We start from the raw sequence: 144179 nt of genomic DNA, 5'->3' as shown, positions 1-144179 counted from the left end.
CGGGACATAAAAATGAAATCAGACTTTACTCAGACGATTTGCCCTTGGTCACGGACATCTTGCTATCAGTCACTACAAAGATGTTTTCTCTCGTGCCATGGCTTGCCTGACTTGCTTCTTCTGCTGGATGGCTTCTGGTCGCTGGTCAGGATCGACAGCCAGCATGTCCTGGAGCAGTGTCCTTAGCTCCGTGCTTATGGCTCTATTTACTTTCAGGGGGATGTGGAACTGCAGCCAGGGGTTCTCATCCAGGGCCTCTCCAACAGGCCCTGACAGACATATGCTCCTGTATCGGAAACACACTTTAGTTCAATTCTAAAATATTTCTCATAGGACTGAAGGAACCTTTGCCTGTTAAGAGTTAACAATTAGGTCCTCAAGAACTGTTTTACAGTTTTCTCAACTCCTGGCTGGCCAAGGTCTCTTTAAGGTCTCTTAAGTGGAGGTGTAACTCATTTATCCTACATGTGATTTAGCAACATGAAAGGGAATAGCTTCTTATCGGATTATGGTCTTGGTTAACTGCCTAAGGCTGACCTAAGTGCCTAACTTTCTGACTTTCTTTATACCTTATATGTTAAGAAGCTTCTTCTGACCAATCAGAAATGTATGCTTTATGTATGAACATTTTGCTCATCAAAGTGAGTGAGAGACAAGGTTAACAGAAATTAGCCACGGCAGTAAATGACAGCATATTTTTGGGTTCTTAAATGGTCTCTACCTGGCACACCTGCAGTGCAAACTGACACACACTGTTTAGAGAAACAGCTACTCTATTACTAATATTAATGAAACATTTCTGATTCTATGGAACAAAAACAAACATTAAAACTAAAACACAGATCTCTTAGCTTCCTATTTCATGAACCAGATGACTGAATGACCAAGCCTAACTAGTAGCCAGAACCCCAGTTAACCCTCCGTAACACAAAGTTGAACCACACGACAGGAACTCTTTCAAACTGAGTGAAAATCATAAATGGATCCATAACTTTACATCAATTTACTATGTTGTGCCAATACCTGCATTTACACTTAGAACGAATGATGTCATAGAACCAGCATCACACCAGTTCCAGGTGTCTCCAAGGAGACAACAGAACTTCAGTTGTGTTTGCTAAAATACACACTTTGAAACATACTGTAACACTTAGTTAACATGTCTGGTTTAGTTGAAGAATCGGCTAAGGTAAGTTTCAGGGTTAATGGTGGGATGGCACCTGTGCTTTTTTCCCCCAACCGCTAGAATATGATTCGCACCAAACCCAAAAGAAATACTGCACAGTTCAGGAACTTCATCAACCTAGCAACTGTAAAATAAGCTTACAAACAACTGAATTGAAATGCCAAAAAGTTCAGAGAAAGGCACAAACTATGTTTACTTGGGGTTTACAAAATTAAAGCTAACTAAAACTGTAATGATAAACAATCATGCTGCCAATGGACAGAGAAATATCATGTTTTTTGAATAATGTATTATTTGTTACACAGGAACCCAGTATAAGGGAATCCCTCGCGATCCTGTCTGCAGAGATAAAGGTAAGTATTGTTTTCTCTTTAGCTCTGTCACTCCAAGAAATATAATGAACATAAATATATTTGCCAATCTTTTCATAGTAATCCAAACAACTCTGCGTGTATCTGACATTTGTAATATTTATCTACCGCAGTATAACTCTTCTGGCAAGGCGATTGGTATTGTACCTTGAAAGAAAACTGATTGGACATGTCATGTACTCTATGGTTGCTATTGATGTCAAGTGGCAAATGTTGACTGGTGATGTTATGTGAATCTTAGGAAATGGTCATTTTTCAATCGAGTCTATGTTTCTCAGAATTTGAGACAGAGAGGTCAATCTCTGCAATCCGAGCTGAGGGCATTTCTTGGAATGGAAAGGTAAGAGCAACTTGTTCTTTGATATTCTCTTAAGACTCTTCGCCAGATTTAACGATGAAAAATGTAAATAATAATAACAAACATTATTTTATATAGTGCCTTGAAAGGTGGCTTCTTTACAGAATGACAAAACCAACTACAATAAATAACACACAAGATATGCATGATGACAATACACAGTTAAAGGAGACAGTAGATGGTCATTGTCAGTGTATTCTGAAGGTAGTTTTCCAATTTTTTGGAACGGGGTAAAAGAGGCCACCTCTACTAGAATCTTTGTCCTAACCAAAAATGTAACAAAGTATAATAATAATATTAAAAATAATAATAATAAACTTTATCTATAGAGCACCTTTCATACAAATAGTGCTTTGGTGCTTTAAAAACCAAGCGTAAAAATAAAATATTAAAATTGAGAGATATACTTTCAGTTGTAAAGGAAAATACAGCAATCCAGTAAAGCAACATACATGTCAATTAAATAAATAAAAATTAGGAAAGTCGTAATAAAATAAGAACAATTAAAGAGAATTAAAAAAAGAAACAGAAATAGAAAGAACAAAGAACCACTTTAACTAAAAGCAACATTTTCAAATGTTTTTTAAAACAATGTACCGAGCTTGACTGCCTAATAAAAAGTGGAAGTGAGTTTCATAATTTAGAAGCATAAAAACAAAAAGCAGCCTCTCCACTCTTTCTGCATTTCACATGTGGTATTTGCAGTAGGCCAGTATGTGCAGATCTCAGGTCACGTATAGGAACATAGGAAGACAGACATTCAGGAAGGTACAGACGTGCTAGGTCGCTTAAAGCTTAAAAATCAAGTAAAATAACTTTCAAATTTATCCTAGATAATACAGGTGAAAAGTGAAGTTTTTTCAAAATAGGAATGATATTCTCTTTCTTGTATTGGTTAGGATCTGTGCTACTGCATTTCGAACAAGTAGTAAGGGATTTATTGTTTTCTTGGGAAGCCCACAAAACAGAGCATTATAATCATATCCACATCAATGTGAGCAATGGAGAAGTCAAATTAACGTGTCTAAATATCATCTAGTTCTATCCCAGGGAAGAGGGCTGTTGCCTACACAGACGACAAGACACAAAACACTCAACTGTGCAAAACACGCATAAGGACATCAGTCAGGAGGAACAAGGTAAAGTGTTTTTTCTTCTTCACCATGGTCATGTAGTTTCACTCCAAGCACTGTCATATGAAATAACTGTGGAAACGACCTCCCCAACATTTTGGGTTGTTGCATTTTGCTTCAATGAATTTTAACCTTTTCTTTTAGACATTAAGAGGAAGGACACATTCACCCTTGGTAGAGATTCAGTTGTTCTATGAGATGTCAAGGTGAGAATTAACCACTTCAGGGATAAGTCAATCCACATAACTGAAAAGGGGGCAATGAACAGGATATGGGGATTTTGCTAGTTATAAAGTACAATAATCATCATTACATGATCTAAGACTACTGAAGTATAAGCTGTGTCCCTGACTGATTAATTAGCAAATTCATCTTTGTAGAGTGCAGCTACTATCTATTCAGTGGCATTTCCTTAAAACAACTGTATTCCCACATTCTGAATATGGAGTGAGATCATGTAGAGAATGTTGGACTTGTAATAACTAATTGAAGGATAATAATAATCAACCAAAGTGCTTAAAAGTATCAACAAATGCCTTCAAAGTACTTGACACGTACTTTGCTTTCAAAAGTGAAACATAATTAATGCTTACGTAAGATTTCTCTTGACTTCTCAGGAGTATACTAACTCCAAGGACAAGTAACATCACAAACCATTATTTAAGTGCTGATGTTGGAGCTGCAATACTACTACCAAGACAAAAAATGATACAGGTAACACTGCTTTCAGATTTCTAAGAATTGCTAAAATAGTATGTTTACAGAGCATTCAGAGTTGAGAATATGACAAGTTCCTACCATCTCAAACACTGCCAATCTAGAACAAAAAGAAAGTACTTGAACGCCTGCAGTAATCGAACACAAACCAGAACATATCAGTGCATGACAAGGAAATGTAGTCACAAAATGATTCTACCCTTTCAAGTCCCAAAAAGGACCGAGGAACTTACCGGAGGCGATACCTGGATTTCAAACAGAGTACAATGTAGCCACTGTAGGGGAGAAGATCACAGAGAGCTCTTCTCAGATTGCTCAGAGTCAGCCCCAGCACCCTGTCCTGACTGAAGCAGACAAAGTGGTCAAACAGGTAGGTAGAAATGAGTAAGGAACAGAGAGTATGGTTATTCTTGCATTGTTTTGTTCGTCTGTCAAAGAAAAGAGTGCTACTGACTTTTGTCAATGTTCATCTTTATTTTAGGAGAAGAACAAACGGTGGTATCACACTTTGCTCAAGTGTATGATACCATGTGTATACAGCAGACATCACCAAAGGAACAGGAGACACCTGAGTAGAGAACAAGAATATGAAAAGACTGATGAAAAAAAGCACCAGGAGAAATCCATTGAATATGCACAATCTCGTCCAGTATTTCAATGAAAAGTTTCAGTGTTGTTTTTAGTGTCGTCGTATTGCATACATTTAAAACAATGTGTCTTGTTAAATGAACAATTTCATTTACTTTAGTAAAAAGTGTTGTTTACTGTAGTCCTAGCATGGATGCAATTGTTAGAAAAAACTTGAATGAAAAACTGAATGTTTCATACAATATGGGTTTGTGTTAACCCACACACCTAAGTGAAATGTTTGATTACGTTTACAAGACATAACACATAGTTCAGTTGAGTGTGAAAGGGAACAACAGAGAAATTTACAAACAAAACATTTGTGAAGGACTTGATGAATGTTTTTTCTTTAGAAATGACAAAAAATAAAGAATTTTTCAACAAGATGTCTTTCTATAGCGAGTTTCATTTGAGATAGTCTTTTCTTAGAAGTGCAAGAGTGGTATTCCCTACAACTTATTCCCCAATTTGATCATTCTCAGAAATTAGGAGACGGAAACCACACCTACTGTAATATTAGACCTTGTAACAAGGCAACTAGGTTTCAATGGCTTAAAAGGTGCAGAAAGAGGCTCATGTATAATGACCTCCAGTGTCCCACAGGTTTCCCAAATCATTTCTTAGAGTATGGAAAAAGAGGAAATAAAGTGTCTACAGAAAGCGTATACCCCCTTGAACTTTGTTCAGTTTGTTGCGCCAGTGCCAGAGTTTCATGCAATTAAATGAGGACCTCTTTCTCACACCACATATGTTATACTTTCAAAGGGAAAAAAGGAAATATTACAATTGTATACATTTTCACCCACATGTTAATATTTGGTAGAAGCCCTTTTCACAGCAATTTCAGCTGTGAGTCTGTTGGTAATGGGCTCCACCACCTCTGAACCAACAAGATTTGATAATATTTGAGAATTTCAGAAGTCTGTCTGGTTTAGCTGAAGAATCAGCTAAGGTAAGTTTCAGGAAGAGCATCTGATTTCTTTCAATAAAGCAGAACAGAGAAAAAACACACAATACAAAATCATGAGAATTTGTATCCATATGACACTTTGACTCGAATACTTTTATCAGACCTACACAGAGTATATACTGTACACACTTTTTCAGCCCAGGTTTATACATTTGATACATTTGGAACTGCCATTTGTAGGTGTTTTTGTGTCTTAGCTCAACACTGTGAAACCTGTAGTTACAAACATGGAGGATGAAGACATATATTGTACCTCTGACCGGCCTACCTTCCAAGAGGTGAAAGATGAAACTTTTCCTTTATCTTCAACTCAGTGAATGTCTTTAAACTTTCGAAAACTGTAACAAAGAATAAGTTAAAAAACTTATTTTCATTGGACCCACAGAAAAGTCAAAGTTGTCCATAGAAATGCCCGTCTAAATCAGAAATCTACAGCACAAAGGCAGTGGCCTTTCGGGACATAAAAATGAAATCAGACTTTACTCAGACGATTTGCCCTTGGTCACGGACATCTTGCTATCAGTCACTACAAAGATGTTTTCTCTCGTGCCATGGCTTGCCTGACTTGCTTCTTCAGCTGGATGGCTTCTGGTCGCTGGTCAGGATCGACAGCCAGCATGTCCTGGAGCAGTGTCCTGAGCTCCGTGCTTATGGCTCTATTTACTTTCAGGGGGATGTGGAACTGCAGCCAGGGGTTCTCATCCAGGGCCTCTCCAACAGGCCCTGACAGACATATGCTCCTGTATCGGAAACACACTTTAGTTCAATTCTAAAATATTTCTCATAGGACTGAAGGAACCTTTGCCTGTTAAGAGTTAACAATTAGGTCCTCAAGAACTGTTTTACGGTTTTCTACACTCCTGGCTGGCCAAGGTCTCTTTAAGGTCTCTTAAGTGGAGGTGTAACTCATGTATCCTACATGTGATTTAGCAACATGAAAGGGAATAGCTTCTTATCGGATTATGGGCTTGGTTAACTGCCTAAGGCTGACCTAAGTGCCTAACTTTCTGACTTTGTTTATACCTTATATGTTAAGAAGCTTCTTCTGACCAATCAGAAATGTATGCTTTATGTATGAACATTTTGCTCATCAAAGTGAGTGAGAGACAAGGTTAACAGAAATTAGCCACGGCAGTAAATGACAGCATATTTTTGGGTTCTTAAATGGTCTCTACCTGGCACACCTGCAGTGCAAACTGACACACACTGTTTAGAGAAACAGCTACTCTATTACTAATATTAATGAAACATTTCTTATTCTATGGAACAAAAACAAACAGTAAAACTAAAACACAGATCTCTTAGCTTCCTATTTCATGAACCAGATGACTGAATGACCAAGCCTAACTAGTAGCCAGAACCCCAGTTAACCCTCCGTAACACAAAGTTTAACTACACGACAGGAACTCTTTCAAACTGAGTGAAAATCATAAATGGATCCATAACTTTACACCAATTTACTATGTTGTGCCAATACCTGCATTTACATTTAGAACGAATGATGTCATAGAACCAGCATCACACCAGTTCCAGGTGTCTCCAAGGAGACAAAAGAACTTCAGTTGTGTTTGCTAAAATACACACTTTGAAACATACTGTAACACTTAGTTAACATGTCTGGTTTAGTTGAAGAATCGGCTAAGGTAAGTTTCAGGGTTAAATGGTGGGATGGCACCTGTGCTTTTTTCCCCCAACCACTAGAATATGATTCGCACCAAACCCAAAAGAAATACTGCACGGTTCAGGAACTTCATCAACCTAGCAACTGTAAAATAAGCTTACAAACAACTGAATTGAAAAGCCAAAAAGTTCAGAGAAAGGCACAAACTATGTTTACTTGGGGTTTACAAAATTAAAGCTAACTAAAACTGTAATGATAAACAATCATGCTGCCAATGGACAGAGAAATATCATGTTTTTTGAATAATGTATTATTTGTTATATAGGAACCCAGTATAAGGGAATCCCTTGCGATCCTGTCTGCAGAGATAAAGGTAAGTATTTTTTTCTCTTTAGCTCGGTCACTCCAAGAAATATAATGAACATAAATATATTTGCCAATCTTTTCATAGTAATCCAAACAACTCTGCGTGTATCTGACATTTGTAATATTTATCTACCGCAGTATAACTCTTCTGGCAAGGCGATTGGTATTGTACCTTGAAAGAAAACTGATTGGAAATGTCATGTACTCTATGGTTTCTATTGATGTCAAGTGGCAAATGTTGACTGGTGATGTTATGTGAATCTTAGGAAATGGTCATTTTTCAATCGAGTCTATGTTTCTCAGAATTTGAGACAGAGAGGTCAATCTCTGCAATCCGAGCTGAGGGCATTTCTTGGAATGGAAAGGTAAGAGCAACGTGTTCTTTGTTATTCTCTTAAGACTCTTCGCCAGATTTTACGATGAAAAATGTAAATAATAATAACAAACATTATTTTATATAGTGCCTTGAAAGGTGGCTTCTTTACAGAATGACAAAACCAACTACAATAAATAATACACAAGATATGCATGATGACAATACACAGTTAAAGGAGACAGTAGATGGTCATGGTCAGTGTATTCTGAAGGTAGTTTTCCAATTTTTTGGAACGGGGTAAAAGAGGTCACCTCTACTAGAATCTTTGTCCTAACCAAAAATGTAACAAAGTATAATAATAATATTAAAAATAATAATAATAAACTTTATTTATAGAGCACCTTTCATACAAATAGTGCTTTGGTGCTTTAAAAACCAAGCGTAAAAGTAAAATATTAAAATTGAGAGATATACTTTCAGTTGTCAAGGAAAATACAGCAATACAGTAAAGCAACATACATGTCAATTAAATAAATAAAAATTAGGAAAGTCGTAATAAAATAAGAACAATTAAAGAGAATTAAAAAAAGAAACAGAAATAGAAAGAACAAAGAACCACTTTAACTAAAAGCAACATTTTCAAATGTTTTTTAAAACAATGTACCGAGCTTGACTGCCTAATAAAAAGTGGAAGTGAGTTTCATAATTTAGAAGCATAAAAACAAAAAGCAGCCTCTCCACTCTTTCTGCATTTCACATGTGGTATTTGCAGTAGGCCAGTATGTGCAGATCTCAGGTCACGTATAGGAACATAGGAAGACAGACATTCAGGAAGGTACAGACGTGCTAGGTCGCTTAAAGCTTAAAAATCAAGTAAAATAACTTTCAAATTTATCCTAGATAATACAGGTGAAAAGTGAAGTTTTTTCAAAATAGGAATGATATTCTCTTTCTTGTATTGGTTAGGATCTGTGCTACTGCATTTCGAACAAGTAGTAAGGGATTTATTGTTTTCTTGGGAAGCCCACAAAACAGAGCATTATAATCATATCCACATCAATGTGAGCAATGGAGAAGTCAAATTAACGTGTCTAAATATCATCTAGTTCTATCCCAGGGAAGAGGGCTGTTGCCTACACAGACGACAAGACACAAAACACTCAACTGTGCAAAACACGCATAAGGACATCAGTCAGGAGGAACAAGGTAAAGTGTTTTTTCTTCTTCACCATGGTCATGTAGTTTCACTCCAAGCACTGTCATATGAAATAACTGTGGAAACGACCTCCCCAACATTTTGGGTTGTTGCATTTTGCTTCAATGAATTTTAACCTTTTCTTTTAGACATTAAGAGGAAGGACACATTCACCCTTGGTAGAGATTCAGTTGTTCTATGAGATGTCAAGGTGAGAATTAACCACTTCAGGGATAAGTCAATCCACATAACTGAAAAGGGGGCAATGAACAGGATATGGGGATTTTGCTAGTTATAAAGTACAATAATCATCATTACATGATCTAAGACTACTGAAGTATAAGCTGTGTCCCTGACTGATTAATTAGCAAATTCATCTTTGTAGAGTGCAGCTACTATCTATTCAGTGGCATTTCCTTAAAACAACTGTATTCCCACATTCGGAATATGGAGTGAGATCATGTAGAGAATGTTGGACTTGTAATAACTAATTGAAGGATAATAATAATCAACGAAAGTGCTTAAAAGTATCAACAAATGCCTTCAAAGTACTTGACACGTACTTTGCTTTCAAAAGTGAAACATAATTAATGCTTACGTAAGATTTCTCTTGACTTCTCAGGAGTATACTAACTCCAAGGACAAGTAACATCACAAACCATTATTTAAGTGCTGATGTTGGAGCTGCAATACTACTACCAAGACAAAAAATGATACAGGTAACACTGCTTTCAGATTTCTAAGAATTGCTAAAATAGTATGTTTACAGAGCATTCAGAGTTGAGAATATGACAAGTTCCTACCATCTCAAACACTGCCAATCTAGAACAAAAAGAAAGTACTTGAACGCCTGCAGTAATCGAACACAAACCAGAACATATCAGTGCATGACAAGGAAATGTAGTCACAAAATGATTCTACCCTTTCAAGTCCCAAAAAGGACCGAGGAACTTACCGGAGGCGATACCTGGATTTCAAACAGAGTACAATGTAGCCACTGTAGGGGAGAAGATCACAGAGAGCTCTTCTCAGATTGCTCAGAGTCAGCCCCAGCACCCTGTCCTGATTGAAGCAGACAAAGTGGTCAAACAGGTAGGTAGAAATGAGTAAGGAACAGAGAGTATGGTTATTCTTGCATTGTTTTGTTCGTCTGTCAAAGAAAAGAGTGCTTCTGACTTTTGTCAATGTTCATCTTTATTTTAGGAGAAGAACAAACGGTGGTATCACACTTTGCTCAAGTGTATGATACCATGTGTATACAGCAGACATCACCAAAGGAACAGGAGACACCTGAGTAGAGAACAAGAATATGAAAAGACTGATGAAAAAAAGCACCAGGAGAAATCCATTGAATATGCACAATCTCGTCCAGTATTTCAATGAAAAGTTTCAGTGTTGTTTTTAGTGTCGTCGTATTGCATACATTTAAAACAATGTGTCTTGTTAAATGAACAATTTCATTTACTTTAGTAGAAAGTGTTGTTTACTGTAGTCCTAGCATGGATGCAATTGTTAGAAAAAACTTGAATGAAAAACTGAATGTTTCATACAATATGGGTTTGTGTTAACCCACACACCTAAGTGAAATGTTTGATTACGTTTACAAGACATAACACATAGTTCAGTTGAGTGTGAAAGGGAACAACAGAGAAAGTCACAAACAAAACATTTGTGAAGGACTTGATGAATGTTTTTTCTTTAGAAATGACAAAAAATAAAGAATTTTTCAACAAGATGTCTTTCTATAGCGAGTTTCATTTGAGATAGTCTTTTCTTAGAAGTGCAAGAGTGGTATTCCCTACAACTTATTCCCCAATTTGATCATTCTCAGAAATTAGGAGACGGAAACCACACCTACTGTAATATTAGACCTTGTAACAAGGCAACTAGGTTTCAATGGCTTAAAAGGTGCAGAAAGAGGCTCATGTATAATGACCTCCAGTGTCCCACAGGTTTCCCAAATCATTTCTTAGAGTATGGAAAAAGAGGAAATAAAGTGTCTACAGAAAGCGTATACCCCCTTGAACTTTGTTCAGTTTGTTGCGCCAGTGCCAGAGTTTCATGCAATTAAATGAGGACCTCTTTCTCACACCACATATGTTATACTTTCAAAGGGAAAAAAGGAAATATTACAATTGTATACATTTTCACCCACATGTTAATATTTGGTAGAAGCCCTTTTCACAGCAATTTCAGCTGTGAGTCTGTTGGTAATGGGCTCCACCACCTCTGAACCAACAAGATTTGATAATATTTGAGAATTTCAGAAGTCTGTCTGGTTTAGCTGAAGAATCAGCTAAGGTAAGTTTCAGGAAGAGCATCTGATTTCTTTCAATAAAGCAGAACAGAGAAAAAACACACAATACAAAATCATGAGAATTTGTATCCATATGACACTTTGACTCGAATACTTTTATCAGACCTACACAGAGTATATACTGTACACACTTTTTCAGCCCAGGTTTATACATTTGATACATTTGGAACTGCCATTTGTAGGTGTTTTTGTGTCTTAGCTCAACACTGTGAAACCTGTAGTTACAAACATGGAGGATGAAGACATATATTGTACCTCTGACCGGCCTACCTTCCAAGAGGTGAAAGATGAAACTTTTCCTTTATCGTCAACTCAGTGAATGTCTTTAAACTTTCGAAAACTGTAACAAAGAATAAGTTAAAAAACTTATTTTCATTGGACCCACAGAAAAGTCAAAGTTGTCCATAGAAATGCCCGTCTAAATCAGAAATCTACAGCACAAAGGCAGTGGCCTTTCGGGACATAAAAATGAAATCAGACTTTACTCAGACGATTTGCCCTTGGTCACGGACATCTTGCTATCAGTCACTACAAAGATGTTTTCTCTCGTGCCATGGCTTGCCTGACTTGCTTCTTCAGCTGGATGGCTTCTGGTCGCTGGTCAGGATCGACAGCCAGCATGTCCTGGAGCAGTGTCCTTAGCTCCGTGCTTATGGCTCTATTTACTTTCAGGGGGATGTGGAACTGCAGCCAGGGGTTCTCATGCAGGGCCTCTCCAACAGGCCCTGACAGACATATGCTCCTGTATCGGAAACACACTTTAGTTCAATTCTAAAATATTTCTCATAGGACTGAAGGAACCTTTGCCTGTTAAGAGTTAACAATTAGGTCCTCAAGAACTGTTTTACGGTTTTCTACACTCCTGGCTGGCCAAGGTCTCTTTAAGGTCTCTTAAGTGGAGGTGTAACTCATGTATCCTACATGTGATTTAGCAACATGAAAGGGAATAGCTTCTTATCAGATTATGGTCTTGGTTAACTGCCTAAGGCTGACCTAAGTGCCTAACTTTCTGACTTTGTTTATACCTTATATGTTAAGAAGCTTCTTCTGACCAATCAGAAATGTATGCTTTATGTATGAACATTTTGCTCATCAAAGTGAGTGAGAGACAAGGTTAACAGAAATTAGCCACGGCAGTAAATGACAGCATATTTTTGGGTTCTTAAATGGTCTCTACCTGGCACACCTGCAGTGCAAACTGACACACACTGTTTAGAGAAACAGCTACTCTATTACTAATATTAATGAAACATTTCTTATTCTATGGAACAAAAACAAACAGTAAAACTAAAACACAGATCTCTTAGCTTCCTATTTCATGAACCAGATGACTGAATGACCAAGCCTAACTAGTAGCCAGAACCCCAGTTAACCCTCCGTAACACAAAGTTTAACTACACGACAGGAACTCTTTCAAACTGAGTGAAAATCATAAATGGATCCATAACTTTACACAAATTTACTATGTTGTGCCAATACCTGCATTTACATTTAGAACGAATGATGTCATAGAACCAGCATCACACCAGTTCCAGGTGTCTCCAAGGAGACAACAGAACTTCAGTTGTGTTTGCTAAAATACACACTTTGAAACATACTGTAACACTTAGTTAACATGTCTGGTTTAGTTGAAGAATCGGCTAAGGTAAGTTTCAGGGTTTAATGGTGGGATGGCACCTGTGCTTTTTTCCCCCAACCACTAGAATATGATTCGCACCAAACCCAAAAGAAATACTGCACAGTTCAGGAACTTCATCAACCTAGCAACTGTAAAATAAGCTTACAAACAACTGAATTGAAATGCCAAAAAGTTCAGAGAAAGGCACAAACTATGTTTACTTGGGGTTTACAAAATTAAAGCTAACTAAAACTGTAATGATAAACAATCATGCTGCCAATGGACAGAGAAATATCATGTTTTTTGAATAATGTATTATTTGTTATATAGGAACCCAGTATAAGGGAATCCCTTGCGATCCTGTCTGCAGAGATAAAGGTAAGTATTTTTTTCTCTTTAGCTCGGTCACTCCAAGAAATATAATGAACATAAATATATTTGCCAATCTTTTCATAGTAATCCAAACAACTCTGCGTGTATCTGACATTTGTAATATTTATCTACCGCAGTATAACTCTTCTGGCAAGACGATTGGTATTGTACCTTGAAAGAAAACTGATTGGAAATGTCATGTACTCTATGGTTTCTATTGATGTCAAGTGGCAAATGTTGACTGGTGATGTTATGTGAATCTTAGGAAATGGTTGTTTTTCAATCGAGTCTATGTTTCTCAGAATTTGAGACAGAGAGGTCAATCTCTGCAATCCGAGCTGAGGGCATTTCTTGGAATGGAAAGGTAAGAGCAACGTGTTCTTTGTTATTCTCTTAAGACTCTTCGCCAGATTTTACGATGAAAAATGTAAATAATAATAACAAACATTATTTTATATAGTGCCTTGAAAGGTGGCTTCTTTACAGAATGACAAAACCAACTACAATAAATAATACACAAGATATGCATGATGACAATACACAGTTAAAGGAGACAGTAGATGGTCATGGTCAGTGTATTCTGAAGGTAGTTTTCCAATTTTTTGGAACGGGGTAAAAGAGGTCACCTCTACTAGAATCTTTGTCCTAACCAAAAATGTAACAAAGTATAATAATAATATTAAAAATAATAATAATAAACTTTATTTATAGAGCACCTTTCATACAAATAGTGCTTTGGTGCTTTAAAAACCAAGCGTAAAAGTAAAATATTAAAATTGAGAGATATACTTTCAGTTGTCAAGGAAAATACAGCAATACAGTAAAGCAACATACATGTCAATTAAATAAATAAAAATTAGGAAAGTCGTAATAAAATAAGAACAATTAAAGAGAATTAAAAAAAGAAACAGAAATAGAAAGAACAAAGAACCACTTTAACTAAAAGCAACATTTTCAAATGTTTTTTAAAACAATGTACCGAGCTTGACTGCCTAATAAAAAGTGGAAGTGAGTTTCATAATTTAGAAGCATAAAAACAAAAAGCAGCCTCTCCACTCTTTCTGCATTTCACATGTGGTATTTGCAGTAGGCCAGTATGTGCAGATCTCAGGTCACGTATAGGAACATAGGAAGACAGACATTCAGGAAGGTACAGACGTGCTAGGTCGCTTAAAGCTTAAAAATAAAGTAAAATAACTTTCAAATTTATCCTAGATAATACAGGTGAAAAGTGAAGTTTTTTCAAAATAGGAATGATATTCTCTTTCTTGTATTGGTTAGGATCTGTGCTACTGCATTTCGAACAAGTAGTAAGGGATTTATTGTTTTCTTGGGAAGCCCACAAAACAGAGCATTATAATCATATCCACATCAATGTGAGCAATGGAGAAGTCAAATTAACGTGTCTAAATATCATCTAGTTCTATCCCAGGGAAGAGGGCTGTTGCCTACACAGACGACAAGACACAAAACACTCAACTGTGCAAAACACGCATAAGGACATCAGTCAGGAGGAACAAGGTAAAGTGTTTTTTCTTCTTCACCATGGTCATGTAGTTTCACTCCAAGCACTGTCATATGAAATAACTGTGGAAACGACCTCCCCAACATTTTGGGTTGTTGCATTTTGCTTCAATGAATTTTAACCTTTTCTTTTAGACATTAAGAGGAAGGACACATTCACCCTTGGTAGAGATTCAGTTGTTCTATGAGATGTCAAGGTGAGAATTAACCACTTCAGGGATAAGTCAATCCACATGACTGAAAAAGGGGCAATGAACAGGATATGGGGATTTTGCTAGTTATAAAGTACAATAATCATCATTACATGATCTAAGACTACTGAAGTATAAGCTGTGTCCCTGACTGATTAATTAGCAAATTCATCTTTGTAGAGTGCAGCTACTATCTATTCAGTGGCATTTCCTTAAAACAACTGTATTGCCACATTCGGAATATGGAGTGAGATCATGTAGAGAATGTTGGACTTGTAATAACTAATTGAAGGATAATAATAATCAACGAAAGTGCTTAAAAGTATCAACAAATGCCTTCAAAGTACTTGACACGTACTTTGCTTTCAAAAGTGAAACATAATTAATGCTTACGTAAGATTTCTCTTGACTTCTCAGGAGTATACTAACTCCAAGGACCAGTAACATCACAAACCATTATTTAAGTGCTGATGTTGGAGCTGCAATACTACTACCAAGACAAAAAATGATACAGGTAACACTGCTTTCAGATTTCTAAGAATTGCTAAAATAGTATGTTTACAGAGCATTCAGAGTTGAGAATATGACAAGTTCCTACCATCTCAAACACTGCCAATCTAGAACAAAAAGAAAGTACTTGAACGCCTGCAGTAATCGAACACAAACCAGAACATATCAGTGCATGACAAGGAAATGTAGTCACAAAATGATTCTACCCTTTCAAGTCCCAAAAAGGACCGAGGAACTTACCGGAGGCAATACCTGGATTTCAAACAGAGTACAATGTAGCCACTGTAGGGGAGAAGATCACAGAGAGCTCTTCTCAGATTGCTCAGAGTCAGCCCCAGCACCCTGTCCTGACTGAAGCAGACAAAGTGGTCAAACAGGTAGGTAGAAATGAGTAAGGAACAGAGAGTATGGTTATTCTTGCATTGTTTTGTTCGTCTGTCAAAGAAAAGAGTGCTTCTGACTTTTGTCAATGTTCATCTTTATTTTAGGAGAAGAACAAACGGTGGTATCACACTTTGCTCAAGTGTATGATACCATGTGTATACAGCAGACATCACCAAAGGAACAGGAGACACCTGAGTAGAGAACAAGAATATGAAAAGACTGATGAAAAAAAGCACCAGGAGAAATCCATTGAATATGCACAATCTCGTCCAGTATTTCAATGAAAAGTTTCAGTGTTGTTTTTAGTGTCGTCGTATTGCATACATTTAAAACAATGTGTCTTGTTAAATGAACAATTTCATTTACTTTAGTAAAAAGTGTTGTTTACTGTAGTCCTAGCATGGATGCAATTGTTAGAAAAAACTTGAATGAAAAACTGAATGTTTCATACAATATGGGTTTGTGTTAACCCACACACCTAAGTGAAATGTTTGATTACGTTTACAAGACATAACACATAGTTCAGTTGAGTGTGAAAGGGAACAACAGAGAAAGTCACAAACAGAACATTTGTGAAGGACTTGATGAATGTTTTTTCTTTAGAAATGACAAAAAATAAAGAATTTTTCAACAAGATGTCTTTCTATAGCGAGTTTCATTTGAGATAGTCTTTTCTTAGAAGTGCAAGAGTGGTATTCCCTACAACTTATTCCCCAATTTGATCATTCTCAGAAATTAGGAGACGGAAACCACACCTACTGTAATATTAGACCTTGTTACAAGGCAACTAGGTTTCAATGGCTTAAAAGGTGCAGAAAGAGGCTCATGTATAATGACCTCCAGTGTCCCACAGGTTTCCCAAATCATTTCTTAGAGTATGGAAAAAGAGGAAATAAAGTGTCTACAGAAAGCGTATACCCCCTTGAACTTTGTTCAGTTTGTTGCGCCAGTGCCAGAGTTTCATGCAATTAAACGAGGACCTCTTTCTCACACCACATATGTTATACTTTCAAAGGGAAAAAAGGAAATATTACAATTGTATACATTTTCACCCACATGTTAATATTTGGTAGAAGCCCTTTTCACAGCAATTTCAGCTGTGAGTCTGTTGGTAATGGGCTCCACCACCTCTGAACCAACAAGATTTGATAATATTTGAGAATTTCAGAAGTCTGTCTGGTTTAGCTGAAGAATCAGCTAAGGTAAGTTTCAGGAAGAGCATCTGATTTCTTTCAATAAAGCAGAACAGAGAAAAAACACACAATACAAAATCATGTGAATTTGTATCCATATGACACTTTGACTCGAATACTCTTGATATTCAAGCCTAACTAGTAGCCAGAACCCCAGTTAACCCTCCGTAACACAAACACAAAGTTTAACCACACGACAGGAACTCTTTCAAACTGAGTGAAAATCATAAATGGATCCATAACTTTACATCAATTTACTATGTTGTGCCAATACCTGCATTTACACTTAGAACGAATGATGTCATAGAACCAGCATCACACCAGTTCCAGGTGTCTCCAAGGAGACAACAGAACTTCAGTTGTGTTTGCTAAAATACACACTTTGAAACATACTGTAACACTTAGTTAACATGTCTGGTTTAGTTGAAGAATCGGCTAAGGTAAGTTTCAGGGTTAATGGTGGGATGGCACCTGTGCTTTTTTCCCCCAACCGCTAGAATATGATTCGCACCAAACCCAAAAGAAATACTGCACAGTTCAGGAACTTCATCAACCTAGCAACTGTAAAATAAGCTTACAAACAACTGAATTGAAATGCCAAAAAGTTCAGAGAAAGGCACAAACTATGTTTACTTGGGGTTTACAAAATTAAAGCTAACTAAAACTGTAATGATAAACAATCATGCTGCCAATGGACAGAGAAATATCATGTTTTTTGAATAATGTATTATTTGTTACATAGGAACCCAGTATAAGGGAATCCCTTGCGATCCTGTCTGCAGAGATAAAGGTAAGTATTGTTTTCTGTAATATTTGTAATATTTATCTACCGCAGTATAACTCTTCTGGCAAGGCGATTGGTATTGTACCTTGAAAGAAAACTGATTGGAAATGTCATGTACTCTATGGTTTCTATTGATGTCAAGTGGCAAATGTTGACTGGTGATGTTATGTGAATCTTAGGAAATGGTCATTTTTCAATCGAGTCTATGTTTCTCAGAATTTGAGACAGAGAGGTCAATCTCTGCAATCCGAGCTGAGGGCATTTCTTGGAATGGAAAGGTAAGAGCAACTTGTTCTTTGATATTCTCTTAAGACTCTTCGCCAGATTTAACGATGAAAAATGTAAATAATAATAACAAACATTATTTTATATAGTGCCTTGAAAGGTGGCTTCTTTACAGAATGACAAAACCAACTACAATAAATAACACACAAGATATGCATGATGACAATACACAGTTAAAGGAGACAGTAGATGGTCATTTTCAGTGTATTCTGAAGGTAGTTTTCCAATTTTTTGGAACGGGGTAAAAGAGGCCACCTCTACTAGAATCTTTGTCCTAACCAAAAATGTAACAAAGTATAATAATAATATTAAAAATAATAATAATAAACTTTATTTATAGAGCACCTTTCATACAAATAGTGCTTTGGTGCTTTAAAAACCAAGCGTAAAAATAAAATATTAAAATTGAGAGATATACTTTCAGTTGTAAAGGAAAATACAGCAATCCAGTAAAGCAACATACATGTCAATTAAATAAATAAAAATTAGGAAAGTCGTAATAAAATAAGAACAATTAAAGAGAATTAAAAAAAGAAACAGAAATAGAAAGAACAAAGAACCACTTTAACTAAAAGCAACATTTTCAAATGTTTTTTAAAACAATGTACCGAGCTTGACTGCCTAATAAAAAGTGGAAGTGAGTTTCATAATTTAGAAGCATAAAAACAAAAAGCAGCCTCTCCACTCTTTCTGCATTTCACATGTGGTATTTGCAGTAGGCCAGTATGTGCAGATCTCAGGTCACGTATAGGAACATAGGAAGACAGACATTCAGGAAGGTACAGACGTGCTAGGTCGCTTAAAGCTTAAAAATCAAGTAAAATAAATTTCAAATTTATCCTAGATAATACAGGTGAAAAGTGAAGTTTTTTCAAAATAGGAATGATATTCTCTTTCTTGTATTGGTTAGGATCTGTGCTACTGCATTTCGAACAAGTAGTAAGGGATTTATTGTTTTCTTGGGAAGCCCACAAAACAGAGCATTATAATCATATCCACATCAATGTGAGCAATGGAGAAGTCAAATTAACGTGTCTAAATATCATCTAGTTCTATCCCAGGGAAGAGGGCTGTTGCCTACACAGACGACAAGACACAAAACACTCAACTGTGCAAAACACGCATAAGGACATCAGTCAGGAGGAACAAGGTAAAGTGTTTTTTCTTCTTCACCATGGTCATGTAGTTTCACTCCAAGCACTGTCATATGAAATAACTGTGGAAACGACCTCCCCAACATTTTGGGTTGTTGCATTTTGCTTCAATGAATTTTAACCTTTTCTTTTAGACATTAAGAGGAAGGACACATTCACCCTTGGTAGAGATTCAGTTGTTCTATGAGATGTCAAGGTGAGAATTAACCACTTCAGGGATAAGTCAATCCACATAACTGAAAAAGGGGCAATGAACAGGATATGGGGATTTTGCTAGTTATAAAGTACAATAATCATCATTACATGATCTAAGACTACTGAAGTATAAGCTGTGTCCCTGACTGATTAATTAGCAAATTCATCTTTGTAGAGTGCAGCTACTATCTATTCAGTGGCATTTCCTTAAAACAATTGTATTCCCACATCTGAATATGGAGTGAGATCATGTAGAGAATGTTGGACTTGTAATAACTAATTGAAGGATAATAATAATCAACGAAAGTGCTTAAAAGTATCAACAAATGCCTTCAAAGTACTTGACACGTACTTTGCTTTCAAAAGTGAAACATAATTAATGCTTACGTAAGATTTCTCTTGACTTCTCAGGAGTATACTAACTCCAAGGACAAGTAACATCACAAACCATTATTTAAGTGCTGATGTTGGAGCTGCAATACTACTACCAAGACAAAAAATGATACAGGTAACACTGCTTTCAGATTTCTACGAATTGCTAAAATAGTATGTTTACAGAGCATTCGGAGTTGAGAATATGACAAGTTCCTACCATCTCAAACACTGCCAATCTAGAACAAAAAGAAAGTACTTGAACGCCTGCAGTAATCGAACACAAACCAGAACATATCAGTGCATGACAAGGAAATGTAGTCACAAAATGATTCTGCCCTTTCAAGTCCCAAAAAGGACCGAGGAACTTACCGGAGGCGATACCTGGATTTCAAACAGAGTACAATGTAGCCACTGTAGGGGAGAAGATCACAGAGAGCTCTTCTCAGATTGCTCAGAGTCAGCCCCAGCACCCTGTCCTGACTGAAGCAGACAAAGTGGTCAAACAGGTAGGTAGAAATGAGTAAGGAACAGAGAGTATGGTTATTCTTGCATTGTTTTGTTCGTCTGTCAAAGAAAAGAGTGCTTCTGACTTTTGTCAATGTTCATCTTTATTTTAGGAGAAGAACAAACGGTGGTATCACACTTTGCTCAAGTGTATGATACCATGTGTGTACAGCAGACATCACCAAAGGAACAGGAGACACCTGAGTAGAGAACAAGAACATGAAAAGACTGATGAAAAAAAGCACCAGGAGAAATCCATTGAATATGCACAATCTCGTCCAGTATTTCAATGAAAAGTTTCAGTGTTGTTTTTAGTGTCGTCGTATTGCATACATTTAAAACAATGTGTCTTGTTTAATGAACAATTTCATTTACTTTAGTAAAAAGTGTTGTTTACTGTAGTCCTAGCATGGATGCAATTGTTAGAAAAAACTTGAATGAAAAACTGAATGTTTCATACAATATGGGTTTGTGTTAACCCACACACCTAAGTGAAATGTTTGATTACGTTTACAAGACATAACACATAGTTCAGTTGAGTGTGAAAGGGAACAACAGAGAAAGTCACAAACAAAACATTTGTGAAGGACTTGATGAATGTTTTTTCTTTAGAAATGACAAAAAATAAAGAATTTTTCAACAAGATGTCTTTCTATAGCGAGTTTCATTTGAGATAGTCTTTTCTTAGAAGTGCAAGAGTGGTATTCCCTACAACTTATTCCCCAATTTGATCATTCTCAGAAATTAGGAGACGGAAACCACACCTACTGTAATATTAGACCTTGTAACAAGGCAACTAGGTTTCAATGGCTTAAAAGGTGCAGAAAGAGGCTCATGTATAATGACCTCCAGTGTCCCACAGGTTTCCCAAATCATTTCTTAGAGTATGGAAAAAGAGGAAATAAAGTGTCTACAGAAAGCGTATACCCCCTTGAACTTTGTTCAGTTTGTTGCGCAAGTGCCAGAGTTTCATGCAATTAAATGAGGACCTCTTTCTCACACCACATATGTTATACTTTCAAAGGGAAAAAAGGAAATATTACAATTGTATACATTTTCACCCACATGTTAATATTTGGTAGAAGCCCTTTTCACAGCAATTTCAGCTGTGAGTCTGTTGGTAATGGGCTCCACCACCTCTGAACCAACAAGATTTGATAATATTTGAGAATTTCAGAAGTCTGTCTGGTTTAGCTGAAGAATCAGCTAAGGTAAGTTTCAGGAAGAGCATCTGATTTCTTTCAATAAAGCAGAACAGAGAAAAAACACACAATACAAAATCATGAGAATTTGTATCCATATGACACTTTGACTCGAATACTTTTATCAGACCTACACAGAGTATATACTGTACACACTTTTTCAGCCCAGGTTTATACATTTGATACATTTGGAACTGCCATTTGTAGGTGTTTTTGTGTCTTAGCTCAACACTGTGAAACCTGTAGTTACAAACATGGAGGATGAAGACATGAAGACATATATTGTACCTCTGACCGGCCTACCTTCCAAGAGGTGAAAGATGAAACTTTTCCTTTATCGTCAACTCAGTGAATGTCTTTAAACTTTCGAAAACTGTAACAAAGAATAAGTTAAAAAACTTATTTTCATTGGACCCACAGAAAAGTCAAAGTTGTCCATAGAAATGCCCGTCTAAATCAGAAATCTACAGCACAAAGGCAGTGGCCTTTCGGGACATAAAAATGAAATCAGACTTTACTCAGACGATTTGCCCTTGGTCACGGACATCTTGCTATCAGTCACTACAAAGATGTTTTCTCTCGTGCCATGGCTTGCCTGACTTGCTTCTTCTGCTGGATGGCTTCTGGTCGCTGGTCAGGATCGACAGCCAGCATTTCCTGGAGCAGTGTCCTTAGCTCCGTGCTTATGGCTCTATTTACTTTCAGGGGGATGTGGAACTGCAGCCAGGGGTTCTCATCCAGGGCCTCTCCAACAGGCCCTGACAGACATATGCTCCTGTATCGGAAACACACTTTAGTTCAATTCTAAAATATTTCTCATAGGACTGAAGGAACCTTTGCCTGTTAAGAGTTAACAATTAGGTCCTCAAGAACTGTTTTACAGTTTTCTCAACTCCTGGCTGGCCAAGGTCTCTTTAAGGTCTCTTAAGTGGAGGTGTAACTCATGTATCCTACATGTGATTTAGCAACATGAAAGGGAATAGCTTCTTATCGGATTATGGTCTTGGTTAACTGCCTAAGGCTGACCTAAGTGCCTAACTTTCTGACTTTCTTTATACCTTATATGTTAAGAAGCTTCTTCTGACCAATCAGAAATGTATGCTTTATGTATGAACATTTTGCTCATCAAAGTGAGTGAGAGACAAGGTTAACAGAAATTAGCCACGGCAGTAAATGACAGCATATTTTTGGGTTCTTAAATGGTCTCTACCTGGCACACCTGCAGTGCAAACTGACACACACTGTTTAGAGAAACAGCTACTCTATTACTAATATTAATGAAACATTTCTGATTCTATGGAACAAAAACAAACAGTAAAACTAAAACACAGATCTCTTAGCTTCCTATTTCATGAACCAGATGACTGAATGACCAAGCCTAACTAGTAGCCAGAACCCCAGTTAACCCTCCGTAACACAAACACAAAGTTTAACCACACGACAGGAACTCTTTCAAACTGAGTGAAAATCATAAATGGATCCATAACTTTACATCAATTTACTATGTTGTGCCAATACCTGCATTTACATTTAGAACGAATGATGTCATAGAACCAGCATCACACCAGTTCCAGGTGTCTCCAAGGAGACAACAGAACTTCAGTTGTGTTTGCTAAAATACACACTTTGAAACATACTGTAACACTTAGTTAACATGTCTGGTTTAGTTGAAGAATTGGCTAAGGTAAGTTTCAGGGTTAATGGTGGGATGGCACCTGTGCTTTTTTCCCCCAACCGCTAGAATATGATTCGCACCAAACCCAAAAGAAATACTGCACAGTTCAGGAACTTCATCAACCTAGCAACTGTAAAATAAGCTTACAAACAACTGAATTGAAATGCCAAAAAGTTCAGAGAAAGGCACAAACTATGTTTACTTGGGGTTTACAAAATTAAAGCTAACTAAAACTGTAATGATAAACAATCATGCTGCCAATGGACAGAGAAATATCATGCTTTTTGAATAATGTATTATTGGTTACATAGGAACCCAGTATAAGGGAATCCCTTGCGATCCTGTCTGCAGAGATAAAGGTAAGTATTGTTTTCTCTTTAGCTCTGTCACTCCAAGAAATATAATGAACATAAATATATTTGCCAATCTTTTCATAGTAATCCAAACAACTCTGCGTGTATCTGACATTTGTAATATTTATCTACCGCAGTATAACTCTTCTGGCAAGGCGATTGGTATTGTACCTTGAAAGAAAACTGATTGGAAATGTCATGTACTCTATGGTTTCTATTGATGTCAAGTGGCAAATGTTGACTGGTGATGTTATGTGAATCTTAGGAAATGGTCATTTTTCAATCGAGTCTATGTTTCTCAGAATTTGAGACAGAGAGGTCAATCTCTGCAATCCGAGCTGAGGGCATTTCTTGGAATGGAAAGGTAAGAGCAACTTGTTCTTTGATATTCTCTTAAGACTCTTCGCCAGATTTAACGATGAAAAATGTAAATAATAATAACAAACATTATTTTATATAGTGCCTTGAAAGGTGGCTTCTTTACAGAATGACAAAACCAACTACAATAAATAACACACAAGATATGCATGATGACAATACACAGTTAAAGGAGACAGTAGATGGTCATTGTCAGTGTATTCTGAAGGTAGTTTTCCAATTTTTTGGAACGGGGTAAAAGAGGCCACCTCTACTAGAATCTTTGTCCTAACCAAAAATGTAACAAAGTATAATAATAATATTAAAAATAATAATAATAAACTTTATCTATAGAGCACCTTTCATACAAATAGTGCTTTGGTGCTTTAAAAACCAAGCGTAAAAATAAAATATTAAAATTGAGAGATATACTTTCAGTTGTAAAGGAAAATACAGCAATCCAGTAAAGCAACATACATGTCAATTAAATAAATAAAAATTAGGAAAGTCGTAATAAAATAAGAACAATTAAAGAGAATTAAAAAAAGAAACAGAAATAGAAAGAACAAAGAACCACTTTAACTAAAAGCAACATTTTCAAATGTTTTTTAAAACAATGTACCGAGCTTGACTGCCTAATAAAAAGTGGAAGTGAGTTTCATAATTTAGAAGCATAAAAACAAAAAGCAGCCTCTCCACTCTTTCTGCATTTCACATGTGGTATTTGCAGTAGGCCAGTATGTGCAGATCTCAGGTCACGTATAGGAACATAGGAAGACAGACATTCAGGAAGGTACAGACATGCTAGGTCGCTTAAAGCTTAAAAATCAAGTAAAATAACTTTCAAATTTATCCTAGATAATACAGGTGAAAAGTGAAGTTTTTTCAAAATAGGAATGATATTCTCTTTCTTGTATTGGTTAGGATCTGTGCTACTGCATTTCGAACAAGTAGTAAGGGATTTATTGTTTTCTTGGGAAGCCCACAAAACAGAGCATTATAATCATATCCACATCAATGTGAGCAATGGAGAAGTCAAATTAACGTCTCTAAATATCATCTAGTTCTATCCCAGGGAAGAGGGCTGTTGCCTACACAGACGACAAGACACAAAACACTCAACTGTGCAAAACACGCATAAGGACATCAGTCAGGAGGAACAAGGTAAAGTGTTTTTTCTTCTTCACCATGGTCATGTAGTTTCACTCCAAGCACTGTCATATGAAATAACTGTGGAAACGACCTCCCCAACATTTTGGGTTGTTGCATTTTGCTTCAATGAATTTTAACCTTTTCTTTTAGACATTAAGAGGAAGGACACATTCACCCTTGGTAGAGATTCAGTTGTTCTATGAGATGTCAAGGTGAGAATTAACCACTTCAGGGATAAGTCAATCCACATAACTGAAAAGGTGGCAATGAACAGGATATGGGGATTTTGCTAGTTATAAAGTACAATAATCATCATTACATGATCTAAGACTACTGAAGTATAAGCTGTGTCCCTGACTGATTAATTAGCAAATTCATCTTTGTAGAGTGCAGCTACTATCTATTCAGTGGCATTTCCTTAAAACAACTGTATTCCCACATTCGGAATATGGAGTGAGATCATGTAGAGAATGTTGGACTTGTAATAACTAATTGAAGGATAATAATAATCAACGAAAGTGCTTAAAAGTATCAACAAATGCCTTCAAAGTACTTGACACGTACTTTGCTTTCAAAAGTGAAACATAATTAATGCTTACGTAAGATTTCTCTTGACTTCTCAGGAGTATACTAACTCCAAGGACAAGTAACATCACAAACCATTATTTAAGTGCTGATGTTGGAGCTGCAATACTACTACCAAGACAAAAAATGATACAGGTAACACTGCTTTCAGATTTCTAAGAATTGCTAAAATAGTATGTTTACAGAGCATTCAGAGTTGAGAATATGACAAGTTCCTACCATCTCAAACACTGCCAATCTAGAACAAAAAGAAAGTACTTGAACGCCTGCAGTAATCGAACACAAACCAGAACATATCAGTGCATGACAAGGAAATGTAGTCACAAAATGATTCTGCCCTTTCAAGTCCCAAAAAGGACCGAGGAACTTACCGGAGGCGATACCTGGATTTCAAACAGAGTACAATGTAGCCACTGTAGGGGAGAAGATCACAGAGAGCTCTTCTCAGATTGCTCAGAGTCAGCCCCAGCACCCTGTCCTGACTGAAGCAGACAAAGTGGTCAAACAGGTAGGTAGAAATGAGTAAGGAACAGAGAGTATGGTTATTCTTGCATTGTTTTGTTCGTCTGTCAAAGAAAAGAGTGCTTCTGACTTTTGTCAATGTTCATCTTTATTTTAGGAGAAGAACAAACGGTGGTATCACACTTTGCTCAAGTGTATGATACCATGTGTGTACAGCAGACTTCACCAAAGGAACAGGAGACACCTGAGTAGAGAACAAGAACATGAAAAGACTGATGAAAAAAAGCACCAGGAGAAATCCATTGAATATGCACAATCTCGTCCAGTATTTCAATGAAAAGTTTCAGTGTTGTTTTTAGTGTCGTCGTATTGCATACATTTAAAACAATGTGTCTTGTTTAATGAACAATTTCATTTACTTTAGTAAAAAGTGTTGTTTACTGTAGTCCTAGCATGGATGCAATTGTTAGAAAAAACTTGAATGAAAAACTGAATGTTTCATACAATATGGGTTTGTGTTAACCCACACACCTAAGTGAAATGTTTGATTACGTTTACAAGACATAACACATAGATCAGTTGAGTGTGAAAGGGAACAACAGAGAAAGTCACAAACAAAACATTTGTGAAGGACTTGATGAATGTTTTTTCTTTAGAAATGACAAAAAATAAAGAATTTTTCAACAAGATGTCTTTCTATAGCGAGTTTCATTTGAGATAGTCTTTTCTTAGAAGTGCAAGAGTGTTATTCCCTACAACTTATTCCCCAATTTGATCATTCTCAGAAATTAGGAGACGGAAACCACACCTACTGTAATATTAGACCTTGTAACAAGGCAACTAGGTTTCAATGGCTTAAAAGGTGCAGAAAGAGGCTCATGTATAATGACCTCCAGTGTCCCACAGGTTTCCCAAATCATTTCTTAGAGTATGGAAAAAGAGGAAATAAAGTGTCTACAGAAAGCGTATACCCCCTTGAACTTTGTTCAGTTTGTTGCGCCAGTGCCAGAGTTTCATGCAATTAAATGAGGACCTCTTTCTCACACCACATATGTTATACTTTCAATGGGAAAAAAGGAAATATTACAATTGTATACATTTTCACCCACATGTTAATATTTGGTAGAAGCCCTTTTCACAGCAATTTCAGCTGTGAGTCTGTTGGTAATGGGCTCCACCACCTCTGCACCAACAAGATTTGATAATATTTGAGAATTTCAGAAGTCTGTCTGGTTTAGCTGAAGAATCAGCTAAGGTAAGTTTCAGGAAGAGCATCTGATTTCTTTCAATAAAGCAGAACAGAGAAAAAACACACAATACAAAATCATGAGAATTTGTATCCATATGACACTTTGACTCAAATACTTTTATCAGACCTACACAGAGTATATACTGTACACACTTTTTCAGCCCAGGTTTATACATTTGATACATTTGGAACTGCCATTTGTAGGTGTTTTTGTGTCTTAGCTCAACACTGTGAAACCTGTAGTTACAAACATGGAGGATGAAGACATATATTGTACCTCTGACCGGCCTACCTTCCAAGAGGTGAAAGATGAAACTTTTCCTTTATCGTCAACTCAGTGAATGTCTTTAAACTTTCGAAAACTGTAACAAAGAATAAGTTAAAAAACTTATTTTCATTGGACCCACAGAAAAGTCAAAGTTGTCCATAGAAATGCCCGTCTAAATCAGAAATCTACAGCACAAAGGCAGTGGCCTTTCGGGACATAAAAATGAAATCAGACTTTACTCAGACGAATTGCCCTTGGTCACGGACATCTTGCTATCAGTCACTACAAATATGTTTTCTCTCGTGCCATGGCTTGCCTGACCTGCTTCTTCTGCTGGATGGCTTCTGGTCGCTGGTCAGGATCGACAGCCAGCATGTCCTGGAGCAGTGTCCTTAGCTCAGTGCTTATGGCTCTATTTACTTTCAGGGGGATGTGGAACTGCAGCCAGGGGTTCTCATGCAGGGCCTCTCCAACAGGCCCTGACAGACATATGCTCCTGTATCGGAAACACACTTTAGTTCAATTCTAAAATATTTCTCATAGGACTGAAGGAACCTTTGCCTGTTAAGAGTTAACAATTAGGTCCTCAAGAACTGTTTTACGGTTTTCTACACTCCTGGCTGGCCAAGGTCTCTTTAAGGTCTCTTAAGTGGAGGTGTAACTCATGTATCCTACATGTGATTTAGCAACATGAAAGGGAATAGCTTCTTATCGGATTATGGTCTTGGTTAACTGCCTAAGGCTGACCTAAATGCCTAACTTTCTGACTTTCTTTATACCTTATATGTTAAGAAGCTTCTTCTGACCAATCAGAAATGTATGCTTTATGTATGAACATTTTGCTCATCAAAGTGAGTGAGAGACAAGGTTAACAGAAATTAGCCACGGCAGTAAATGACAGCATATTTTTGGGTTCTTAAATGGTCTCTACCTGGCACACCTGCAGTGCAAACTGACACACACTGTTTAGAGAAACAGCTACTCTATTACTAATATTAATGAAACATTTCTTATTCTATGGAACAAAAACAAACAGTAAAACTAAAACACAGATCTCTTAGCTTCCTATTTCATGAACCAGATGACTGAATGACCAAGCCTAACTAGTAGCCAGAACCCCAGTTAACCCTCCGTAACACAAAGTTTAACTACACGACAGGAACTCTTTCAAACTGAGTGAAAATCATAAATGGATCCATAACTTTACACCAATTTACTATGTTGTGCCAATACCTGCATTTACATTTAGAACGAATGATGTCATAGAACCAGCATCACACCAGTTCCAGGTGTCTCCAAGGAGACAAAAGAACTTCAGTTGTGTTTGCTAAAATACACACTTTGAAACATACTGTAACACTTAGTTAACATGTCTGGTTTAGTTGAAGAATCGGCTAAGGTAAGTTTCAGGGTTAAATGGTGGGATGGCACCTGTGCTTTTTTCCCCCAACCACTAGAATATGATTCGCACCAAACCCAAAAGAAATACTGCACAGTTCAGGAACTTCATCAACCTAGCAACTGTAAAATAAGCTTACAAACAACTGAATTGAAAAGCCAAAAAGTTCAGAGAAAGGCACAAACTATGTTTACTTGGGGTTTACAAAATTAAAGCTAACTAAAACTGTAATGATAAACAATCATGCTGCCAATGGACAGAGAAATATCATGTTTTTTGAATAATGTATTATTTGTTATATAGGAACCCAGTATAAGGGAATCCCTTGCGATCCTGTCTGCAGAGATAAAGGTAAGTATTTTTTTCTCTTTAGCTCGGTCACTCCAAGAAATATAATGAACATAAATATATTTGCCAATCTTTTCATAGTAATCCAAACAACTCTGCGTGTATCTGACATTTGTAATATTTATCTACCGCAGTATAACTCTTCTGGCAAGGCGATTGGTATTGTACCTTGAAAGAAAACTGATTGGAAATGTCATGTACTCTATGGTTTCTATTGATGTCAAGTGGCAAATGTTGACTGGTGATGTTATGTGAATCTTAGGAAATGGTCATTTTTCAATCGAGTCTATGTTTCTCAGAATTTGAGACAGAGAGGTCAATCTCTGCAATCCGAGCTGAGGGCATTTCTTGGAATGGAAAGGTAAGAGCAACGTGTTCTTTGTTATTCTCTTAAGACTCTTCGCCAGATTTTACGATGAAAAATGTAAATAATAATAACAAACATTATTTTATATAGTGCCTTGAAAGGTGGCTTCTTTACAGAATGACAAAACCAACTACAATAAATAATACACAAGATATGCATGATGACAATACACAGTTAAAGGAGACAGTAGATGGTCATGGTCAGTGTATTCTGAAGGTAGTTTTCCAATTTTTTGGAACGGGGTAAAAGAGGTCACCTCTACTAGAATCTTTGTCCTAACCAAAAATGTAACAAAGTATAATAATAATATTAAAAATAATAATAATAAACTTTATTTATAGAGCACCTTTCATACAAATAGTGCTTTGGTGCTTTAAAAACCAAGCGTAAAAGTAAAATATTAAAATTGAGAGATATACTTTCAGTTGTCAAGGAAAATACAGCAATACAGTAAAGCAACATACATGTCAACTAAATAAATAAAAATTAGGAAAGTCGTAATAAAATAAGAACAATTAAAGAGAACTAAAAAAAGAAACAGAAATAGAAAGAACAAAGAACCACTTTAACTAAAAGCAACATTTTCAAATGTTTTTTAAAACAATGTACCGAGCTTGACTGCCTAATAAAAAGTGGAAGTGAGTTTCATAATTTAGAAGCATAAAAACAAAAAGCAGCCTCTCCACTCTTTCTGCATTTCACATGTGGTATTTGCAGTAGGCCAGTATGTGCAGATCTCAGGTCACGTATAGGAACATAGGAAGACAGACATTCAGGAAGGTACAGACGTGCTACGTCGCTTAAAGCTTAAAAATCAAGTAAAATAACTTTCAAATTTATCCTAGATAATACAGGTGAAAAGTGAAGTTTTTTCAAAATAGGAATGATATTCTCTTTCTTGTATTGGTTAGGATCTGTGCTACTGCATTTCGAACAAGTAGTAAGGGATTTATTGTTTTCTTGGGAAGCCCACAAAACAGAGCATTATAATCATATCCACATCAATGTGAGCAATGGAGAAGTCAAATTAACGTGTCTAAATATCATCTAGTTCTATCCCAGGGAAGAGGGCTGTTGCCTACACAGACGACAAGACACAAAACACTCAACTGTGCAAAACACGCATAAGGACATCAGTCAGGAGGAACAAGGTAAAGTGTTTTTTCTTCTTCACCATGGTCATGTAGTTTCACTCCAAGCACTGTCATATGAAATAACTGTGGAAACGACCTCCCCAACATTTTGGGTTGTTGCATTTTGCTTCAATGAATTTTAACCTTTTCTTTTAGACATTAAGAGGAAGGACACATTCACCCTTGGTAGAGATTCAGTTGTTCTATGAGATGTCAAGGTGAGAATTAACCACTTCAGGCATAAGTCAATCCACATAACTGAAAAGGGGGCAATGAACAGGATATGGGGATTTTGCTAGTTATAAAGTACAATAATCATCATTACATGATCTAAGACTACTGAAGTATAAGCTGTGTCCCTGACTGATTAATTAGCAAATTCATCTTTGTAGAGTGCAGCTACTATCTATTCAGTGGCATTTCCTTAAAACAACTGTATTCCCACATTCGGAATATGGAGTGAGATCATGTAGAGAATGTTGGACTTGTAATAACTAATTGAAGGATAATAATAATCAACGAAAGTGCTTAAAAGTATCAACAAATGCCTTCAAAGTACTTGACACGTACTTTGCTTTCAAAAGTGAAACATAATTAATGCTTACGTAAGATTTCTCTTGACTTCTCAGGAGTATACTAACTCCAAGGACAAGTAACATCACAAACCATTATTTAAGTGCTGATGTTGGAGCTGCAATACTACTACCAAGACAAAAAATGATACAGGTAACACTGCTTTCAGATTTCTAAGAATTGCTAAAATAGTATGTTTACAGAGCATTCAGAGTTGAGAATATGACAAGTTCCTACCATCTCAAACACTGCCAATCTAGAACAAAAAGAAAGTACTTGAACGCCTGCAGTAATCGAACACAAACCAGAACATATCAGTGCATGACAAGGAAATGTAGTCACAAAATGATTCTGCCCTTTCAAGTCCCAAAAAGGACCGAGGAACTTACCGGAGGCGATACCTGGATTTCAAACAGAGTACAATGTAGCCACTGTAGGGGAGAAGATCACAGAGAGCTCTTCTCAGATTGCTCAGAGTCAGCCCCAGCACCCTGTCCTGACTGAAGCAGACAAAGTGGTCAAACAGGTAGGTAGAAATGAGTAAGGAACAGAGAGTATGGTTATTCTTGCATTGTTTTGTTCGTCTGTCAAAGAAAAGAGTGCTTCTGACTTTTGTCAATGTTCATCTTTATTTTAGGAGAAGAACAAACGGTGGTATCACACTTTGCTCAAGTGTATGATACCATGTGTGTACAGCAGACATCACCAAAGGAACAGGAGACACCTGAGTAGAGAACAAGAATATGAAAAGACTGATGAAAAAAAGCACCAGGAGAAATCCATTGAATATGCACAATCTCGTCCAGTATTTCAATGAAAAGTTTCAGTGTTGTTTTTAGTGTCGTCGTATTGCATACATTTAAAACAATGTGTCTTGTTTAATGAACAATTTCATTTACTTTAGTAAAAAGTGTTGTTTACTGTAGTCCTAGCATGGATGCAATTGTTAGAACAAACTTGAATGAAAAACTGAATGTTTCATACAATATGGGTTTGTGTTAACCCACACACCTAAGTGAAATGTTTGATTACGTTTACAAGACATAACACATAGTTCAGTTGAGTGTGAAAGGGAACAACAGAGAAAGTCACAAACAAAACATTTGTGAAGGACTTGATGAATGTTTTTTCTTTAGAAATGACAAAAAATAAAGAATTTTTCAACAAGATGTCTTTCTATAGCGAGTTTCATTTGAGATAGTCTTTTCTTAGAAGTGCAAGAGTGTTATTCCCTACAACTTATTCCCCAATTTGATCATTCTCAGAAATTAGGAGACGGAAACCACACCTACTGTAATATTAGACCTTGTAACAAGGCAACTAGGTTTCAATGGCTTAAAAGGTGCAGAAAGAGGCTCATGTATAATGACCTCCAGTGTCCCACAGGTTTCCCAAATCATTTCTTAGAGTATGGAAAAAGAGGAAATAAAGTGTCTACAGAAAGCGTATACCCCCTTGAACTTTGTTCAGTTTGTTGCGCCAGTGCCAGAGTTTCATGCAATTAAATGAGGACCTCTTTCTCACACCACATATGTTATACTTTCAATGGGAAAAAAGGAAATATTACAATTGTATACATTTTCACCCACATGTTAATATTTGGTAGAAGCCCTTTTCACAGCAATTTCAGCTGTGAGTCTGTTGGTAATGGGCTCCACCACCTCTGAACCAACAAGATTTGATAATATTTGAGAATTTCAGAAGTCTGTCTGGTTTAGCTGAAGAATCAGCTAAGGTAAGTTTCAGGAAGAGCATCTGATTTCTTTCAATAAAGCAGAACAGAGAAAAAACACACAATACAAAATCATGAGAATTTGTATCCATATGACACTTTGACTCGAATACTTTTATCAGACCTACACAGAGTATATACTGTACACACTTTTTCAGCCCAGGTTTATACATTTGATACATTTGGAACTGCCATTTGTAGGTGTTTTTGTGTCTTAGCTCAACACTGTGAAACCTGTAGTTACAAACATGGAGGATGAAGACATATATTGTACCTCTGACCGGCCTACCTTCCAAGAGGTGAAAGATGAAACTTTTCCTTTATCGTCAACTCAGTGAATGTCTTTAAACTTTCGAAAACTGTAACAAAGAATAAGTTAAAAAACTTATTTTCATTGGACCCACAGAAAAGTCAAAGTTGTCCATAGAAATGCCCGTCTAAATCAGAAATCTACAGCACAAAGGCAGTGGCCTTTCGGGACATAAAAATGAAATCAGACTTTACTCAGACGAATTGCCCTTGGTCACGGACATCTTGCTATCAGTCACTACAAATATGTTTTCTCTCGTGCCATGGCTTGCCTGACCTGCTTCTTCTGCTGGATGGCTTCTGGTCGCTGGTCAGGATCGACAGCCAGCATGTCCTGGAGCAGTGTCCTTAGCTCAGTGCTTATGGCTCTATTTACTTTCAGGGGGATGTGGAACTGCAGCCAGGGGTTCTCATGCAGGGCCTCTCCAACAGTCCCTGCCAGACATATGCTCCTGTATCGGAAACACACTTTAGTTCAATTCTAAAATATTTCTCATAGGACTGAAGGAACCTTTGCCTGTTAAGAGTTAACAATTAGGTCCTCAAGAACTGTTTTACGGTTTTCTACACTCCTGGCTGGCCAAGGTCTCTTTAAGGTCTCTTAAGTGGAGGTGTAACTCATGTATCCTACATGTGATTTAGCAACATGAAAGGGAATAGCTTCTTATCGGATTATGGTCTTGGTTAACTGCCTAAGGCTGACCTAAGTGCCTAACTTTCTGACTTTCTTTATACCTTATATGTTAAGAAGCTTCTTCTGACCAATCAGAAATGTATGCTTTATGTATGAACATTTTGCTCATCAAAGTGAGTGAGAGACAAGGTTAACAGAAATTAGCCACGGCAGTAAATGACAGCATATTTTTGGGTTCTTAAATGGTCTCTACCTGGCACACCTGCAGTGCAAACTGACACACACTGTTTAGAGAAACACCTACTCTATTACTAATATTAATGAAACATTTCTTATTCTATGGAACAAAAACAAACAGTAAAACTAAAACACAGATCTCTTAGCTTCCTATTTCATGAACCAGATGACTGAATGACCAAGCCTAACTAGTAGCCAGAACCCCAGTTAACCCTCCGTAACACAAAGTTTAACCACACGACAGGAACTCTTTCAAACTGAGTGAAAATCATAAATGGATCCATAACTTTACATCAATTTACTATGTTGTGCCAATACCTGCATTTACATTTAGAATGAATGATGTCATAGAACCAGCATCACACCAGTTCCAGGTGTCTCCAAGGAGACAACAGAACTTCAGTTGTGTTTGCTAAAATACACACTTTGAAACATACTGTAACACTTAGTTAACATGTCTGGTTTAGTTGAAGAATCAGCTAAGGTAAGTTTCAGGGTTTAATGGTGGGATGGCACCTGTGCTTTTTTCCCCCAACCACTAGAATATGATTCGCACCAAACCCAAAAGAAATACTGCACAGTTCAGGAACTTCATCAACCTAGCAACTGTAAAATAAGCTTACAAACAACTGAATTGAAATGCCAAAAAGTTCAGAGAAAGGCACAAACTATGTTTACTTGGGGTTTACAAAATTAAAGCTAACTAAAACTGTAATGATAAATAATCATGCTGCCAATGGACAGAGAAATATCATGTTTTTTGAATAATGTATTATTTGTTATATAGGAACCCAGTATAAGGGAATCCCTTGCGATCCTGTCTGCAGAGATAAAGGTAAGTATTTTTTTCTCTTTAGCTCGGTCACTCCAAGAAATATAATGAACATAAATATATTTGCCAATCTTTTCATAGTAATCCAAACAACTCTGCGTGCATCTGACATTTGTAATATTTATCTACCGCAGTATAACTCTTCTGGCAAGGCGATTGGTATTGTACCTTGAAAGAAAACTGATTGGAAATGTCATGTACTCTATGGTTTCTATTGATGTCAAGTGGCAAATGTTGACTGGTGATGTTATGTGAATCTTAGGAAATGGTCATTTTTCAATCGAGTCAATGTTTCTCAGAATTTGAGACAGAGAGGTCAATCTCTGCAATCCGAGCTGAGGGTATTTCCTGGAATGGAAAGGTAAGAGCAACGTGTTCTTTGATATTCTCTTAAGACTCTTCGCCAGATTTTACGATGAAAAATGTAAATAATAATAACAAACATTATTTTATATAGTGCCTTGAAAGGTGGCTTCTTTACAGAATGACAAAACCAACTACAATAAATAATACACAAGATATGCATGATGACAATACACAGTTAGAGGAGACAGTAGATGGTCATTGTCAGTGTATCCTGAAGGTAGTTTTCCAATTTTTTGGAACAGGGTAAAAGAGGCCACCTCTACTATAATCTTTGTCCTAACCAAAAATGTAACAAAGTATAATAATAATATTAAAAATAATAATAATAATAAACTTTATTTATAGAGCACCTTTCATACAAATAGTGCTTTGGTGCTTTAAAAAGCAAGCGTAAAAATAAAATATTAAAATTGAGAGATATACTTTCAGTTGTCAAGGAAAATACAGCAATACAGTAAAGCAACATACATGTCAATTAAATAAATAAAAATTAGGAAAGTCGTAATAAAATAAGAACAATTAAAGAGAACTAAAAAAAGAAACAGAAATAGAAAGAACAAAGAACCACTTTAACTAAAAGCAACATTTTCAAATGCTTTTTAAAACAATGTACCGAGCTTGACTGCCTAATAAAAAGTGGAAGTGAGTTTCATAATTTAGAAGCATAAAAACAAAAAGCAGCCTCTCCACTCTTTCTGCATTTCACATGTGGTATTTGCAGTAGGCCAGTATGTGCAGATCTCAGGTCACGTATAGGAACATATGAAGACAGACATTCAGTAAGGTACAGACGTGCTAGGTCGCTTAAAGCTTTAAAAACAAGTAAAAGAACTTTCAAATTTATCCTAGATAATACAGGTGACCAGTGAAGTTTTTTCAAAACAGGAATGATATTCTCTTTCTTGTATTTGTTAGGATCTGTGCTACTGCATTTCGAACAAGTAGTAAGGGATTTATTGTTTTCTTGGGAAGCCCACAAAACAGAGCATTATAATCATATCCACATCAATGTGAGCAATGGAGAAGTCAAATTAACGTGTCTAAATATCATCTAGTTCTATCCCAGGGAAGAGGGCTGTTGCCTACACAGACGACAAGACACAAAACGCTCAACTGTGCAAAACATGCATAAGGACATCAGTCAGGAGGAACAAGGTAAAGTGTTTTTACTTCTTCACCATGGTCATGTAGTTTCACTCCAAGCACTGTCTTATGAAATAACTGTGGAAACGACCTCCCCAACATTTTGGGTTGTTGCATTTTGCTTCAATGAATTTTAACCTTTTCTTTTAGACATTAAGAGGAAGGACACATTCACCCCTGGTAGAGATTCAGTTGTTCTACGAGATGTCAAGGTGAGAATTAACCACTTCAGGCATAAGTCAATCCACATGACCGGAAATGGGGCAATGAACAGGATATGGGGATTTTGCTAGTTATAAAGTACAATAATCATCATTACATGATCTAAGACTACTGAAGTATAAGCTGTGTCCCTGACTGATTAATTAGCAAATTCATCTTTGTAGAATGCAGCTACTATCTATTCAGTGGCATTTCCTTAAAACAACTGTATTCCCACATTCTGAATATGGAGTGAGAACATGTAGAGAATGATGGACTTGGAATAACTAATTGAAGGATAATAATAATCAACGAAAGTGCTTAAAAGTATCAACAAATGCCTTATAAGTACTTGACACGTACTTTGCTTTCAAAAGTGAAACATAATTAATGCTTACGTAAGATTTCTCTTGACTTCTCAGGAGTATACTAACTCCAAGGACCAGTAACATCACAAACCATTATTTAAGTGCTGATGTTGGAGCTGCAATACTACTACCAAGACAAAAAATGATACAGGTAACACTGCTTTCAGATTTCTAAGAATTGCTAAAATAGTATGTTTACAGAGCATTCAGAGTCTCATAGAGAAAATAAGTTGAGAATATGACAAGTTCCTACCATCTCAAACACTGCCAGTCTAGAACAAAAAGAAAGTACTTGAACGCCTGCAGTAATCGAACACAAACCAGAACATATCAGTGCATGACAATGAAATGTAGTCACAAAATGATTCTACCCTTTCAAGTCCCAAAAAGGACCGAGGAACTTACCGGAGGCGATACCTGGATTTCAAACAGAGTACAATGTAGCCACTGTAGGGGAGAAGATCACAGAGAGCTCTTCTCAGATTGCTCAGAGTCAGCCCCAGCACCCTGTCCTGACTGAAGCAGACAAAGTGGTCAAACAGGTAGGTAGAAATGAGTAAGGAACAGAGAGTATGGTTATTCTTGCATTGTTTTGTTCGTCTGTCAAAGAAAAGAGTGCTTCTGACTTTTGTCAATGTTCATCTTTATTTTAGGAGAAGAACAAACGGTGGTATCACACTTTGCTCAAGTGTATGATACCATGTGTGTACAGCAGACATCACCAAAGGAACAGGAGACACCTGAGTAGAGAACAAGAATATGAAAAGACTGATGAAAAAAGGCACCAGGAGAAATCCATTGAATATGCACAATCTCGTCCAGTATTTCAATGAAAAGTTTCAGTGTTGTTTTTAGTGTCGTCGTATTGCATACATTTTAAACAATGTGTCTTGTTTAATGAACAATTTCATTTACTTTAGTAAAAAGTGTTGTTTACTGTAGTCCTAGCATGGATGCAATTGTTAGAAAAAACGTGAATGAAAAATGAGTGAATGAATGTTTCATATAATATGGGTTTGTGTTAACCCACACACCTAAGTGAAATGTTTGATTACGTTTACAAGACATAACACATAGTTCAGTTGAGTGTGAAAGGGAAGAACAGAGAAAGTCACAAACAAAACATTTGTGAAGGACTTGATGAATGTTTTTTCTTTAGAAATGACAAAAAATAAAGAATTTTTCAACAAGATGTCTTTCTATAGCGAGTTTCATTTGAGATAGTCTTTTCTTAGAAGTGCAAGAGTGGTATTCCCTACAACTTATTCCCCAATTTGATCATTCTCAGAAATTAGGAGACGGAAACCACACCTACTGTAATATTAGACCTTGTAACAAGGCAACTAGGTTTCAATGGCTTAAAAGGTGCAGAAAGAGGCTCATGTATAATGACCTCCAGTGTCCCACAGGTTTCCCAAATCATTTCTTAGAGTATGGAAAAAGAGGAAATAAAGTGTCTACAGAAAGCGTATACCCCCTTGAACTTTGTTCAGTTTGTTGCGCCAGTGCCAGAGTTTCATGCAATTAAATGAGGACCTCTTTCTCACACCACATATGTTATACTTTCAATGGGAAAAAAGAACAATTGTATTTACAATTGTATACATTTTAAAGCCATGTGTTCATATTTGGTAGAAGCCCTAAAAACACCTAAAAAACACCTAACAACGGGTGCAGGACCGAATTAGGGCAATACCCACTATTGATAAACATATAGAAAACAATATTAAAGTACTGGCTTTAATATTAGCCAGACACAGCTGGATGAGCTCTACCAGCCAGGACAGGAGGCTCTACTGTACACAGAGAGGGGAGGGAGGGGGGAACAAGCTGCCCAGCCGTGTGGAATGCTACAGAACCCTAAACAGACAAAACATACTACCCGAATATTTGACCAAGATATCCAGACACAGCTGGATGAGCTCCACCAGTCAGGACAGGCTAATAAGATACACTCCACAGACATTCACAACAGTGACATATCATAAACACTTGAATTACTTATCTAGTCTCTCGAAACAAAATTTCGAGAAAAAACACATTGCCCAACGTTAGAAAGCACCTTGCATTACATTGCTTGAAAAACAATTTTATTTCGAAGGAATTATGGATCGGGAATTCTTCGAGGAAGTCGTGGTCACACAGCATGCCGCCCCATATATCAGGGAGCACAATGGATCAAGGCACAGTCTCTTTCAAGACAACGATCCGAAACACACAGCAGCAAGGGCGAGGCTTATAGCAGAACGAGTGAACTGGGTGAAAACTCCAGCCGAATCTCCAGATTTAAATCCAATAAGGATGGTATGGCATTAGCTGAAAGACTATGTTTGGAAAACTCCTAAACCAAGCACAAAGCAAGAACTGATACTGATACAATGTCTGTTGATACTGATACTGTATGAGTAGGGCTGTTTCACCACTCCTTTTTTTTTGTTGCATTCAGCAGTACTTCTTATGGTAGTACTTAAGTACAGTACAGTAGGTACTTACATTAGTACTTCTCACGTTAAAAAAGCTAGGTGTTAGCATAAACTATTAGTAAATAAAAAATATTAAACTTAGCACTGTAATAAATTATGCTAATATTAAATTCGATTCTGCTCTGAGAATGTAGGGGGAAGGAAAAATGCCAGTGGTCTTTTCACTGATGAACTTGTGCCTGATGAACACCACTGCGTCACACCACACAGCTGCGAGTGCACCTCACTGTGCCCGGCCACCACTGCATCATACAACTGCCAGCGCACCTCACCGTACCAGGCCACCACTGCGTCACACAGCTGCAAGCACACCTCACCGTGCCAGGCCACCACGGCGTCACAACACACAGCTGCCAGCGCACCTCACCGTACCCTGCCACAGCTGCGTCATACAGCTGCCAGCGCACCTCACCGTGCCAGGCCACCACTGCGTCACACAGCTGCCAGCGCAGCTCACCATGCCAGGCCACCACGGCGTCACACCACACAGCCGCCAGCGCACCTCATGTGCCAGGCCACCACTGCGTCACACAGCTGAAAGCGCACCTCACCGTGCCAAGCCACAACTGCGTCACACAGCTGCCAGCACACCTCACCGAGCACGGCCACAGCTGCGTCACACAGCTGCCAGCACACCTCACAGTGCCAGGCCACCACTGCGTCAAACCACACAGGTGCCAGTGCACCTCACTGTGCCTAGCAGCCACTGCATCACACAGCTGAAAGCACAACTCACCGTGCCAGGACACCACTGTGTCACACCACACAGCTGCCAGCACACCTCACCATGCCAGGCACCCACAGAGTCACACCACACATCTGCCAGCACACCTCACCGTGCCGGGCCACCACTGCGTCACACCACACAGCTGCCAGTGCACCTCAGCGTGCCAGGCCGCCACTGAGTCACACCACACAGCCACCAGTGCACCTCAGCGTGCCAGGCCACCACTGCGTCACACCACACTGCCACCAGCGCACGTCACCATGCCAGGCCACCACTGAGTCACGCCACACAGCCACCAGCACACCTCACCGTGCCAGGCCAGCACTGAGTCACGCCACACAGCCACCAGTCCACCTCACCGTGCCAGGCCACCACTGCGTCACACATTTGCCAACGCACCTCACCGTGCCAGGCCACCACTACGTCAAACCACACAGCCGCCAGTGCACCTCAAAGTGCCCAGCCACCACTGCGTCACACAGCTGCCAGCGCACCTCACCATAACAGGCCACCACTACGCCAAACCACACAGCCGCCAGTGCACCTCACCGTGCCAGGCCACCACTGAGTCACACCAAACAGCCGCCAGGTCACCTCACTGTGCCAGGCCACCACTGCGTCACACAGCTGAAAGCGCACCTCACCGTGCCAAGCCACCACTGCATCACACAGCTGCCAGCACACCTCACCGTACCAGGCCACAACTGTGTCACACAGATGCCAGCACACCTCACCGAGCCCGGCCACAGCTGCATCACACAGCTGCCAGCGCACCTCACCGTACCCTGCCACAGCTGCGTCATACAGCTGCCAGCGCACCTCACCGTGCCAGGCCACCACTGCGTCACACCACACAGCTGCCAGCGCACCTCACCGTGCCAGGCCACCACTGCGTCACATAGCTGCCAGCGCACCTCACCGTGCCAGGCCACCACTGCGTCACACCACACAGCTGCCAGCGCACCTCACCGTGCCAGGCCACCACTGCGTCACATAGCTGCCAGCGCACCTCACTGTGCCAGGCCACCACTGCGTCACATAGCTGCCAGCGCACCTCACCGTGCCAGGCCACCACTGCGTCACACCACACTGCCACCAGCGCACGTCACCGTGCCAGGCCACCACTGAGTCACGCCACACAGCCACCAGCACACCTCACCGTGCCAGGCCAGCACTGAGTCACGCCACACAGCCACCAGTGCACCTCACCGTGCCAGGCCACCACTGCGTCACACATTTGCCAACGCACCTCACCATGCCAGGCCACCACTACGTCAAACCACACAGCCACCAGTGCAGCTCACCGTGCCCAGCCACCACTGGGTCACACAGCTGCCAGCGCACCTCACCATAACAGGCCACCACTACGTCAAACCACACAGCCGCCAGTGCACCTCACCGTGCCCAGCCACCACTGCGTCACACAGCTGCCAGCGCACCTCACCATAACAGGCCACCACTACGTCAAACCACACAGCCGCCAGTGCACCTCACCGTGCCAGGCCAGCACTGAGTCACGCCACACAGCCACCAGCGCACCTCACCGTGCCAGACCACCACTGCGTCACACATCTGCCAACGCACTTCACCGTGCCAGGCCACCACTACGTCAAACCACACAGCCGCCAGTGCACCTCAAAGTGCCCAGCCACCACTGCGTCACACAGCTGCCAGCGCACCTCACCATAACAGGCCACCACTACATCAAACCACACAGCCGCCAGTGCACCTCACCGTACCAGGCCACCACTGAGTCACACCAAACAGCCGCCAGCGCACCTCACTGTGCCAGGCCACCACTGCGTCACACAGCTGAAAGCGCACCTCACCATGCCAAGCCACCACTGCATCACACAGCTGCCAGCACACCTCACCGTACCAGGCCACAACTGTGTCACACAGATGCCAGCACACCTCACCGAGCCCGGCCACAGCTGCATCACACAGCTGCCAGCGCACCTCACCGTACCCTGCCACAGCTGCGTCATACAGCTGCCAGCGCACCTCACCGTGCCAGGCCACCACTGCGTCACACCACACAGCTGCCAGCGCACCTCACCGTTCCAGGCCACCACTGCGTCACATAGCTGCCAGCGCACCTCACTGTGCCAGGTCACCACTGCGTCACACAGCTGAAATCGCACCTCACTGTGCCAAGCCACAACTGCGTCACACAGCTGCCAGTAGACCTCACCGTGCCCGGCCACCACTGCATCACACAGCTCCCAGCGCACCTCACCATACCAGGCCACCACTACGTCAAACCACACAGGTGCCAGTGCACCTCACTGTGCCCAGCAGCCACTGCATCACACAGCTGAAAGCACAACTCACCGTGACAGGACACCACTGTGTCACACCACACAGCTGCCAGTGCACCTCACCGTGCCAGGCCACCACTGCATCACACCACACAGCTACCAGTGCACCTCAGCGTGTCAGGCCGCCAATGCGTCACACCACACAGCTGCCAGCGTACCTCACCATGCCAGGCCAGCACTGAGTCACACCACACAGCTGCCAGCGCACCTCACCATGCCAGGCCACCACTGTGTCACACCACACAGCTGCCAGTGCACCTCACCGTGCAAGGCCACCACTGCATCACACACCTGCCAGAACACCTGAGCGTGCAAGGCCACCACTGCGTCACACAGCTGCCAGCGCACCTCACCGTGCCAGGCCACCACTGCATCACACCACACAGCTGCCAGCGCACCTCACCGTGCCAGGCCACCACTGCGTCAGACCACACACAGCTGAAAGCGCACCTCATCGTGCCAAGCCACCACGGCGTCACAACACACAGCTGCCAGCGCACCTCACCGTGCCAGGCCACCACTGCGTCACACAGCTGCCAGCGCACCTCACCATGCCAGGCCACCACTGCGTCACACCACACAGCTCCCAGCGCACCTCAAAGTACCCGGCCACCAGTGCGTCACACCACACAGCTGCCAGCGTAGCTCACCATGCCAGGCCAGCACTGAGTCACACCATAGAGCTGCCAGCGCACCTCACCGTGCCAGGCCACCACTGCATCACACCACACAGCCGCCAGCGCACCTCACTGTGCCAGGCCACCACTGCGTCACACAGCTGAAAGCGCACCTCACCGTGCCAAGCCACCACTGCGTCACACAGCTGCCAGCACACCTCACCGTACCAGGCCACAACTCCGTCACACAGCTGCCAGCGCACCTCACTGAACCCTGCCACAGCTGCGTCAAACATCTACCAGCGCACCTCACCATGCCCAGCCACCACTGCATCACACAGCTGCAAGCGCACCTCAAAGTTCCCGGCCACTACTGAATCACACCACACAGGTGGCAGCGCACCGTATCAGACCACCACTGCGTCACACAGGTGCCAGCACACCTCACCGTGCCAGGCCACCACTACGTCACACATCTGCCAACGCACCTCACCGTGCCCAGCCACCACTGCGTCACACAGATGCCAGCACACCTCACCGTGCCCGGCCACCACTTCATCATACAACTGCCAGTACACCTGACCGTGCAAGGCCACCACTGCGTCACACAGCTGCCAGCGCACCTCACCGTGACAGGCCACCACTGCGTCACACAGCTGCCAGCGCACCTCACCGTGCCAGGCCACCACTGCGTCACACAGCTGCCAGCGCACCTCACCGTGCCAGGCCACCACTGCGTCACACAGCTGCCAGCACACCTCACCGTGCCAGGCCACCACTGCGTCACACAAGCTGCCAGCACACCTCACCGTGCCAGGCCACCACTGCGTCACACAAGCTGCCAGCACACCTCACCGTGTCAGGCCACCACTGCGTCACACCACACAGCCACCAGCGCACCTCACCGTGCCAGGCCACCACTGTCTCACACCACACAGATGCCAGTGCACCTCACCGTGCCAGGCCACCACTTCATCATAGAATTGCCAGCGCACCTCAAAGTACCCGGCCACCAATGCGTCACACCACACAGCTGCCAGCGTACCTCACCATGCCAGGCCAGCACTGAGTCACACCACACAGCTGCCAGCGCACCTCACCATGCCAGGCCACCACTGTGTCACACCACACAGCTGCCAGTGCACCTCACCGTGCAAGGCCACCACTGCATCACACACCTGCCAGAACACCTGACCGTGCAAGGCCACCACTGCGTCACACAGCTGAAAGCACAACTCACCGTGCCAGGACACCACTGTGTCACACCACACAGCTGCCAGTGCACCTCAGCGTGACAGGCCGACACTGCGTCACACCACACAGCCACTAGCGAACCTCGCCGTGCCAGGCCACCACTGTGTCACACCACACAGATGCCAGTGCACCTCACCGTGCCAGGCCACCACTTCATCATAGAATTGCCAGCGCACCTCAAAGTACCTGGCCACCAATGCGTCACATCATACAGCTGCCAGCGTACCTCACCATGCCAGGCCAGCACTGAGTCACACCACACAGCTGCCAGCGCACCTCACCGTGCCAGGCCACCACTGCGTCAGACCACACACAGCTGAAAGCGCACCTCACCGTGCCAAGCCACCACTGCGTCAAACAACTGCCAGCACACCTCACCGTGCCAGGCCAGCACTGAGTCACACCACACAGCTGCCAGCGCACCTCACCATGCCAGGCCACCACTGTGTCACACCACACAGCTGCCAGTGCACCTCACCGTGCAAGGCCACCACTGCGTCACACCACACAGCTGCCAGCGCACCTCACCGTGCCAGGCCACCACTGCGTCAGACCACACACAGCTGAAAGCGCACCTCACCGTGCCAAGCCACCACTGCGTCAAACAGCTGCCAGCGCACCTCACTGTGCCAGGTCACCACTGCGTCACACAGCTGAAATCGCACCTCACTGTGCCAAGCCACAACTGCGTCACACAGCTGCCAGTAGACCTCACCGTGCCCGGCCACCACTGCATCACACAGCTGCCAGCGCACCTCACCATGCCAGGCCACCACTGTGTCACACCACACAGCTGCCAGTGCACCTCACCGTGCAAGGCCACCACTGCGTCACACCACACAGCTGCCAGCGCACCTCACCGTGCCAGGCCACCACTGCGTCAGACCACACACAGCTGAGAGCCCACCTCAGCGTGCCAAGCCACCACTGCGTCAAACAGCTGCCAGCACACCTCATGCCTTGTTATGTGAAACTTTAATTCTCTTTTTAGGATTTTTTGAACATGGTCTTTTTTTCCCCCAATCAGAGGCTCACCACAATTCACGCTCAACCACATCACAGATCTACTACACACACCTCAGGATGGTGACGTCACTGCCTTTCAAATGGAAACATTTTGACACCACGCTCAACAATCTTAGGAAGATCACAAAACAAGCCTGCTAGCCTGGATTTTACCTAAAAAAAACGCCCGAGAAAGTGAAGTACTGTAGCATTAACTAGCAAAGGTGTATTGCAGACATAGGCATAGTACGTAATACAGGCTTTATGAACTCTAATAATATTATTTCGGCTGTGAATCCGTCTTCAGCTGTGAGGGTCTTCAGCTCATAATGAAACACTTGGAGTTTGCAATGTACGGCGCTCTGAACGAGTTCAACTTTAATGCAGAAAAAATGGATTTCCCAGAAGTTATACTGATTCTTATGGAAGCCCGTTTCCGTCAGGGAGTAGATAAAATGCGCCCTGGTATTCTCTGGGATGCAGTGCAGTTAAAACTGTTCACTGTTACTGACCATACTGCCTGCCTGCGGGCACTTTTCCTTTCCGTGGGGGAGGGTGGACTGTCTTTCATTAGAAGGTTAGTCTATTCTACTCGGAGAATGTAGAGGGGGTGGAAAGTGCCCGCGGTCATTTAATTAGTATTACAATTCGCACTGATTCCCCTGCGAAGATATGGACATAAGAATATTCGTGCGTGGTCAAAAAATGCCATAAAAACGACAAAATGAAGGCTGTGAAAACATTCACAATGTGCTGTATACACAAAGCACGTGGTCTCACAACTCGAGGAGGTTTCGTGAAAACTTTATATCGTCACACAAAATAAAGTTTTTTTGTTTACAAAGACGATTACAAAGAATGTGGACCAGGGTAATACTTTGAGTTTACAGCTTGTCCATGGTCATTCATTATTAATACTATTAGGGATATCTTCGGTAAAGACTGACAGCAGGAACATTCCTGTTCTTTACTCAGCAGCTTATTAAAAACAGGGTGTTCAAAACGTTTTTTTTACCCAGAAGAGTGACACAGCTTCGCATTGTGAATCTGTTATTCCGTATTTACAAAGAAAGTGGAATACAGTAATACTACCTGCTATATAGATACATATTTTTAGATATTCAGATCCTTAAATTAATATCATTATTCATTTCTTTAGATACGTGATTCCATACTATATTCCCTATTACAATACCAATAATTCCAGTCCTGAAATCTGATTGGCTGACACACATTCGAAGAACATACTGTAACACTTAGTTAACATGTCTGGTTTAGTTGAAGAATCGGCTAAGGTAAGTTTCAGGGTTTAATGGTGGGATGGCACCTGTGCTTTTTTCCCCCAACCGCTAGAATATGATTTGCACAAAACCCAAAAGAAATACTGCACAGTTCAAGAACCTAGCAACTGTAAAATAAGCTTAAAAACAACTGAACTGAAATGCAAAAAAGTTCAGAGAAAGGCACAAAATATGTTTACTTGGGGTTTAAAAAATTAAAACTAACTAAAACATTCCAAACAGAAGCCGGCCTGCCTTCTTTTCTTTGTACCTGATAAAGATGAGGATGGCTTTAAAGATACAGCTAAACTTTTGCAGAACCATTCAAGCGCATTGTTACTGTTTGCTGTAGAAGCCAAAAATATGAGAATCTCAAAATCTAAAAATCTCATGGCGTCAGAATGTACAACTTTAAAAAAATAAATAATAATAATAATAAACATTAATTTATATAGCGCCTTGAAAGGTGGCGTCTTAATAGAATGACAAAACCAACAACAATAAATAATACACAAGATATGCATGCTGACAATACACAGTTAGAGGAGACAGTAGATGGCGGTAATAAACACAGTGAGAGCAGAAGGATAAAGAACAGGGGTGAGTTTCCCGAAAACAACTAATCTTAGAGACTTTCAAGCAACTTTACGATGTACGTATGTACGTAAGTACGTATGTAAACAATCGATTGACAATTCTTTCATTATATGGTGTCGGTTTTGGTCCTTCAGTGGGATGAAATAAAGTTGTGAAAAGGAATATGAAGTAAACTTGACATCATAGTTTAAGCAAAAGCATATAGATAGGCACAAAAAGGGACCTTATTGTTTCTAAGAGCAAAGAAAAGAAATGACTGACATGCCGTAAAAGAAAACCAAGATTAACTGCGTGGACAGTGTATGCGTCCCGCACGACGTCCTTGATTTAAAGCAATATTTTTTGGCACGCTGCCATAGTTAAGAATCAATATTTCATGAGAAAAAACTGTTATTTAGAGTTATTGGGTGTACTGGAACTCAATGGAAACATTAACTACTAAGCTTGGCATGTGTCACTCAACAAATACAGGACCTATAATCAAATTTAAAAACAAGTAGATCTAAGCTTTACCGTCAACAATCACGACAGAACATCAAACGGTGTTGGAACTACGCGGTATCGACCGCGGGTTTGGGTACGGAATGGAGCAGGCGTGGGACTCAGGACTGGGGCTGAACAACACATTTATTAACTCGAATCGGGAAAGGTACACACACAGGGACAGGGGTTACAGCGCTGCACCTTCACTAACACACACACACACACCTGAAGGGAAGAGACTGTATCCCAGCCTCCGTCCCGCTATACAGTCCGGTAGAACCCAGGTGCTGCTCTCAGCCCGCCTTGGCTGCGCATGACTAAAGCGCCCTGCGTGGCGCTACATTATAAATACACGTTAGGCCCAATGATTTCACTTAAATAATGCATTGCTGCATTTCATACTGAAAATAATATCATCTAGTCAAGTATAAAAATGAATATGAAATATACCCAAGATGACTCATAAATTCATCACTGTATAAATAAATGTTCTTTTTTCGAATTTCCTCTGACACAGTACAACACAATATCAAAGTCCTTCATATAAACTCTTAGTGTCCTGTATTCCCAGAGGATGCCCCTGCCGTGAAGTGACTGTGCTCTGTCTGGCGATCTCTGGCGCTCAGGGTGGGCAGGAGGAGGCCAGTTTAAGAAGCACTTAGTGATGAACGAGCGGGTCGGGGAGCACGTAGATGACGAAGGATTTAACGTGCTACTTCAGTTACGATGGGTTTTGGGAAACACTCGTCAATTAACGATCGAGCTTAAGAGCGAGTTTACGATGTTCTTAGCGCTACGATGCTCTCGGGAAACAGAATCATAATATCTAGAAGGATTACCATATATAAAAATAGAAAGAATGATATATGATATATACAAGTAATTATATCATATCATATATTATTAACACCATACCCACCATCTATGTACATTCACATGACCACACATATCAGATCAATATCAAATCAATCACAATGATTAGAATGCGCGCAGAAATCGCCCCTTTCTCTTCCCATCTTTCAGCACATTATACGTCCTCTCCACGATACAAGCCGATACCCGTTATCTTACTCTACAATGCACCTTTTCCCGTGTTGTACGTTAACATTTGGTTCATAAAATCGACACACCTGAAATACTAAATAAGAAAGAAAACAATTATAACACAACGGATGACAGAGCCTCTAGAACAGAAAACCCGTTGGCGTCACACACGCTGAATGTCTCTCTCTCTCCTGCTCAGCAAAACACAACATGTGGGTCAACACCGTGTGAGGCATTAAACATCACCTTCGTGCATTACCGCGATTCATCTGGCACACAACTGTACCACTACAGAAATAATATATATATATAATGTCGCCACACGAATCTGTAATGAAAATAAAATTAAAAATGCCGCTGGCGTCTCACCCGACTGGCGGCCACAGCGCGTCTGAGGGCTCCCCAGAGAAACGAGCCGCCTGTGACCCCAGGGGCACCTTCACAAACCCCAAGGGCTGTCGCAAAGCCAACTCCATACAGAAAAACGGAACTCATCTGGGGGAAGTTCACAAAATAAAATAATAAAATAAAGGATGACATCATATAACCACGGCTCAACGCAGCTGGCTACACGTGTGAGAAGGTGCAGTACTTGAAGTGCGCTGGGCAAACTTCCGAGGTCAAATTCTTCAGCACGGTTGTACCTTTAAAGCGGAGACGACGGCACCGAAATTTTTTGGCGCGCCTTCTCTTTAAAGCCCTGGCCAAATATGAAGACAGTACGTACAGTTATAATTCAAACGGAATTAAAAACTACACATCCCAGTTACCATGGTGGTGCTTGTGATCATTGCGTTTAACCAACGAAACAGGGCGAAAAATCAGTCACATTACTTTGGGGCAGAGTTTCGAAAGCTTAACCTATCAGCAACAAAGCGAAATTTACACGATAGGCTACCTCAAACTGTCAGTTACACGACTGTGTATGTCGCTTAAGCCACTCCTATTTGGCATTTTAGTTATGGAGGCGAGAAGACGCCCCCCCCCCCCTCTCTGGGTGCCTGATTTGCCGCCATCTTTAACCGCTTCGTGTCCAAATCGCAGTAGCTACGCGTACGAAATAAAGTTCATCCCAGCTACAAAACATATATATTTTTGTAGTAAGAGGGAGCAAAACATCAGTATTTACTGCTATTAATTAGTGTACGATTTATAGTTGAAATCTGAGCCTAAATATAAAGTTAAAATCTCGACAAACCAATGTAGGAAATACAGAGAAAATAAATCCTTTCTGACATCTAAAATCAGTTTCGATCAAGGTCTCTAAAACGAACAAGAAAAAGAGGATTTTCGGAGGGCAATTACGCTGTATTTATATAGAATAAGTGATTTATGAGCAATCTAATTTCTTGTTCGTTTAAAACAGTGAAATGTCAGCTGCAAAATATCACACCAGAAACAGCAATCTCTCTGCCTGTCATAGACGTTCAGGAAAGGCTGAATGAAGTCATGGTGATCAATAATAACAGTTGTAGGACAAGAAACAAAAGATAGTGAAAACTTAAGATTTTTAAGGTTAAAACTCAAATTCATTCTACAAATTAAGGCACATGAAAATTCACGACGTTAAAGTGCTAGAGGTGGAAAAAAATACAAAAATGCACATGAGCAAAAAGTTTTAGAAATGGAGCAAACAGAATAAAAGCCATGCCTATAGTGCAGAAGAGGGATGCAGGAACACTTGCTTAGATATGCAACAACATTATTTTATTAAACCTTTACAATTTCTTGCATTAGTAATTATCTTTTCGCATACCCCAGCTTGCTCTCCATGAGATACACAGACACACAGATGAAAGAGATAGGGAGAGAGCCTGTGGTCAGAGTACAGGGTCAGCCATTGTACAGCGCCCCTGGAGCAGTTGGGGTTAAGGGCCTTGCTCAGCAGCCCAACGGAGTAGGATTCTTCTGCTGGGTGCGGGATTTATTGTTAAATTATTACTTTAAATGAATACTTTGAGTTACTGAAACAGCCCGCTAATAAAATTGTCGCAATTTTGATCTCGTTTGGAAGAGAGAATCAAAAATGAGACATAATGATGGTTTCCGGCTTAGACCTTTAAAGGTACCCCCATCACGGAAGAATTTGACCTCGGAACGTTTACCCAGCGTAATATTGTATTTCATTTCACTTTGACCGATTGTCTTTAAATCAATTGTTGTCAGAATATCCCCACCTCCAAACAAGAACAAAATTGCAACGATTTTATTAACTGGCTGTTTCAGTAACTTAAAGTACATATTTAAAGTAATAATTTAACAAGACATGTAAATGTTTTAAGATATGTATATGTTGTGAATGTCTGTAGATTGTATTTTATGATTTAAATACTTTTATTTTTTCACAATCTGGCAATGCCAGACAGAATTCAAATGGCCTTGCAGATCAGAAAATCAAGGAACAAAACAATTATTGCGCCCAGCTCCTCAATGGGATAGCTTTAACTTGCTAATGCGTTGGTGTAACAGTCCGGGTGTGGCAAGCTTCTAATGTCTCCAGACTTCGCGAAAGGAACCCGTCTTTCATAGGCACTCTTTCCCCTAGTTTAACAGTATGTCCAGAAACAAAACATTCCTGTTAAACAAGAGGAATGTAAAACAAATTGTACAAAAGTAAAAAACAATTACTTTTTGACAATGAAAACTGGTGTGTATCTTTCTCTTTGCTGGCGCGCGGGCGCGGTGGGGTGCTGTACCACCCGCACAGAACATTAAAGTGTCCCTTTCCATTCAATGGGTGTCTGAGTTGCTGTGTCCTATCTTCTGACAGTCGCTGTTGTGAATGTCTGCAGAGTGTATCTTATTTTTAGCATTGTAGCGCTTTCGCCCTGGGGGGCGGCTGAAGAACACCCGGCTGGGGTGCGCGGTGAGGGGCAGGACAGGAGTGGTCAGGGCGGGGTTTAGGTAGGCCGCTGACTATTGCAGCTGCCACACAGTGAAAGGGGCATACGGGCTGGGGAGATCGCCCGTTTTCCATGTAAATAGTTCCCTGGTTCCGCACCCCTCTCTCTCTCCCTCTCCAGATACAGCTGTATGAGCTCCACCAGTCAGGACAGGAGGCTCTACTGTACGCACAGAGGGGTGGTAGAGGGGAACAAGTTGCCAGCCGTGGGGTTGAAGCTGATACCCTGGATCCTCTCCAGATACAGCTGTATGAGCTCCACCAGTCAGGACAGGAGGCTCTGCTGTACACAGAGAGGGGCGGGAGGGGGGAACAAGCTACCCAGCCATGGGGTTGAAGCAGATACCCTGGATCCTCTCGAGACACAGCTGAATGAGCTCCACCAGTCATGAGAGAATGCTCTACTGTACACAGAGGGGGGCATACACACGTTATTTCACGTTAGTTAAAGACTTCGATGCTTAATATTGTTTAGGGAGAAATGGAATACTGGTGTGTATTTTTGTACCGAGACCAGCCATATACAGTTTACATACTTTAATACTGTATGTTTATGTTCCAAAATTAATATCGTTTATGGCCTTCACACGCGTTATGCTCCTATTCTTTTTATGCTCAGCTACTAAGATTTCCCTTCAGTGGTAAAATTCCATATAAATATTTAATACTTAAACGGGCACAGTAAAGACATTAAATATACATATACATACTGTATACAGTACAGTTTGCATACAGTAATATGTTTATGTTCCTAAATCAATATCTCTTATGAGCATGCAAAAGGCATGGTGAATTGGAGATTCTCAAAAATGACTGTACTTTGCATGATTGGAAACAAATGCGTGATTGGATCAACGAAATGCTGTGGTGTTACTTTTACAAAGACGGTCAATGAAAAAAAGAATGTGGACCAGGGCAATACTTTGAGTTTACAGCTTGTCCAAGGTCATTCATTAGAACATGTGGTATTATGCAGTACTATGCGAGAATACACGGTATTAATATGGTAACTTGTGTTACACCGCGATAAGCACACCGCAAAATAATGCGGTATCGCCCGCTTGTTTTGAATGGCTGCATCTGTATATCCCTGCTAGTGATGATGACCATCGTCACCTCACCCTCGCAATACACCGGCTGAAAGAACTTAAGAACAGGGTAAATCAAGAACAGGGCATTGGCAATGAGTTCCCCTTCTTTTCATGGTTAAAATCATTTTTTGGGTCTTGGGGACTGTTTTTCTTAAAGCTATTCATGCCTGTTGTAGTGGTTTTGCTGTTGTGCTGTTGTCTGACTAGGGTGACCCCTATGAGGACTCTGTGGTATGAACACATTTAAGGATAAAAAGGAGGGAATGTAATGAAAAGTTACTGAGAAAAAGTGTTTTATTCTATGTTGTTTACGGACAGAGCTGTGCTGCAGAAGCAGCTGGATACTTAGAACAAAGTGTGATAGCACCCAACTTGTCAAGGGCACAGGATGTTTTAATACTGTTTATCTCGGCTGCTTGAAGAAGGGAGTGTGAGAAACCATTTGAATAACTGCTCTTCTTTGCTTAAAGCAAAAACCGATAAGGAATGGAAAATGACTGCTTTGCCTGTCCTTGAAGTGTTGCATCAGCTTAAAAAAAGATATAAAACAAGGGGTCTCCCTGCTTGCTTTTGAATCAGCTTTCACTTCTCTGCGCAGACAGGTGATGGCTTTTTCCCATATTGCAAAATGAATAAAGACCTTACTGAGTGAATGAGAATACCTCTCCTGGCTAAATCCCTTACAACTTGTCCGAAATGCAGTAGCAGAGATCCTAACAAATACAAGAAAGAGAATATCACTCCTGTTTTGAAAAACCTTCACTGGTCACCTTTATTAACGAGGATAAATTTGAAAGTTCTTTTACTTGTTTTTAAAGCTCTAAACGGCCTAGCGCCTATGTACCTTACTGAATGTCTGTCTTCATATGTTCCTATACGTGACCTGAGATCTGCACATACTGGCCTACTGCAAATACCACATGTGAAATACAGAAAGAGTGGAGAGGCTGCTTTTTGTTTTTATGCTTCTAAATTATGAAACTCACTACCACTTTTTACTAGGCAGTCAAGCTCGGTACATTGTTTTAAAAAACATTTTAAAACAATGAAAATATTTGAAAATATATATTTTTTAAATTTAGCTTTTAGTTAAAGTGGTTCTTTGTTCTTTCTATTTAGGTTTCTTTTTGTAGCCTTTTACTCCCAGTGACACATTTAGCCAATGTCCGCCTGGAATTTCCTCCTCTTAAACAATTTGTTATATCGCTCTAGCAGAACATAGCAGGAGCCTGATTCAGGTCTTAAATTGAAGCTAACCCCCGTGGCTTTGAGTGTGAACAGTCAAATGTCTTATATTTCTTAATGTGTCTACTCAGCAGACAAACATATGAACCCCCCCCACCCCCAAAAAAAGCAGGCGAAAATGTTTTTTGGTCTTCAGAGGTCAGATTTTTCAACAGATTTTGAAAACCTTGTTCTAGGTGACTACTAGCTTGGATAAAATCTGGGACAAATTGATCAATTAGAAAAAAATTATACATCATGTCTTGTGAAGACTGGACCTGGAATGAAATTTCACGCCTATAATAAAAAAACATAAAAATATTGAAAATAATAAGAATAAAAAAGCATTGCAATTGCTATAAAAACCTTTAGACACTGCTAAAGAGCCTTTATCTGTTGTTATGCAATGAAAAAAATCTCAGAGTTGCCTTCTGGTGCGAAAAAAAGGAGCACTGATAAGAAACTGATCAAAAAACTGATTGATTACCCCTTCTGAGTCAATGATTGACAGCTACTGTAAATATCCTAAGGCTTCTAGAGGAAGTCTTACCCCCTAAGGGCTCTGAATGGCTGAAAATACAATGAATGACGGTGCTTTTTACCAATCAGATCGCCTTGTTTCTGGCGGTTTTGATTCTGACATTTAGTACAAAGTCAATGACATTTAATAGCCTCCAGGTCTGGGTTACTGTGGATATATGCGATATATATTTTTTTCGCTGGTTTTGATTGCGTTATCAATGCATATTGGAAGTTTGGAAGTGCATCATCGGATAAAAAGTGACTTTGTGATCGATTGTCTTGGGTTTTTTTAAAGCTCCGGTTGTCCTTTTTCGATTGATAACATGGTTTTGTTGGTCAAAAACGATGTAAAATGCCGAAGGAATCAAAGGTGGATCTTGATTTCCACCGCAGCCGTGCGTGACCACGCTGAGGAGAGCACACGTGTGATGTGGACCTTCTCATGCAATTTCCAAAAGTGGTTTTGTGAAAAACAATTTTGACACTTTTTGATTAATAAAAGGTTTTCTGTAAAGGTTTTGTATTTTTGGTGATATAAAATAATGAAGTGAAATGGTACTTTTGCGGCAGGTTTTTCCAGAAAAGGGGACACCGGCAGCCTAAGAGGCTGATTAGTTCTCTTTTATTTTTCTTATTGTATTACGAGTTTCCTCATGTGTATTTATTTAATTGACATTTATGTTGCTTTACTGTATTGCTGTGTTTTCCTTTACAACTGAAAGTATATCTCTTAATTTTAATATTTTATTTTTACGCTTGGTTTGTAAAGCACTTTGAGCTGCTATTTGTATGAAAGGTGCTCTATAAATAAAGTTTATTATTATTATATTTCTGCTGAGAGCCACACTTCAAGTACTGCACCTTCTCACACGTGTAGCCAGCTGCGTTGAGCCGTGGTTATATGATGTCATCTTTTATTTTATTATTTTATTTTGTGAACTTCCCCCAGATGAGTTCCGTTTTTCTGTATGGAGTTGGCTTTGCGACAGCCCTTGGGGTTTGTGAAGGTGCCCCTGGGGTCACAGGCGGCTCGTTTCTCTGGGGAGCCCTCAGACGCGCTGTGGCCGCCAGTCGGGTGAGACGCCAGCGGCATTTTTTATAATTTATTTTTATTACAGATTCGAGTGGCGACATTATATATATTATTTCTGTAGTAGTACAGTTGTGTGCCAGATGAATCGCGGTAATGCACGAAGGTGATGTTTAATGCCTCACACGGTGTTGACCCACATGTTGTGTTTTGCTGAGCAGGAGAGAGAGAGACATTCAGCGTGTGTGACGCCAACGGGTTTTCTGTTCTAGAGGCTCTGTCATCCGTTGTGTTATAATTGTTTTCTTTCTTATTTAATATTTCAGGTGTGTCGATTTTATGAACCAAATGTTAACGTACAACACGGGAAAAGGTGCATTGTAGAGTAAGATAACGGATATCGGCTTGTATCGTGGAGAGGACGTATAATGTGCTGAAAGATGGGAAGAGAAAGGGGCGATTTCTGCGCGCATTCTAATCATTGTGATTGATTTGATATTGATCTGATATGTGTGGTCATGTGAATGTACATAGATGGTGGGTATGGTGTTAATATATGATATGATATAATTACTTGTATATATCATATATCATTCTTTCTATTTTTATATATGGTAATCCTTCTAGATATTATGATTCTGTTTCCCGAAAGCATCGTAGCGCTAAGAACATCGTAAACTCGCTCTTAAGCTCGATCGTTAATTGACGAGTGTTTCCCAAAACCCATCGTAACTGAAGTAGCACGTTAAATCCTTCGTCATCTACGTGCTCCCCGACCCGCTCGTTCATCACTAAGTGCTTCTTAAACTGGCCTCCTCCTGCCCACCCTGAGCGCCAGAGATCGCCAGACAGAGCACAGTCACTTCACGGCAGGGGCATCCTCTGGGAATACAGGACACTAAGAGTTTATATGAAGGACTTTGATATTGTGTTGTACTGTGTCAGAGGAAATTCGAAAAAAGAACATTTATTTATACAGTGATGAATTTATGAGTCATCTTGGGTATATTTCATATTCATTTTTAGACTTGACTAGATGATATTATTTTCAGTATGAAATGCAGCAATGCATTATTTAAGTGAAATCATTGGGCCTAACATGTATTTATAATGTAGCGCCACGCAGGGCGCTTTAGTCATGCGCAGCCAAGGCGGGCTGAGAGCAGCACCTGGGTTCTACCGGACTGTATAGCGGGACGGAGGCTGGGATACAGTCTCTTCCCTTCAGGTGTGTGTGTGTGTGTTAGTGAAGGTGCAGCGCTGTAACCCCTGTCCCTGTGTGTGTACCTTTCCCGATTCGAGTTAATAAATGTGTTGTTCAGCCCCAGTCCTGAGTCCCACGCCTGCTCCATTCCGTACCCAAACCCGCGGTCGATACCGCGTAGTTCAACACCGTTTGATGTTCTGTCGTGATTGTTGACGGTAAAGCTTAGATCTACTTGTTTTTAAATTTGATTATAGGTCCTGTATTTGTTGAGTGACACATGCCAAGCTTAGTAGTTAATGTTTCCATTGAGTTCCATTATACCCAATAACTATAAATAACAGTTTTTTCTCATGAAATATTGTGATTCTTAACTATGGCAGTGCGCCAAAAAATATTGCTTTAAATCAAGGACGTCGTGCGGGACGCATACACTGTCCACGCAGTTAATCTTGGTTTTCTTTTACGGCATGTCAGTCATTTCTTTTCTTTGCTCTTAGAAACAATAAGGTCCCTTTTTGTGCCTATCTATACGCTTTTGCTTAAATTATGATGTCAAGATTACTTCATATTCCTTTTCACAACTTTATTTCATCCCACTGAAGGACCAAAACCGACACCATATAATGAAAGAATTGTCAATCGATTGTTTACATACGTACATACAGTACGTACATCGTAAAGTTGCTTGAAAGTCTCTAAGATTAGTTGTTTTCGGGAAACTCACCCCTGTTCTTTATCCTTCTGCTCTCACTGTGTTTATTACCGCCATCTACTGTCTCCTCTAACTGTGTATTGTCATCATGCATATCTTGTGTATTATTTATTGTTGTTGGTTTTGTCATTCTATTAAGAAGCCACCTTTCAAGGCGCTATATAAATTAATGTTTATTATTATTATTATTTATTTTTTTAAAGTTGTACATTCTGATGCCATGAGATTTTTAGATTTTGAGATTCTCATATTTTTGGCTTCTACAACAAACAGTAACAATGCGCTTGAATGGTTCTGCAAAAGTTTAGCTGTATCTTTAAAGCCATCCTCATCTTTATCAGGTACAAAGAAAAGAAGGCAGGCCGGCTTCTGTTTGGAATGTTTTAGTTAGTTTTAATTTTTTAAACCCCAAGTAAACATATTTTGTGCCTTTCTCTGAACTTTTTTGCATTTCAGTTCAGTTGTTTTTAAGCTTATTTTACAGTTGCTAGGTTCCTGAACTGTGCAGTATTTCTTTTGGGTTTTGTGCAAATCATATTCTAACGGTTGGGGGGAAAAAGCACAGGTGCCATCCCACCATTAAACCCTGAAACTTACCTTAGCCGATTCTTCAACTAAACCAGACATGTTAACTAAGTGTTACAGTATGTTCTTCGAATGTGTGTCAGCCAATCAGATTTCAGGACTGGAATTATTGGTTTTGTAATAGGGAATATAGTATGGAATCACGTATCTAAAGAAATGAATATCTAAAAATATGTATCTATATAGCAGGTAGTATTACTGTATTCCACTTTCTTTGTAAATACGGAATAACAGATTCACAATGCGAAGCTGTGTCACTCTTCTGGGTAAAAAAAACGTTTTGAACACCCTGTTTTTAATAAGCTGCCGAGTAAAGAACAGGAATGTTCCTGCTGTCAGTCTTTACCGAAGATATCCCTAATAGTATTAATAATGAATGACCTTGGACAAGCTGTAAACTCAAAAGTGTTACCCTGGTCCACATTCTTTGTAATCGTCTTTGTAAACAAAAAAACTTTATTTTGTGTGACGATATAAAGTTTTCACGAAACCTCCTCGAGTTGTGAGAACACGTGCTTTGTGTATACAGCACATTGTGAATGTTTTCACAGCCTTCACTTTGTCGTTTTTATGTCATTTTTTGACCACGCACGAATATTCTTATGTCCATATCTTCGCAAGGGAATCAGTGCGAATTGTAATACTAATTAAATGACCGCGGGCACTTTCCACCCCCTCTACATTCTCCGAGTAGAATAGGCTAACCTTCTAATGAAAGACAGTCATCCCTCCACGGACAGGAAAAGTGCTCGCAGGCAGGCAGTATGGTCAGTAACAGTGAACAGTTTTAACTGCACTGCATCCTAGAGAATACCAGGGCGCATTTTTTCTACTCCCTGGCGGAAACGGGCTTCCATAAGAATCAGTATAGCTTCTGGGAAATCCATTTTTCCTGCATTAAAGTTGAAGTCGTTCAGAGCGCCGTACATTGCAAACTCCAAGCGTTTCATTATGAGCTGAAGACCCTCACAGCTGAAGAAGGATTCACAGCCGAAACGTGGCAGGCTGACGCGGCTGACACTCCTCCATACTCAAGTGAAAAATGAATAACGCCAATGTAAACGTTTTATTTACAATTTGTTGATAATAAAAATGTTAAGTTCTCTAAAGCTTTCTCAGTCGAGTAATGATAATTTACCTAGGGAGCTGTGTAAGCATGTGTAGGCAGCAAAAGATCAGCTAAACTGGGAAGAAAACACTTTCAGAAAAAATGTTTCAGGTTTGCAGAACACAGATCCCCAATGCAATTTCAACCAAACCTGTCCCCACACACCCTGTCCCCACTGCGATTAGAATATACACAAAGCACTGAAATCTTTTGAGTAGATGATCAGGTGTTTCGCAGACGTAGGCATAGTACGTACAGATGCAGCCATTCAAAATGGGTGGGGTATTTCGCGGCATACCCTGGTGGGCTTTGTCGTGGTGTCACGCGGTGTCATGCAGTGTCACGTGGTTAATCGCGCGTCATTTGACACTCTGCCGGAAACTATCCGGCGTCACCTTGTAAAACCGCCAGAGGGAGCTTAACCTCTCATGTACAGCATTTGAGCTTTTAGTTTTGAACTGTGTATTATAGCATGTTAATCATCTGTCATTAAAATGTTGGTATATTTTATGAAAGCAAGACTGCTCAGTTGGACAAAAGTACACAACCTACCTTTATCAGAAATATTTATGCATCAAAGCCTTTACCCAAGATATTACTAATAGTACTAATAATGGATGACTTTGGACAAGCTGTATACTGAAAGTATAATTTCTTGAGCACATTTGTACAAGCACTTGGAATCTGTCCAAGCCATACTTTGTCAGGCATTTTGTTTTACTTCAACGGGCATAAAAACTTCCTTGCTTTTAACAGGGCGTTTCATAATTTCTAACTACGAAAATGATTTAAAATGCGACACTTATCATTCAACTAGAGCTCAAAATATCACAAGGATCCTCAAGAGCACAGCAAAGACTTTATTAAAAGATACTTGTATGTATCAACGCTTTCTTTTCCGTATACCAGATTTTATGGAACCACTTCAGAAGGGTGTCAGCCAGTCAGATTCCAGGAATCGGTACTTTAAAGGAAAAATACACATCTCCCTAACGATTTTAAGCATCGAAGTATTTAACTAGCATGTGAAATAGCGTGTGAAAAAGTGGTAGTTTTAAGCTTTTCTGCTAATATAAGATGGAATCTAAAGAATTTAATAACAATATGGTTATATTCGTGTACTGCGACAGGGCTGTGTAGGGCTGTTTCGCTTGCCTCTTCATGTGACTTCCCCTGTAGCCTACTGGTCTACGTGCCTGACTAACAACATTAGTTGTTTTTCGATCTACTGTATTGCTTTGAGATGCATCTTTTAAAGGTGATATGTAAAATAAAGTTTTTTATTATTGTTATAGAGAAACATGATCAGATTTTCCCTGGTTCAGAAATAAAGATCTAAAGTGCTACACATAACTTTCTTAATTCGATGTATTTAAAGCAGTGAACTACTGTAGGTGTAACATAACATTCAGAAATACAATCGAGAATAGTTTTGTGGTGTTTGTTTCGATGAAACGTTCCTAAAACGTATAATGTAACAAAATTAAAGAAGATTAAAATCTGTAATCTTTCCACTCGTACTGTAGTCATCGGAAAGTTTCTGCTTTGTGTAAGGATGGTATCAAAAAGCAATCTTAAGTGGTGAGAAAGCTGTGCTCAATGTATTTAAGGGACTTAAAAGTAAAAGGAGATGCTTCATATTGCTTGACTAATTTTAAAAACTAAGTTATAAATGCAGACGCTCCCTCGGTGCCGCGCCGGGTGTAAATATCAAAATATACATACCCAACACTGATTGTACCCATCTGTCATGCAAATAAAACACCTTGAATTAAATTGAATTGAGGGAGAGAGGGAGGGGGGGGAGAGAGATAACCAGGACTCAAGGCAAATAAGGTACACTCCACAGGCATTCACAACAGCAACATATGAAACGTTTGCGCGTATAGTTAAGTTATTACTTGGTTTTCAAAGTGCAATGAAATACAATATTGTTGTTGTTGCTGTTCTTGTTGTTTTTATCCTGTAAAGCGTTTTGAGAAGCCACCTTTAAAGGCGATATATACTGTAAAAGCGCTGATTCTTATGGAATGTGTTCCGCCAGGGATTCAATTTATTTTTATTTATTTTTTAATCGCGTATCTAAGGAAATCTCAATATAACTTTGTTCATGAACAAACAGTGGCATGTTACATTATTATTAGTTTTTTTGTTAACAAGGCTCGCCAGCTAATGTGAATCGAAAACTGTCTTTCTAGCTTTTTAAGTTGTGCGATGTGTAAACCACAATTCAAATAGAGAAAAAAAGACTGACTGACAAGATTTAAGATGTGGCTGTCAATGTTGGAGTAAAAAAAAACACATTGCCCGATGTGTGTTGCATTGCTTGAAAAATAACTTTATTTCGAGAGACTGGATAAGTAATTCAAGTGTTTTTTTTAACTTCCTGAAAAACAACTAATAATTTAACTATATGTGCAAACGTTTTAGGATATGTCGCTGTTGTGAATGTCTGTGGACATGTGCTGGCTGGACAGGAGGCTCCACTGTACACAGAGAGGGGCGGGAGGAGGGGACAAGCCGATACATACTCTTAGAGTTTGATTAATAGGGAATATGATACAAAAATATAGTACTAAAAATAAGATACACTCTACAGACATTCACAACGGCGACTATCAGAAGATAGGACACAGCAGCTCAGGCACCTGCTGAATGGAAAAGGGGCACTTTAATGTTCTGTATGGCTCAATACTGGCTCAATACCCTCAATGGGCTTTGACGTGCTAATGCGTTGGTTTAACAGTCCGGGTGTGGCAAGCTTCCAGTGTCAACTCGACTCGATTGGAAGACAATGAACGTATTTTAGCCCTAAATGAATTAATAGCAAACATGGTTTACATAAAATACATTTTTCCAAGAAAGTTTATAATAATACGATCTATAGTTGAAATCTGAGCCTAAATATAAAGGAAAAGCATTTTCAGAGAGCAATCACGCTGTGTTTATGTAGAAAAAGCGATTAGGTTTATGAGCAATCTAATTACCTATTCACTTAAAACACTATATAAAATAAAGTTTATTTAGAGATGAATGATCAGTGTCGCAGTTTAAATAATTTTTGTAGGAGGGCTTGGACAGATTCCAAGTGCATTTTTGCAATTTACGTTGCATTGTCCAATGTTCTGCTGTAATACAGTTTAGAATACAGTTAGTCTAAGCTTTATCAGCTTATTTAAAATACATTTTTTGAATCCCCGGCGGAACACACTCCATAAGAATCAGCGCTTTTATACAGTATATCGCCTTTAAACACATATATTTAAACACGCGTTTACGATTTAAATCAAAACGCGATTCAAATCAATATAAATGTTTATTTTGTAACGCATAGGTGACTATTCATTGTTATTAAAAAGTCATAGTTCCATGGGATTCAATCACAGACCACATGACATGGGAGTCAGGAAACAAACACACAGCGCCACCAGATTTGATAACACTATAAGAACGCTATAAAATAATGTGACTAGGCACAGAACAAGTTTACAGCACAGTACAATAATAAATGCTGACCATGACTTTAGAAGCATAAATTACCTTACACTCAATTTAAACGCAAGCTCTCTTTAGCCCTTTAAGCTGGTTCATACAGACATGTAGAAATGCATTAGCCTGATTATGATTAAAAAACACATAATTAAACACACGTTTGCGATTTAAATCAGAACACGATTTAAATCAATATAATTGTTTATATTGTAATGCATACTGTCCAGCCTCCATTTCTCTATAAAAATGTACTCTATTGCACACACACACACAATAGAAGCAGGAAGCAGAAGCAGGAACCGTTGTCAGAAGGGAAGAAGGTGACTATTCATTGTTATCAAAAATGACTTAGAATCGATCATGTTGTGATATTTTGAAATATAAAAGTCAATTGATTGTCCATAATATCGCTATTCTATTTTTTCGAAGAAATGTTTTTTAAAAGAAAAGTCCAGCACCAGCTGGATTCGAACACACAACCTGTGAGTTGTTAGTCAGGCACGTAGACCAGTAGGCTACAGGGGAAGTCACATGAAGAGGGAGGCGAAACAGCCCTACACAGCCCTGTCGCAGTACACGAATATAACCATATCGTTATTAAATTCTTTAGATACGCAATTCCATATTATATTACCTATTAATCAAATTCTAAAAGTATGCTTGTTGACTCCGGTATCTCTTTAGTTAAAGACTTCGATGCTTAAAATGTTTAGGGAGAAATGGAATACTGGTGTGTATTTTTTACTTTAAAGTACCAAGACCAGCCATATACAGTACTGTATGTTTATGTTCCAAAATTAATATCGTTTATGGCCTTCACACGCGTTATAGTATGCTCCTATTCTTTTTATGCTCAGCTACTAAGATTTCCCTTCAGTGGTAAAATTCAATATCTACAATGGGCACAGTAAAGACGTTTACTGTACTGTAAGTCTTTCTACGACAGACCAACGGACCACGAGTGCCCCTGTCGGTCAACCAATCACGTACCGCGGTACCCCGCGTCATCTTGCGTCATGATGCGCGACACCGCAGCCAATTACCTGCGGTACGTGTCTGTACAGCTCACTTTGAATGGCTGCATCTGTAAATCAGGCTTCATGAACTCACACCTGGGATTCGATTAATTAGGGTTATTTATTATTAGAGTTCATAAAGCCTGAATTACGTACTATGCCTACGTCTGCAAAACACCTTTGCTAGTTAATGCTACAGTACTTCACTTTCTCGGGCGTGTTTTTTTTAGTTAAAATCCAGGCTAGCAGGCTTGTTTTGTGATCTTCCTAAGATTGTTGAGCGTGGTGTCAAAATGTTTCCATATGAAAGGCAGTGACGTCACCATCCTGAGGTGCATGTAGTAGATCTGTGATGTGGTTGAGCGTGAATTGTGGTGAGCCTCTGATTGAGGGAAAAAAAGACCATGTTCAAAAAATCCTAAAAAGAGATTCAAAGTTTCACAAAACAAGGCATGACTGTGAAAGGTCAATAGGCCTGCCTAGCGTCCACAAGACGGTGCAGTGTGCTGGCAGCTGTGTGATGCAGGGTGAGGTGCGCTGGTAGCTGGGTGACGCAGTGATAGCCTGGCACAGTGAGGTGCACTGGCAACTGTGTGGTGTGATTCAGTAGTGGCCTGGTATGGTGAGGTGCGCTTTCAGCTGTGTGACGCAGTGGTGGCCTGGTACGGTGAGGTGCGCTTTCAGCTGTGTGACGCAGTGGTGGCTTGGCATGATGAGGTGCGCTGGCAGCTGTGTGATGCAGTGGTGGCCTGGCACAGTGAGGTGCACTGGCAGCTGTGTGGTGTGACGCAGTGGTGACCTGGCACGGTGAGGTGCGCTGGCAGGTGTGTGACGCAGTGGTGGCCTTGCACGGTCAGGTGCGCTGGCAGCTGTATGATGAAGTGGTGGCCTTGCATGGTGAGGTGCGCTGGCAGCTGTGTGACGCAGTGGTGGCAGGGTACAGTGAGGTGCACTGGCAGCTGTGTGGTGTGACGCAGTGGTGGCCTGGCACAGTGAGGTGCACTGGCAGCTGTGTGGTGTGACGCAGTGGTGGCCTTGCACGGTCAGGTGCGCTGGCAGCTGTATGATGAAGTGGTGGCCTTGCATGGTGAGGTGCGCTGGCAGCTGTGTGACGCAGTGGTGGCAGGGTACAGTGAGGTGCACTGGCAGCTGTGTGGTGTGACGCAGTGGTGACCTGGCACGGTGAGGTGCACTGGCAGGTGTGTGACGCAGTGGTGGCCTTGCACGGTGAGATGCGCTGGCAGCTGTGTGATGCAGTGGTGGCCGGGCACAGTGAGTTGCACTGGCAACTGTGTGGTGTGACGCAGTGGTGGCCTAGCACGGTGAGGTGCGCTGGGAATTGTGTGACGCAATGGTGGCCGGGCACGGTGAGGTGCGCTGGCAGCTGTGTGATGCAGTGGTGGCCTGGCACAGTGAGGTGCACTAGCAGCTGTGTGTTGTGACGTAGTGGTGGTCTGGCACGGTGAGGTGCGCTGGCAGCTGTATGAAGCAGTGGTGGCATGTGTAGCGGCAAGGCTTAATAATAAGGCAGAATTAAGTGTTCTGAGCTTTCCCAAATGAGGCCCCATTTCACTCTTCATCTCTGTGGTGCAGCCACGGAGAAACTATTCATGCAGGCTGATTTAAGGTTCCTTTGATAAGGTTTCGTAGGACAGCTCCCAAAGGGCGATGCACTTAGCTAAGCCTGTCTATCATGATCAATGATCATCCATTGGCGCCTATCTGTCTAGGGAGTGCCAGATGGACATCTGGACTGCATTCCTAAGTGTCAGGAGTAAGTGACTCATATCTCACCTTGATCAACCAATCAGGGACTGGTAGGGCCGAGTAACCCACGCGGGACGTGGGATGCCCATGGAACTTTCAGCCAATCAACGAGCTGAAGTTCCTCCAGGTAAAAACAGGCAACACAGAGAGCTTGTAAGATTCAGAAGAGATTCAGGAGAATTCTGTGGACAATTCTAAAGGGAATTCAAAGGAGAATTCCAGGGCAGGACGGCCCAGGAGCAGAAGGCTCCCAAGGGTAGGACATTCTCGCAGAGCACCTCCTGACCATCCTGAGACTCAGCCTGGACAACCACGGAACGGCCAGTGTGTCCGAGTGCCAGAACTTTCCTTTGTTCTAAGAGTCTAGAGAGGAGGTTGTCAGAGAGTAACCAGAGGATCCACCCGAGGTTAGCACCAGCAGCAGGCCTCGTGAACAGGTCAGAACTGTGGACAGCTGAATCACTATTCAGAACTAGCTCTTCATCAGGAACGAACCGGTCCTCTTCCTGACTTGCTGGGACCCACAGTCATCTTTTCTCCTGTGCACAAACTTTGCTAGTTAAAGCCAACACTAACTAGCCGGTCAGTGAGCATCAGCAGCGCACCGTCGCAAGCCGCACAGCACAGCCTGGCACCTAGCCAGACAGCTCGGATTGGAGAGCAACAAGCCTGCAACAAGCCTGCTTGTTTTTTTGAGCCCGCAGGAGTTCTGAATCCCCAGAGATTGGATGAGTATTCACCTTCACTGCATTACAGCTCTAGAATTCAATAGTTATCCCAACCAGTTGATATCAAATTAATTCCTAAGACTTATGTACTTGTTTTGAGTATCTAATGTAGAAGTTATAACCAAGTTCATTTACGAAACGGTCTAAATGAATGATATACTGACCGTATTTCCTCTTGATGTGTAACACTTTGTAACTGACTGAATATATACCTTTTGTATTCTGATAAACCTCTCGATAAGATCTGTTAGTTTATATGCATATTTTATGTATTAACAAATGTATCCTCGTGTATTAGTACCTGTGTGTGTGCGTTGTTTGAGTTATGTCACATGGTTGGATTCTAAAGCCATCAAAAGAATCAATTTTGTGATTTACTGTTACAATTAATAATTGTCCCAGTAAATGCCCAAACCCTACAGAACTGGTGCCTTCAGAGAGCCACTACATTTACATTTTGGCTATGGCAACATTACACGTGGTACGGTGAGGTGTGCTGGCAGCTATGTGACGCAGTGGTGGCCTGGAACCGTGAGGTGCGCTTGCAGCTGTGTGGTGTGATGGAGTGGTGACCTGGCACAATGAGGTGCACTGGCAGCTGTGTGGTGTGACACAGTGGTGACCTGGCACGGTGAGGTGCGCTGGCAGCTGTGTGACGCAGTGGTGGCCTGGCACAGTGAGGTGCACTGGCAGCTGTGTGGTGTGACACAGTGGTGACCTGGCACGGTGAGGTGCGCTGGCAGCTGTGTGACGCAGCTGTTGCCGGGCACGGTGTGGTGCGCTGGCAGCTGATGGTATGACGCAGTGGTGGCCTGGCACGGTGAGGTGCGCTGGCAGGTGTGTGACGCAGTGGTGGCCTGGCACGGTGAAGTGTGCTGCCAGCTGTGTGGTGTGGCGCAGTGGTGGCTTGGCACGGTGAGGTGCGCTGGCAGCTGTGTGATGGAGTGGAGGCCTGGCATGGTGAGGTGCACTAGCAGCTGTGTGTTGTGACGTAGTGGTGGCCTGGCTCGATGAGGTGCGCTGGCAGCTGTGTGACGCAGTGGTGGCCTTGTACGGTGAGGTGTGCTGGGAGCTGTGTGATGCAGTGGTGGCCTGGCACAGTGAGGTGCGCTGGCAGGTGTGTGGTATGACGCAGTGGTGGCCTGGCTCAGTAAAGTGCGCTGGGAGTTGTGTGACGCACTGGTGGCCTGGCACGGTGAGGTGTGCTGGCAGCTGTATGATGCAGTGGTGGCCTGAAACGGTGAGGTGCGCTGGCAGCTGTGTGACGCAGTGGTGGCCCAGCACGGTGAGGTGCGCTGGGATCTGTGTGGTGTGACACAGTGGTGGCCTGGCACAGTGAGGTGCGCTGGCAGGTGTGTGGTATGACGCAGTGGTGGCCTGGCTCAGTAAAGTGGGCTGGGAGTTGTGTGACGCAGTGGTGGCCTAGCACGGTGAGGTGCGCTGGGATCTGTGTGGTGTGACGCAGTGGTGGCCGGGTACAGTGAGGTCCACTGGCAGCTGTGTGGTGTGATGCAGTGGTGGCCTGGCACGGTGAAGTGCGCTGTCTGATGTGTGATGCAGTGGTGGCCTGGCACAGTGAAGTGCACTGGCAGATGTGTGATATATGACGCAGTGGTGGCCTGGCACTGTGAGGTGCGCTTGAAGCTGTGTGACACAGTGGTCGCTTGGCACAGTGAGGTGCATTGGCAATTGTGTGGTATGACACAGTGGTGGCCTTGCACGGTGAGGTGCGCTGGCAGTTGTGTAATGTGACGCAGTGGTGGGCTGGCACGGTGAGGTGCGCTGGCAGCTGTGTGGTTTGACGCAGTGGTGGGCTGCCATGGTGAGATGCGCTTGCAGCTGTGTGGTGTGACGCAATGGTGGCCCGGTACGGTGAGATGCGCTGTCAGCTGTGTGACGTAGTGCTGGCCTGGCACGTTGAGGTACGCTGGCAGCTGTGTGACGCAGTGTTGGGCTGGCACGGTGAGGTGCGCTGGGAAGTGTATGACGCAGTCATGGCCGGGCAAAGTGAGGTGCGCTGGCAGGTGTGTGACGCAGTGGTGGCTTGGTACGGTGAGCTGCGCTGGCAGCTGTGTGACGCAGTGGTGGCCTGGTACAGTGAGGTGTGCTGGCCGCTGTGTGACACAGTGTTGGCCTGGCACAGTGAGGTGCACTTTGAGCTGTGTGACGCAGTGGTGCCCTGGCACAGTGAGGTGTGCTGGCAGCTGTGTGAAGTTGTGGTGGCCGGGCACAGTGAGTTGCACTGGCAACTGTGTGGTGTGACGCAGTGGTGGTCTGGGACGGTGAAGTGCGCTGGCAGCTGTGTGAAGTTGTGGTGGCCGGGCACAGTGAGTTGCACTGGCAACTGTGTGGTGTGACCCAATGGTGGCCTGGCACGGTGAGATGCGCTGGCAGCTGTGTGATGCAGTAGTGGCCTGGTTTGGTGAGGTGTGCTGGCAGCTGTGTGACGCACTGGTGGCCTGGCACAGTGAGGTGCGCTGGCAGGTGTGTGGTATAACGCAGTGCTGGCCTGGCACGGTGAGGTGCGCTGGCAGCTGTGGTATGACATAGTGGTGGCCTGGCATGCTGAGGTGCACTGGCAGCTGTGTGATGCAGTGTTGGTCTAGCACAGTGAGGTGCGCTGATAGCTGTGTGACGTAGTGGTGGCCTGGTACGGTGAGGTGTGCTGGCATCTGTGTGACGCAGTGGTGGCTTGGCACGGTGAGGTGCGCTTTCAGCTGTGTGACGCAGTGGTGGCCTGTCACAGTGAGGTGTGATGGCAGGTGTGTGGTATAATGCAGTGCTGGCCTGGCACTGTGAGGTTTGCTGGCAGCTGAGTGATGGAGTGAAGGCCTGGCACAGTGAGGTGCGCTGGCAGCTGTGTGACGCAGTGGTGGCCTAGCATGGTGAGGTGCACTGGGATCTGTGTGGTGTGACGCAGTGGTGGCCGGGCACGGTGAGGTGCGCTGGCAGGTTTGTGACGCAGTGGTGGCCGGGCACGGTGAGGTGTGCTGTTAGCTGTGTGACGCAGTGGTTTTCTGGTACGGTGAGGTGTGCTGGCAGCTGTGTGACGCAGTGGTGGCCGGGTAGGGTGAGGTTCGCTGGTAGCTGTGTGGTGTGATGTAGTTGTGGCCGGGCAGGGTGAGTTTTGCTGGTAGCTGGGTGACGCATTGGTGGCCTTGAACGGTGAGGTGCACTGGCAGCTGTGTGTTGTGACGCCGTGGTGGCCTGGCACGGTGAGGTGTGCTTGCAGCTGTGTGACGCAGTGGTGGCCTGGTATGGTGAGGTGCGCTGGCAGCTGTGTGATGCAGTGGTGGCCGGGCACAGTGAGGTGCACTCGCAGCTGTGTGATGTGACGCAGTGGTGTTCATCAAGCACAAGTTCATCAGTGAAAAGACCACTGGCATTTTTCCTTCCCCCTATATTCCCGGACAGAATCGAATTTAATATTAGCATAATTTATTACATTGCTAAGTTTAATATGATTTATTACTAATAGTTTATGCTAAAACCTAACTTTCTTAACGCGAGAAGTACTAATGTAAGTACCTACTGTACTGTACTTAAGTACTACCATAAGAAGTACTGCTGTATGCAACAAAAAAGGAGGAGTGGTGAAACAGCCCTACACATACAGTGTCAGTATCAACAGACATTGTATCAGTATCAGTTCTTGCTTTGTGCTGGGTTTAGGAGTTTTCCAAACATAGTCTTTCAGCTAATGCCATACCATCTCTATTGGATTTAAATCTGGAGATTCGGCTGGAGTTTTCACCCAGTTCACTCGTTCTGCTATAAGCCTCGCCCTTGCTGCTGTGTGTTTCGGATCGTTGTCTTGAAAGAGACTGTGCCTTGATCCAAGTATGTTTTGTATGTTATTTCCAATCAGTAGTATGTTTTGTCTGTTTAGGGTTCTGTAGCATTCCACACGGCTGGGCAGCTTGTTCCCCCCTCCCACCCCTCTCTGTGTACAGTAGAGCCTCCTGTCCTGGCTGGTAGAGCTCATCCAGCTGTGTCTGGCTAATATTAAAGCCAGTACTTTAATATTGTTTTCTGTATGTTTATCAATAGTAGGTACTGCCCTAATTCGGTCCTGCACCCGTTGTTAGGTGTTTTTTAGGTGTTGTTAGGGCTTCTACCAAATATGAACACATGGCTTTAAAATGTATACAATTGTAATATTTCCTTTTTTCCCATTGAAAGTATAACATATGTGGTGTGAGAAAGAGGTCCTCATTTAATTGCATGAAACTCTGGCACTGGCGCAACAAACTGAACAATGTTCAAGGGGGTAAACGCTTTCTGTAGACACTTTATTTCCTCTTTTTCCATACTCTAAGAAATGATTTGGGAAACCTGTGGGACACTGGAGGTCATTATACATGAGCCTCTTTCTGCACCTTTTAAGCCATTGAAACCTAGTTGCCTTGTTACAAGGTCTAATATTACAGTAGGTGTGGTTTCCGTCTCCTAATTTCTGAGAATGATCAAATTGGGGAATAAGTTGTAGGGAATACCACTCTTGCACTTCTAAGAAAAGACTATCTCAAATGAAACTCGCTATAGAAAGACATCTTGTTGAAAAATTCTTTATTTTTTGTCATTTCTAAAGAAAAAACATTTTCATTCACGTTTTTTGTAACAATTGCATCCATGCTAGGACTACAGTAAACAACACTTTTTACTAAAGTAAATCAAATTGTTCATTAAACAAGACACATTGTTTTAAATGTATACAATACGACGACACTAAAAACAACACTGAAACTTTTCATTGAAATATTGTACGAGATTGTGCATATTCAATGGATTTCTCCTGGTGCTTTTTTTCCATCAGTCTTTTCATATTCTTGTTCTCTACTCAGGTGTCTCCTGTTCCTTTGGTGATGTCTGCTGTACACACATGGTATCATACACTTGAGCAAAGTGTGATACCACCGTTTGTTCTTCTCCTAAAATAAAGATGAACATTGACAAAGGTCAGAAGCACTCTTTTCTTTGACAGACGAACAAAACAATGCAAGAATAACCATACTCTCTGTTCCTTACTCATTTCTACCTACCTGTTTGACCACTTTGTCTGCTTCAGTCAGGACAGGGTTTTGGGGCTGACTCTGAACAATCTGAGAAGAGCTCTCTGTGATCTTCTCCCCTACAGTGGCTACATTGTACTCTGTTTGAAATCCAGGTATCGCCTCCGGTAAGCTCCTCGGTCCTTTTTGGGACTTGAAAGGGTAGAATCATTTTGTGACTACATTTCCTTGTCATGCACTGATATGTTCTGGTTTGTGTTCGATTACTGCAGGCGTTCAAGTACTTTCTTTTTGTTCTAGATTGGCAGTGTTTGAGATGGTAGGAACTTGTCATATTCTCAACTCTGAATGCTCTGTAAACATACTATTTTAGCAATTCTTAGAAATCTGAAAGCAGTGTTACCTGTATCATTTTTTGTCTTGGTAGTAGTATTGCAGCTCCAACAGCAGCACTTAAATAATGGTTTGTGATGTTACTTGTCCTTGGAGTTAGTATACTCCTGAGAAGTCAAGAGAAATCTTACGTAAGCATTAATTATGTTTCACTTTTGAAAGCAAAGTACGTATCAAGTACTTTGAAGGCATTTGTTGATACTTTTAAGCACTTTCGTTGATTATTATTATCCTTCAATTAGTTATTACAAGTCCAACATTCCCTACATGATCTCACTCCATATTCAGTGTAGCTCCACTCTACGAAGATGAATTTGCTAATTAATCAGTCAGGGACACAGCTTATACTTCAGTAGTCTTAGATCATTTAATGATGATTATTGTACTTTATAACTAGCAAAATCCCCATATCCTGTTCATTGCCCCATTTCCGGTCATGTGGATTGACTTATGCCTGAAGTGGTTAATTCTCACCTTGACATCTCGTAAAACAACTGAATCTCTACCAAGGGTGAATGTGTCCTTCCTCTTAATGTCTAAAAGAAAAGGTTAAAATTCATTGAAGCAAAATGCCACAACCCAAAATGTTGGGGAGGTCGTTTCCACAGTTATTTCATAAGACAGTGCTTGGAGTGAAACTACATGACCATGGTGAAGAAGTAAATACACTTTACCTTGTTCCTCCTGACTGATGTCCTTATGCGTGTTTTGCACAGTTGAGCGTTTTGTCTTGTCGTCTGTGTAGGCAACAGCCCTCTTCCCTGGGATAGAACTAGATGATATTTAGACACGTTAATTTGACTTCTCCATTGCTCACATTGATGTGGATATGATTATAATGCTCTGTTTTGTGGGCTTCCCAAGAAAACAATAAATCCCTTACTACTTGTTCGAAATGCAGTAGCACAGATCCTAACAAATACAAGAAAGAGAATATCATTCCTTTTTTGAAAAAACTTCACTGGTCACCTGTATTATCTAGGATAAATTTGAAAGTTCTTTTACTTGTTTTTAAAGCTTTAAGCGACCTAGCACGTCTGTACCTTACTGAATGTCTGTCTTCATATGTTCCTATACGTGACCTGAGATCTGCACATACTGGCCTACTGCAAATACCACATGTGAAATGCAGAAAGAGTGGAGAGGCTGCTTTTTGTTTTTATGCTTCTAAATTATGAAACTCACTTCCACTTTTTATTAGGCAGTCAAGCTCGGTACATTGTTTTAAAAAACATTTGAAAATGTTGCTTTTAGTTAAAGTGGTTCTTTGTTCTTTCTATTTCTGTTTCTTTTTTTAGTTCTCTTTAATTGTTCTTATTTTATTACGACTTTCCTAATTTTTATTTCTTTAATTGACATGTATGTTGCTTTACTGTATTGCTGTATTTTCCTTGACAACTGAAAGTATATCTCTCAATTTTAATATTTTATTTTTACGCTTGCTTTTTAAAGCACCAAAGCACTATTTGTATGAAAGGTGCTCTATAAATAAAGTTTATTATTATTTTTTTTTTTAATATTATTATTATTATACTTTGTTACATTTTTGGTTAGGACAAAGATTCTAATAGAGGTGGCCTCTTCTACCCCGTTCCAAAAAATTGGAAAACTACCTTCAGAATACACTGACAATGACCATCTACTGTCTCCTCTAACGGTGTATTGTCATCATGCATATCTTGTGTATTATTTATTGTAGTTGGTTTTGTCATTCTGTAAAGAAGCCACCTTTCAAGGCACTATATAAAATAATGTTTGTTATTATTATTTACATTTTTCATCGTAAAATCTGGCGAAGAGTCTTAAGAGAATAACAAAGAACACGTTGCTCTTACCTTTCCATTCCAAGAAATGCCCTCAGCTCGGATTGCAGAGATTGACCTCTCTGTCTCAAATTCTGAGAAACATAGACTCGATTGAAAAATGACCATTTCCTAAGATTCACATAACTTCACCAGTCAACATTTGCCACTTGACATCAATAGAAACCATAGAGTACATGACATGTCCAATCAGTTTTCTTTCAAGGTACAATACCAATCGCCTTGCCAGAAGAGTTATACTGCGGTAGATAAATATTACATATGTCAGATACACGCAGAGTTGTTTGGATTACTATGAAAAGATTGGCAAATATATTTATGTTCATTATATTTCTTGGAGTGACAGAGCTAAAGAGAAAACAATACTTACCTTTATCTCTGCAGACAGGATCGCAAGGGATTCCCTTATACTGGGTTCCTATGTAACAAATAATACATTATTCAAAAAACATGATATTTCTCTGTCCATTGGCAGCATGATTGTTTATCATTACAGTTTTAGTTAGCTTTAATTTTGGAAACCCCAAGTAAACATAGTTTGTGCCTTTCTCTGAACTTTTTGGCATTTCAATTCAGTTGTTTGTAAGCTTATTTTACAGTTGCTAGGTTGATGAAGTTCCTGAACTGTGCAGTATTTCTTTTGGGTTTGGTGCGAATCATATTCTAGCGGTTGGGGGAAAAAAGCACAGGTGCCATCCCACCATTTAACCCTGAAACTTACCTTAGCCGATTCTTCAACTAAACCAGACATGTTAACTAAGTGTTACAGTATGTTTCAAAGTGTGTATTTTAGCAAACACAACTGAAGTTCTGTTGTCTCCTTGGAGACACCTGGAACTGGTGTGATGCTGGTTCTATGACATCATTCGTTCTAAATGTAAATGCAGGTATTGGCACAACATAGTAAATTGATGTAAAGTGATGGATCCATTCATGATTTTCACTCAGTTTGAAAGAGTTCCTGTCGTGTGGTTAAAGTTTGTGTTACGGAGGGTTAACTGGGGTTCTGGCTACTAGTTAGGCTTGGTCATTCAGTCATCTGGTTCATGAAATAGGAAGCTAAGAGATCTGTGTTTTAGTTTTGCTGTTTGTTTTTGTTCCATAGAATAAGAAATGTTTCATTAATATTAGTAATAGAGTAGCTGTTTCTCTAAACAGTGTGTGTCAGTTTGCACTGCAGGTGTGCCAGGTAGAGACCATTTAAGAACCCAAAAATATGCTGTCATTTACTGCCAAGGCTAATTTCTGTTAACCTTGTCTCTCACTCACTTTGATGAGCAAAATGTTCATACATAAAGCATACATTTCTGATTGGTCAGAAGAAGCTTCTTAACATATAAGGTATAAAGAAAGTCAGAAAGTTAGGCACTTAGGTCAGCCTTAGGCAGTTAACCAAGACCATAATCCGATAAGAAGCTATTCCCTTTCATGTTGCTAAATCACATGTAGGATACATGAGTTACACCTCCACTTAAGAGACCTTAAAGAGACCTTGGCCAGCCAGGAGTGTAGAAAACCGTAAAACAGTTCTTGAGGACCTAATTGTTAACTCTTAACAGGCAAAGGTTCCTTCAGTCCTATGAGAAATATTTTAGAATTGAACTAAAGTGTGTTTCCGATACAGGAGCATATGTCTGTCAGGGCCTGTTGGAGAGGCCCTGGATGAGAACCCCTGGCTGCAGTTCCACATCCCCCTGAAAGTAAATAGAGCCATAAGCACTGAGTTAAGGACACTGCTCCAGGACATGCTGGCTGTCGATCCTGACCAGCGACCAGAAGCCATCCAGCAGAAGAAGCAAGTCAGGCAAGCCATGGCATGAGAGAAAACATCTTTGTAGTGACTGATAGCAAGATGTCCGTGACCAAGGGCAATTCGTCTGAGTAAAGTCTGATTTCATTTTTATGTCCCGAAAGGCCACTGCCTTTGTGCTGTAGATTTCTGATTTAGACGGGCATTTCTATGGACAACTTTGACTTTTCTGTGGGTCCAATGAAAATAAGTTTTTTAACTTATTCTTTGTTACAGTTTTCGAAAGTTTAAAGACATTCACTGAGTTGACGATAAAGGAAAAGTTTCATCTTTCACCTCTTGGAAGGTAGGCCGGTCAGAGGTACAATATATGTATTCATGTCTTCATCCTCCATGTTTGTAACTACAGGTTTCACAGTGTTGAGCTAAGACACAAAAACACCTACAAATGGCAGTTCCAAATGTATCAAATGTATAAACCTGGGCTGAAAAAGTGTGTACAGTATATACTCTGTGTAGGTCTGATAAAAGTATTCGAGTCAAAGTGTCATATGGATACAAATTCTCATGATTTTGTATTGTGTGTTTTTTCTCTGTTCTGCTTTATTGAAAGAAATCAGATGCTCTTCCTGAAACTTACCTTAGCTGATTCTTCAGCTAAACCAGACAGACTTCTGAAATTCTCAAATTTTATCAAATCTTGTTGGTGCAGAGGTGGTGGAGCCCATTACCAACAGACTCACAGCTGAAATTGCTGTGAAAAGGGCTTCTACCAAATATTAACATGTGGGTGAAAATGTATACAATTGTAATATTTCCTTTTTTCCCATTGAAAGTATAACATATGTGGTGTGAGAAAGAGGTCCTCATTTAATTGCATGAAACTCTGGCACTGGCGCAACAAACTGAACAAAGTTCAAGGGGGTATACGCTTTCTGTAGACACTTTATTTCCTCTTTTTCCATACTCTAAGAAATGATTTGGGAAACCTGTGGGACACTGGAGGTCATTATACATGAGCCTCTTTCTGCACCTTTTAAGCCATTGAAACGTAGTTGCCTTGTTACAAGGTCTAATATTACAGTAGGTGTGGTTTCCGTCTCCTAATTTCTGAGAATGATCAAATTGGGGAATAAGTTGTAGGGAATACCACTCTTGCACTTCTAAGAAAAGACTATCTCAAATGAAACTCGCTATAGAAAGACATCTTGTTGAAAAATTCTTTATTTTTTTGTAATTTCTAAAGAAAAAACAATCATCAAGTCCTTCACAAATGTTTTGTTTGTGACTTTCTCTGTTGTTCCCTTTCACACTCAACTGAACTATGTGTAATGTCTTGTAAACGTAATCAAACATTTCACTTAGGTGTGTAGGTTAACACAAACCCATATTGTATGAAACATTCAGTTTTTCATTCACGTTTTTTTCTAACAATTGCATCCATGCTAGGACTACAGTAAAAAACACTTTTTACTAAAGTAAATGAAATTGTTCATTAAACAAGACACATTGTTTTAAATGTATGCAATACGACGACACTAAAAACAACACTGAAACTTTTCATTGAAATACTGTACGAGATTGTGCATATTCAATGGATTTCTCCTGGTGCTTTTTTTCATCAGTCTTTTCATATTCTTGTTCTCTACTCAGGTGTCTCCTGTTCCTTTGGTGATGTCTGCTGTACACACATGGTATCATACACTTGAGCAAAGTGTGATACCACCGTTTGTTCTTCTCCTAAAATAAAGATGAACATTGACAAAAGTCAGAAGCACTCTTTTCTTTGACAGACGAACAAAACAATGCAAGAATAACCATACTCTCTGTTCCTTACTCATTTCTACCTGCCTGTTTGACCACTTTGTCTGCTTCAGTCAGGACAGGGTGCTGGGGCTGACTCTGAGCAATCTGAGAAGAGCTCTCTGTGATCTTCTCCCCTACAGTGGCTACATTGTACTCTGTTTGAAATCCAGGTATCGCCTCCGGTAAGTTCCTCGGTCCTTTTTGGGACTTGAAAGGGTAGAATCATTTTGTGACTACATTTCATTGTCATGCACTGATATGTTCTGGTTTGTGTTCCATTACTGTAGGCGTTCAAGTACTTTCTTTTTGTTCTAGATTGGCAGTGTTTGAGATGGTAGGAACTTGTCATATTCTCAACTTATTTTCTCTATGAGACTCTGAATGCTCTGTAAACATACTATTTTAGCAATTCTTAGAAATCTGAAAGCAGTGTTACCTGTATCATTTTTTGTCTTGGTAGTAGTATTGCAGCTCCAACATCAGCACTTAAATAATGGTTTGTGATGTTACTTGTCCTTGGAGTTAGTATACTCCTGAGAAGTCAAGAGAAATCTTACGTAAGCATTAATTATGTTTCCCTTTTGAAAGCAAAGTACGTGTCAAGTACTTTGAAGGCATTTGTTGATACTTTTAAGCACTTTCGTTGATTATTATTATCCTTCAATTAGTTATTACAAGTCCAACATTCTCTACATGATCTCACTCCATATTCAGAATGTGGGAATACAATTGTTTTAAGGAAATGCCACTGAATAGATAGTAGCTGCACTCTACAAAGATGAATTTGCTAATTAATCAGTCAGGGACACAGCTTATACTTCAGTAGTCTTAGATCATGTAATGATGATTATTGTACTTTATAACTAGCAAAATCCCCATATCCTGTTCATTGCCCCTTTTTCAGTTATGTGGATTGACTTATCCCTGAAGTGGTTAATTCTCACCTTGACATCTCATAGAACAACTGAATCTCTACCAAGGGTGAATGTGTCCTTCCTCTTAATGTCTAAAAGAAAAGGTTAAAATTCATTGAAGCAAAATGCAACAACCCAAAATGTTGGGGAGGTCGTTTCCACAGTTATTTCATATGACAGTGCTTGGAGTGAAACTACATGACCATGGTGAAGAAGTAAAAACACTTTACCTTGTTCCTCCTGACTGATGTCCTTATGCGTGTTTTGCACAGTTGAGCGTTTTGTGTCTTGTCGTCTTTGTAGGCAACAGCCCTCTTCCCTGGGATAGAACTAGATGATATTTAGACATGTTAATTTGACTTCTCCATTGCTCACATTGATGTGGATATGATTATAATGCTCTGTTTTGTGGGCTTCCCAAGAAAACAATAAATCCCTTACTACTTGTTCGAAATGCAGTAGCACAGATCCTAACAAATACAAGAAAGAGAATATCATTCCTGTTTTGAAAAAACTTCACTGGTCACCTGTATTATCTAGGATAAATTTGAAAGTTCTTTTACTTGTTTTTAAAGCTTTAAGCGACCTAGCACGTCTGTACCTTACTGAATGTCTGTCTTCATATGTTCCTATACGTGACCTGAGATCTGCACATACTGGCCTACTGCAAATACCACATGTGAAATCCAGAAAGAGTGGAGAGGCTGCTTTTTGTTTTTATGCTTCCAAATTATGAAACTCACTTCCACTTTTTATTAGGCAGTCAAGCTCGGTACATTGTTTTAAAAAACATTTGAAAATGTTGCTTTTAGTTAAAGTGGTTCTTTGTTCTTTCTATTTCTGTTTCTTTTTTTAGTTCTCTTTAATTGTTCTTATTTTATTACGACTTTCCTAATTTTTATTTATTTAATTGACATGTATGTTGCTTTACTGTATTGCTGTATTTTCCTTTACAACTGAAAGTATATCTCTCAATTTTAATATTTTATTTTTACGCTTGGTTTTTAAAGCACCCAAGCACTATTTGTATGAAAGGTGCTCTATAGATAAAGTTTATCATTATTATTTTTAATATTATTATTATACTTTGTTACATTTTTGGTTAGGACAAAGATTCTAGTAGAGGTGGCCTCTTTTACCCCGTTCCAAAAAATTGGAAAACTACCTTCAGAATACACTGACAATGACCATCTACTGTCTCCTCTAACTGTGTATTGTCATCATGCATATCTTGTGTATTATTTATTGTAGTTGGTTTTGTCATTCTGTAAAGAAGCCACCTTTCAAGGCACTATATAAAATAATGTTTGTTATTATTATTTACATTTTTCATCGTAAAATCTGGCGAAGAGTCTGAAGAGAATATCAAAGAACACGTTGCTCTTACCTTTCCATTCCAAGAAATGCCCTCAGCTCGGATTGCAGAGATTGACCTCTCTGTCTCAAATTCTGAGAAACATAGACTCGATTGAAAAATGACCATTTCCTAAGATTCACATAACATCACCAGTCAACATTTGCCACTTGACATCAATAGAAACCATAGAGTACATGACATTTCCAATCAGTTTTCTTTCAAGGTACAATACCAATCGCCTTGCCAGAAGAGTTATACTGCGGTAGATAAATATTACAAATGTCAGATGCACGCAGAGTTGTTTGGATTACTATGAAAAGATTGGCAAATATATTTATGTTCATTATATTTCTTGGAGTGACAGAGCTAAAGAGAAAAAAATACTTACCTTTATCTCTGCAGACAGGATCGCAAGGGATTCCCTTATACTGGGTTCCTATATAACAAATAATACATTATTCAAAAAACTTTCTCTGTCCATTGGCAGCATGATTGTTTATCATTACAGTTTTAGTTAGCTTTAATTTTGTAAACCCCAAGTAAACATAGTTTGTGCCTTTCTCTGAACTTTTTGGCATTTCAATTCAGTTGTTTGTAAGCTTATTTTACAGTTGCTAGGTTGATGAAGTTCCTGAACTGTGCAGTATTTCTTTTGGGTTTGGTGCGAATCATATTCTAGCGGTTGGGGGAAAAAAGCACAGGTGCCATCCCACCATTAACCCTGAAACTTACCTTAGCCGATTCTTCAACTAAACCAGACATGTTAACTAAGTGTTACAGTATGTTTCAAAGTGTGTATTTTAGCAAACACAACTGAAGTTCTGTTGTCTCCTTGGAGACACCTGGAACTGGTGTGATGCTGGTTCTATGACATCATTCGTTCTAAATGTAAATGCAGGTATTGGCACAACATAGTAAATTGATGTAAAGTTATGGATCCATTTATGATTTTCACTCAGTTTGAAAGAGTTCCTGTCGTGTGGTTAAACTTTGTTACGGAGGGTTAACTGGGGTTTTGGCTACTAGTTAGGCTTGGTCATTCAGTCATCTGGTTCATGAAATAGGAAGCTAAGAGATCTGTGTTTTAGTTTTACTGTTTGTTTTTGTTCCATAGAATAAGAAATGTTTCATTAATATTAGTAATAGAGTAGCTGTTTCTCTAAACAGTGTGTGTCAGTTTGCACTGCAGGTGTGCCAGGTAGAGACCAATATAAGAACCCAAAAATATGCTGTCATTTACTGCTGTGGCTAATTTCTGTTAACCTTGTCTCTCACTCACTTTGATGAGCAAAATGTTCATACATAAAGCATACATTTCTGATTGGTCAGAAGAAGCTTCTTAACATATAAGGTATAAAGAAAGTCAGAAAGTTAGGCACTTAGGTCAGCCTTAGGCAGTTAACCAAGACCATAATCCGATAAGAAGCTATTCCCTTTCATGTTGCTAAATCACATGTAGGATACATGAGTTACACCTCCACTTAAGAGACCTTAAAGAGACCTTGGCCAGCCAGGAGTGTAGAAAACCGTAAAACAGTTCTTGAGGACCTAATTGTTAACTCTTAACAGGCAAAGGTTCCTTCAGTCCTATGAGAAATATTTTAGAATTGAACTAAAGTGTGTTTCCGATACAGGAGCATATGTCTGTCAGGGCCTGTTGGAGAGGCCCTGGATGAGAACCCCTGGCTGCAGTTCCACATCCCCCTGAAAGTAAATAGAGCCATAAGCACTGAGCTAAGGACACTGCTCCAGGACATGCTGGCTGTCGATCCTGACCAGCAACCAGAAGCCATCCAGCAGAAGAAGCAAGTCAGGCAAGCCATGGCACGAGAGAAAACATCTTTGTAGTGACTGATAGCAAGATGTCCGTGACCAAGGGCAATTCGTCTGAGTAAAGTCTGATTTCATTTTTATGTCCCGAAAGGCCACTGCCTTTGTGCTGTAGATTTCTGATTTAGACGGGCATTTCTATGGACAACTTTGACTTTTCTGTGGGTCCAATGAAAATAAGTTTTTTAACTTATTCTTTGTTACATTTTTCGAAAGTTTAAAGACATTCACTGAGTTGACGATAAAGGAAAAGTTTCATCTTTCACCTCTTGGAAGGTAGGCCGGTCAGAGGTACAATATATGTCTTCATGTCTTCATCCTCCATGTTTGTAACTACAGGTTTCACAGTGTTGAGCTAAGACACAAAAACACCTACAAATGGCAGATCCAAATGTATAAACCTGGGCTGAAAAAGTGTGTACAGTATATACTCTGTGTAGGTCTGATAAAAGTATTCGAGTCAAAGTGTCATATGGATACAAATTCTTATGATTTTGTATTGTGTGTTTTTTCTCTGTTCTGCTTTATTGACAGAAATCAGATGCTCTTCCTGAAACTTACCTTAGCTGATTCTTCAGCTAAACCAGACAGACTTCTGAAATTCTCAAATATTATCAAATCTTGTTGGTGCAGAGGTGGTGGAGCCCATTACCAACAGACTCACAGCTGAAATTGCTGTGAAAAGGGCTTCTACCAAATATTAACATGTGGGTGAAAATGTAATATTTCCTTTTTTCCCTTTGAAAGTATAACATATGTGGTGTGAGAAAGAGGTCCTCATTTAATTGCATGAAACTCTGGCACTGGCGCAACAAACTGAACAAAGTTCAAGGGGGTATACGCTTTCTGTAGACACTTTATTTCCTTTTTCCATACTCTAAGAAATGATTTGGGAAACCTGTGGGACACTGGAGGTCATTATACATGAGCCTCTTTCTGCACCTTTTAAGCCATTGAAACGTAGTTGCCTTGTTACAAGGTCTAATATTACAGTAGGTGTGGTTTCTGTCTCCTAATTTCTGAGAATGATCAAATTGGGGAATAAGTTGTAGGGAATACCACTCTTGCACTTCTAAGAAAAGACTATCTCAAATGAAACTCGCTATAGAAAGACATCTTGTTGAAAAATTCTTTATTTTTTTGTAATTTCTAAAGAAAAAACAATCATCAAGTCCTTCACAAATGTTTTGTTTGTGACTTTCTCTGTTGTTCCCTTTCACACTCAACTGAACTATGTGTAATGTCTTGTAAACGTAATCAAACATTTCACTTAGGTGTGTAGGTTAACACAAACCCATATTGTATGAAACATTCAGTTTTTCATTCACGTTTTTTTCTAACAATTGCATCCATGCTAGGACTACAGTAAAAAACACTTTTTACTAAAGTAAATGAAATTGTTCATTAAACAAGACACATTGTTTTAAATGTATGCAATACGACGACACTAAAAACAACACTGGAACTTTTCATTGAAATACTGTACGAGATTGTGCATATTCAATGGATTTCTCCTGGTGCTTTTTTTCATCAGTCTTTTCATATTCTTGTTCTCTACTCAGGTGTCTCCTGTTCCTTTGGTGATGTCTGCTGTACACACATGGTATCATACACTTGAGCAAAGTGTGATACCACCGTTTGTTCTTCTCCTAAAATAAAGATGAACATTGACAAAAGTCAGAAGCACTCTTTTCTTTGACAGACGAACAAAACAATGCAAGAATAACCATACTCTCTGTTCCTTACTCATTTCTACCTGCCTGTTTGACCACTTTGTCTGCTTCAGTCAGGACAGGGTGCTGGGGCTGACTCTGAGCAATCTGAGAAGAGCTCTCTGTGATCTTCTCCCCTACAGTGGCTACATTGTACTCTGTTTGAAATCCAGGTATCGCCTCCGGTAAGTTCCTCGGTCCTTTTTGGGACTTGAAAGGGTAGAATCATTTTGTGACTACATTTCCTTGTCATGCACTGATATGTTCTGGTTTGTGTTCGATTACTGCAGGCGTTCAAGTGCTTTCTTTTTGTTCTAGATTGGCAGTGTTTGAGATGGTAGGAACTTGTCATATTCTCAACTCTGAATGCTCTGTAAACATACTATTTTAGCAATTCTTAGAAATCTGAAAGCAGTGTTACCTGTATCATTTTTTGTCTTGGTAGTAGTATTGCAGCTCCAACATCAGCACTTAAATAATGGTTTGTGATGTTACTTGTCCTTGGAGTTAGTATACTCCTGAGAAGTCAAGAGAAATCTTACGTAAGCATTAATTATGTTTCACTTTTGAAAGCAAAGTACGTGTCAAGTACTTTGAAGGCATTTGTTGATACTTTTAAGCACTTTCGTTGATTATTATTATCCTTCAATTAGTTATTACAAGTCCAACATTCTCTACATGATCTCACTCCATATTCAGAATGTGGGAATACAATTGTTTTAAGGAAATGCCACTGAATAGATAGTAGCTGCACTCTACAAGGATGAATTTGCTAATTAATCAGTCAGGGACACAGCTTATACTTCAGTAGTCTTAGATCATGTAATGATGATTATTGTACTTTATAACTAGCAAAATCCCCATATCCTGTTCATTGCCCCTTTTTCAGTTATGTGGATTGACTTATCCCTGAAGTGGTTAATTCTCACCTTGACATCTCATAGAACAACTGAATCTCTACCAAGGGTGAATGTGTCCTTCCTCTTAATGTCTAAAAGAAAAGGTTAAAATTCATTGAAGCAAAATGCAACAACCCAAAATGTTGGGGAGGTCGTTTCCACAGTTATTTCATATGACAGTGCTTGGAGTGAAACTACATGACCATGGTGAAGAAGAAAAAACACTTTACCTTGTTCCTCCTGACTGATGTCCTTATGCGTGTTTTGCACAGTTGAGCGTTTTGTGTCTTGTCGTCTGTGTAGGCAACAGCCCTCTTCCCTGGGATAGAACTAGATGATATTTAGACACGTTAATTTGACTTCTCCATTGCTCACATTGATGTGGATATGATTATAATGCTCTGTTTTGTGGGCTTCCCAAGAAAACAATAAATCCCTTACTACTTGTTCGAAATGCAGTAGCACAGATCCTAACAAATACAAGAAAGAGAATATCATTCCTGTTTTGAAAAAACTTCACTGGTCACCTGTATTATCTAGGATAAATTTGAAAGTTCTTTTACTTGTTTTTAAAGCTTTAAGCGACCTAGCACGTCTGTACCTTACTGAATGTCTGTCTTCCTATGTTCCTATACGTGACCTGAGATCTGCACATACTGGCCTACTGCAAATACCACATGTGAAATGCAGAAAGAGTGGAGAGGCTGCTTTTTGTTTTTATGCTTCCAAATTATGAAACTCACTTCCACTTTTTATTAGGCAGTCAAGCTCGGTACATTGTTTTAAAAAACATTTGAAAAGGTTGCTTTTAGTTAAAGTGGTTCTTTGTTCTTTCTATTTCTGTTTCTTTTTTTAGTTCTCTTTAATTGTTCTTATTTTATTACAACTTTCCTAATTTTTATTTATTTAATTGACATGTATGTTGCTTTACTGTATTGCTGTATTTTCCTTTACAACTGAAAGTATATCTCTCAATTTTAATATTTTATTTTTACGCTTGGTTTTTAAAGCACCAAAGCACTATTTGTATGAAAGGTGCTCTATAGATAAAGTTTATTATTATTATTTTTAATATTATTATTATACTTTGTTACATTTTTGGTTAGGACAAAGATTCTAGTAGAGGTGGCCTCTTTTACCCCATTCCAAAAAATTGGAAAACTACCTTCAGAATACACTGACAATGACCATCTACTGTCTCCTCTAACTGTGTATTGTCATCATGCATATCTTGTGTATTATTTATTGTAGTTGGTTTTGTCATTCTGTAAAGAAGCCACCTTTCAAGGCACTATATAAAATAATGTTTGTTATTATTATTTACATTTTTCATCGTTAAATCTGGCGAAGAGTCTTAAGAGAATATCAAAGAACAAGTAGCTCTTACCTTTCCATTCCAAGAAATGCCCTCAGCTCGGATTGCAGAGATTGACCTCTCTGTCTCAAATTCTGAGAAACATAGACTCGATTGAAAAATGACCATTTCCTAAGATTCACATAACATCACCAGTCTTCTGAGAATTCAGAAGTCACAAAGATCCATTTATTCTGTCTGGCAAATGTGCCTTTGCGGCAGTTTTTCAGAAGAGTACTTCATAAAACACTTATTTATTGTTTACATTGATTTATAAGCTGAGTCTGACTCTAGGAGAAAACAAGGGAGGCTTGGAAAGAGTTTAAGGATAGCCCTTACCACGATTGGCGGTTTAACCTTCTTCTTATGGATGTATGTCTCCAGTTCTGTTCCCTTGGCCCTGTGCTTGAAAGAGTCAAAAACCTTCCTCTTTGAATTCTGAAGCTTCTTGCAGATCTTGCTGTGTTCCTCCAACCTCTCTACAGCAAACTTCCTGTGACACAGTTCACAGGGCACCAGCTGAGGGTTTCCACTCTGGCTATTCTCATATGGAAATTGCTCAGCGGTACTCCCTACCCAATGACATGAAAGGTAGGCCCAGAAAGCTCCGTTATTACTGTATTGATATTTTCTTGCCTTGTGAATGGTTTGCGACCAGACTGTGTACGCAGTGCTAGTCTGGACTTTTTCTGGAAGCTGTTTCATTGGTTTCATTTCCTGTTCCCAGCTGAGAAAGAACAACTGGAGGCAGAAGCACGAGGATTTCATTCGGAGCATCAAATAGGCCAGGGAGGTGCAGCAGGTGATCACGCAAGGAGGGAAGGTTGTGAACCTGCCCCAGCCCCCCGCGAATCCAAACCCCGACTACGTGCCCTGCCCTCACTGCGGCCGGCGCTTTGCCCCCAGGCCGGCACAGAGGCACATCCCCAAGTGTCAGCACATCAGGAGCCGCCCTCCTCCTCCTCCTCGCAGATGAAAACTGATGTGAAGAACAGCAAAAGAGTCATGATCTTGGCTCACGACTCACGTCCTGCTTTTTCTTTTTAGAAATACATTTAGCACAGTTCATCCGTATGATGATAAAAAAAAATGTTACCTTGTTTTAATAAAATGATTTTTTTTTGGTGGACTGGTGTTTGCGTAACTGTGGTTATTTCAGTTTTTTCCCTTGCGAAAATGTGTGTCGACCGTGAAAATAAATTTCAAGCTGTTCTTATCATTCATACACCTTGACCTCCTAAAAATAATTGTTCAACCTGGAACGTACAATTAGCAGGCAATAGAAAAGGTCACATTGGCCTTGGAACCATCAAAAAGTAGTATTCACACATTCTCTGCATCAATTTTCCTTTAAAACAACTGAAAAAGCAAGGTAAAGTGTGATTGATTTTTTTAATTAAAGTTATTTGATTTAATTTATTTAATTTTCATAATATTTGAAATATGTTGGGATTAATGTGACTCAATATTATCTGCAGCTCTTACACTCCAGGCACCTGATAAAGTGGAACGCAGTGTCTTTGCCTTACATGGCGCTCAGCTCTTCCTCAATCCCAGCAGAAGCAGCAGCCTCCGGGTCCTGCCTCATGCACAGCTTAAAATGCAACACCGAGTAATACAACAAACAACAGGGAAAACCATTCACGATCAGACACATCCGTTGATTGCTGGCTCTCAGTAAAGGGACATTGCTGTGGTCCACGCATGAATCTGTTTTCTAAGTGCCTTATCCAATACAGTGTTGAGGCCAGTTTTCCCAGAAGCCATCTAAAGGGGAACACACAATAACTTGTAAAACCTCCAATTTACATCACAAAATAGACTACATTTCAAGGTTAAAGAATTACCATGTTCTGCGATTCAGAACGAGGCAGCAAAACTTCCTGTAATCTGATGTGGCCCTGTGACATTGTAAAGGAGCAGGCTTGTGAATACATCTCGTTTAATCCAATGGAAATATTGCTCTCAACTTTTTAACGTTTTTGCCAATAAATAATATTACATTGTTAACTCTGCATAAAGAACCTTGGAATGGAACGTTTTTTGCAGTGAAATGTACCTTTTCTCTCCTACATCACATTGCATTAGTCATTACAGTGATTAGTGAGCAGGAAGGGCTGCATCACATCGCAATTTGTGTGGAACTGGAATGCGAATTTGTTACAACATGGCGTAACTTACAGTACTTTCACAAAATTCATGATTTTGTGCTCAATTTTGAGTTTGTAAAGTTTTTCTATAATGTCAATGATTTTATTTTGTGACTGAAATTAAATACTTTTGTGTCTGCAAAATTGGGACTGTAGTTCCACCTTAACCTACTAGTACTGTATGTCTTTGGACTGTGGGAAGAAACTGGAGCACCTGGAAGAAATCCACACAAATGAAGGGAGAACATACGATTCCATCCAGACTGCACCCCAGGAATTGAACCCAGGACCCCAGCTCTGTGAACCACAGTGCCACCTCATTGCTATAGTCACTATAATTAATGTCAAAACTCATTTGCAAATGAGCAGCCTGGGATCCAAAAGGATCAAGACAAGGATCCAAACAAAGCACTATCCCAAAGCTTGGCTTTGTACAGTATATCATACAGGGCTTGATGCAGAAGGCAGATAATCGAAGTCCATGCAATAACTGCTAAGGGAAAGTGACTTTGTGTTTTTGGAGGGAAGTCACTCAACATGGAGCTGTGTTAGTGAAATGATTGTTCTGATGTACGGCTGATGTCCAAACACTGAAAACATGATTGTGTATGCAATCGCACTCCCGAGCTCCATTGGGTATGGTTAAAATAACTTTTTATAGTTCATCACATTCAAAGTGTGTGTACCTGATGAAAGTGTAACACGCATTTGGAGGAGTTATTCAAGATTTTCTTTCATTCAACTATTTCAAGACCCATTATTTTCAGATGTTGTAGTATACGTGAATAATGAAAGGCCTTTATATTACACAATGAAGGAATGACTTCGCAGGTGTGAAGAATAAAAGATTAATTCAGCTCACTTTGGGGAGTTTCACAATGGCCCTCCTTATAGAAATGTGGGTTTGATTAAAGGAGTGAAGAAAAAGCACTGAATAATATTTGCTTCTGTAAACGTAATCATCTCAAAATATGGTTGAAGAAATTGAAGAAGGTTAAACATAATCCAAAACGTATAAGGTCAATTTAAGTACAACCAGAATTCTAGTGTTTATGCAATGCATCTGTGGGTTGATATGAAATACGGCCGTTCTTAAACTAAACGAGGTTATCGAGAGCATATTCCGAGTACGGCTGTGGCCAGTTGTACTGTGAACTGCGAGGACCGTATCTTATCCTGAACTGGCTGTGCGAATACTGTCCTCTGCTGGCAGAAGGAATAGATTACAACGGCACTGTATTGGCGATTAGTCCTATTGCTAGAACATTGAAACAACAAGGAGTCCGCGGAGTCAAGCAATGCTGAATAAACAAGTACCTGAAATTCAATAGGATTTTGTGTATTGATTACAAATAGGTGTGAAATTCTCATGTACAGTGGTATTCATGGATTCCTTACACAAGCAGCCGTTGTTATGATACTTTCGTAATCTGAATATAAATCTATCTACTTGAAACTGTAATTACTGAATAGATTAATGTCTTTGAAATGCTTCATTAACTGGGCAGTTTCCATGTTTGGAAATGTTTTTATTTTGATTGCTGATTGCTAGATACTGTATGTTTAATAGGCATGCTGTTAATATTTTCTACAAGAGCCAAATAAGACAGTTATGCTGTAGTAAGTTCTATATAAGTTATATAACATAAGTTATATTTTGTTCTGAGGTCAATTTGAATCTCATACTAAATTACTGGTGTCCTTTTATCTGAGAAACACTACCTGATTGATCACCTGATGCCTAGAAATTAGCATGCACAGTAGCCCAGCGTTTAGCATTGCTAGCTCACAGTGCTGAGGCCCTGGGTACACTTCTGGACCTGGGGTGCTATCTGTATGGAGCTTGTATGTTCTCCCCATGTTTGCATGAGTTTGCTTTGGGTGCTCCGGCTTCCTCCCACACTTCAAAGAACTACTGGTAGGTTAATTGGCTTCTGGGATAATTGGTGAGTGTCTGTGTCTTCCCTGCATTGGAGTACCATCCAGTCCCAGGTATCTCCTGCTTATTACTTTCTGAGGCTCTGGCTCCCCCGTGACCCCCCGACCCCCTGACCACCTGACCCTGAATTGGATGAAGCGGTTAGAAAATGGGTGGTTTCTGTTATGCTCTGGTCATGCTCTGCCATAGCAACAACTTGTAAAAAATGCAGATGCTAGGATTTAACTCAAAGAAGGAGCTCAGATCACTGTGTTGGCATCACTGTACAGGTGTCCGGTGTGTTTTAGAACATATGTTAAAATCTTATTTACTAACTTCTAGACTTTTTACCCCCCATATCAGTCTGCAGGTGCACAGTGGTCTGTGGACACCCTCCTTGCTCTGTCGTAAAACAGGAAATAAAAAGCAACTGGTTTTGACTTTAATGCACTGAGACTGTGGAACTCACAGAACTCTCTTGTCAGAAAGGCAGCTTCTAACAGCTTTTAAGTGAAGACTAAGAACACTTTTCTATTTTATTAAAATAGATTATATATGTTTTGTTTAAATATATGTTATAAATGTTAAAACGACAGCTCGTATAAGCTTGTATTTTTACCTTTCGATCATTTTTAGAATTGCTTTGAGTTGCTTTTACCATGATAAACAGTACAAAATATGAGGTGTTGAACTTGTCAAAAGTTTTAAAGCGCTTTATGACGTAAAGTGTGATGACAGTCCTTGGCGGTCTATGTAAGAATTCTTCTTGAAGTAGGTCATCGGGCCAACAGTATATAAACATTACAGCTCAAGTGCTTTTGTATCTGAACGCTTTTAGGTAAGTAATTTAGCAGCTGCGGTATTAATCGTGATTTTAATGGCAAATTCAATTGCAGGTAAAATAAAAATGGCGGATAACTTTCTTTCTAGCTTCGTGAAGCGGTCGCGCCACATTATACATATATACCATAATAAGAAACATAATATGTACAGTAGAATTTTTCACTTTAAGCTGGCATTATCCAGAACCGGGTCAGGGCCCGGACCCGGACCGTGCAGTGTGGTCCGTCGGCCTTCTAAAGATGTTTAGGAGATCGGGGCGCCCTTGGATTTGATTAGAAACTTGCATAATTTCTTAACTTGACCCCATTATCCTAAAAAAAAAACGGCCAGGCCCAGACCAAAGCATGAAGGCTGCGAGGATCGGGGGACTCTCATTTTTGGTCACAGCGTACAGTAGTAGATCAGTAACCTCTGTTTATCGTGATAACCTTTAATTATTTTCCAGTACTTTTTTAAATGATAAAACACATTGTCTCGCCAGTTTTGCTAAAGATACGGATTTAGTGTTTACGCATAAATTTGTAAGCCGTAGGTTTAAATCTCGTGGTCTTATTTGCCGCATTTTCATCGTAAGAGAGGCGCTCGTTTGCGATTTACGCGCTGAATATTGTAAGCAGAGGAGCCTTAAGGCACAGCCTCGCCTTAACACCATCGTTTGCATTGTTATTGTCATCCAGAAAAGCAGTCGTAAGAAAATGAATCTGTGCCGGCTCCGAACATTAAAAAAACTATATCTAGACTGCAAATACATCCCAATCTTACTATCAACACGTTTTGAGAGCGCTCTCCTTTCCACCGGTATACAAGCTAAGAGAGAAATATTGGAAATCCCATCTGAAGTAGCCCTCGTCTCAGCTTCGGAGCTGTGAGCGATGGGGATCATAATTAAAAGGGGTACAGTTACTTTGAAAATGTGTATGTGATACTTAAATTTAAATAAAATAAAAAGATAAATTATATAACACAGACTGCTATCAATGTCCATGTGTTTAAGACGTATGAATCGGTTTTAAAACAGGCACACCCCTTCTCACAAATCCGACTGGAGTCTCAGTCCGTCGTCGCGATGAATTAGGAGCTCAGATGTAGGCTAAGTGATTGCAATTTACTTATTTAAAAGAACCACTTCAAATCAAAAGGGAGACATTTTGTAATGGTAGTTATCGTATTATCCAGTATACGTAATTGTAGATATACAGTACATAAAGGGTATGAATAGGTGTGACCTTTTACTGTATATTTAATATTTTATCTGACCCATTTGTAGAAACCGCCTACTCAGATTTAGTTAAGTGGTCTGCCACCATAAAGACAGAAAAATATAATGACATCCTGTTACATTAACTGTAAAATAAACGCCGTAACTGCGGCCATATGAAAATTTGGATAAAGATTATACAAACATCCTAAGGAGCTCTATGACATATGAGCGTCGTAATAATGGTTGGTGACCTGACGTAACAGTGCTCCCTGAATTACGTGATCTGTATATACCCAAATACAGATATATCACATAGGGAGATGCAGTCAAACATTGCATTGCTATCGTCGTGGTGAACTATTTCTCCGCTGTTTGAGACTTGTTTGGTAAGTGTCATCAAATATTCTTGTCAATTTGTAGTGAAATCGATATACTGTATCATAATCCTTCAGCTATCTATAATGTAGTGAAACGGCTAATTAATATTGATAAATTCCCTTATTCACAGTGACTTCTGCTCAAACCCCTGTTGCATAATGGGTTAATTTTATATAAAAAACATTTATATCATAGATATAATACAAGCTTTGAAATGAAATAGTACATTTCCAGGTTTCAGTTAAACATTTTTAAAAAAGCTCATGACTTTAAGCATTCTGAACATTGAGAATGTTATTTGGGAAACAAATGTTTATTATAATGTTGATGTTTAGGATCTGTCTCCTACTGAGTCAGCATGCAGCATTCAACACCATTAGGTTTAATATTAAAAAGTTGTGTATTTCCTGAATTGTTTTTTTTATTATTTTCTATTAGACCATACTAGACTGTGCAGGATATCATTTATTTGCCATTTTTGCCTTTTCCAGATACCTGGGAAACAAAGCTCATATCTCATTTGCCAATGGAGCCCAGTCCTAAGCCTGGTGCTCTGTCCCCCTCCCCGAAAGACACAGACTCGAATCGACCCGTGCCCTTAAGGCGACAGGATCTGATCTCCACGTACTGCCCGCCTCCCAAGATACAGCTTCTGAAGGCCACCTTCCAAGAGAAACTGATGCAGGAAAAGGAGAAAAAAATGATCGCCATATACAATCGACGGCAGGAGGCGGCTCTACAGAAGATGAGAAAATCTTTCCAATAAGTCAAATACGCTGCGGAGAAGAAGACGGGGAACAGCTATCGCTTCCAAACCCAACAGGGCCCCGAGAAGAACATTGTGGGGTATGATCGGTCTTACCCCCTGAAGCCTATGGGTAACAGGAAAGTCTCCGGCCCTGGTGAGGTTCGGGCTGTGGACCGCCCGGACGAACAGAGTGATTCCTTGTTTGCCCCCACCCCGCCTCAGGATGGTCATGAGAGGCCCTGCGAGAGGCCAGGCAGGAGGGGCTCAAGAGTACGCAAACCTAAGGACAGGACTGTCCTCCCCATGGTGGCGACCCCTCCAGGGCAATGCCCTTCTCATGCCAATGGGAAGGAGCACTTTCAGTTGCAAGAGGAGCTACAAAAAGTGGCCGAGGCAGAGGCCGCGCTGAAGGAGGAGCATCGCCGGAGGGAGGCCAGTCTGCAGGATGTGATGCGCCGGAAGGAGGCCATGATGAAGGACGAGATTCGCCAGAAGGAGGCCATGATGCAGGCGAAGCTCTTCAGAGCTCAGGAGGAGCTGAGGATGGTTCAGAGAGAGATGGAAGACTCCATAGAGGTGGCCGGAAGGGAAAATAGAGGACTCCTGACCCGAAGGAAGACACTCCAGGCGAGGCAGAGCGAGCTTTGCCCCAGAGGACCGTGGGCCAACCACCGTTCTAAGGCCGTGCCTCTTCTGACCTGAATGGAGAAGCAAAAAGCCTTCACTCCAAGGAAAGCCCTTCCTTTCAAAGGAGACAACCTTGATTATGGTTCTCCAATGGAAGACGGCGGATGCGCAGAATCGCACTTTCCCTCTGCGCTTTCCCATCAGGAGAGACGTCAAGTGAGCCCTTGCAGCCGTGGGCTAGAAGACGTCCCCTGTGGAAGGAGAAAGTACCTCAAGAAAGCAAGGCTCCCTGAAAGTGACGTGTCAGCGGAACAGGCCGCGCAGGCCCACTTCAGAAATAACACCGCATGTCTGGATGTACAAACTCTGTCAGTGGAAAACAGATATTTGTCCCCTACAAGTCTGATGTGCCCTACCGCTGAGCAATTTCCATATGAGAATAGCCAGAGTGGAAACCCTCAGCTGGTGCCCTGTGAACTGTGTCACAGGAAGTTTGCTGTAGAGAGGTTGGAGAAACACAGCAAGATCTGCAAGAAGCTTCAGAATTCAAAGAGGAAGGTTTTTGACTCTTTCAAGCACAGGGCCAAGGGAACAGAACTGGAGACATACATCCATAAGAAGAAGGTTAGACCGCCAATCGTGGTAAGGGCTATCCCTAAACTCTTTCCAAGCTTCCCTTGTTTTCTCCTAGAGTCAGACTCAGCTTATAAATCAATGTAAACAATAAAAAAGTGTTTTATGAAGTACTCTTCTGAAAAACTGCCGCAAAGGCACATTTGCCAGACAGAATAAATGGGTCTTAGTGACTTCTGAATTCTGTTGTAAAAATCTACATGAGATATCAAGCAAATAGCACTCACGGGAAACAAAACCATAACTAAATTGTACTCTCTACCCAATGACATGAAAGGTAGGCCCAGAAAGCTACGTTATTACTGTATTGATATTTTCTTGCCTTGTGAATTGTTTGCGACCAGACTGTGTACGCAGTGCTAGTCTGGACTTTTTCTGGAAGCTGTTTCATTGGTTTCATTTCCTGTTCCCAGCTGAGAAAGAACAACTGGAGGCAGAAGCACGAGGATTTCATTCGGAGCATCAAATAGGCCAGGGAGGTGCAGCAGGTGATCACGCAAGGAGGGAAGGTTGTGAACCTGCCCCAGCCCCCCGCGAATCCAAACCCCGACTACGTGCCCTGCCCTCACTGCGGCCGGCGCTTTGCCCCCAGGCCGGCACAGAGGCACATCCCCAAGTGTCAGCACATCAGGAGCCCCCCTCCTCCTCCTCCTCACAGATGAAAACTGATGTGAAGAAGAGTAAAAGAGTCATGATCTTGGCTCACGACTCACGTCCTGCTTTTTCTTTTTAGAAATATATTTAGCACAGTTCATCCGTATGATGATAAAAAAAATGTTACCTTGTTTTAATAAAATGATTTTTTTTTGGTGGACTGGTGTTTGCGTAACTGTGGTTATTTCAGTTTTTTTCCCTTGCGAAAATGTGTGTCGACCGTGAAAATAAATTTCAAGCTGTTCTTATCATTCATACACCTTGACCTCCTAAAAATAATTGTTCAACCTGGAACGTACAATTAGCAGGCAATAGAACAGGTCACATTGGCCTTGGAACCATCAAAAAGTAGTATTCACACATTCTCTGCATCAATTTTCCTTTAAAACAACTGAAAAAGCAAGGTAAAGTGTGATTGATTTTTTTAATGAAAGTTATTTGATTTAATTTATTTAATTTTCATAATATTTGTAATATGTTGGGATTAATGTGACTCAATATTATCTGCAGCTCTTACACTCCAGGCACCTGATAAAGTGGAACGCAGTGTCTTTGCCTTACATGGCGCTCAGCTCTTCCTCAATCCCAGCAGAAGCAGCAGCCTCCGGGTCCTGCCTCATGCACAGCTTAAAATGCAACACCGAGTAATACAACAAACAACAGGGAAAACCATTCACGATCAGACACATCCGTTGATTGCTGGCTCTCAGTAAAGGGGCATTGCTGTGGTCCACGCATGAATCTGTTTTCTAAGTGCCTTATCCAATACAGTGTTGAGGCCAGTTTTCCCAGAAGCCATCTAAAGGGGAACACACAATAACTTGTAAAACCTCCAATTTACATCACAAAATAGACTACATTTCAAGGTTAAAGAATTACCATGTTCTGCGATTCAGAACGAGGCAGCAAAACTTCCTGTAATCTGATGTGGCCCTGTGACATTGTAAAGGAGCAGGCTTGTGAATACATCTCGTTTAATCCAATGGAAATATTGCTCTCAACTTTTTAACGTTTTTGCCAATAAATAATATTACATTGTTAACTCTGCATAAAGAACCTTGGAATGGAACGTTTTTTGCAGTGAAATGTTTGCTGCATAACCTATACCTTTTCTCTCCTACATCACATTGCATTAGTCATTACAGTGATTAGTGAGCAGGAAGGGCTGCATCACATCGCAATTTGTGTGGAACTGGAATGCGAATTTGTTACAACATGGCGTAACTTACAGTACTTTCACAAAATTCATGATTTTGTGCTCAATTTTGAGTTTGTAAAGTTTTTCTATAATGTCAATGATTTTATTTTGTGACTGAAATTAAATACTTTTGTGTCTGCAAAATTGGGACTGTAGTTCCACCTTAACCTACTAGTACTGTATGTCTTTGGACTGTGGGAAGAAACTGGAGCACCTGGAAGAAATCCACACAAATGAAGGGAGAACATACAATTCCATCCAGACTGCACCCCAGGAATTGAACCCAGGACCCCAGCTCTGTGAACCACAGTGCCACCTCATTGCTATAGTCACTATAATTAATGTCAAAACACATTTGCAAATGAGCAGCCTGGGATCCAAAAGGATAAAGACAAGGATCCAAACAAAGCACTTTCCCAAAGCTTGGATTTTTACAGTATATCATACAGGGCCTGATGCAGAAGGCAGATAATCTAAGTCCATGCAATAATTGCTAAGGGAAAGTGACTTTGTGTTTTTGGAGGGAAGTCACTCAACATGGAGCTGTGTTAGTGAAATGATTGTTCTGATGTACGGCTGATGTCCAAACACTGAAAACATGATTGTGTATGCAATCGCACTCCCGAGCTCCATTGGGTATGGTTAAAATAACTTTTTATAGTTCATCACATTCAAAGTGTGTGTACTTGATGAAAGTGTAACACGCATTTGGAGGAGTTATTCAGGATTTTCTTTCATTCAACTATTTCAAGACCTATTATTTTCAGATGTTGTAGTATACGTGAATAATGAAAGGCCTTCATATTACACAATGAAGGAATGACTTTGCAGGTGTGAAGAATAAAAGATTAATTCAGCTCACTTTGGGGAGTTTCACAATGGCCCTCCTTATAGAAATGTGGGTTTGATTAAAGGAGTGAAGAAAAAGCACTGAATAATATTTGCTTCTGTAAACGTAATCATCTCAAAATATGGTTGAAGAAATTGAAGAAGGTTAAACATAATCCAAAACGTATAAGGTCAATTTAAGTACAACCAGAATTCTCGTGTTTATGCAATGCATCTGTGGGTTGATATGAAATATGGCCGTACTGCATTTCGAACAAGTTGTAAGGGATTTAGCCAGGAGAGGTATTCTCATTCACTCAGTAAGGTCTTTATTCATGTTGCAATATGGGAAAAACCCATCACCTGTCTGCGCAGAGAAGTGAAAGCTGATTCAAAAGCAAGCAGAGAGACCCCTTGTTTTATATCTTTTTTAAGCTGATGCAACACTTCAAAGACAGGCAAAGCAGTCATTTTCCATTCCTTATAGGTTTTTGCTTTAAGCAAAGAAGAGCAGTTATTCAAATGGTTTCTCACACTCCCTTCTTCAAGCAGCCGAGATAAACAGTATTAAAACATCCTGTGCCCTTGACAAGTTGGGTGCTATCACACTTTGTTCTAAGTATCCAGCTGCTTCTGCAGCACAGCTCTGTCCGTAAACAACATAGAATAAAACACTTTTTCTCAGTAACTTTTCATTACATTCCCTCCTTTTTATCCTTAAATGTGTTCATACCACAGAGTCCTCATAGGGGTCACCCTAGTCAGACAACAGCACAACAGCAAAAACACTACAACAGGCATGAATAGCTTTAAGAAAAACAGTCCCCAAGACCCAAAAAATTATTTTAACCATGAAAAGAAGGGGAACTCATTGCCAATGCCCTGTTCTTGATTTACCCTGTTCTTAAGTTCTTTCAGCCGGTGTATTGCGAGGGTGAGGTGACCATGGTCATCATCACTAGCAGGGATATACAGATGCAGCCATTCAAAACAAGCGGGCGATACCGCATTATTTTGCGGTGTGCTTATCGCGGTGTAACACAAGTTACCATATTAATACCGTGTATTCTCGCATAGTACCGCATAATACCACATGTTCTAATGAATGACCTTGGACAAGCTGTAAACTCAAAGTATTGCCCTGGTCCACATTCTTTTTTTCATTGACCGTCTTTGTAAAAGTAACACCACAGCATTTCGTTGATCCAATCACGCATTTGTTTCCAATCATGCAAAGTACAGTCATTTTTGAGAATCTCCAATTCACCATGCCTTTTGCATGCTCATAAGAGATATTGATTTAGGAACATAAACATATTACTGTATGCAAACTGTACTGTATACAGTATGTATATGTATATTTAATGTCTTTACTGTGCCCGTTTAAGTATTAAATATTTATATGGAATTTTACCACTGAAGGGAAATCTTAGTAGCTGAGCATAAAAAGAATAGGAGCATAACGCGCGTGAAAGCCATAAACGATATTAATTTTGGAACATAAATATACAGTATTACAGTATGTAAACTGTATATGGCTGGTCTCGGTACAAAAATACACACCAGTATTCCATTTCTCCCTAAACAATATTAAGCATCGAAGTCTTTAACTAACATGTGAAATAACGTGTGTATAAAAAGTGGTAGTTTTAAGCTTTTCTGCAAATACGCTCAATACAGGAGCAAACAAGCATACTTTTAGAATTTGATTAATAGGGAATATAATATGGAATCGCATATCTAAAGAAATTAATAATGATATAATTCTATTCATGTGCTGAACTTGTAAGCGAGAGGTTGGCTGTTCAAATCCAGCCTGTGCCATGACTTTTCTTTTAACAAGCATTTCTTTGAAGAAATAAAATAGCAATATTATGGACAATTAATTGACTTTTTATATTTCTAAATATCACAACATGTTCGAATCTAAGTCATTTTTTAATAACAATGAATAGTCACCACGCATGCTTACACAGCTCCCTGGGTAAAGTATCACAAAGTCTTAGAGAACTTAACATTTTTATTATCAACAAATTGTAAATACGCTGTTTACATTGGGGTTATTCATATTTCACTTGAGTGTATGGGGGATTGTCAGCAGACCCCCCCCCCCCCCCTCTTAGACTGCGCAAACAATTTTTTTAATTCTTAGAAAGAAATGGCGGCTGTATGCTTTACAATATAAACATTTACTGTCAAACTTTAAATCAACAATTGATTTAAAGATGATCTGTCAAAGTGCAATGGAAAACAATATTGTTTTTGTTTTTGTTGTTTTTATCCCGTAAGGCGCTTTGAGAAGCCACCTTTAAAGGCGCTATATAAAGGCACCGATTCCTATGGAATGTGTATTCTTTCTTCTTTTTTTCAGCATGGAATAAACCTATTACGTGATTTTAAGGTTTGTGTGAGAAGCCAGGGTATCAGCTTGTTCTCCCCACCGCCTCTCTCTGTACAGTAGAGGCTCCTGTCCTGACTGGTGGAGCTCATACAGCTGTGTCTGGAGGGGATCCAGGGTATCAGCGTCAACCCCACGGCTGGGCAGCTTGTTCCCCCCTCCCGCACCTCTCTCTGTACAGTTGAGGCTCCTGTCCTGACTGGTGGAGCTCATACAACTGTGTCTGGAGAGGATCCATGGTATCAGGGTCAACCCCATGGCTATGCAGCTTGTTTCCCCCCCTGCACCTCTCTGTGTACAGTAGAGCCTCCTGTCTTGACTGGTGGAGCTCATTCAGCTGTATCTGGAGAGGATCAAGCGGGGTATCAGCTTCAAACCTACGGCTGGGTAGCTTGTTCCCCCCTCCTGCCCCCCTCTGTGTACAGTAGAGCATTATCTCATGACTGGTGGAGCTCATACAGCTGTGTCTCGAGAGGATCCAGGGTATCAGCTTCAACCCCACGGCTGGCAACTTGTTCCCCTCTACCACCCCTCTGTGCGTACAGTAGAGCCTCTTGTCCTGACTGGTGGAGCTCATACAGCTGTATCTGGAGAGGGAGGGAGAGAGGGGTGCGGAACCAGGGAACTATTTACATGGAAAACGGGCGATCTCCCCAGCCCGTATGCCCCTTTCACTGTGTGGCAGCTGCAATAGTCAGCGGCCTACCTAAACCCCGCCCTGACCACTCCTGTCCTGCCCCTCACCGCGCACCCCAGCCGGGTGTTCTTCAGCCGCCCCCCAGGGCGAAAGCGCTACAATGCTAAAAATAAGATACACTCTGCAGACATTCACAACAGCGACTGTCAGAAGATAGGACACAGCAACTCAGACACCCATTGAATGGAAAGGGACACTTTAATGTTCTGTGCGGGTGGTACAGCACCCCACCGCGCCCGCGCGCCAGCAAAGAGAGAGATACACACCAGTTTTCATTGTCAAAAAGTAATTGTTTTTTACTTTTGTACAATTTGTTTTACATTCCTCTTGTTTAACAGGAATGTTTTGTTTCTGGACAGACTGTTAAACTAGGGGAAAGAGTGCCTATGAAAGACGGGTTCCTTTCGCGAAGTCTGGAGACATTAGAAGCTTGCCACACCCGGACTGTTACACCAACGCATTAGCAAGTTAAAGCTATCCCATTGAGGAGCTGGGCGCAATAATTGTTTTGTTCCTTGATTTTCTGATCTGCAAGGCCATTTGAATTCTGTCTGGCATTGCCAGATTGTGAAAAAATAAAAGTATTTAAATCATAAGATACAATCTACAGACATTCACAACATATACATATCTTAAAACATTTACATATCTTGTTAAATTATTACTTTAAATATGTACTTTAAGTTACTGAAACAGCCAGTTAATAAAATCGTTGCAATTTTGTTCTTGTTTGGAGGTGGGGATATTCTTAACTGTGACAAGACTGAGGTCATGCTTATTGGTACCCCCCATCAACTTCGTAAAGCCAGTCCTGTAACCCTGTCTGTAGATGGCTCTGTACTAGAGCTTCAATCAAAATTGAAAAACCTTGGGGTTATATTCGATTCTGGCTTAACATTCGACCCACATGTACAGCATACTGTCAAAACATCTTTTTTTCACCTTAGAAATATCGCAAGACTACGCCCTATGCTATCATTAACTGTGGCTGAAAAGCTGATCAACATATTTGTATTCTCCCGAATTGACTACTGCAATGCTCTGCTCCCTGGTGTATCTAAATCTACTCTGAACAAGCTGCAGTATGTCCAAAATTCAGCAGCCAGAATCCTGACCAGGTCTAGTACAAGTGTTCACATTACTCCTATCCTCGAGTCCTTGCACTGGCTTCCGGTCAAATTCCGCGTAGACTTTAAAATCCTCATGCTCACCTACAAGGCTTTACATGGCTTGGCACCTCAATACCTGTCTGAACTTTTATCGCCCTACTCCCCACCTCGCAACCTCCGCTCTTCAAATTCTGCTCTCCTTACTGTCCCCCAAGCCCGTCTACATTGTATGGGCGACAGGGCCTTCTCCTGCTATGCCCCCAAGCTCTGGAACTCTTTGCCCAAGGATATTAGAGAGTCACCTTCTCTAAACTCCTTCAAATCCAGACTCAAAACCTTCTTCTTCAGAAAAGCCTTTACTTAACTGGTTCCATTCTTCACCCCTCTGCTCTTCTTAATACCATCTTCCACGGTCTCCTCTATCTTTATTGTTGTATTGTTGTAATTATAATTGTGTCTTGTCTTGTGAAATTTTCTTATTTATTGTTTAGTCTTCTTATTTATTGTTATTGTCATCCTGTAAAGCGCTTTGAGAAGCCACCTTTAAAGGCGCTATATAAAATAAAGTTTATTATTATTATTATTATTCTGACAACAATTGATTTAAAGACAATCGGTCAAAGTGAAATGAAATACAATATTACGCTGGGTAAACGTTCCGAGGTCAAATTCTTCCGTGATGGGGGTACCTTTAAAGGTCTAAGCCGGAAACCATCATTATGTCTCATTTTTGATTCTCTCTTCCAAACGAGAACAAAATTGCGACAATTTTATTAGCGGGCTGTTTCAGTAACTCAAAGTATTTATTTAAAGTAATAATTTAACAATAAATCCCGCACCCAGCAGAAGAACCCTACTCCGTTGGGCTGCTGAGCAAGGCCCTTAACCCCAACTGCTCCAGGGGCGCTGTACAATGGCTGACCCTGTACTCTGACCACAGGCTCTCTCCCTATCTCTTTCATCTGTGTGTCTGTGTATCTCATGGAGAGCAAGCTGGGGTATGCGAAAAGATAATTACTAATGCAAGAAATTGTAAAGGGTTAATAAAGTAATGTTGTTGTATATCTAAGCAAGTGTTCCTGCATCCCTCTTCCGCACTATAGGCATGGCTTTTATTCTGTTTGCTCCATTTCTAAAACTTTTTGCTCATGTGCATTTTTGTATTTTTTTACACCTCTAGCACTTTAACGTCCTGAATTTTCATTTGCCTTAATTTGTAGAATGAATTTGAGTTTTAGCCTTAAAAATCTTAAGTTTTCACTATCTTTTGTTTCTTGTCCTACAACTGTTATTATTGATCACCATGACTTAATTCAGCCTTTCCTGAACGTCTATGACAGGCAGAGAGATTGCTGTTTCTGGTGCGATCTTTTGCAGCTGACATTTCACTGTTTTAAACGAACAAGAAATTAGATTGCTCATAAATCACTTATTCTATATAAATACAGCGTAATTGCCCTCCGAAAATCCTCTTTTTCTTGTTCGTTTTAGAGACCTTGATCGAAACTGATTTTAGATGTCAGAAAGGATTTATTTTCTCTGTATTTCCTACATTGGTTTGTCGAGATTTTAACTTTATATTTAGGCTCAGATTTCAACTATAAATCGTACACTAATTAATAGCAGTAAATACTGATGTTTTGCTCCCTCTTACCACAAAAATATATATGTTTTGTAGCTGGGATGAACTTTATTTCGTACGCGTAGCTACTGCGATTTGGACACGAAGCGGTTAAAGATGGCGGCAAATCAGGCACCCGGGGGGGGGGGGGGGGCGTCTTCTCGCCTCCATAACTAAAATGCCAAATAGGAGTGGCTTAAGCGACATACACAGTCGTGTAACTGACAGTTTGAGGTAGCCTATCGTGTAAATTTCGCTTTGTTGCTGATAGGTTAAGCTTTCGAAACTCTGCCCCAAATCATGTGACTGATTTTTCGCCCTGTTTCGTTGGTTAAACGCAATGATCACAAGCACCACCATGGTAACTGGGATGTGTAGTTTTTAATTCCGTTTGAATTATAACTGTACGTACTGTCTTCATATTTGGCCAGGGCTTTAAAGAGAAGGCGCGCCAAAAAATTTCCAGATGAATCGCGGTAATGCACGAAGGTGATGTTTAATGCCTCACACGGTGTTGACCCACATGTTGTGTTTTGCTGAGCAGGAGAGAGAGAGACATTCAGCGTGTGTGACGCCAACGGGTTTTCTGTTCTAGAGGCTCTGTCATCCGTTGTGTTATAATTGTTTTCTTTCTTATTTAGTATTTCAGGTGTGTCGATTTTATGAACCAAATGTTAACGTACAACACGGGAAAAGGTGCATTGTAGAGTAAGATAACGGATATCGGCTTGTATCGTGGAGAGGACGTATAATGTGCTGAAAGATGGGAAGAGAAAGGGGCGATTTCTGCGCGCATTCTAATCATTGTGATTGATTTGATATTGATCTGATATGTGTGGTCATGTGAATGTACATAGATGGTGGGTATGGTGTTAATAATATATGATATGATATAATTACTTGTATATATCATATATCATTCTTTCTATTTTTATATATGGTAATCCTTCTAGATATTATGATTCTGTTTCCCGAAAGCATCGTAGCGCTAAGAACATCGTAAACTCGCTCTTAAGCTCGATCGTTAATTGACGAGTGTTTCCCCAAACCCATCGTAACTGAAGTAGCACGTTAAATCCTTCGTCATCTACGTGCTCCCCGACCCGCTCGTTCATCACTAAGTGCTTCTTAAACTGGCCTCCTCCTGCCCACCCTGAGCGCCAGAGATCGCCAGACAGAGCACAGTCACTTCACGGCAGGGGCATCCTCTGGGAATACAGGACACTAAGAGTTTATATGAAGGACTTTGATATTGTGTTGTACTGTGTCAGAGGAAATTCGAAAAAAGAACATTTATTTATACAGTGATGAATTTATGAGTCATCCTGGGTATATTTCATATTCATTTTTATACTTGACTAGATGATATTATTTTCAGTATGAAATGCAGCAATGCATTATTTAAGTGAAATAATTGGGCCTAACATGTATTTATAATGTAGCGCCACGCAGGGCGCTTTAGTCATGCGCAGCCAAGGCGGGCTGAGAACAGCACCTGGGTTCTACCGGACTGTATAGCGGGACGGAGGCTGTGATACAGTCTCTTCCCTTCAGGTGTGTGTGTGTGTGTGTTAGTGAAGGTGCAGCGCTGTAACCCCTGTCCCTGTGTGTGTACCTTTCCCGATTCGAGTTAATAAATGTGTTGTTCAGCCCCAGTCCTGAGTCCCACGCCTGCTCCATTCCGTACCCAAACCCGCGGTCGATACCGCGTAGTTCCAACACCGTTTGATGTTCTGTCGTGATTGTTGACGGTAAAGCTTAGATCTACTTGTTTTTAAATTTGATTATAGGTCCTGTATTTGTTGAGTGACACATGCCAAGCTTAGTAGTTCATGTTTCCATTGAGTTCCAGTACACCCAATAACTCTAAATAACAGTTTTTTCTCATGAAATATTGATTCTTAACTATGGCAGCGCGCCAAAAAATATTGCTTTAAAGTTTAAATCAAGGACGTCGTGCGGGACGCATACACTGTCCACGCAGTTAATCTTGGTTTTCTTTTACGGCATGTCAGTCATTTCTTTTCTTTCTCATTTCACCTCTGACGGCCACGACCACTATAATCTCTCCGTCTGTGTTCTCAAAGACGTTTTTCCGAACTCATACATCAGAAAAACCACCGAAACTAAAATTATTCTGCAGTTAGGATCACACATTCTCCCTTCCCTTAATGACAGATTACTGTTCTTTTAAATTTTCTCCATTCATTGGAAGTTTAATTTCACACCTCTCTGCACCCATTCTGACTTCACACCTCTTGATTGGCCTCTCTTTCTGTCCCCTGCTCCCGCCTCTCACTCCTCCTCCCTCCCAACCTTTGTTCTCCCGCTACTTTACCTTTGCCTACTGCCCTGTCTCTCTCACACCTGAAGAAGGCTCCACGGCCGAAACGTTGTGTTCTCTTTCTTCTTTTTTTTCAGTATGGAATAAACCTATTACTTGTTCCTTTGCAGCCTACGCATGCTGACGCAGCTACCCACCTGAATTTCTTTTCTTTGCTCTTAGAAACAATAAGGTCCCTTTTTGTGCCTATCTATATGCTTTTGCTTAAATTATGATGTCAAGTTTACTTCATATTCCTTTTCACAACTTTATTTCATCCCACTGAAGGACCAAAACCGACACCATATAATGAAAGAATTGTCAATCAATTGTTTTTCAATCGACTTGTGATGCTTTTTGCTAAGCGACTTCAGGGGCGGGGTTAACAAAGAAGTACTTTATACTGGCTCGTGAAATGACCAATTAAGAGGGGTTTGGGAAACCCACGAAAAAGTAGCTCGTACGTTACATACGTACATCGTAAAGTTGCTCGATAGTCTCTAAGATTAGTTGTTTTCGGGAAACTCACCTCATCCTTCTGCTCTCATTGTGTTTAGTACCACCATCTACTGTCTCCTCTAACTGTGTATTGTCATCATGCATATCTTGTGTATTATTTATTGTTGTTGGTTTTGTCATTCTATTAAGAAGCCACTTTTCAAGGCGCTATATAAATTAATGTTTATTATTATTATTATTTATTTTTTTAAAGTTGTACATTCTGACGCCATGAGATTTTTAGATTTTGAGATTCTCATATTTTTGGCTTCTACAGCAAACAGTAACAATGCGCTTGAATGGTTCTGCAAAAGTTTAGCTGTATCTTTAAAGCCATCCTCATCTTTATCAGGTACAAAGAAAAGAAGGTAGGCCGGCTTCTGTTTGGAATGTTTTAGTTAGTTTTAATTTTTTAAACCCCAAGTAAACATATTTTGTGCCTTTCTCTGAACTTTTTTGCATTTCAGTTCAGTTGTTTTTAAGCTTATTTTACAGTTGCTAGGTTCCTGAACTGTGCAGTATTTCTTTTGGGTTTTGTGCAAATCATATTCTAACGGTTGGGGGGAAAAAGCACAGGTGCCATCCCACCATTAAACCCTGAAACTTACCTTAGCCGATTCTTCAACTAAACCAGACATGTTAACTAAGTGTTACAGTATGTTCTTCGAATGTGTGTCAGCCAATCAGATTTCAGGACTGGAATTATTGGTTTTGTAATAGGGAATATAGTATGGAATCACGTATCTAAAGAAATGAATAATGATATTAATTTAAGGATCTGAATATCTAAAAATATGTATCTATATAGCAGGTAGTATTACTGTATTCCACTTTCTTTGTAAATACGGAATAACAGATTCACAACGCGAAGCTGTGTCACTCTTCTGGGTAAAAAAAAAACGTTTTGAACACCCTGTTTTTAATAAGCTGCTGAGTAAAGAACAGGAATGTTCCTGCTGTCAGTCTTTACCGAAGATATCCCTAATAGTATTAATAATGAATGACCTTGGACAAGCTGTAAACTCAAAGTATTACCCTGGTCCACATTCTTTGTAATCGTCTTTGTAAACAAAAAAACTTTATTTTGTGTGATGATATAAAGTTTTCACGAAACCTTCTCGAGTTGTGAGAACAATGTTCTTTGTGTATACTGCACATTGTGAATGTTTTCACAGCCTTCGTTTTGTCATTTTTATGGCATTTTTTGACCACGCACGAATATTCTTATGTCAATATCTTCGCAAGGGAATCAGTGCGAATTGTAATACTAATTAAATGACCGCGGGCACTTTCCACCCCCTCTACATTCTCCGAGTAGAATAGGCTAACCTTCTAATGAAAGACAGTCCACCCTCCCCCACGGACAGGAAAAGTGCCCGCAGGCAGGCAGTATGGTCAGTAACAGTGAACAGTTTTAACTGCACTGCATCCCAGAGAATACCAGGGCGCATTTTTTCTACTCCCTGGCGGAAACGGGCTTCCATAAGAATCAGTATAGCTTCTGGGAAATCCATTTTTCCTGCATTAAAGTTGAACTCGTTCAGAGCGCCGTACATTGCAAACTCCAAGCATTTCATTATGAGCTGAAGACCCTCACAGCTGAAGAAGGATTCACAGCCGAAACAATATTATTAGAGTTCATAAAGCCTGAATTACGTACTGTGCCTATGTCTGCAAAACACCTTTGCTAGTTAATGCTACAGTACTTCACTTTCTCGGGCGTGGTTTTTTTAGGTAAAATCCAGGCTAGCAGGCTTGTTTTGTGATCTTCCTAAGATTGTTGAGCGCGGTGTCAAAATGTTTCCATATGAAAGGCAGTGACGTCACCATCCTGAGGTGCGTGTAGTAGATCTGTGAAGTGGTTGAGCGTGAATTGTGGTGAGCCTCTGATTGGGGGAAAAAAAGACCATGTTCAAAAAATCCTAAAAAGAGAATTAAAGTTTCACATAACAAGGCATGAGGTGTGCTGGCAGCTCTGGGAGGCAGTGGTGGCCTGGCACGTTGAGGTGCGCTGGCGGCTGTGTGGTGTGACGCAGTGGTGGCTGGCATGGTGAGGTGCGCTGGCAGCTGTGTGACGCAGTGGTGGCCTGGTACGGTGAGGTATGCTGGCAGCTGTGTGATGCAGTGGTGGCCTGGCACGGTGAGGTGTGCTGGCAGCTGTTTGACGCAGTGGTGGCTTGGCACGGTGAGGTGCGCTTTCAGCTGTGTGTGGTCTGACGCAGTGGTGGCCTGGCATGGTGAGGTGCGCTAGCAGCTGTGTGGTGTGACGCAGTGGTGGCCTGGCACGGTGAGGTGCGCTGGCAGCTGTGTGACGCAGTGGTGACCTTGAACGGTCAGGTGTACTGGCAGTTGTATGATGAAGTGTAGGCCGGGCACGGTGAGGTGCACTGCAATCTGTGTGGTTTGACGTAGTGGTGGCCTGGTATGGTGAGGTGCGCTTGCAGCTGTGTGACGCAGTGGTGGCTGGGCACCGTGAGGTGCGTTGGCAGATGCGTGACGCAGTGGTGGCTTGGCACGGTGAGGTGCGCTTTCAGCTGTGTGACGCAGTGGTGGCCTGGCACAGTGAGGTGCACTGGCACCTGTGTGGTTTGACGTAGTGGTGGCCTGGCACGGTGAGATGCCTTGGCATCTGTGTAATGAAATGGTGGCCGGGCAGAGTGATGTGCACTGGCACCTGTGTGGTATGATGCAGTGGTGGCCTGGTATGGTGAGGTGCGCTGGCAGCTGTGTGATGCAGTGGTGGCTGGGCATGGTGAGGTGCGCTGGCAGCTGTGTGACGCAGCTGTGGCAGGGTTCAGTGAGGTGCGCTGGCAGCTGTGTGACGCAGTTGTGGTCTGGTACGGTGAGGTGTGCTGGCAGCTGTGTGACGCAGTGGTGGCTTGGCACGGTGAGGTGCACTTTGAGCTGTGTGGTCTGACGCAGTGGTGGCCTGGCACGGTGAGGTGCACTGGCGGCTGTGTGGTCTGACGCAGTGGTGGCCTGGCATGGTGAGGTGCACTGGCGGCTGTGTGGTCTGACGCAGTGGTGGCCTGGCATGGTGAGGTGCACTGGCGGCTGTGTGGTTTGACGTAGTGGTGGCCGGGTACTTTGAGGTGCGCTGGCAGCTGTGTGACGCAGTGGTGGCCTGGCACGGTGAAGTACGCTTGCAGCTGTGTTGTGTGACGCAGTGGTTGTCTGGCACGGTGAGGTGCGATGGCAGCTGTGTGACGCAGTGGTGGCCTAGCACTGTGAGGTGCGCTGGGATCTGTGTGGTGTGACGCAGTGGTGGCCGGGCACGGTGAGGTGCGCTGGCAAGTGTGTGACGCAGTGGTTTTCTGGTATGGTGAGGTGTGCTGGCATCTCTGTGACGCAGTGGTAGCCTTGCATGGTCAGGTGCGCTGGTAGCTGTATGATGAAGAGGTGGCCGGGCACAGTGAGGTGCACTCGCAGCTGTGTGGTGTGACGCAGAGTTGTTCATCAGGCACAAGTTCATCAGTGGAAAGACCACTGGCATTTTTCCTTCCCCCTACATTCTCAGAGCAGAATCGAATTTAATATTAGCATAATTTATTACAGTGCTAAGTTTAATATTATTTATTACTAATAGTTTATGCTAACACCTAACTTTTTTAACGTGAGAAGTACTAATGTAAGTACCTACTGTACTGTACTTAAGTACTACCATAAGAAGTACTGCTGTATGCAACAAAAAAAAAGGAGTGATGAAACAGCCCTACTCATACAGTATCAGTATCAACAGACATTGTATCAGTATCAGTTCTTGCTTTGTGCTGGGTTTAGCAGTTTTCCAAACATAGTCTTTCAGCGAATGTCATACCATCTCTATTGGATTTAAATCTGGAGATTCGGCTGGAGTTTTCACCCAGTTCACTCGTTCTGCTATAAGCCTCGCCCTTGCTGCTGTGTGTTTCGGATCGTTGTCTTGAAAGAGACTGTGCCTTGATCCAATGTGCTCCCTGATATATGGGGTGGCATGCTGTGTGACCACGACTTCCTCGAAGAATTCCCGATCCATAATTCCTTCGACATAAACTGTTTTTCAAGCAATGTAATGCAAGGTGGTTTCTAACGTTGGGCAATGTGTTTTTTCTCGAAATTTTGTTTCGAGAGACTAGATAAGTAATTCAAGTGTTTATGATATATCACTGTTGTGAATGTCTGTGGAGTGTATCTTATTAGGCTGTCCTGACTGGTGGAGCTCATCCAGCTGTGTCTGGATATCTTGGTCAAATATTCGGGTAGTATGTTTTGTCTGTTTAGGGTTCTGTAGCATTCCACACGGCTGGGCAGCTTGTTCCCCCCTCCCTCCCCTCTCTGTGTACAGTAGAGCCTCCTGTCCTGGCTGGTAGAGGTCATCCAGCTGTGTCTGGCTAATATAAAAGCCAGTACTTTAATATTGTTTTCTGTATGTTTATCAATAGTGGGTACTGCCCTAATTCGGTCCTGCACCCGTTGTTAGGTGTTTTTTAGGTGTTGTTAGGGCTTCTACCAAATATGAACACATGGCTTTAAAATGTATACAATTCTAATATTTCCTTTTTTCCCATTGAAAGTATAACATATGTGGTGTGAGAAAGAGGTCCTCATTTAATTGCATGAAACTCTGGCACTGGCGCAACAAACTGAACAAAGTTCAAGGGGGTATACGCTTTCTGTAGACACTTTATTTCCTCTTTTTCCATACTTTAAGAAATGATTTGGGAAACCTGTGGGACACTGGAGGTCATTATACATGAGCCTCTTTATGCACCTTTTGAGCCATTGAAACCTAGTTGCCTTGTTACAAGGTCTAATATTACAGTAGGTGTGGTTTCTGTCTCCTAATTTCTGAGAATGATCAAATTGGGGAATAAGTTGTAGGGAATACCACTCTTGCACTTCTAAGAAAAGACTATCTCAAATGAAACTCGCTATAGAAAGACATCTTGTTGAAAAATTCTTTATTTTTTGTAATTGCTAAAGAAAAAACATTCATCATGTCCTTCACCAATGTTTTCTTTGTGACTTTCTCTGTCGTTCCCTTTCACACTCAACTGAACTATGTGTTATGTCTTGTAAATGTAATCAAACATTTCACTTAGGTTTGTGGGTTAACACAAACCCATATTGTATGAAACATTCACTTTTTCATTCACGTTTTTTCTAACAATTGCATCCGTGCTAGGACTACAGTAAACAACACTTTTTATTAAAGTAAATGAAATTGTTCATTAAACAAGACACATTGTTTTAAATGTATGCAATACGAGGACACTAAAAACAACACTGAAACTTTTCATTGAAATACTGGACGAGATTGTGCATATTCAATGGATTTCTCCTGGTGCTTTTTTACATCAGTCTTTTCATATTCTTGTTCTCTACTCAGGTGTCTCCTGTTCGTTTGGTGATGTCTGCTGTACACACATGGTATCATACACTTGAGCAAAGTGTGATACCACCGTTTGTTCTTCTCCTAAAATAAAGATGAACATTGACAAAAGTCAGAAGCACTCTTTTCTTTGACAGACGAACAAAACAATGCAAGAATAACCATACTCTCTGTTCCTTACTCATTTCTACCTACCTGTTTGACCACTTTGTCTGCTTCAGTCAGGACAGGGTCCTGGGGCTGACTCTGAGCAATCTGAGAAGAGCTCTCTGTGATCTTCTCCCCTACATTGGCTACATTGTGCTGTGTTTGAAATCCAGGGATCGCCTCTGGTAAGTTCCTCGGTCCTTTTTGGGACTTGAAAGGGTAGAATCATTTTGTGACTACATTTCATTGTCATGCACTGATATGTTCTGGTTTGTGTTTGATTACTGGAGGCGTTCAAGTATTTTCTTTTTGTTTTAGATTGGCAGTGTTTGAGATGGTAGGAACTTGTCATATTCTCAACTTATTTTCTCTATGAGACTCTGAATGCTCTGTAAACATACTATTTTAGCAATTCTTAGACATCTGAAAGCAGTGTTACCTGTATCATTTTTTGTCTTGGTATTGCAGCTCCAACATCAGCACTTAAATAATGGTTTGTGATGTTACTTGTCCTTGGAGTTAGTATACTCCTGAGAAGTCAAGAGAAATCTTAAGTAAGCATTAATTATGTTTCACTTTTGAAAGCAAAGTACGTGTCAAGTACTTTGAAGGCATTTGTTGATACTTTTAAGCACTTTCGTTGATTATTATTATCCTTCAATTAGTTATTACAAGTCCAACATTCCCTACATTATCTCACCCCATATTCAGTGTAGCTCCACTCTACGAAGATGAATTTGCTAATTAATCAGTCAGGGACACAGCTTATACTTCAGTAGTCTTAGATCATTTAATGATGATTATTGTACTTTATAACTAGCAAAATCCCCATATCCTGTTCATTGCCCCATTTCCGGTCATGTGGATTGACTTATGCCTGAAGTGGTTAATTCTCACCTTGACATCTCATAGAACAACTGAATCTCTACCAAGGGTGAATGTGTCCTTCCTCTTAATGTCTAAAAGAAAAGGTTAAAATTCATTGAAGCAAAATGCAACAACCCAAAATGTTGGGGAGGTCGTTTCCACAGTTATTTCATATGACAGTGCTTGGAGTGAAACTACATGACCATGGTGAAGAAGTAAAAACACTTTACCTTGTTCCTCCTGACTGATGTCCTTATGCGTGTTTTGCACAGTTGAGCGTTTTGTGTCTTGTCGTCTGTGTAGGCAACAGCCCTCTTCCCTGGGATAGAACTAGATTATATTTAGACACGTTAATTTGACTTCTCCATTGCTCACATTGATGTGGATATGATTATAATGCTCTGTTTTGTGGGCTTCCCAAGAAAACAATAAATCCCTTACTACTTGTTCGAAATGCAGTAGCACAGATCCTAACAAATACAAGAAAGAGAATATCATTCCTGTTTTGAAAAAAACTTCACTGGTCACCTGTATTATCTAGGATAAATTTGAAAGTTCTTTTACTTGTTTTTAAAGCTTTAAGCGACCTAGCACGTCTGTACCTTACTGAATGTCTGTCTTCATATGTTCCTATACGTGACCTTAGATCTGCACATACTGGCCTACTGCAAATACCACATGTGAAATGCAGAAAGAGTGGAGAGGCTGCTTTTTGTTTTTATGCTTCTAAATTATGAAACTCACTTCCACTTTTTATTAGGCAGTCAAGCTCGGTACATTGTTTTAAAAAACATTTGAAAATGTTGCTTTTAGTTAAAGTGGTTCTTTGTTCTTTCTATTTCTGTTTCTTTTTTTAGTTCTCTTTAATTGTTCTTATTTTATTACGACTTTCCTAATTTTTATTTATTTAATTGACATGTATGTTGCTTTACTGTATTGCTGTATTTTCCTTGACAACTGAAAGTATATCTCTCAATTTTAATATTTTATTTTTATGCTTGGTTTTTAAAGCACCAAAGCACTATTTGTATGAAAGGTGCTCTATAAATAAAGTTTATTATTATTATTTTTAATCTTATTATTATACTTTGTTACATTTTTGGTTAGGACAAAGATTCTAGTAGAGGTGGCCTCTTTTACCCCATTCCAAAAAATTGGAAAACTACCTTCAGAATACACTGACAATGACCATCTACTGTCTCCTCTAACTGTGTATTGTCATCATGCATATCTTGTGTATTATTTATTGTAGTTGGTTTTGTCATTCTGTAAAGAAGCCTCCTTTCAAGGCACTATATAAAATAATGTTTGTTATTATTATTTACATTTTTCATCGTAAAATCTGGCGAAGAGTCTTAAGAGAATATCAAAGAACACGTTACTCTTACCTTTCCATTCCAAGAAATGCCCTCAGCTCGGATTGCAGAGACTGACCTCTCTGTCTCAAATTCTGAGAAACATAGACTCGATTGAAAAATGACCATTTCCTAAGATTCACATAACATCACCAGTCAACATTTGCCACTTGACATCAATAGAAACCATAGAGTACATGACATTTCCAATCAGTTTTCTTTCAAGGTACAATACCAATCGCCTTGCCAGAAGAGTTATACTGCGGTAGATAAATATTACAAATGTCAGATACACGCAGAGTTGTTTGGATTACTATGAAAAGATTGGCAAATATATTTATGTTCATTATATTTCTTGGAGTGACAGAGCTAAAGAGAAAAAAAGACTTACCTTTATCTCTGCAGACAGGATCGCAAGGGATTCCCTTATACTGGGTTCCTATATAACAAATAATACATTATTCAAAAAACATGATATTTCTCTGTCCATTGGCAGCATGATTGTTTATCATTACAGTTTTAGTTAGCTTTAATTTTGTAAACCCCAAGTAAACATAGTTTGTGCCTTTCTCTGAACTTTTTGGCATTTCAATTCAGTTGTTTGTAAGCTTATTTTACAGTTGCTAGGTTGATGAAGTTCCTGAACTGTGCAGTATTTCTTTTGGGTTTGGTGCGAATCATATTCTAGTGGTTGGGGGAAAAAAGCACAGGTGCCATCCCACCATTTAACCCTGAAACTTACCTTAGCCGATTCTTCAACTAAACCAGACATGTTAACTAAGTGTTACAGTATGTTTCAAAGTGTGTATTTTAGCAAACACAACTGAAGTTCTTTTGTCTCCTTGGAGACACCTGGAACTGGTGTGATGCTGGTTCTATGACATCATTTGTTCTAAATGTAAATGCAGGTATTGGCACAACATAGTAAATTGGTGTAAAGTTATGGATCCATTTATGATTTTCACTCAGTTTGAAAGAGTTCCTGTCGTGTGGTTAAAGTTTGCGTTACGGAGGGTTAACTGGGTTCTGGCTACTAGTTAGGCTTGGTCATTCAGTCATCTGGTTCATGAAATAGGAAGCTAAGAGATCTGTGTTTTAGTTTTACTGTTTGTTTTTGTTCCATAGAATAAGAAATGTTTCATTAATATTAGTAATAGAGTAGCTGTTTCTCTAAACAGTGTGTGTCAGTTTGCACTGCAGGTGTGCCAGGTAGAGACCATTTAAGAACCAAAAAATATGCTGTCATTTACTGCCATGGCTAATTTCTGTTAACCTTGTCTCGCACTCACTTTGATGAGCAAAATGTTCATGTCACGATTATAGTCCCCCCTCCTTTAGGGTGCTCCAGCCCTTTCACTAAAGACTTCATTCTGTGCACCTGATCCCTTTTACTTAGCCCACCTTAAAAGTCAGGCGCTGATGCTCATCCGGGTTCTGCATCTGGTTTCCGCATCGTGCGAGTCCGGGACCTGGAAGCGCCTGGTCCCGTTAAGGTTTTAACCTCTGTTCCCATTCCTGTTCCCCGTCCGCCGGTTCCGACCCGGCCTTCGTGGTTTTTAATCCTTCTTCTGATGGATCTCATGGTTTTGGACTTATTCGTGTGTTTTGGATACTCTAAGGACTACTCTCGGATTGTTCGCCTCGGCCACACCTCCCCGTGCACCAGCGCACCTTGGACACGCCCCCCTGTCTTCAGCCCCGTTTTCCTGCATGACGTTTCCCTAGTGTTTCCCCCACTCCGTGGGACTGTGTCGTCCGCATAGGGTCCGGAAAGAACTGTTCGTTACAGTTCATATATAAAGCATACATTTCTGATTGGTCAGAAGAAGCTTCTTAACATGTAAGGTATAAAGAAAGTCAGAAAGTTAGGCATTTAGGTCAGCCTTAGGCAGTTAACCAAGACCATAATCTGATAAGAAGCTATTCCCTTTCATGTTGCTAAATCACATGTAGGATACATGAGTTACGCCTCCACTTAAGAGACCTTAAAGAGACCTTGGCCAGCCAGGAGTGTGGAAAACCGTAAAACAGTTATTGAGGACCTAATTGTTAACTCTTAACAGGCAAAGGTTCCTTCAGTCCTATGAGAAATATTTTAGAATTGAACTAAAGTGTGTTTCCGATACAGGAGCATATGTCTGTCAGGGCCTATTGGAGAGGCCCTGCATGAGAACCCCTGGATGCAGTTCCACATCCCCCTGAAAGTTAATAGAGCCACAAGCACGGAGCTAAGGACACTGCTCCAGGACATGCTGGCTGACGATCCTGACTGCATCTCCCTACGTGATATATCTGTATTTGGGTATATACAGATCACGTAATTCAGGGAGCACTGTTACGTCAGGTCACCAACCATTATTACGACGCTCATATGTCATAGAGCTCCTTAGGATGTTTGTATAATCTTTATCCAAATTTTCATATGGCCGCAGTTACGGCGTTTATTTTACAGTTAATGTAACAGGGTGTCATTATATTTTTCTGTCTTTATGGTGGCAGACCACTTAAATAAATCTGAGTAGGCGGTTTCTACAAGTGGGTCAGATAAAATATTAAATATACAGTAAAAGCTCACACCTATTCATACCCTTTATGTACTGTATATTGTAGCGTTTTGCAGGTTCTTTTTCAGAACTAAAGAACAGTGGAGACGCGATTAACCAAGCACTGGCTTTATTTTACAACCACACCAAAACCAAACACAGGATCTACACACACATGAGGAGACTGACGAACACGTACACACATTTAGGGTGGTAATTACCTAACAACACACTCTACTTTTACAGGACTACACAGGGCACTAGAATTACTAGGACATTATTTACACAGGTAGGGTCAGCCGCTGGTCATCGTGCTGACCCTCAGACTCTTCCCGGCTACCACTCCCAGCATGCCCAGCGGTACTACGAGCGCCTAGGGGCGCTTCCTCCTCACCACCAGGCGAGGGCATTACACTGCCCCCTCCTGAAGCGTCTGGCGTTTCGCCGACGTCGAACACCCCCCTCAGGCTGTACTCGTATTCGGCCAACTGCTGCGGAACCCTGCGTGAGCGGCCGCTGCGCCGCGGTGACGGCTGGCGATCCACGGACGCCCCACTATCGGCCGGCTCCGGCCCCGGCTGCTCCTCTGGAGCCTCCCCACACGGCTCCTCCTCCCGGGCCCGGTAGGGGGCCAGGCGGTCTCGGTGCAGGACCACCACTCTCCCCCGTGTTCGCAACCGGACACGGTAGCAGACCTCGCCCACCACCCCGAGTACCTCAGCGGGCCCCTCCCACGACGGCGCCAGCTTAGGACTGAGGCCTTTGCGGCGCTGCGGGTTGTACACCCAAACCGAGTCCCCGGGCTGGAAGGCAGGCCCCCTGCAGCGCAGGTCGTAGTACCGCTTCTGCCGGACCCCCGCCTGTGTCAGGTGGGTCCGTGCAAAGCTGTGCACCCGCTGCATCCGCTGCCGCAGGTCCCACTCGTAGTCCGGTCCAGCCGGCGGTGCCGACCCGTCTCCGGGCGGCGGGCCGAAGACCAGGTCCACCGGTGTTCGCATTTCCCGGCCCAGCATGAGCGAGGCCGGGGTGCACCCGGTGGATTCCTGGACCGCGGTCCGATACGCCCAGAGCGCAAGGGGGAGGTGGCGGTCCCAGTCCCGTTGGTGCCGGGACACCAGGGTGGCCAGCTGGGTGGCGAGCGTCCGATTAAACCACTCTACCAACCCGTCGCTCTGGGGATGCAGCGGGGTGGTCCGCGTCTTAGTAATCCCCAGGCGCTGGCACACTCTGGCGAAGACCTGGGACTCGAAGTTACGCCCCTGGTCACTGTGTAACTCCTCCGGCACCCCCAGCCTGGCAAACATCCCCTCCAGCAGTGCATCGGCCACCGTGGGGGCACTCTGGTCCGGGAGGGCGTAGGCCTCCGGCCACTTCGTAAAGTAATCCATAGCCACCAAGACGTAGCGGTTCCCGGCCTCGGTGCGCGGAAACGGGCCCAAAACGTCCACTCCCACCCGCTCCATAGGAGCCCCCACCTGGTGTTGTTGGAGGGGGGCCCGAGAGCGCTCGGGGGGACCCTTCTGCGCCACGCACACCGCACACGTTCGGCAGTACCGCTCCACGTCCCGGTGGCAAAGACCCCAATAAAAATGGCCTCGGAGACGCTGCAGGGTTTTTTTACCGCCGAAGTGCCCCACACCCGGTTGGCCGTGCACCGCTCGGAGCACCGCCCCGCGGAGCGACCGAGGCACCACCAGCTGCCACCGTACCTCGCCACTGGAGGGTACCCGCCACCCCCGGCGCAGCACCCCGTCCTTTACCTCCAAGGCCTCCCACAGGGCGCAGAGGGCCTTGACGGACTTCGGGTGCGGGGCGAGCTCCTCTCGTGTAGGCCGCACTCCTGCTGCCCTCCAGCGGAGCACCGGGCCCACGTCAGGATCAGCTGCCTGACGCTGCGCCAGGTCTGGCAGGCCCACCCCCAGCGGCCCCTCCCGGGCCGTGGCCGCGGCGCTCACCCCCGCCACGGTGCGGACAGCCTCCTCACGCTGCTCCCGCCGGGCGCAGTGATGGCAGTCCGCGGCCTCGCAGGGGCGCCGCGAGAGAGCGTCGGCATTGAGATGGCGAGACCCCGCACGGTGCACGACAGTGAAGTCGTACTCCTGCAGGATCTCTATCCATCGCGCCATCTGTCCCTCTGGCTCCTTAAAGTGGAGCAGCCAGGTGAGGGACGCATGGTCGGTCCTCAACCGGAACCGGGTCCCGAACAGGTACGGCCTGAAATGGTGGACCGCCGCCATCACCGCCAGCAGCTCGCGACGGGTCACGCAGTAGTTCCGCTCAGGCCTAGTCAGAGCCCGACTATAGTAGGCCACTACGCGCTCCCCATCCGGCCCCTCCTGTGCCAACACCGCCCCCACCCCCGAGTCACTCGCGTCGGTGTCGAGAATATACGGCAACCGCGGGTCGGGGTAGGCCAGCACGGGGGCCCCCACCAGAGCTTCGCGCAACCGGCCAAAGGCAGTCTCACAGCCCGAGTCCCAGTCAAAACGGCGGCCCTTGTCGGTGAGGCGGTGCAGCGGGGCGGCGATGCTGGCAAAGTCCCGGACGAACCTCCGATAGTACGAGGCCAACCCCAGAAAGCTGCGGAGCTCCGCGACGGTGCGTGGAGTCGGCCAGCCCCTCACTGCGGCGACCTTACCTGGGTCCGTAGCCACCCCTCGCGGTCCAACAACATGTCCCAGGAAGGTCACCTCCCGCCGCAGGAGCTCGCACTTGCGGGGGTTGAGCCTCAGGCCAGCACGGCGGATGCAGGCCAGCACCGCCTGGAGGTTCGTCAAGGCCTGGTCGAAACTCCGTGCATGAACCAGCAGATCGTCCAGATATAACACGCACTGGTTCCGCGGGACCGATGCCAGCACCCTCTCCATCAGCCTCTCGAACGTCGCCGGGGCATTGCACAGGCCAAAAGGCATGACAGTAAACTGCCAGAGGCCCTGGCCGATGGAAAAGGCCGTCTTCGGGCGAGCATCGGGAGCAAGCGGTACCTGCCAGTAGCCGCAGCGGAGGTCCAGGGAGCTGAACCAGGTCGACCCGGTGATGTAGTCCAGGGCGTCATCTATCCTCGGCAGGGGGTAGGAATCTTTCCGGGTGACCTCATTCAGCTTGCGGTAGTTGACGCAGAACCTCCACGAGCCGTCTTTTTTTTTAACCAGAACGGCTGGCGCCGACCACGGGCTCGCGGAGGGCTCAATCACCCCCGCTGCGGCCATCTCCCGGATCTTTTCCTCGGCGGCGGTCCGCTTGGCGTGGACCATGCGTCCTGGTGGGATGCGGATGGGCCGAGCGTCGCCGGTGTTGATCTCGTGTTGGACCAGGGCAGTGCGGGTGCAGTCCTCATCCCTCGCCGCAAAGAGGTCTTCGTTCTGGGCGAGTAGCTCCTGGAGCCGCTGCCGCTGGTCCTGATCGAGGCCCTCGCAGCTCCGCTGGAAGAGGTCCTCAACGGCACGCTTCGCTTCCACGCAACGCTCGGCCCCCGCCGCCGCCTTGTCTGGCCCCCCGGCCGACTCAGGGGCAGGATCCGGCACGCTCGCTCCCCGGCTCGCAGGCCTGGTCTGCCCCGGCGACTGACGCCGCCGCCGCCGCCGCTGCCTCTTGTTCCCCCGGCTCCGGCAAGCCCGCGTCCCTCGGCCTTCGCCGGACCTGCCCTCCATCTCTCGGTAAAGAGATGGTAAAGAGAGATCTCTCTTTAGCTCACGGGGCTAGGTCACTGCAGAGAGACGCGGAAGTCCCGGGTTCGAGCCTCCAGTCGGGATGGGGCCGACCAGATGCGGCAAGGGCGCCCGCCTGAGCCCCCGTTGCGTTACATTGGTGTCAGAAGTGGGGCGGGATAGCCCTTCACCGGGGACGGCGATTTAAGCGGGGGAGAGTGTAACGCTTACGGCCGACAAGCACTGTGTGTAACAGCCGGCGTACCAGAGCGGGTGACGTCACAGCCCTTCCCTGTGATAGCAGGACCACAGCTACTGGGCTGTGGAGAGATCTCTCTTTAGCTCACGGGGCTGGGTCGCTGCAGAGAGACGCGGAAGTCCCGGGTTCGAGCCCCGGAGGGTGCAGGGGCCGACCAAATGGGGCAAGGGCGCCCGCCTGAGCCCCCGTTGCGTTACAATATCTACAATTACGTATACTACGTATACAGTTATCGTATACTATAATACGATAACTACCATTACAAAATGTCTCCCTTTTGATTTGAAGTGGTTCTTTTAAATAAGTAAATTGCAATCACTTAGCCTACATCTGAGCTCCTAATTCATCGCGACGACGGACTGAGACTCCAGTCGGATTTGTGAGAAGGGGTGTGCCTGTTTTAAAACCGATTCATACGTCTTAAACACATGGACATAGATAGCAGTCTGTGTTATATAATTTATCTTTTTATTTTATTTAAATTTAAGTATCACATACACATTTTCAAAGTAACTGTACCCCTTTTAATTATGATCCCCATCGCTCACAGCTCCGAAGGTGAGACGAGGGCTACTTCAGATGGGATTTCCAATATTTCTCTCTTAGCTTGTATACCGGTGGAAAGGAGAGGGGTCTTAAAACGTGTTGATAGTAAGATTGGGATGTATTTGCAGTCTAGATATATTTTTTTTAATGTTCGGAGCCGCCACAGATTCATTTTCTTACGACTGCTTTTCTGGATGACAATGACAATGCAAACGATGGTGTTAAGGCGAGGCTGTGCCTTAAGGCTCCTCTGCTTACAATATTCAGCGCGTAAATCGCAAACGAGTGCCTTCCCTTACGATGAAAATGCAGAAAATAAGACCACGAGATTTAAACCTACGGCTTACAAATTTATGCGTAAACACTAAAACCGTATCTTTAGCAAAACTGGCGAGACAATGTGTTTTATCATTTAAAAAAGTACTGGAAAATAATTAAAGGTTATCACGATAAACAGAGGTTACTGATCTACTACTGTACGCTGTGACCAAAAATGAGAGTCCCCCGATCCTCGCAGCCTTCATGCTTTGGTCTTGGCCTGGCCGTTTTTTTTAAGATAATGGGGTCAAGTTAAGAAATTATGCAAGTTTCTAATCAAATCCAAGGGCGCCTCGATCTCCTAAACATCTTTAGAAGGCCGACGGACCACACTGCACGGTCCGGGTCCGGGCCCTGACCCGGTTCTGGATAATGCCAGCTTAAAGTGAAAAATTCTACTGTACATATTATGTTTCTTATTATGGTATATATGTATAATATAGCGCGACCGCTTCACGAAGCTAGAAAGAAAGTTATCCGCCATTTTTATTTTACCTGCAATTGAATTTGCCATTAAAATCATTATTAATACCGCAGCTGCTAAATAACTTACCTAAAAGCGTTCAGATACAAAAGCACTTGAGCTGTAATGTTTGTATACTGTTGGCCCGATGACCTACTTCAAGAAGAATTGTTACATAGACCGCCAAGGACTGTCATCACACTTTACGTCATAAAGCGCTTTAAAGCTTTAGACAAGTTCAACACCTCATATTTTGTACTGTTTATCATGGTAAAAGCAACTCAAAGCAATTCTAAAAATGATCGAAAGGTAAAAATACAAGCTTATACGAGCTGTCGTTTTAACATTTATAACATATATTTAAACAAAACATATATAATCTATTTTAATAAAATAGAAAAGTGTTCTTAGTCTTCACTTAAAAGCTGTTAGAAGCTGCCTTTCTGACAAGAGAGTTCTGTGAGTTCCACAGTCTCAGTGCATTAAAGTCAAAACCAGTTGCTTTTTATTTCCTCTTTTACGACAGAGCAAGGAGGGTGTCCACAGACCACTGTGCACCTGCAGACTGATATGGGGGGTAAAAAGTCTAGAAGTTAGTAAATAAGATTTTAACATATGTTCTAAAACACACCGGACACCTGTACAGTGATGCCAACACAGTGATCTGAGCTCCTTCTTTGAGTTAAATCCTAGCATCTGCATTTTTTACAAGTTGTTGCTATGGCAGAGCATGACCAGAGCATAACAGAAACCACCCATTTTCTAACCGCTTCATCCAATTCAGGGTCAGGGGGTCAGGGGGTCGCGGGGCACGGGGGAGCCAGAGCCTCAGAAAGTAATAAGCAGGAGATACCTGGGACTGGATGGTAGTCCAATGCAGGGAAGACACAGACACTCACCAATTATCCCAGAAGCCAATTAACCTACCAGTAGTTCTTTGAAGTGTGGGAGGAAGCCGGAGCACCCAAAGCAAACTCATGCAAACATGGGGAGAACATACAAGCTCCATACAGATAGCACCCCAGGTCCAGAAGTGTACCCAGGGCCTCAGCACTGTGAGCTAGCAATGCTAAACGCTGGGCTACTGTGCATGCTAATTTCTAGGCATCAGGTGATCAATCAGGTAGTGTTTCTCAGATAAAAGGACACCAGTTATTTAGTATGAGATTCAAATTGACCTCAGAACAAAATATAACTTATGTTATATAACTTATATAGAACTTACTACAGCATAACTGTCTTATTTGTAGAAAATATTAACAGTATGCCTATTAAACATACAGTATCTAGCAATCAGCAATCAAAATAAAAACATTTCCAAACATGGAAACTGCCCAGTTAATGAAGCATTTCAAAGACATTAATCTATTCAATAATTACAGTTTTAAGTAGATAACAGATTTATATTCAGATTACGAAAGCATCATAACAACTGCTGCTTGTGTAAGGAATCCATGAATACCACTGTACATGAGAATTCCACACCTATTTGTAATCAATACACAAAATCCTATTGAATTTCAGGTACTTGTTTATTCAGCATTGCTTGACTCCGCGGACTCCTTGTTGTTTCAATATTCTAGCAATAGGACTAATCGCCAATACAGTGCCGTTGTAATCTATTCCTTCTGCCAGCAGAGGACGGTATTCGCACAGTCAGTTCAGGATAAGATACGGTCCTCGCAGTTCACAGTACAACTGGCCAAAGCCGTATTCGGAATATGCTCTCGATAACCTCGTTTAGTTTAAGTACGGCCATATTTCATATCAACCCACAGATGCATTGCATAAACACTAGAATTCTGGTTGTACTTAAATTGACCTTATACGTTTTGGATTATGTTTAACCTTCTTCAATTTCTTCAACCATATTTTGAGATGATTACGTTTACAGAAGCAAATATTATTCAGTGCTTTTTCTTCACTCCTTTAATCAAACCCACATTTCTATAAGGAGGGCCATTGTGAAACTCCCCAAAGTGAGCTGAATTAATCTTTTATTCTTCACACCTGCGAAGTCATTCCTTCATTGTGTAATATGAAGGCCTTTCATTATTCACGTATACTACAACATCTGAAAATAATGGGTCTTGAAATAGTTGAATGAAAGAAAATCCTGAATAACTCCTCCAAATGCGTGTTACACTTTCATCAAGTACACACACTTTGAATGTGATGAACTATAAAAAGTTATTTTAACCATACCCAATGGAGCTCAGGAGTGCGATTGCATACACAATCATGTTTTCAGTGTTTGGACATCAGCCGTACATCAGAACAATCATTTCACTAACACAGCTCCGTGTTGAGTGACTTCCCTCCAAGAACACAAAGTCACTTTCCCTTACCAATTATTGCATGGACTTTGATTATCTGCCTTCTGCATCAAGCCCTGTATTATATACGGTACAAAGCCAAGCTTTGGGATAGTGCTTTGTTTGGATCCTTGTCTTGATCCTTTTGGATCCCAGGCTGCTCATTTGCAAATGAGTTTTGACATTAATTATAGTGACTATAGCAATGAGCTGGCACTGTGGTTCACAGAGCTGGGGTCCTGGGTTCAATTCCTGGGGTGCAGTCTGGATGGAATTGTATGTTCTCCCTTCATTTGTGTGGATTTCTTCCAGGTGCTCCAGTTTCTTCCCACAGTCCAAAGACATACAGTACTAGTAGGTTAAGGTGGAACTACAGTCCCAATTTTGCAGACACAAAATTATTTAATTTCAGTCACAAAATAAAATCATTGACATTATAGAAAAACTTTACAAACTCAAAATTGAGCACAAAATCATGAATTTTGTGAAAGGACTGTAAGTTACGCCATGTTGTAACAAATTCGCATTCAAGTTCCACACAAATTGCGATGTGATGCAGCCCTTCCTGCTCACTAATCACTGTAATGACTAATGCAATGTGATGTAGGAGAGAAAGGGTATAGGTTATGCAGCAAACATTTCACTGCAAAAAACGTTCCATTCCAAGGTTCTTTATGCAGAGTTAACAATGTAGTATTATTTATTGGCAAAAACGTAAAAAAGTTGAGAGCAATATTTCCATTGGATTAAACGAGATGTATTCACAAGCCTGCTCCTTTACAATGTCACAGGGCCACAACAGATTATAGGAAGTTTTGCTGCCTCGTTCTGAATCGCAGAACATGGTAATTCTTTAACCTTGAAATGTAGTCTATTTTGTGATGTAATGATGCAATGTCCCTTTACTGAGAGCCAGCAATCAACGGATGTGTCTGATCGTGAATGGTTTTCCCTGTTGTTTGTTGTATTACTTGGTGTTGCATTTTAAGCTGTGCATGAGGCAGGACCCGGAGGCTGCTGCTTCTGCTGGTGCTTCTGCTGGGATTGAGGAAGAGCTGAGCGCCATGTAAGGCAAAGACACTGCGTTCCACTTTATCAGGTGCCTGGAGTGTAAGAGCTGCAGATAATATTGAGTCACATTAATCCCAACATATTTCAAATATTATGAAAATTAAATAAATTAAATCAAATAACTTTCATTAAAAAAATCAATCACTCTTTACCTTGCTTTTTCAGTTGTTTTTAAGGAAAATTGATGCCGAGAATGTGTGAATACTGCTTTTTGATGGTTCCAAGACCAATGTGACCTGTTCTATTGCCTGCTAATTGTACGTTCCAGGTTGAAAAAATATTTTTAGGAGGTCAAGGTGTATGAATGATAAGAGAAAAACTGAAATAACCACAGCTACGCAAACACCAGTCCACCAAAAAAAAATCATTTAATTAAAATAAGGTAACATTTTTTTTTCATCATCATACGGATGAACTGTGCTAAATGTGTTTCTAAAAAGAAAAAGCAGGACGTGAGTCGTGAGCCAAGATCATGACTCTTTTGCTCTTCTTCACATCAGTTTTCATCTGCGAGGAGGAGGAGGAGGGCGGCTCCTGATGTGCTGACACTTGGGGAAGTGCCTCTGTGCCGGCCTGGGGGCAAAGCGCCGGCCGCAGTGAGGGCAGGGCACGTAGTCGGGGTTTGGATTCGCGGGGGGCTGGGGCAGGTTCACAACTTTCCCTCCTTGCGTGATCACCTGCTGCACCTCCCTGGCCTGTTTGATGCTCCGAATGAAATCCTCGTGCTTCTGCCTCCAGTTGTTCTTTCTCAGCTGGGAACAGGAAATGAAACCAATAAAACAGCTTCCAGAAAAAGTCCAGACTAGCACTGCGTACACAGTCTGGTCGCAAACCATTCACAAGGCAAGAAAATATCAATACAGTAATAACGTAGCTTTCTGGGGCCACCTTTCAGGTCATTGGGTAGAGAGTACAATTTACGTAGTTATGGTTTTGTTTCCTGTGAGTGCTATTTGCTTGATATGTAGATTTTTACAACAGAATTCAGAAGTCACTAAGACACATTTATTCTGTCTGGCAAATGTGCCTTTGCGGCAGTTTTTCAGAAGAGTACTTCATAAAACACTTATTTATTGTTTACATTGATTTATAAGCTGAGTCTGACTCTAGGAGAAAAAAAGGGAAGCTTGGAAAGAGTTTAAGGATAGCCCTTACCACGATTGGCGGTTTAACCTTCTTCTTATGGATGTATGTCTCCAGTTCTGTTCCCTTAGCCCTGTGCTTGAAAGAGTCAAAAACCTTCCTCTTTGAATTCTGAAGCTTCTTGCAGATCTTGCTGTGTTTCTCCAGCCTCTCTACAGCAAACTTCCCGTGACACAGTTCACAGGGCACCAGCTGAGGGTTTCCACTCTGGCTATTCTCATATGGAAATTGCTCAGCGGTAGGGCACATCAGACTTGTAGGGGACAAATATCTGTTTTCCACTGACAGAGTTTGTTCATCCAGACATGTGGTGTTATTTCTGAAGTGGCCCTGCGCGGCCTGTGCCGCTGACACGTCGCTTTCAGGGAGCCTTGCTTTCTTGAGATACTTTCTCCTTCACAGGGGACGTCTTCTAGCCCACGGCTGCAAGGGCTCACTTGACGTCTCTCCTGATGGGAAAGCGCAGAGGGAAAGTGCGATTCTGCGCATCCGCCGTCTTCCATTGGAGAACCATAATCAAGGTTGTCTCCTCTGATAGGAAGGGCTTTCCTTGGAGTGAAGGCTTTTTGCTTCTCCATTCTGCAGGTCAGAAGAGGCACGGCCTTAGAGCGGTGGTTGGCCCATGGTCCTCTGGGGCAAAGCTCGCTCTGCCTCGCCTCTATTTTCCCTTCCGGCCACCTCTCTGGAGTCTTCCATCTCTCTCGGAACCATCCTCAGCTCCTCCTGAGCTCTGAAGAGCTTCGCCTGCATCATGGCCTCCTTCTGGCGAATCTCGTCCTTCATCATGGCCTCCTTCCGGCGCATCTCATCCTGCAGGCTGGCCTCCCTCCGGCGATGCTCCTCCTTCAGCGCGGCCTCTGCCTCGGCAACTTTTCGTAGCTCCTCTTGCAACTGAAAGTGCTCCTTCCCATTGGCATGAGAAGGGCATTGCCCTGGAGGGGTCGCCACCATGGGGAGGACAGTCCTGTCCTTAGGTTTGCGTACTCTTGAGCCCCTCCTGCCCGGCCTCTCGCAGGGCCTCTCATGACCATCCTGAGGCGGGGTGGGGGCAAACAAGGAATCACTCTGTGCGTCCGGGCGGTCCACAGCCCGAACCTCACCAGGGCCGGAGACTTTCCTGTTACCCATAGGCTTCAGGGGGTAAGACCGATCATACCCCACAATGTTCTTCTCGGGGCCCTGTTGGGCTTGGAAGCGATAGCTGTTCCCCATCTTCTTCTCCGCAGCGTATTTGACATATTGGAAACATTTTCTCATCTTCTGTAGAGCTGCCTCCTGCCGCCGATTGTACATGGCGATCATTTTTTTCTCCTTTTCCTGCATCAGTTTCTCTTGGAAGGTGTCCTTCAGAAGCTGTATCTTGGGAGGCGGGCAGTACGTGGAGATCAGATCCTGTTGCCTTAAGGGCGCGGGTCGATTCGAGTCTGTGTCCTTCGGGGAGGGGGACAGAGCACCAGGCTTAGGACTGGGCTCCATTGGCAAATGAGATATGAGCTTTGTTTCCCAGGTATCTGGAAAAGGCAAAAATGGCAAATAAATGATATCCTGCACAGTCTAGTATGGTCTAATAGAAAAGAATAAAAAAAACAATTCAGGAAATACACAACTTTTTAATATTAAACCTAATGGTGTTGAATGCTGCATGCTGACTCAGTAGGAGACAGATCCTAAACATAAACATTATAATAAACATTTGTTTCCCAAATAACATTCTCAATGTTCAGAATGCTTAAAGTCATGAGCTTTTTTAAAAATGTTTAACTGAAACCTGGAAATGTGCTATTTCATTTCAAAGCTTGTATTATATCTATGATATAAATGTTTTTTTATATAAAATTAACCCATTATGCAACAGGGGTTTGAGCAAAAGTCACTGTGAATAAGGGAATTTATCAATATTAATTAGCCGTTTCACTACATTATAGATAGCTGAAGGATTATGATACAGTATATCGATTTCGCTACAAATTGACAAGCATATTTGATGACACTTACCAAACAAGTTTTAAACAGCGGAGAAATAGTTCACCACGACGATAGCAATGCAATGTTTGACTGCATCTCCCTATGTGATATATCTGTATTTGGGTATATACAGATCACGTAATTCAGGGAGCACTGTTACGTCAGGTCACCAACCATTATTACGACGCTCATATGTCATAGAGCTCCTTAGGATGTTTGTATAATCTTTATCCAAATTTTCATATGGCCGCAGTTACGGCGTTTATTTTACAGTTAATGTAACAGGGTGTCATTATATTTTTCTGTCTTTATGGTGGCAGGCCACTTAAATAAATCTGAGTAGGCGGTTTCTACAAGTGGGTCAGATAAAATATTAAATATACAGTAAAAGCTCACACCTATTCATACCCTTTATGTACTGTATATCTACAATTACGTATACTACGTATACAGTTATCGTATACTATAATACGATAACTACCATTACAAAATGTCTCCCTTTTGATTTGAAGTGGTTCTTTTAAATAAGTAAATTGCAATCACTTAGCCTACATCTGAGCTCCTAATTCATCGCGACGACGGACTGAGACTCCAGTTGGATTTGTGAGAAGTAAAGGGGTGTGCCTGTTTTAAAACCGATTCATACGTCTTAAACACATGGACATAGATAGCAGTCTGTGTTATATAATTTATCTTTTTATTTTATTTAAATTTAAGTATCACATACACATTTTCAAAGTAACTGTACCCCTTTTAATTATGATCCCCATCGCTCACAGCTCCGAAGGTGAGACGAGGGCTACTTCAGATGGGATTTCCAATATTTCTCTCTTAGCTTGTATACCGGTGGAAAGGAGAGGGGTCTTAAAACGTGTTGATAGTAAGATTGGGATGTATTTGCAGTCTAGATATAGTTTTTTTAATGTTCGGAGCCGCCACAGATTCATTTTCTTACGACTGCTTTTCTGGATGACAATGACAATGCAAACGATGGTGTTAAGGCGAGACTGTGCCTTAAGGCTCCTCTGCTTACAATATTCAGCGCGTAAATCGCAAACGAGCGCCTTCCCTTACGATGAAAATGCAGAAAATAAGACCACGAGATTTAAACCTACGGCTTACAAATTTATGCGTAAACACTAAAACCGTATCTTTAGCAAAACTGGCGAGACAATGTGTTTTATCATTTAAAAAAGTACTGGAAAATAATTAAAGGTTATCACGATAAACAGAGGTTACTGATCTACTACTGTACGCTGTGACCAAAAATGAGAGTCCCCCGATCCTCGCAGCCTTCATGCTTTGGTCTTGGCCTGGCCGTTTTTTTTAAGATAATGGGGTCAAGTTAAGAAATTATGCAAGTTTCTAATCAAATCCAAGGGCGCCTCGATCTCCTAAACATCTTTAGAAGGCCGGTGGACCACACTGCACGGTCCGGGTCCGGGCCCTGACCCGGTTCTGGATAATGCCAGCTTAAAGTGAAAAATTCTACTGTACATATTATGTTTCTTATTATGGTATATATGTATAATATAGCGCGACCGCTTCACGAAGCTAGAAAGAAAGTTATCCGCCATTTTTATTTTACCTGCAATTGAATTTGCCATTAAAATCATTATTAATACCGCAGCTGCTAAATAACTTACCTAAAAGCGTTCAGATACAAAAGCACTTGAGCTGTAATGTTTGTATACTGTTGGCCCGATGACCTACTTCAAGAAGAATTGTTACATAGACCGCCAAGGACTGTCATCACACTTTACGTCATAAAGCGCTTTAAAACTTTAGACAAGTTCAACACCTCATATTTTGTACTGTTTATCATGGTAAAAGCAACTCAAAGCAATTCTAAAAATGATCGAAAGGTAAAAATACAAGCTTATACGAGCTGTCGTTTTAACATTTATAACATATATTTAAACAAAACATATATAATCTATTTTAATAAAATAGAAAAGTGTTCTTAGTCTTCACTTAAAAGCTGTTAGAAGCTGCCTTTCTGACAAGAGAGTTCTGTGAGTTCCACAGTCTCAGTGCATTAAAGTCAAAACCAGTTGCTTTTTATTTCCTGTTTTACGACAGAGCAAGGAGGGTGTCCACAGACCACTGTGCACCTGCAGACTGATATGGGGGGTAAAAAGTCTAGAAGTTAGTAAATAAGATTTTAACATATGTTCTAAAACACACCGGACACCTGTACAGTGATGCCAACACAGTGATCTGAGCTCCTTCTTTGAGTTAAATCCTAGCATCTGCATTTTTTACAAGTTGTTGCTATGGCAGAGCATGACCAGAGCATAACAGAAACCACCCATTTTCTAACCGCTTCATCCAATTCAGGGTCAGGTGGTCAGGGGGTCGGGGGGTCACGGGGGAGCCAGAGCCTCAGAAAGTAATAAGCAGGAGATACCTGGGACTGGATGGTAGTCCAATGCAGGGAAGACACAGACACTCACCAATTATCCCAGTAGCCAATTAACCTACCAGTAGTTCTTTGAACTGTGGGAGGAAGCCGGAGCACCCAAAGCAAACTCATGCAAACATGGGGAGAACATACAAGCTCCATACAGATAGCACCCCAGGTCCAGAAGTGTACCCAGGGCCTCAGCACTGTGAGCTAGCAATGCTAAACGCTGGGCTACTGTGCATGCTAATTTCTAGGCATCAGGTGATCAATCAGGTAGTGTTTCTCAGATAAAAGGACACCAGTTATTTAGTATGAGATTCAAATTGACCTCAGAACAAAATATAACTTATGTTATATAACTTATATAGAACTTACTACAGCATAACTGTCTTATTTGGCTCTTGTAGAAAATATTAACAGCATGCCTATTAAACATACAGTATCTAGCAATCAGCAATCAAAATAAAAACATTTCCAAACATGGAAACTGCCCAGTTAATGAAGCATTTCAAAGACATTAATCTATTCAATAATTACAGTTTTAAGTAGATAACAGATTTATATTCAGATTACGAAAGCATCATAACAACTGCTGCTTGTGTAAGGAATCCATGAATACCACTGTACATGAGAATTCCACACCTATTTGTAATCAATACACAAAATCCTATTGAATTTCAGGTACTTGTTTATTCAGCATTGCTTGACTCCGCGGACTCCTTGTTGTTTCAATATTCTAGCAATAGGACTAATCGCCAATACAGTGCCGTTGTAATCTATTCCTTCTGCCAGCAGAGGACGGTATTCGCACAGCCAGTTCAGGATAAGATACGGTCCTCGCAGTTCACAGTACAACTGGCCAAAGCCGTATTCGGAATATGCTCTCGATAACCTCGTTTAGTTTAAGTACGGCCATATTTCATATCAACCCACAGATGCATTGCATAAACACTAGAATTCTGGTTGTACTTAAATTGACCTTATACGTTTTGGATTATGTTTAACCTTCTTCAATTTCTTCAACCATATTTTGAGATGATTACGTTTACAGAAGCAAATATTATTCAGTGCTTTTTCTTCACTCCTTTAATCAAACCCACATTTCTATAAGGAGGGCCATTGTGAAACTCCCCAAAGTGAGCTGAATTAATCTTTTATTCTTCACACCTGTGAAGTCATTCCTACATTGTGTAATATGAAGGCCTTTCATTATTCACGTATACTACAACATCTGAAAATAATGGCTCTTGAAATAGTTGAATGAAAGAAAATCCTGAATAACTCCTCCAAATGCGTGTTACACTTTCATCAAGTACACACACTTTGAATGTGATGAACTATAAAAAGTTATTTTAACCATACCCAATGGAGCTCAGGAGTGCGATTGCATACACAATCATGTTTTCAGTGTTTGGACATCAGCCGTACATCAGAACAATCATTTCACTAACACAGCTCCGTGTTGAGTGACTTCCCTCCAAGAACACAAAGTCACTTTCCCTTAGCAATTATTACATGGACTTTGATTATCTGCCTTCTGCATCAAGCCCTGTATTATATACGGTACAAAGCCAAGCTTTGGGATAGTGCTTTGTTTGGATCCTTGTCTTGATCCTTTTGGATCCCAGGCTGCTCATTTGCAAATGAGTTTTGACATTAATTATAGTGACTATAGCAATGAGCTGGCACTGTGGTTCACAGAGCTGGGGTCCTGGGTTCATTTCCTGGGGTGCAGTCTGGATGGAATTGTATGTTCTCCCTTCATTTGTGTGGATTTCTTCCAGGTGCTCCAGTTTCTTCCCACAGTCCAAAGACATACAGTACTAGTAGGTTAAGGTGGAACTACAGTCCCAATTTTGCAGACACAAAATTATTTAATTTCAGTCACAAAATAAAATCATTGACATTATAGAAAAACTTTACAAACTCAAAATTGAGCACAAAATCATGAATTTTGTGAAAGGACTGTAAGTTACGCCATGTTGTAACAAATTCGCATTCAAGTTCCACACAAATTGCGATGTGATGCAGCCCTTCCTGCTCACTAATCACTGTAATGACTAATGCAATGTGATGTAAGAGAGAAAGGGTATAGGTTATGCAGCAAACATTTCACTGCAAAAAACGTTCCATTCCAAGGTTCTTTATGCAGAGTTAACAATGTAGTATTATTTATTGGCAAAAACTTAAAAAAGTTGAGAGTTATATTTCCATTGGATTAAACGAGATGTATTCACAAGCCTGCTCCTTTACAATGTCATAGGGCCACAACAGATTATAGGAAGTTTTGCTGCCTCGTTCTGAATCGCAGAACATGGTAATTCTTTAACCTTGAAATGTAGTCTATTTTGTGATGTAATGATGCAATGTCCCTTTACTTAGAGCCAGAAATCAACGAATGTGTCTGATCGTGAATGGTTTTCCCTGTTGTTTGTTGTATTACTTGGTGTTGCATTTTAAGCTGTGCATGAGGCAGGACCCGGAGGCTGCTGCTTCTGCTGGTGCTTCTGCTGGGATTGAGGAAGAGCTGAGCGCCATGTAAGGCAAAGACACTGCGTTCCACTTTATCAGGTGCCTGGAGTGTAAGAGCTGCAGATAATATTGAGTCACATTAATCCCAACATATTTCAAATATTATGAAAATTAAATAAATTAAATCAAATAACTTTCATTAAAAAAATCAATCACTCTTTACCTTGCTTTTTCAGTTGTTTTTAAGGAAAATTGATGCCGAGAATGTGTGAATACTGCTTTTTGATGGTTCCAAGACCAATGTGACCTGTTCTATTGCCTGCTAATTGTACGTTCCAGGTTGAAAAATTATTTTTAGGAGGTCAAGGTGTATGAATGATAAGAGAAAAACTGAAATAACCACAGCTACGCAAACACCAGTCCACCAAAAAAAAATCATTTAATTAAAATAAGGTAACATTTTTTTTTCATCATCATACGGATGAACTGTGCTAAATGTGTTTCTAAAAAGAAAAAGCAGGACGTGAGTCGTGAGCCAAGATCATGACTCTTTTGCTCTTCTTCACATCAGTTTTCATCTGCGAGGAGGAGGAGGAGGGCGGCTCCTGATGTGCTGACACTTGGGGAAGTGCCTCTGTACCGGCCTGGGGGCAAAGCGCCGGCCGCAGTGAGGGCAGGGCACGTAGTCGGGGTTTGGATTCGCGGGGGGCTGGGGCAGGTTCACAACTTTCCCTCCTTGCGTGATCACCTGCTGCACCTCCCTGGCCTGTTTGATGCTCCGAATGAAATCCTCGTGCTTCTGCCTCCAGTTGTTCTTTCTCAGCTGGGAACAGGAAATGAAACCAATAAAACAGCTTCCAGAAAAAGTCCAGACTAGCACTGCGTACACAGTCTGGTCGCAAACCATTCACAAGGCAAGAAAATATCAATACAGTAATAACGTAGCTTTCTGGGGCTACCTTTCAGGTCATTGGGTAGAGAGTACAATTTACGTAGTTATGGTTTTGTTTCCTGTGAGTGCTATTTGCTTGATATGTAGATTTTTACAACAGAATTCAGAAGTCACTAAGACACATTTATTCTGTCTGGCAAATGTGCCTTTGCGGCAGTTTTTCAGAAGAGTACTTCATAAAACACTTATTTATTGTTTACATTGATTTATAAGCTGAGTCTGACTCTAGGAGAAAAAAAGGGAAGCTTGGAAAGAGTTTAAGGATAGCCCTTACCACGAATGGCGGTTTAACCTTCTTCTTATGGATGTATGTCTCCAGTTCTGTTCCCTTGGCCCTGTGCTTGAAAGAGTCAAAAACCTTCCTCTTTGAATTCTGAAGCTTCTTGCAGATCTTGCTGTGTTTCTCCAGCCTCTCTACAGCAAACTTCCCGTGACACAGTTCACAGGGCACCAGCTGAGGGTTTCCACTCTGGCTATTCTCATATGGAAATTGCTCAGCGGTAGGGCACATCAGACTTGCAGGGGACAAATATCTGTTTTCCACTGACAGAGTTTGTTCATCCAGACATGTGGTGTTATTTCTGAAGTGGCCCTGCGCGGCCTGTGCCGCTGACACGTCGCTTTCAGGGAGCCTTGCTTTCTTGAGATACTTTCTCCTTCCACAGGGGACGTCTTCTAGCCCACGGCTGCAAGGGCTCACTTGACGTCTCTCCTGATGGGAAAGCGCAGAGGGAAAGTGCGATTCTGCGCATCCGCCATCTTCCATTGGAGAACCATAATCAAGGTTGTCTCCTCTGATAGGAAGGGCTTTCCTTGGAGTGAAGGCTTTTTGCTTCTCCATTCTGCAGGTCAGAAGAGGCACGGCCTTAGAGCGGTGGTTGGCCCATGGTCCTCTGGGGCAAAGCTCGCTCTGCCTCACCTCTATTTTCCCTTCCGGCCACCTCTCTGGAGTCTTCCATCTCTCTCGGAACCATCCTCAGCTCCTCCTGAGCTCTGAAGAGCTTCGCCTGCATCATGGCCTCCTTCTGGCGAATCTCGTCCTTCATCATGGCCTCCTTCCGGCGCATCTCATCCTGCAGGCTGGCCTCCCTCCGGCGATGCTCCTCCTTCAGCGCGGCCTCTGCCTCGGCCACTTTTCGTAGCTCCTCTTGCAACTAAAAGTGCTCCTTCCCATTGGCATGAGAAGGGCATTGCCCTGGAGGGGTCGCCACCATGGGGAGGACAGTCCTGTCCTTAGGTTTGCGTACTCTTGAGCCCCTCCTGCCCGGCCTCTCGCAGGGCCTCTCATGACCATCCTGAGGCGGGGTGGGGGCAAACAAGGAATCACTCTGTGCGTCCGGGCGGTCCACAGCCCGAACCTCACCAGGGCCGGAGACTTTCCTGTTACCCATAGGCTTCAGGGGGTAAGACCGATCATACCCCACAATGTTCTTCTCGGGGCCCTGTTGGGCTTGGAAGCGATAGCTGTTCCCCATCTTCTTCTCCGCAGCGTATTTGACATATTGGAAACATTTTCTCATCTTCTGTAGAGCTGCCTCCTGCCGCCGATTGTACATGGCGATCATTTTTTTCTCCTTTTCCTGCATCAGTTTCTCTTGGAAGGTGTCCTTCAGAAGCTGTATCTTGGGAGGCGGGCAGTACGTGGAGATCAGATCCTGTTGCCTTAAGGGCGCGGGTCGATTCGAGTCTGTGTCCTTCGGGGAGGGGGACAGAGCACCAGGCTTAGGACTGGGCTCCATTGGCAAATGAGATATGAGCTTTGTTTCCCAGGTATCTGGAAAAGGCAAAAATGGCAAATAAATGATATCCTGCACAGTCTAGTATGGTCTAATAGAAAAGAATAAAAAAAAACAATTCAGGAAATACACAACTTTTTAATATTAAACCTAATGGTGTTGAATGCTGCATGCTGACTCAGTAGGAGACAGATCCTAAACATAAACATTATAATAAACATTTGTTTCCCAAATAACATTCTCAATGTTCAGAATGCTTAAAGTCATGAGCTTTTTTAAAAATGTTTAACTGAAACCTGGAAATGTGCTATTTCATTTCAAAGCTTGTATTATATCTATGATATAAATGTTTTTTTATATAAAATTAACCCATTATGCAACAGGGGTTTGAGCAAAAGTCACTGTGAATAAGGGAATTTATCAATATTAATTAGCCGTTTCACTACATTATAGATAGCTGAAGGATTATGATACAGTATATCGATTTCGCTACAAATTGACAAGCATATTTGATGACACTTACCAAACAAGTTTTAAACAGCGGAGAAATAGTTCACCACGACGATAGCAATGCAATGTTTGACTGCATCTCCCTATGTGATATATCTGTATTTGGGTATATACAGATCACGTAATTCAGGGAGCACTGTTACGTCAGGTCACCAACCATTATTACGACGCTCATATGTCATAGAGCTCCTTAGGATGTTTGTATAATCTTTATCCAAATTTTCATATGGCCGCAGTTACGGCGTTTATTTTACAGTTAATGTAACAGGGTGTCATTATATTTTTCTGTCTTTATGGTGGCAGACCACTTAAATAAATCTGAGTAGGCGGTTTCTACAAGTGGGTCAGATAAAATATTAAATATACAGTAAAAGCTCACACCTATTCATACCCTTTATGTACTGTATATCTACAATTACGTATACTACGTATACAGTTATCGTATACTATAATACGATAACTACCATTACAAAATGTCTCCCTTTTGATTTGAAGTGGTTCTTTTAAATAAGTAAATTGCAATCACTTAGCCTACATCTGAGCTCCTAATTCATCGCGACGACGGACTGAGACTCCAGTCGGATTTGTGAGAAGGGGTGTGCCTGTTTTAAAACCGTTTCATACGTCTTAAACACATGGACATAGATAGCAGTCTGTTATATAATTTATCTTTTTATTTTATTTAAATTTAAGTATCACATACACATTTTCAAAGTAACTGTACCCCTTTTAATTATGATCCCCATCGCTCACAGCTCCGAAGGTGAGACGAGGGCTACTTCAGATGGGATTTCCAATATTTCTCTCTTAGCTTGTATACCGGTGGAAAGGAGAGGGGTCTTAAAACGTGTTGATAGTAAGATTGGGATGTATTTGCAGTCTAGATATAGTTTTTTTAATGTTCGGAGCCGCCACAGATTCATTTTCTTACGACTGCTTTTCTGGATGACAATGACAATGCAAACGATGGTGTTAAGGCGAGACTGTGCCTTAAGGCTCCTCTGCTTACAATATTCAGCGCGTAAATCGCAAACGAGCGCCTTCCCTTACGATGAAAATGCAGAAAATAAGACCACGAGATTTAAACCTACGGCTTACAAATTTATGCGTAAACACTAAAACCGTATCTTTAGCAAAACTGGCGAGACAATGTGTTTTATCATTTAAAAAAGTACTGGAAAATAATTAAAGGTTATCACGATAAACAGAGGTTACTGATCTACTACTGTACGCTGTGACCAAAAATGAGAGTCCCCCGATCCTCGCAGCCTTCATGCTTTGGTCTTGGCCTGGCCGTTTTTTTTAAGATAATGGGGTCAAGTTAAGAAATTATGCAAGTTTCTAATCAAATCCAAGGGCGCCTCGATCTCCTAAACATCTTTAGAAGGCCGGCGGACCACACTGCACGGTCCGGGTCCGGGCCCTGACCCGGTTCTGGATAATGCCAGCTTAAAGTGAAAAATTCTACTGTACATATTATGTTTCTTATTATGGTATATATGTATAATATAGCGCGACCGCTTCACGAAGCTAGAAAGAAAGTTATCCGCCATTTTTATTTTACCTGCAATTGAATTTGCCATTAAAATCATTATTAATACCGCAGCTGCTAAATAACTTACCTAAAAGCGTTCAGATACAAAAGCACTTGAGCTGTAATGTTTGTATACTGTTGGCCCGATGACCTACTTCAAGAAGAATTGTTACATAGACCGCCAAGGACTGTCATCACACTTTACGTCATAAAGCGCTTTAAAACTTTAGACAAGTTCAACACCTCATATTTTGTACTGTTTATCATGGTAAAAGCAACTCAAAGCAATTATAAAAATGATCGAAAGGTAAAAATACAAGCTTATACGAGCTGTCGTTTTAACATTTATAACATATATTTAAACAAAACATATATAATCTATTTTAATAAAATAGAAAAGTGTTCTTAGTCTTCACTTAAAAGCTGTTAGAAGCTGCCTTTCTGACAAGAGAGTTCTGTGAGTTCCACAGTCTCAGTGCATTAAAGTCAAAACCAGTTGCTTTTTATTTCCTGTTTTACGACAGAGCAAGGAGGGTGTCCACAGACCACTGTGCACCTGCAGACTGATATGGGGGGTAAAAAGTCTAGAAGTTAGTAAATAAGATTTTAACATATGTTCTAAAACACACCGGACACCTGTACAGTGATGCCAACACAGTGATCTGAGCTCCTTCTTTGAGTTAAATCCTAGCATCTGCATTTTTTACAAGTTGTTGCTATGGCAGAGCATGACCAGAGCATAACAGAAACCACCCATTTTCTAACCGCTTCATCCAATTCAGGGTCAGGTGGTCAGGGGGTCGGGGGGTCACGGGGGAGCCAGAGCCTCAGAAAGTAATAAGCAGGAGATACCTGGGACTGGATGGTAGTCCAATGCAGGGAAGACACAGACACTCACCAATTATCCCAGTAGCCAATTAACCTACCAGTAGTTCTTTGAACTGTGGGAGGAAGCCGGAGCACCCAAAGCAAACTCATGCAAACATGGGGAGAACATACAAGCTCCATACAGATAGCACCCCAGGTCCAGAAGTGTACCCAGGGCCTCAGCACTGTGAGCTAGCAATGCTAAACGCTGGGCTACTGTGCATGCTAATTTCTAGGCATCAGGTGATCAATCAGGTAGTGTTTCTCAGATAAAAGGACACCAGTTATTTAGTATGAGATTCAAATTGACCTCAGAACAAAATATAACTTATGTTATATAACTTATATAGAACTTACTACAGCATAACTGTCTTATTTGGCTCTTGTAGAAAATATTAACAGCATGCCTATTAAACATACAGTATCTAGCAATCAGCAATCAAAATAAAAACATTTCCAAACATGGAAACTGCCCAGTTAATGAAGCATTTCAAAGACATTAATCTATTCAATAATTACAGTTTTAAGTAGATAACAGATTTATATTCAGATTACGAAAGCATCATAACAACTGCTGCTTGTGTAAGGAATCCATGAATACCACTGTACATGAGAATTCCACAATACACAATACACAAAATCCTATTGAATTTCAGGTACTTGTTTATTCAGCATTGCTTGACTCCGCGGACTCCTTGTTGTTTCAATATTCTAGCAATAGGACTAATCGCCAATACAGTGCCGTTGTAATCTATTCCTTCTGCCAGCAGAGGACGGTATTCGCACAGCCAGTTCAGGATAAGATACGGTCCTCGCAGTTCACAGTACAACTGGCCAAAGCCGTATTCGGAATATGCTCTCGATAACCTCGTTTAGTTTAAGTACGGCCATATTTCATATCAACCCACAGATGCATTGCATAAACACTAGAATTCTGGTTGTACTTAAATTGACCTTATACGTTTTGGATTATGTTTAACCTTCTTCAATTTCTTCAACCATATTTTGAGATGATTACGTTTACAGAAGCAAATATTATTCAGTGCTTTTTCTTCACTCCTTTAATCAAACCCACATTTCTATAAGGAGGGCCATTGTGAAACTCCCCAAAGTGAGCTGAATTAATCTTTTATTCTTCACACCTGTGAAGTCATTCCTACATTGTGTAATATGAAGGCCTTTCATTATTCACGTATACTACAACATCTGAAAATAATGGCTCTTGAAATAGTTGAATGAAAGAAAATCCTGAATAACTCCTCCAAATGCGTGTTACACTTTCATCAAGTACACACACTTTGAATGTGATGAACTATAAAAAGTTATTTTAACCATACCCAATGGAGCTCAGGAGTGCGATTGCATACACAATCATGTTTTCAGTGTTTGGACATCAGCCGTACATCAGAACAATCATTTCACTAACACAGCTCCGTGTTGAGTGACTTCCCTCCAAGAACACAAAGTCACTTTCCCTTAGCAATTATTACATGGACTTTGATTATCTGCCTTCTGCATCAAGCCCTGTATTATATACGGTACAAAGCCAAGCTTTGGGATAGTGCTTTGTTTGGATCCTTGTCTTGATCCTTTTGGATCCCAGGCTGCTCATTTGCAAATGAGTTTTGACATTAATTATAGTGACTATAGCAATGAGCTGGCACTGTGGTTCACAGAGCTGGGGTCCTGGGTTCAATTCCTGGGGTGCAGTCTGGATGGAATTGTATGTTCTCCCTTCATTTGTGTGGATTTCTTCCAGGTGCTCCAGTTTCTTCCCACAGTCCAAAGACATACAGTACTAGTAGGTTAAGGTGGAACTACAGTCCCAATTTTGCAGACACAAAATTATTTAATTTCAGTCACAAAATAAAATCATTGACATTATAGAAAAACTTTACAAACTCAAAATTGAGCACAAAATCATGAATTTTGTGAAAGGACTGTAAGTTACGCCATGTTGTAACAAATTCGCATTCAAGTTCCACACAAATTGCGATGTGATGCAGCCCTTCCTGCTCACTAATCACTGTAATGACTAATGCAATGTGATGTAGGAGAGAAAGGGTATAGGTTATGCAGCAAACATTTCACTGCAAAAAACGTTCCATTCCAAGGTTCTTTATGCAGAGTTAACAATGTAGTATTATTTATTGGCAAAAACTTAAAAAAGTTGAGAGTTATATTTCCATTGGATTAAACGAGATGTATTCACAAGCCTGCTCCTTTACAATGTCATAGGGCCACAACAGATTATAGGAAGTTTTGCTGCCTCGTTCTGAATCGCAGAACATGGTAATTCTTTAACCTTGAAATGTAGTCTATTTTGTGATGTAATGATGCAATGTCCCTTTACTTAGAGCCAGAAATCAACGAATGTGTCTGATCGTGAATGGTTTTCCCTGTTGTTTGTTGTATTACTTGGTGTTGCATTTTAAGCTGTGCATGAGGCAGGACCCGGAGGCTGCTGCTTCTGCTGGTGCTTCTGCTGGGATTGAGGAAGAGCTGAGCGCCATGTAAGGTAAAGACACTGCGTTCCACTTTATCAGGTGCCTGGAGTGTAAGAGCTGCAGATAATATTGAGTCACATTAATCCCAACATATTTCAAATATTATGAAAATTAAATAAATTAAATCAAATAACTTTCATTAAAAAAATCAATCACTCTTTACCTTGCTTTTTCAGTTGTTTTTAAGGAAAATTGATGCCGAGAATGTGTGAATACTGCTTTTTGATGGTTCCAAGACCAATGTGACCTGTTCTATTGCCTGCTAATTGTACGTTCCAGGTTGAAAAATTATTTTTAGGAGGTCAAGGTGTATGAATGATAAGAGAAAAACTGAAATAACCACAGCTACGCAAACACCAGTCCACCAAAAAAAAATCATTTAATTAAAATAAGGTAACATTTTTTTTTCATCATCATACGGATGAACTGTGCTAAATGTGTTTCTAAAAAGAAAAAGCAGGACGTGAGTCGTGAGCCAAGATCATGACTCTTTTGCTCTTCTTCACATCAGTTTTCATCTGCGAGGAGGAGGAGGAGGGCGGCTCCTGATGTGCTGACACTTGGGGAAGTGCCTCTGTGCCGGCCTGGGGGCAAAGCGCCGGCCGCAGTGAGGGCAGGGCACGTAGTCGGGGTTTGGATTCGCGGGGGGCTGGGGCAGGTTCACAACTTTTCCTCCTTGCGTGATCACCTGCTGCACCTCCCTGGCCTGTTTGATGCTCCGAATGAAATCCTCGTGCTTCTGCCTCCAGTTGTTCTTTCTCAGCTGGGAACAGGAAATGAAACCAATAAAACAGCTTCCAGAAAAAGTCCAGACTAGCACTGCGTACACAGTCTGGTCGCAAACCATTCACAAGGCAAGAAAATATCAATACAGTAATAACGTAGCTTTCTGGGGCTACCTTTCAGGTCATTGGGTAGAGAGTACAATTTACGTAGTTATGGTTTTGTTTCCTGTGAGTGCTATTTGCTTGATATGTAGATTTTTACAACAGAATTCAGAAGTCACTAAGACACATTTATTCTGTCTGGCAAATGTGCCTTTGCGGCAGTTTTTCAGAAGAGTACTTCATAAAACACTTATTTATTGTTTACATTGATTTATAAGCTGAGTCTGACTCTAGGAGAAAAAAAGGGAAGCTTGGAAAGAGTTTAAGGATAGCCCTTACCACGATTGGCGGTTTAACCTTCTTCTTATGGATGTATGTCTCCAGTTCTGTTCCCTTGGCCCTGTGCTTGAAAGAGTCAAAAACCTTCCTCTTTGAATTCTGAAGCTTCTTGCAGATCTTGCTGTGTTTCTCCAGCCTCTCTACAGCAAACTTCCCGTGACACAGTTCACAGGGCACCAGCTGAGGGTTTCCACTCTGGCTATTCTCATATGGAAATTGCTCAGCGGTAGGGCACATCAGACTTGCAGGGGACAAATATCTGTTTTCCACTGACAGAGTTTGTTCATCCAGACATGTGGTGTTATTTCTGAAGTGGCCCTGCGCGGCCTGTGCCGCTGACACGTCGCTTTCAGGGAGCCTTGCTTTCTTGAGATACTTTCTCCTTCCACAGGGGACGTCTTCTAGCCCACGGCTGCAAGGGCTCACTTGACGTCTCTCCTGATGGGAAAGCGCAGAGGGAAAGTGCGATTCTGCGCATCCGCCATCTTCCATTGGAGAACCATAATCAAGGTTGTCTCCTCTGATAGGAAGGGCTTTCCTTGGAGTGAAGGCTTTTTGCTTCTCCATTCTGCAGGTCAGAAGAGGCACGGCCTTAGAGCGGTGGTTGGCCCATGGTCCTCTGGGGCAAAGCTCGCTCTGCCTCACCTCTATTTTCCCTTCCGGCCACCTCTCTGGAGTCTTCCATCTCTCTCGGAACCATCCTCAGCTCCTCCTGAGCTCTGAAGAGCTTCGCCTGCATCATGGCCTCCTTCTGGCGAATCTCGTCCTTCATCATGGCCTCCTTCCGGCGCATCTCATCCTGCAGGCTGGCCTCCCTCCGGCGATGCTCCTCCTTCAGCGCGGCCTCTGCCTCGGCCACTTTTCGTAGCTCCTCTTGCAACTGAAAGTGCTCCTTCCCATTGGCATGAGAAGGGCATTGCCCTGGAGGGGTCGCCACCATGGGGAGGACAGTCCTGTCCTTAGGTTTGCGTACTCTTGAGCCCCTCCTGCCCGGCCTCTCGCAGGGCCTCTCATGACCATCCTGAGGCGGGGTGGGGGCAAACAAGGAATCACTCTGTGCGTCCGGGCGGTCCACAGCCCGAACCTCACCAGGGCCGGAGACTTTCCTGTTACCCATAGGCTTCAGGGGGTAAGACCGATCATACCCCACAATGTTCTTCTCGGGGCCCTGTTGGGCTTGGAAGCGATAGCTGTTCCCCATCTTCTTCTCCGCAGCGTATTTGACATATTGGAAACATTTTCTCATCTTCTGTAGAGCTGCCTCCTGCCGCCGATTGTACATGGCGATCATTTTTTTCTCCTTTTCCTGCATCAGTTTCTCTTGGAAGGTGTCCTTCAGAAGCTGTATCTTGGGAGGCGGGCAGTACGTGGAGATCAGATCCTGTTGCCTTAAGGGCGCGGGTCGATTCGAGTCTGTGTCCTTCGGGGAGGGGGACAGAGCACCAGGCTTAGGACTGGGCTCCATTGGCAAATGAGATATGAGCTTTGTTTCCCAGGTATCTGGAAAAGGCAAAAATGGCAAATAAATGATATCCTGCACAGTCTAGTATGGTCTAATAGAAAAGAATAAAAAAAAACAATTCAGGAAATACACAACTTTTTAATATTAAACCTAATGGTGTTGAATGCTGCATGCTGACTCAGTAGGAGACAGATCCTAAACATAAACATTATAATAAACATTTGTTTCCCAAATAACATTCTCAATGTTCAGAATGCTTAAAGTCATGAGCTTTTTTAAAAATGTTTAACTGAAACCTGGAAATGTGCTATTTCATTTCAAAGCTTGTATTATATCTATGATATAAATGTTTTTTTATATAAAATTAACCCATTATGCAACAGGGGTTTGAGCAAAAGTCACTGTGAATAAGGGAATTTATCAATATTAATTAGCCGTTTCACTACATTATAGATAGCTGAAGGATTATGATACAGTATATCGATTTCGCTACAAATTGACAAGCATATTTGATGACACTTACCAAACAAGTTTTAAACAGCGGAGAAATAGTTCACCACGACGATAGCAATGCAATGTTTGACTGCATCTCCCTATGTGATATATCTGTATTTGGGTATATACAGATCACGTAATTCAGGGAGCACTGTTACGTCAGGTCACCAACCATTATTACGACGCTCATATGTCATAGAGCTCCTTAGGATGTTTGTATAATCTTTATCCAAATTTTCATATGGCCGCAGTTACGGCGTTTATTTTACAGTTAATGTAACAGGGTGTCATTATATTTTTCTGTCTTTATGGTGGCAGACCACTTAAATAAATCTGAGTAGGCGGTTTCTACAAGTGGGTCAGATAAAATATTAAATATACAGTAAAAGCTCACACCTATTCATACCCTTTATGTACTGTATATCTACAATTACGTATACTACGTATACAGTTATCGTATACTATAATACGATAACTACCATTACAAAATGTCTCCCTTTTGATTTGAAGTGGTTCTTTTAAATAAGTAAATTGCAATCACTTAGCCTACATCTGAGCTCCTAATTCATCGCGACGACGGACTGAGACTCCAGTCGGATTTGTGAGAAGGGGTGTGCCTGTTTTAAAACCGTTTCATACGTCTTAAACACATGGACATAGATAGCAGTCTGTGTTATATAATTTATCTTTTTATTTTATTTAAATTTAAGTATCACATACACATTTTCAAAGTAACTGTACCCCTTTTAATTATGATCCCCATCGCTCACAGCTCCGAAGGTGAGACGAGGGCTACTTCAGATGGGATTTCCAATATTTCTCTCTTAGCTTGTATACCGGTGGAAAGGAGAGGGGTCTTAAAACGTGTTGATAGTAAGATTGGGATGTATTTGCAGTCTAGATATAGTTTTTTTAATGTTCGGAGCCGCCACAGATTCATTTTCTTACGACTGCTTTTCTGGATGACAATGACAATGCAAA

General features: G+C 41.4%; 1 protein-coding gene and 6 long non-coding RNA genes across 9 annotated transcripts; 3 read left to right on the top strand and 4 right to left on the bottom strand.

Annotated features, from left to right (window-relative positions):
* Positions 1 to 70960: 70960 nt before the first annotated feature.
* Positions 70961 to 73864, bottom strand: LOC148645867 (uncharacterized). The gene is made up of 6 exons (XR_015928147.1): positions 73647 to 73864; positions 72486 to 72583; positions 72286 to 72347; positions 71822 to 71918; positions 71449 to 71610; positions 70961 to 71337 (listed from the first exon to the last, which is right to left on the bottom strand). It is a non-coding gene; the product is annotated as an uncharacterized LOC148645867 (long non-coding RNA).
* Positions 71482 to 115083, top strand: LOC148645861 (uncharacterized). Of its 2 annotated transcripts, XR_015928149.1 has the most exons (6): positions 71482 to 71585; positions 75259 to 75730; positions 77262 to 77372; positions 81096 to 81567; positions 83078 to 83188; positions 114949 to 115083. It is a non-coding gene; the product is annotated as an uncharacterized LOC148645861 (long non-coding RNA). The 2 variants fall into 2 exon arrangements; XR_015928148.1 differs by lacking the exons at positions 71482 to 71585; positions 75259 to 75730 and having other exon boundaries at positions 75741 to 77372.
* Positions 76591 to 80255, bottom strand: LOC148645866 (uncharacterized). The gene is made up of 7 exons (XR_015928145.1): positions 80194 to 80255; positions 79850 to 79897; positions 79492 to 79553; positions 78335 to 78434; positions 78135 to 78196; positions 77627 to 77723; positions 76591 to 77397 (listed from the first exon to the last, which is right to left on the bottom strand). It is a non-coding gene; the product is annotated as an uncharacterized LOC148645866 (long non-coding RNA).
* LOC148645865 (uncharacterized) lies at positions 82407 to 85353 on the bottom strand. The gene is made up of 5 exons (XR_015928146.1): positions 85290 to 85353; positions 84133 to 84232; positions 83933 to 83994; positions 83425 to 83521; positions 82407 to 83213 (listed from the first exon to the last, which is right to left on the bottom strand). It is a non-coding gene; the product is annotated as an uncharacterized LOC148645865 (long non-coding RNA).
* On the top strand, positions 84769 to 86381 carry LOC148645864 (uncharacterized). The gene is made up of 2 exons (XR_015928150.1): positions 84769 to 85847; positions 85984 to 86381. It is a non-coding gene; the product is annotated as an uncharacterized LOC148645864 (long non-coding RNA).
* Positions 92213 to 94560, top strand: LOC148645863 (uncharacterized). The gene is made up of 2 exons (XM_088611453.1): positions 92213 to 93763; positions 94168 to 94560. The coding sequence occupies exon 1, from the start codon at positions 92621 to 92623 to the stop codon at positions 93194 to 93196; it is 576 nt and encodes a 191-aa protein (XP_088467579.1). The 5' UTR covers positions 92213 to 92620; the 3' UTR covers positions 93197 to 93763; positions 94168 to 94560.
* Positions 110452 to 113255, bottom strand: LOC148645862 (uncharacterized). Of its 2 annotated transcripts, XR_015928195.1 has the most exons (6): positions 112854 to 113255; positions 111696 to 111795; positions 111496 to 111557; positions 111038 to 111128; positions 110647 to 110808; positions 110452 to 110535 (listed from the first exon to the last, which is right to left on the bottom strand). It is a non-coding gene; the product is annotated as an uncharacterized LOC148645862 (long non-coding RNA). The 2 variants fall into 2 exon arrangements; XR_015928194.1 differs by lacking the exon at positions 112854 to 113255 and having other exon boundaries at positions 111696 to 112132.
* Positions 115084 to 144179: the final 29096 nt, after the last annotated feature.

The sequence above is a fragment of the Lepisosteus platostomus genome, chromosome 18, assembly GCF_059453375.1.
Source record: "Lepisosteus platostomus isolate fLepPlt1 chromosome 18, fLepPlt1.hap1, whole genome shotgun sequence".
Lineage (NCBI taxonomy): Eukaryota > Metazoa > Chordata > Actinopteri > Semionotiformes > Lepisosteidae > Lepisosteus > Lepisosteus platostomus.
The sequence above is the reverse complement of the archived record's forward strand: the minus strand, read 5'-3'. Positions and strand labels throughout refer to the sequence as shown.

What these genes read in the sequence shown, in the direction of transcription:
- LOC148645863 (XM_088611453.1), top strand. Translation starts at nt 92,621, where the DNA reads ATGGGTAACAGGAAAGTCTCCGGCCCTGGTGAGGTTCGGGCTGTGGAC.